This window comes from Triturus cristatus, chromosome 1_2 (genome assembly GCF_964204655.1).
Source record: "Triturus cristatus chromosome 1_2, aTriCri1.1, whole genome shotgun sequence".
NCBI classification, from domain to species: Eukaryota; Metazoa; Chordata; class Amphibia; order Caudata; family Salamandridae; genus Triturus; species Triturus cristatus.
In genome coordinates, this window is record NC_140580.1 from 627,237,126 (window position 1) to 627,381,304 (window position 144,179).

Consider the following 144,179-nt stretch of genomic DNA (forward strand, 5'->3'; position numbering starts at 1 on the left):
TTGCAGAGTGGTGGAGAAAGGGGGGCATGGCCTCCAAAGACGTTTTAGCAATCCCACTGTGTGTTACTTACTGGAGGTAACAAGAGGGGTAGTTGTCCCCCAAGGACATCCTTGGGGCCAACTACCCCTCCTATTACCTCCAGTAAGTCCCACAAAACAGGATTGCTAGGTTCTCATAGCAGGCCATGCCCCCTTTTCTCACCACTCTGCAAACGCGCTCCCTGGTGCACTCTTAGATGGGGATTGAAGTCCCCTTAGCTGTTGGGGTCCTTTAGGAGCCAACTAGCCTACCTCTTACCTCTAGTAAGCCCCACACAGTGGGATTGCTGACAGGTGGACACAGGTCATGCCCCCTTTCTCCACAACTCTTCAAACATGCCTCCTGTCGCTCTTTTGGCTTGGGGATGAGGTCTCCTTTCCTCATGAGGGTCCCTGGGGGCCAACTAGCCCACCAGTTACCTCCAATAAACCCCACACAGCTGGATTGTTGAGAGTGGTCTGAGGCCACGCCCCCTTTTTACACAACTCTGCACATGCGGCTTCTGGTGCACTGCTGCTCGGGGGATGAAGTCCACTTGTGCCCTGAGGTTCTCAGGACGCAAGAGGAACTCATCGCCCCACCAGCAGTTTGCCAAGAGGCACGTTTGTAGAGTGGTGTAATAAGGGGCATGGCGTCGGACCACCTCTCTGCAATCTAGCTGTGTGGCACTTACTGGCGGTACCTGGTGGGCTAGTTGGACCCCAGGGACCCTCAGTATTCAAGGGGACTTAATTACCCACCTTAGAACATGCCAGGGGGTGCGTTTGCAGAGTGGTGCAGGGAGAGGGCGGGGCCTCTGGAGAGATGCAGCTTTTTTCCCTTTTGTTAGAAGGGGGTCTCTGTGCCCACCCTTTCTTTCATCTTTGTTTGGGCCCCGGGGACCCCATCCCCCAGGGCCTGCCATATTTAAAAAAAAGGAAAACGGGAAGGAGGCCGTGTGGCCTTCCTCCTGATGCCAATTATGGCCCTGGGGACCCCAACCCCCGGGGCCGCCCTTCCATATTTATAAAAAATATATATATATGTAAATTGAAGGGAAGGGGGGCTGAGCGGCCCCCTCCGGGGCCATTTTTCCCAGGGACCCCTTTACCCGGGCATGCCCAATGCCTTTTTCTCATTTTATTTTTAAGGGATAGGGGCCGAGTGGGCAACCTCCCAGGCCATTTTTGGCCCTGGGGACCCTATCCCCGGGGCATGGCCTCTCGTTGGGGACTGCGGGGGAACCTCACTGCCCCCACAGTCCCTGCCGGCTCCCCACCTCTTGCTGGAGCCAGCATTGCTTTTGGTGAAGGGGAGCTGCTAACATGCTGCTCCCCTTGCCCAAAAGCAATCTGCTTTGCTTTTTGGAAAGCAGAGTTTGCTATGACAGGGTGGGAGCCTTGCTCCCGCCCTGCCATAGCAAGCAGCAATACAACAAACAAATGATGGACGGAATGCTGACAATGCATACATTCACCCCCAGTCAAGAGATCTGGGTTAAATCCATCGTTCTTTTGCCCACTACACCACCCCAGTTTAGACATGGCCATATGCAAATCAGTCTTGACCCTGTGCCTCATGGGAACAGTCCAGCCCGAACTGCCAAGCCATGTCTTCCCTGGACCGGATTCAAGCATCCTAGGACCGGTTTCTGGCTATCAGCCGTCATCAGCCAGGATAGCTTGACTCCAGTGGCGTAGTGAGCACGGGTCCCACGTCTGGGAATACCCATCCCACTTAGGGCGAAAAGCGTTACAACAAACAAATGATGGACGGAATGCTGACAATGCATACATTCACCCCCAGTCAAGAGATCTCCAGTGGCGTAGTGAGCACGGGTCAAGACTGATTTGCATATGGCTGGGTTCAAACTGGAACGGCATGGTGAGCAAAAAAACTATGGATTTAGGCCCAGATCTCTGTACTGGGGTGAATGTATGACATTGTATGACATTGTTCTGCATTCTGTCCATCAATTGTTGTTATAGCAAGCAGCAATGTCCCGGGGTGGGCACCCCGGAACATTGCAAGAGCCGGCCCTAGGGGTGTGGCTGTCCCAAGGGCCATGGAGGGATCCAGGAGGGGGACCGTGAGGCCCCCTCCCTAAATTTGCATAGCCCCGGGGTGGTGTTTGTCCCCGGGACTTGGGGGACAAGGCCCCCCTAATTAATTAAGGAACTCTGGGGAGGTGGTGGTCCTCAGGGCTTGTGGGGCCTGTGAGGCAGGCCCCCCTGCTTATAATTATTGTAAGCCCTGGGGAGGTGGCAGTCCCCGGGCTTGGGGGGGCCTGCGAGGCCCCCTGCCTCATAATTACAAATGCCCCGGAGAGGTGGCAGTCCCCGGGGCAGCGTGGGGAGTTTGGAACCCTCCACACATTTATTCATCAAGCCCCAGGAGGTGGCGGTCCCCGGAACTCTTTCAATTAACTGAGCTTCGGGTAGGTGGCGGTCCTCAGGGCTGAGGGGGCCCACACGGGCCCCCACAAATTAATTAGTGATTGTCCCCGATACCTGGCCCACCCGGGACCTTATAGATAACAAAGCATGGGAGCCCGCGCTTTGTTTTTTTAAAACAATTTCAGCCAGATTTGAACACCCAGCGTGAATTCGGCTGTTTAAAAAAATGCTTTTTTTTTGTATTAGGCCTAGGAGGTCAGGGTGTTTTTACCCTGCCCCCTTTTCTTATTTTTCATCTTCTTTTTTCTGATTTCTTGTGACTCGGTTACCGAGTCACAAGATGGCTGCCAACACTTCCTGGTTTGCAGTGTTGGCAGCCAATCAGAAGTCAGCTAGTGCTCGGGAGGAGTCGGGACTCCTCCTCTGTGCTCACATCTATAATTTATGTTTTATTTCTCAGCAACTACTAAACGGATTTACACCATTTTAAAAAAGGACGCTTTCTGAACCAAGAGCTACCTTTTTGCCAAATTTGGTGTAATTCCATTGAGCAGTTCGGGCTGTAGCCATGTCTAAAGTTCCTATGGAAATTAACATGGGAAAACAATTTTTGGGACCCCCTTTTGTCTCAGCCCCGGCTTGACGGATCAACCCGAAACCTTCAAGATAGGAGCTGACTGGAGAACCACATTAGTTTTGAAAATTTCACAAAAATTTGTCAAACGGCGCCAACGATATTGGCAAATCAAAAAACGCTTTTCCTATGGAAACTAGGTCCTAACTATAACTACCTACTGGCGACCGCCAGTAGGTAATACATATATATTTATATGTATATGTGTGTGTGTGTGTGTGTGTGTGTGCGTGGGTGTGTGTGTGTGTGTGTGTGTGTGTGTGCATATATATATATATATATATATATATATATATATATATATATATATATATTACCTACTGGCGGTCGCCAGTAGGTAGTTATAGTTAGGACCACGTTTCCATAGGAAATCCGCAACATTCTATTTGGAATAACTTTTGCGCCGGCTGACGAATCCTCGCGAATTTTTCAAAATAGGTGGGGCGCTACGCTCCGCTCCTACCCTGAAAGTCTCGGGGGGATTTGTCAAGCGGGGGCTGAGATAAAAGGGGGGTCCCAAAACGCGTTTTTCCCATGCATTTTTCCATAGGACCTTTAGACACAGCTACAGCCCGAACGGCTGAACAGAATTACTTGAAATTTGGCAGAGAGGTAGTCCTCAGTTCAAGGAAGTGCCTTTTGTAGGTTTGGTGTAAATCTGTTCAGTAGATTCTGAGAAAATATCCTTTAAATGAATATATATATCTGAGCCAGCTTACGGTGCGCTTACGGTACGCTTACCGTACGCGTACGGTGGCGTGCGCGATTCTGATTGGCTCTTAGATCTTAGTAAACATTCGAATCGGTCGAAACCAGGAGGCGGCGGCCGCCATTTCGTGTGTTTCACTCAGAAAAAAAAAGAGTGATATCTTGAAAAGGGGGCAAGGAGGAGAGTTACAGACCCCCTAACATTTGTAAGGGGGTCAAAGAAGGACAGAAAAGTACAAAGACAACATTTATTGATTTAAAAAAAAATCGCGGGGTACGCGTACGGTAAGCTTACCGTAAGCGTACGGTAGAAAAAAAAGAAAAAAGAAATGAAATTCAGATTTAAGTGTTTAGATATTAGGGGGCTCTAAAGAGCCGTTGTGTTTATGAAATGATTTTTTTGTGGTACCTACAAGTAAGTACCGATGCAGAGTCTAAGGTTCAAGAGGAAGACTCTGTTCCCTTCATCATTGAAGTGCACACCATCTCCTCTATAAATGTCTTGCATGTCGTATCGCAAGTTGTTGTGGTAAATGGAACCCATACCATAGTCACGGAGGAAAGCAGAAACAGATTTGTTGACGTGCTTTCTTGCTTTGTCAATCTGCGGACAGAAATGATTGGACCAGTTCCATTTTTGCCTTTGGCATATGTTAGAAAACACAAAGGCAGTTTTAGGGAAAAGTGAAAACAGTTGTGCAAAGGTGTCCTTCATAAGCATTTCCAGACCTACCCCAGTCAAAGTGCCTAGGTCATTGCCACCACAGTGCACTATTATGAGGTCAGGGTGTTGGATGTGCATGAAGGATTTCACCAATGGCATCAATTGGTGCCACTTTAACCCTCTCTGACCAATCCATTTAATGTCTACATTTGGCAAAGCAAGGTCTCTCACCATATCTGTTTTCTCTGCATACTTTTCACTCCAGAAGACATAGCTGTGCCCTACAATCCACACTGTGAACATCTTCAAAGGAGAACTGGATGCACTCAGGAGGTGTCTTTCAGTAGAATGGCAATATGAAAAGAAAGACAGTTTGGAAATGGAGGCATACATATTTTTTTCATTAAAAAAAAGAACTGATTGGCTGTTTCATACCATTCTAGAATAAAAACTAGGCTGTATGTGTAAATTAATAGAAGCATGTTTTGTATTGGTACAGAAAAATGTATTACCAAAGAACAGTACTATGGATTTGCTGTTAGGTTTGAAAAGTCAAGCACTCTTGCTCTGTGGAATTGAAACATTGTTTGGTGAACTTCTGACCTAACTCCACACAGCAGTGTTCCATGAGCTGTTGCTATGGTAGCAGGCAGAAGTCAAGTTGGGGGAAGGGTACTAGGCAGAAGTCAAGTTGGGGGAAGGGTACTTTTGGAAAAGGGTTGGTTTTCAACCAATAGAAATGTGTGATTACATTTGAAAAAAAGGGGGAAGCACTGAGATTTGAAACTAACATGTATATGTGTGGAAAAAGAGAGGGAAAGTTTGCCATTATCTGGTTCTGCTGAGAGGAGAGAGGTGTAAAGAACAGAGATCCTGGCTCTGATAATCTGCTGTTTGAGTGCCACATTTCTTTCACAACTAACTAATTTTAAAGGTGAGTTTAGAGTTTGAGAGGGGATGTATGTGGTAAATTAAGAAATGAATAATAGAAATGGGATTCCTTTTGTTGAAGTTGTGTTTATTATTTTCTGTTTTGGGAGAAATTTAAATGTGAAGAACATGTAAAATAATATGGACTATGTTTTCACCATAAATTAAGGTGTACTGGTAAAAATAAAGAATACTTTAAGGGTTTGAGGTTTCAGTCAGTAATGCAAATACATTCAGCATCACTAAGGCTGGTTGCCCTTGCTGGAGTGTAGGCAGACAACCAGGTTACACATGTTGCTGGTCTGAAAAAGCAGTTTGGACATGTGCTTTTTTAAGAATCTGAAAAGTGGATTCATAATGTGTCAGTCTGTAAAAGTGTTTATCACTTTCCAAAAAAAAGAGTAGTAAGTGTGCTTTCAAATTGGCAAAGAAATTTCGTTTTGTGACTAATGTGAAAACATGACTCTGTGTGCATATAGGAATTACAGGCAGAGATTTATTGCGTATTGCTCTGGTGATTTCACAGTTGCATTAGATGGAAAGGGGGAGCCATTTTTTGGTACAGAAGCAGACTCTTAGCACACACCCAGCTGCTTACCCTGTGGAATCATGCACAGTATTCACAAGCGAGTGGGGTTTGAGGTTTCAGTCAGTAATGCAAATACATTCAGCATCACTAAGGCTGGTTGCCCTTGCTGGAGTGTAGGCAGACAACCAGGTTACACATGGTGCTGGTCTGAAAAAGCAGTTTGGACATGTGCTTTTTTAAGAATCTGAAAAGTGGATTCATAATGTGTCAGTCTGTAAAAGTGTTTATCACTTGCCAAAAAAAAGAGTAGTAAGTCTGCTTTCAAATTGGCAAAGAAATTTCGTTTTGTGACTAATGTGAAAACATGACTCTGTGTGCATATAGGAATTACAGGCAGAGATTTATTGCGTATTGCTCTGGTGATTTCACAGTTGCATTAGATGGAAAGGGGGAGCCATTTTTTGGTGCAGAAGCAGACTCTTAGCACACACCCAGCTGCTTACCCTGTGGAATCATGCACAGTATTCACAAGCGAGTGGGGTTTGAGGTTTCAGTCAGTAATGCAAATACATTCAGCATCCCTAAGGCTGGTTGCCCTTGCTGGAGTGTAGGCAGTCAACCAGGTTACACATGGTGCTGGTCTGAAAAAGCAGTTTGGACATGTGCTTTTTTAAGAATCTGAAAAGTGGATTCATAATGTGTCAGTCTGTAAAAGTGTTTATCACTTGCCAAAAAAAAGAGTAGTAAGTGTGCTTTCAAATTGGCAAAGAAATTTCGTTTTGTGACTAATGTGAAAACATGACTCTGTGTGCATATAGGAATTATAGGCAGAGATTTATTGCGTATTGCTCTGGTGATTTCACAGTTGCATTAGATGGAAAGGGGGAGCCATTTGTTGGTGCAGAAGCAGACTCTTAGCACACACCCAGCTGCTTACCCTGTGGAATCATGCACAGTATTCACAAGCGAGTGGGGTTTGAGGTTTCAGTCAGTAATGCAAATACATTCAGCATCACTAAGGCTGGTTGCCCTTGCTGGAGTGTAGGCAGTCAACCAGGTTACACATGGTGCTGGTCTGAAAAAGCAGTTTGGACATGTGCTTTTTTAAGAATCTGAAAAGTGGATTCATAATGTGTCAGTCTGTAAAAGTGTTTATCACTTGCCAAAAAAAAGAGTAGTAAGTGTGCTTTCAAATTGGCAAAGAAATTTCGTTTTGTGACTAATGTGAAAACATGACTCTGTGTGCATATAGGAATTACAGGCAGAGATTTATTGCGTATTGCTCTGGTGATTTCACAGTTGCATTAGATGGAAAGGGGGAGCCATTTTTTGGTGCAGAAGCAGACTCTTAGCACACACCCAGCTGCTTACCCTGTGGAATCATGCACAGTATTCACAAGCGAGTGGGGTTTGAGGTTTCAGTCAGTAATGCAAATACATTCAGCATCACTAAGGCTGGTTGCCCTTGCTGGAGTGTAGGCAGTCAACCAGGTTACACATGGTGCTGGTCTGAAAAAGCAGTTTGGACATGTGCTTTTTTAAGAATCTGAAAAGTGGATTCATAATGTGTCAGTCTGTAAAAGTGTTTATCACTTGCCAAAAAAAAGAGTAGTAAGTGTGCTTTCAAAATGGCAAAGAAATTTCGTTTTGTGACTGATGTGAAAACATGACTCTGTGTGCATATAGGAATTACAGGCAGAGATTTATTGCGTATTGCTCTGGTGATTTCACAGTTGCATTAGATGGAAAGGGGGAGCCATTTTTTGGTGGAGAAGCAGACTCTTAGCACACACCTAGCTGCTTACCCTGTGGAATCATGCACAGTATTCACAAGCGAGTGGGGTTTGAGGTTTCAGTCAGTAATGCAAATACATTCAGCATCACTAAGGCTGGTTGCCCTTGCTGGAGTGTAGGCAGTCAACCAGGTTACACATGGTGCTGGTCTGAAAAAGCAGTTTGGACATGTGCTTTTTTAAGAATCTGAAAAGTGGATTCATAATGTGTCAGTCTGTAAAAGTGTTTATCACTTGCCAAAAAAAAGAGTAGTAAGTGTGCTTTCAAATTGGCAAAGAAATTTCGTTTTGTGACTAATGTGAAAACATGACTCTGTGTGCATATAGGAATTACAGGCAGAGATTTATTGCGTATTGCTCTGGTGATTTCACAGTTGCATTAGATGGAAAGGGGGAGCCATTTTTTGGTGCAGAAGCAGACTCTTAGCACACACCCAGCTGCTTACCCTGTGGAATCATGCACAGTATTCACAAGCGAGTGGGGTTTGAGGTTTCAGTCAGTAATGCAAATACATTCAGCATCACTAAGGCTGGTTGCCCTTGCTGGAGTGTAGGCAGTCAACCAGGTTACACATGGTGCTAGTCTGAAAAAGCAGTTTTCTGCCTAATTTCAAAGCATGACTTTGTGTGCACACAGGAATTATTTTTAGAAATTTAATTTGTGAAGGTGTTATTGTGATTTTCATTTATAGGAAAGGGGTTTATAGTATTTTAAGATTTCTAAAGAACATAAAAAATGTAGTAATATATTTAAATAAAATAAAGGAATTTTTTCAGTTTTTTTCAGGTATTGCTGAAGAGCAGTGAACAAAATTTAAGATGCCTACAAAATCCAGAGTAAAGAAAGACCACAAAAAAAACCTATATTTGAAGACAACTGGAGGACCTAAGTTAGTTGGAGATACTCATGTTGGGAAAAAGAAAAAATCTTCTGGTAAGCAAACAAAAGATTTTTTAAAGAACATATTCAAAAAAAGGAAAAATGTACAAAATGTCTGTACTGGAAAAAATGTTTTCAATAGAAATGGAGAGGAAAAAATTGAGCATTTAGTTAATGCAAATATACCTTCTGCAACTAAAAAGATAAACTTAAACAGAAAAACAGCGTTTAAAGAGATACGTAGAAAAATGTTTCAGAGAAGAGTTATGTCCAATTTGATAAAGGATGTGAAGAAATATAAGCAAAAGGCTAAGTTTTATAAGAGAAAAAAAGAAATTGAAGCCATTGCAGCAAAGGCATTAGAATTAAAAAGGAAACTATTCATTTTAATTTTGAATAGGATGCGTACATTAGATAAAATGGTTAATGTACTGAAATCACAAAGCAAAAGGAAAAGAGTAGTGAACAGAACAAACTTTTGTAAAGTGTTTTTAGGAAAATGGATGCATAGTTCAAGTAGTGAACCTTTTTTTAATGAAGAGAGCTATTTTCAAAGTAATAGTTTGCTGCATGCAGTTGACACCAGAGGTCGTGCTTATGAAGTGAAAAATGGTTGCATAATGGAGAAGGAGATAATGGTTCCAAGAGATGAGGTACAAGTGATGGCGGATGAGGCTATGGGGAGACGTCCTAAAGCCCCAGTGTACACTTGGAATTGTAGTAGTATTTGCACTGTGCGTCAGGAATCTATTGATAAATTTCGTGAGTTTCTAAGAGAATATACTAAAAAAAGTGTAAAACAGAAGATTAAGGTGCTTCAAAGTCTGGATCCATGCAGAGTGAGAGAGAATGCTGGTTTGACAGACGCTTATTCTATTGCGCACTCGCTGTTGTTGGCGCTGCTGCTGGCGCTTCGCTTTTTAAAACTCCTGATTTTGTGAATTTGTTTTATTTTACTTTGCTGCACTTCTCCCCTGTTTTTAGCAGGGTCTTGCCCCCTTCCTCATTCCGCATATAATTGGCTCCCTCACCGCCGTTTTGGCGGGCCTGGATCCCGGGGGTGGTTCACTGTGGGCGCCATTTGGGTAGGGTTGTAAATGTAGCTTCGGGCGCCATCTTGGAGCGTCCTCGCGCTCGCGCTAGGATTGGTGAGCCTACTTAATGCTCCCCTCTCCCGCGCAGCGGGACGCGCAGGTGAGGACGCCGTCGCTTAGCCGGAGTCGTGCCAGAGTCCTGCCCGTCTGCGCTCGTCCGCGTCGAGGCAGCGCGAGGCGGGGCAGGCTCTGTTTTTTGTCGCGGTGTTGCTTCGCCGCTTCTGGCAGGTATGTTGTCTTACACACGGTCCGAGCTGCTGGACATAGGGCAAATGTCCAGAGGATGTGTCTGTAAGCCTGTGGACCCTTTAGTCGGCCCTTACAGCTGTGCCTGCAAAGGCTGGTCACTTAAGAGCCCTACTAAAATCCGTTCCTTGGAAGATGCTATTCCTGTTACGCGAACGTGTGTTGCATCTCGAGATCTTCGTATTTGGTGTCTAAACATTAGATCGCTGGTAAAACACCACCTGTCCATTTATGATTTGCTTGAGAAAGAGGACCCCGATGTCTTTCTAATGACAGAAACCTGGCTTCAGGATTCGGATTCTGCCATATTGAATCTTGCATTCCCTCAGAACTATACCGTCTTCACTTCCAATAGGACCACAAGAGGAGGTGGTATTGCTATGGCAGTCAAATCCTGTTTTCCAGCTGAATGGAAACCGTCGGGACTACCTGCATGTGAAAGTGCTATTTTCAAAGTCGCTTTTTCCCATCAATTCACTTTCAGTGGTATGCTCATTTACCGTCCTCCCGGCAATGATTCTGTCTTCAGGTCCGCACTGGCCGATATGGTCAGTCCTATAGCACTCGGTTGTGCCAATTTCAACATCGTGGGGGACCTCAACATCCATTTTGATAATGGGTCATCCACTACTGTGAGCACTCTGCTGGCGAACCTTGAAGCTCTTCAACTCACTCAGCTCGTCACCCTTCCAACCCACTCAGGGGGCCATATTTTGGACCCCTTCTTTTCCACACTTGATGGGGTGAGGTTGTCAGATCCGAGGCTGATGGGGTGGACTGATCATCTGCTGGTAGAAGCCTTTTGTCCGGTCCACGATAAGCCTTTTATAGCTGTGGACAGACCTATTCTAAAAAGGCTTTGGCACAAGCTTAGGCTTGAAGAGTTTTATAGCATACTGGAACAGAAACCTCTGAGCACCTTTATTAATGTGGAACAAGGTTACCAACAGTTCTGCGCTTGGATCACCGATGCCCTGGACTCTCTCATACCTCTACGGTGGTCGAAAGGCCGGACAAAAACACCTAGTCCTTGGTATAATGAGTCACTCGCAGAACTGAAAAAAGCTTGCCGAAAAACAGAGAGGGAATGGAGAAGATCCTATGACCCTGCTCTGAAAACTCGGTACTTTACTGAGCTGAAGTTCTACCATAGAGCTATTTGCAGAACATGAGCCGCATTTTACGCTCAAGAATTTGCTACCAGCCCCAACCCATCAAAACTGATCTTTAAGGTACTGAAGGACCTTATGAAAAACAGATCCACCTCAGAGGTGATTTGCACAGACTCCCATTGTGATAAGCTGGCCTCCTTTTTTGTGGAGAAAGCGAAAAAAATCTACCAAGGTTTTGACACACTCCACCAGAACCGAGAGGTTATTGTCCCCGATACGATGGGATATGAGACCCTTGCTATGCTACCTGAACTGACTATTGAGACCTTTGACAGGCTTAGCCTCAGGGTCAAGTCAGGTTCTCCCTCGGACCCGTTAAAGCCAGCCTTTATCAACACACTTTCCCCACTGTGCCGTGACCCCATATTGAATCTTATCAATTTGTCATTGTCCAACGGAACGGTACCCACGGCATGGAAACAGGCAGTGGTTACTCCTATACTAAAAAAAGCCAACTCTGACCCCCGGTTGCCAGAAAATTATCGACCCATATCCCTGTTGCCTTGGATTGCCAAAGTAACAGAAGCCCACGTCAACTCTGTTCTGTCTGAGCATCTGGCTCGCAACCAGATATTGGATCCCAGTCAGAACGGCTTCCGGTCGGGACACAGTACCGAGACGGCATTACTCTACATCACGGAACATCTTCGCCAGGTACTGGACTCAGGTCGTACTGCAGCGCTTTTACTATTAGATCTAAGCGCTGCCTTCGATACTGTGTCCCACCATATACTGATCCAACGCTTACAGGAGGCGGGAGTGACTGATCTCGCTCTCCAGTGGTTTCGGTCTTTTTTATCGGATCGATCCTTTAAAGTGGCTATACCACCTGGCCAATCCGCCACTTATCCCCTGGAGCTGGGGGTACCACAGGGATCCTCGTTGAGCCCTACTATGTTCAACCTCTATGTGAAACCGCTGGCTGGTGTCGTCAAACAGTGGGGTCTTACGATGGCCTCATATGCGGACGACACACAGCTAGCGGTGACACTTAGTGGAGACCCTGAGGTGGAGGCCCCCAGATTCCGAGCGGGTCTGATGGCAGTAGCAAGCTGGCTTCGCACCAACTGCCTTCAGTTGAATGCCACCAAAACAGAGGTGTTGGTACTAGGGAAGCACGCTGAGCTATGGGGTAACCAGTGGTGGCCATCAGAGTTGGGTGTCACTCCCATTCCAGCTTCTGGAGTGAGAAATTTAGGCATCTGGTTGGACTCTGCGCTCACTTTCAGGGACCACACCAAGAAGGTGGCTGCCACGTGCTATGGCATTCTGCGGGGAATAAGGCCGGTTTTAAAGTACTTTGATCCCCCTACCAGACAGCTTGTGGTCCAGGCCTCTATACTATCTCGGCTGGACTACGGCAGCTCATTGCTTTTAGGGGTGAATCAAGCGGAGGCCTCTAGGCTCCAAAGGGTACAAAATGCCGCGGCACGGGCCATAGTGGGCCTCCCTAGACATTGCTCAGTGTCTGGTACCATCACGGCCTTACATTGGCTCCCGGTCAGACAGCGAATCCAGTTCAAAGCGCTGTGCCTGACCTTTAAAATTTTGAAATCTTCTTCGCCGCTGGCACTTGCCAACCTACTCACGCCCTATATTCCTTTGAGATCCTTGAGATCGGAGGGGCTTCATCTGGCTGTCTGTCCACGCTTTAAATTGAGCAGTATGGGTGGCCGCTCCTTTAGGGTGCTTGCGGCAGGTTTATGGAACTCGCTTCCGGTACACATCCGAGCTCTTGAAGACCTGCTCGCCTTCAGGCAGGCGATTAAAACTTTCCTGTTTCCCATGTTTGTTTAATTTCCTTTTCTTTTATTGTGTGTTATGTTATAGTGTCTGTCAAAGCGCCAGGACGCCCCTTTGCTGGGGCAGCTGTGCGCTATAAAAATATAAATAACATAACATAACATAACATAACGTTTGCAGGGTCATTCTCTGGCTTGTCTATCTAAAAAAGTGTGTAATAGTGTTTTCCATCATTTTAGGATGCTGGCTGTTCATCATACTGAAATGAGAAAGTTTGTGAGACGGTTGTATTTTGCTAAAAGTCCAGCAATAAAGTTAGATGAATTGAATAGGGCTCTGTTCCGTGGATCGGTATCAGATGTAGAGAAGGTTGTTGATGAAATTCAGTTTTGTTACTTTGGTCCTGAACAAAACAATGCAGAAAAGGACACAGTAAATGAGGAAGAAGTGGAAGAGAATGTAGAACCCTCTGTAAGTAAGACATTTAATGATCACATAACAAAATTTGCAATAATCTCTAATGAAAGACCAAATATTACTTGTATTTGTTGCCGCAGAACTCATTATAGAAAACAAACCAGGTATGTTGATCTCTATAGAAAAAGTGAAAATGAAGATAATTATAAGTGGAAGGATTTTGCCACATATATATTTCTTGAAAATTGTTTTGAATTGGGTGAAGTTCAGCGTATTTGTAAATACTGTTATAATAAGTTAGAAGAAAATAGAATGCCGACCAGAGCTGTACATAATAATTTAGAATTGGATGCAATTCCTGCTGAACTTTCTGAATTAAATACATATGAGTCTATACTCATTCAATGTGTTCATCCGTTCCAGACCATAGTACGTATGGAGCCCAAAACTGGTAAATTACCTCCTTCAGATTTACTGAGAGGTTTAAAAGGTAGAGTGGTGTATTTGCCCTTGGATTTGAAAAAAAATATGGAAACTATTGATGCGGATACTTTGGAAACTGAACCATTAATTATTCTGGTTAATGGTGTACCTACAAAGAATAAGAAGATTTGGCAGGAGCTGGTAGATGTACGGAAAGTACAAAGAGCAAATTTGTATTTGAAAAGGAATAACAAATGGTATGAATCAATTTATATAGAAGAAGAAGAAGAAGAAGATTTACAAGAAGACACAGAAACACCAACTGGACAAATTGAAAAAGTGGACAAGTCAAACGAAGTAGAAATTTATGAACATTTTAGCATACATCCTCTTCATTCAAAAGAAGTTATGGGAGACAATATTGATCTGTTTCAGATGAAGAAAGCAAAAGGAACTCCCGTGAGTGTATGGGAGGAGAGCTTGGAAGCTCGATGTTTTCCCCAGCTGTTTCCTACAGGAAAAGGAGGACGATACGATGAACGTCCAGAACAGATTCCAGCTTCTGAGTATCGGACTACAAGACTATATGCAGAAGATCCAAGATTTTGACAAAGTATTCCTTATTTGTTCCATCTTTTATTTGAAAGCGACTTGTCTGCACTGTCTTATGCAGTAAATCACATTTTAAAAAGTGGAGTACATTTACAAAATGTGTCTGCTAAGGATTGTATGGAGAAAGTGCAGCACCGAGATGATCATTTGGAAACACAACTGATCAATCTGATGGCTTGTCAGCGTGGGACAAATGAATATTGGTACCGACTTCATGGTGAATTAAAATGCATGTTACGGAATTTAGGAACACCAACATGGTTCGTTACTCTAAGCTGTGCTGAGTACGCTTGGGATGATTTACTGGATTTTCTACGAGAGGCAAATTCAAACATTAAAAACATTGAATATAAGACCGCAGGAGAACTGTGCTCATTGGATCCGGTTAATGTTTGCAGATATTTCAATCATAGATTTGAGGCTATGATGTCGTTCATCTGCAATAAAAAAAATCCACCTCTAGGAGAAGTAGTGGATTTCTTTTGGAGAAAAGAGTACCAGGCAAGAGGTGCTCCTCATATTCATATGCTGTTGTGGATCAAGGATGCCCCAAAGTTTGGAACTGATGCTGATGAAGCAGTGTTATCTTACATTGAAGAATATGCAACATGTGCTATACCAAAAAGCACAGAAGATAAAAAGTTAAAGGAGCAAGTTTTACGTTTCCAAAGTCATCGGTGTGGAAAATACTGTCGACGGAAATACAAGAGCAAAGATAAATACTACACTAAATGTCGATTTGGATTTCCTAGACCTGTTCTTCAAATGGAAGAGTAAACAGTTTTATGTCATCTGTGAGACATACTATCACAAGAAAATCACCTAAGAATACCTACAACCTTAAAAGAAAAGAAGAATCAAAAAATATAAATGACTACAACCCAGTCATTTTATCCATGTGGAATGCTAACATGGATATACAGTATGTAGCTGACAATTCCATTGCTGTTGCTCGATATGTAACGTCTTACATTACGAAATCAGAAAAAACAGAATTGAAGGAAATGTGGGAAGAGATTTCTCACGAGAAGACTGTCAGTAAGAAGCTGTACAGTTTCAGTTTGAAGATGTTATCGCATCGAGAAATTGGATCCTACGAATGTTCAGATAGGTTATCTTCTGCAAGTCTCTACTCGAAATCAAGAAGAATAATTTGGGCAAGTTTAGGCCTTGCAGCAATGAGAAATCGTGTACTGAAATCTGTTGGAGAAATTGAATGTTTGGCCGAGAATGACCCAGAAAGTACAGATATTTTGAAATCAAACATGTTGGACACATATTACCCAAAGAGAAGTCATCATCTGGAGAACATGTGTCTGTATGAAGTGCTGCAGAACTACATTTATTCACGGAAAGCCGCAGAAGACATCAACAATGAAAAATATAAAGTCATTGGTGAGGAAGGATGTTTGGTGAAGCAAACAAAAGGAAGTTTGATAAATCACAGGAAGCTGAGTTGCGACACTACTGACAAAAAGGAATTTTACTACTTGGCTCTTTTACAGCTGTTTAAACCATGGCGTACAGAGGATGAACTACTGGGAGAATTTCAAAGCTATGAAGATTCTTTTAATGCTTGCAAAGACAGCATACAATGCAGTACATTCTCAACTTATCTGCAAATGTTAAATGAAGAAATTGAACAGGAAACTACAATTGCAGCAGAAATAGCTAGAGACAGTTCTCAGGACAGCCAAAGTTCAGGAACACTCAGTCAAGATCCCCTAGGACAACCAATCGTTGAAAATGAAGCATCAATAGCCATGAATGAAGTGGAAACAGCTATGAATCAAGCTCAAGAAGAATTTATAGACTTACAAAATTTGGAAAGACAACTGAACGAAGAGCAGCAACAAATTTATGAAGAGATCAGAAACAAAATTGATCACGGATTTCTACATGAAAAAAAAGAGTGCTCATGCACATCATTTCATCCAATCAGGATGTATGTAAGCGGACAAGCTGGAACTGGAAAAAGTTTCCTTATAAATGTCATCAGAAGCTACCTACAGCAAAAAACGGATTCTACTTTGTCTTGTGTGGTTACTGCTCCAACTGGGTTAGCAGCATATAACATAAAAGGAATCACTTTACATCGTTTGCTAATGTTACCAGTGGAGCATGAGAACAAAATACAATACAACAAGCTAACTGGAGAAGCATGCTTGGAAGTTTCAAGAGTATTGAAGAAGATGCAAGTTCTCATTATTGATGAGGTGAGCATGGTATCAAACTTAATGCTTGCCTTTGTGCATTTAAGAATGCAGCAAATTCTGAAGACAGACTATGACGTGTTATTTGGAGGAAAACACGTCATAGTTTTTGGAGATCTTTTGCAACTTACTCCAGTTAAAGGACAACCAGTGTTTAATACTGTGACACATGAAGACACAAAGAAGTCCTTGGGAAGCATCGGTAATGCAAATATTTTGTCCTTCTTTGAGTACAAGGAACTAACTACTAATATGAGGCAAGCAAACGATGAAGAATATGGAAGTATTCTGAAAGATATCAGAATTGGACTACTCACTGAAGCTGGCAAAAAAGCATTACAGAGTCGGCTGCTACATAATTTATTTCCAAAGGAAGAAATAGTTGCAGAGAAGATATACAAGAACATTGCAGAAAAGAAAAGTGTCATCTGCTTAATGCCAACTCTACGTGAATGCTCAATATTCAATGAGGAGCTTTTGAAATTGGAAAAGGAAGATATCAGGAAATTGGAAGCAGTGGACAAAATTGAGGATGGAAGAATTACTGTCACATTAACAGGCACACTGAAAAATAAATTGGATTCACTAGAGAAGAACATTTCCAAAACAGCTGGATTAGAAAAATTTTTATATGTTTGCATGAACTGTAGAGTATTTTTAAGGAGAAATTTGGATGTTGAAAAAGGTTTAGTTAATGGAGCTATGGGAAGAGTTGTGGGTTTTATTAATTATCAGAAAAAAGATGGAATTGAATGTTTAAAAATAAAATTTGATCAGATAGAAGAAGTTAAAGACATTTGTCGTTGTTCAGTTCGTTTCATGCTTGTGAAAGATTTATATGTACGTAGGAAGCAGTTTCCGTTTTCTCTAGCATATGCTGTAACTATTCACAAGTCTCAAGGATTGACTGTAGATTGTGCATTTGTGAACATTGGTTCAACTGTGTTCAAAGAAGGTATGGCATATGTTGCTTTGTCACGAGTGAAAACATTATCAGGTTTATTCATGATAGACTTTGATGACTCAAAAGTTAGTGCTGATGCAAATTGTGTAAAGGAGTATAATAGATTAAGAAGAAGCTATGCTCCTCATTTAGGTCAGTATCCTGTGTTGGAGAAACGTGTAGTTTCTCGTAAACGGAGAAATGAGAATATCTGTAATGAAGATGTAGAGAGGAGGAAAAAAAGAGGAGTGATGTAATTGCAAGCAAAAAGAAAAAGGAAAATGAAGAACAGGTGGTAGGATGTCATTTTGAAAATAGCTCTGGTGTCAACTGCTACGCTAATGTAGTGCTGAATGTTGCATTTTATCTGGAAAGTGTGCAAGAGCAGATAATAGTAAATCAGGGAAAAAGATTCTGTTCTGAGTTGAGTCTCCTTTTTCAAAAGCTGAGTAATGATAAAACTCAAATAGAAAGTGCCACTGAAATTAGAAAACTTTTAGATGTGTGTTCAGGACGAACACAGTTTTCTCAAAATGTACAGCAAGACGCACAGGAATTCCTGATGTTTTTTCTTCAGGTACTGGAAGAAGAAGGGGTTCCCATTAAAAATGTATTTGGTCTCTCTTATAAATGGGAACATAGTTGTGAAAACTGTTATAATATATGTGGCTCTAATGTTGATTCTGAAAGGTTTATTTATTTAACATTGCCAGAAAGTAAAACAGTCACTTTTGCTAAATTAGTTAAAGATGCTAATCATAGCATGGAATGCAGTGAGTGTCAATCTGACATGTTTTCAACGTTAATTTTAAAGGAACACGGACAGTATGTAATTTTAATGATGCAACGCTGTAAAGCTGATGGTTCAAAATTAGATACTTTAATAAAGAAGTTTACAGGACAGCAATTATCAATTTCAGGAAAAACTTTTGTAACAGTTGCAATAATTTTCCATGATGGACCTACTGTAACTTCTGGACATTACACAGTTTATCTTAAATGTGAAAAAGGCTGGACACTGTGTAATGATTCCCAATTGATTTTTAAGCAACGTTTGCCTTTTGATTTAGCAAATTCCTATCTAATCTTCCTGAAACCTAAATTTTAGAGAGATTTGGCAACATCTGGACAAAACAATTTTACAATTTTATTGGATTACCATTGGAATTTTCAAAAAAAATGATTTTACAAATTACCATTTGGCCTAATGGAAAGGTAACCAATTGTAATGTGGACTTTTAAATATTTAATGAAACTTTGGAAAAACAAAAATTTAGACAAAATCGGTAACATCTGCACAATTTAAATTTTGGAATGTTATTGAATTGCCATTGGAAATTTAATCAAAAAAGATTTTTAAAATTACTATTTGGCCATGCGGAAAGGTAAACAATTCTATTGTGGACTTATTTAATAATTAATAAATCTTTCGGAAACCAAAATGTTACAGAGAATCGGTGAGATCTGTACAATTTAAACTTTAGTTTTTTATTGGATTAACATTGGAAATTTAATCAAAAAAGAATTTTAAAATTACTATTTGGCCTAAAGGAAATGGAACCAGATGTATTGTGGAGTTATTTGAGATATATTTTTGGGATTATACTTCTGAAACAAAAATATCAGACGGTATTTTAAAGAAATAAGTATTGATATTAGTTGATATTTTTTTAGAATATTATGCATTTCTATAATGTTATGTTTAAGTTAAAAGAGATTCTGGGCTTTTTTTATACAATCTTTGAGATTGCTATTTTTTTTTTGCCCGCTGTTAAATGATGAATGCAATTGCTTTCTCAATTTATAGTGAAATGCAATATATTCTGAAAACAGCAAAAAAAAGGCAATTTTTTTTTTGAAAAATATGTAAATATGTGTACTGTATTATAAAATGTTTTATTAAATATTAATACTTTTTTCTTTTTTTCAGATTGAGATAGATAATTTTCGAAAACTAGAACCATTTTTAAAGCAATTAAAAAAAAAATTAAATGAATAAATATTTTTTTGAGTGGGTATGGTAAGTCAAAAATATCATGGTCCCTTTTTTCCACTTCTCCACAATCACATTTTCAGTTTTTCATTGTAGTCTCTCAAGGACCTTGTAATGTGATAATTGATTTTTAGTGTTTTTAAAAAAAAAATAATAATAATTACGCGTAAAAAAAAACAAAAAAAAGTTTTAAAAACATATATAAAAAATAGATGAAAGGTAAGGTTGGCTCTTAAAAGAGCCGTTGTGTTCATGCAGGGACAGAGGAAAGAAAGAATGGGAATATTAGACGGTACGACAAGTGTGCTGATCTATTTTATTGTTCACTAGGGAAATACTGGTCTCCCTATAACAAATTAGATCATGACAAGTGGCGCACCGTATTTCAACCCTCAGAAACCGAGGGTTAATTTCCTGAGGAGAAGAAAATGGAGATGCTCCCCCCACAGATGAAGGGCTCACCTGACCTGCAGAAGAAGGACTCGGCACTGCAGATGATGGTCCAGGCTGAGCTGCTGTGGATGTGCTTGGTTGATTTACTGAAGGGTTACCTTCAGTAAGTCGAGCATGTGTCCTTCTGTGTACATCCTTAAGGTGTCTCATCATGGTGTGATTCGCGGAGGAATACTTCCTGTCGGGATTCCCTCTTGAAAGTACACGGCCACACAGCTTACAAGTCACTAAGGGTGCATTTACCTTTTGCTGGCCCTCTGGAAAAGAAAAATACTCCCATATGAAAGAGGTCTTTTGTTTCCTCGCTCTCTGCCTCAAGGTAGTGCTGCTAGCCTCACTCTCAGAAGGGCTCTGCTGTTCTGCCATCGTATCACAAAGACAACCCAGCTCCTTCTCCTAAGGGATCACAAGCAGAAATGAGGGGAATGGGTGTGGTGTAGGAGAGTTCTAGAACTGAAAGTAGTTTCAACCAATCAAAAGTTGTGTTTCATGATCACATGACCAACCGTACGCTTACGGTGCGCTTACGGTGCGCTTACGGCAAAAGTACGCATGCGCGTAAAAAAGACACGCGCTCGCGCGCATGCGCATAACAGTCACTCCCCAACACTTCCGCGTAACGTGCGCGTGTAGCGTACACGCGTACGCGCCCCACGCGCAGTACGCGCGGCTACGCAAATTGCGTAACTATACGCAAACAGCGTAGATAAATTACGGACATTGCGTAAACCGTACGCTTACCGTAAGCTTACCGTACGCGCACTAAAAAAAATATATATATATATATATTTTCAAAGTTATACTAATATATCTTACCTGTTTGGTAAAAAAAAAAAAAATCTTGAAATATTGCAGATTTTAAAGAAAAAAAACATAGTGTTTTAAGAGAATAAAAAGTTTTTAAAAAAACTTGTTTTTTTTAAAAAAAAACACATTTAATATAAGAATTTATATAAAAAAAAAAAAATCAATAAAAAAAATATGGGAATCACATATGTTATAGCTAAGAATTAGCATTTAAAAAACAATACAAATTCACTGAAAAAAACATGGGTTTCACACACGTTATAGTTAGAAATTAGCATTTAAAAAACCTTGCAAATTCACTGAAAAAACCATAGGTTTCACACATGTTATAGTTAGGAATTAGCATTTAAAAAACCTTGCAAATTCAGTGAAAAAACCAAAGGTTTCACACATCTTATAGTTAGCTGGACATTTCACTTGTAAAAAACCAATGAAATTCCCCCGTTATAGTTAGTTCAGCTAACTATAACTCGCGCGCCCGCAATGCACTGCTGATGACGTCACATATTACATCACTCATGACATGGTCACTGACATCACTCATGACATCACTGATGACATCACTGATGACATCATCCTTGTGATAGAGTGGCAGACCTCCTCTTCCCCTAATATAACCTTTGATACACACATTCAAAAATAGAGACTGAAATTTTCAAAACAATGGACATACCAATACCAGTTACAAGAACCTCTTAAGTAATTCTAAGAGCCACATACACATCCACTCATTCACCAACAGTCCTATACAGTCACTCATACATGCACTCACTCATCATATGTACTCATACACCTATACATCCTGTTACACAATGCCACTCATCCATAGAGTTACTCACACATACTCACTCATGCTAATAAAGAAACAAACATACATTTATTAGCTTATACAGTTATACACACACCACCACACTTACTTCTACGGAAACTTACACATACTTAGTCTTATAAACAATCACTTATAGAAACACATACTTATTCATACAGGAACTCTTTCAATCTCTCACTCTCACATATACTCACTTATATACACCAATAGTCACATATACTAGTTTAAAACATATGTAGTTACTCATAAAGACACTATTGAGACAGTCATTCACTCACTAACACAACCATTCACACACTCATCCACCCATACAGTCCTGCACACATGCTGTCTTCAACACATACAAGAGTGAATCACTCATTCATGCACCTATGCACTACATAATACCCCCCACCGAACCATACAGACACTCAAAAAACAACTAATAACCTATATAGACACCCATGAAGCTACTCACCAACCCATGCAGCCACTTATACACAAAGTGAGAGACTGATACAGATATTTTCATATTTAAACATTACTCAGTAAGCCATGTATTCACTATGATACACTTAATCAGTCAGTAACACAATAAATTTTTCAAAAACAAAGCATCCATTTAGACACTTATATACACATTTATTCTTCCATTGACCTTGAGATATACATATATAAAACATATTTAATTTTCAGAAAAACACACATTCACTGGATCATGTCATCAGTGATGTCATTTGAGATGTCATCAGTGATGTCATGAGTGATGTCAGTGACCATGTCATGAGTGATGTAATATGTGACGTCATCAGCAGTGCATTGCGGGCGCGCGAGTTATAGATATCATCCAGTGAATGTGGTTTAGTTTGAAATGTAAATATGTATTATATATATACCAATCTGTATTGAAGATTGAGTGGATATATAACTGTCTGGATGGAGGATTTAGTAGCTGTCTGACTGTCTGTTTAAGTGAGTAATTAAAGGTGTCTCACTTAATACATGGATTAGTAACTAAACTATGTGAATGGGTGCATCACTTGTTGTATAACATGCTGGATCAGTTGGTCACTAACTACATGAGTGTGTATATTAGTTATTGATTAGTTGGGTGAGTATTTGTATGGGACACTGAGTTTGTGTGTGGTTGGATGGGGTGTGTATAACTCTATGCATAAATGTGTGAATGGTTGATTGACTAGGTGTATAGGTTTAAGAGTGTATGTGGAAACAGTTGTTTGGGTGACTGAGTGTATTTATTTGTGTGTTGGTGAGCGAATATATGTTTTAATGTACATCTTCAAGTAAAAAAATAAAAGGCATTGTATGTGAGAGTTGGTGTATATAAATAAGTATATATAAGAGTCAGTGATTGTGAGAGTAACTATATGGATGAGTGTATAATTGTAATGGTGAATTTTAACATATTAACTATGAGTTACTATGTAAATGAGGTGTTGTGTGTATACTTGTGTAAGTGAGTAAATGTAAGTGTGATTAATTTTTTTCATGAGTGAGTAGGATGACTGCATAACCGACTAAGATGACCGCTGATGTGTTAATGTCTATATATGTGTATAAGCGCATTTGATAGTGTTCTGTTAATTAGTGACTGCATGTATAAGTGTAGACTTAGGAATCAGTGAGTGGGTACCTAGTAACTGCTATTGGTGTGTCAATGGTTTCCAATATGGTACTCTGTATTTTACAGTGAGTGATGAAAGGTTATACTAGTGTATGATGAGGTGTATCAGATTGTCACATGGATGATGTCATCAGTGATGATGTCATCAGTGATGTCATTTGAGATGTCATCAGTGATGTCATCAGTGATGTCCATGTTATGAATGATGTAATATGTGACATCATCAGCAGTGCATTGCGGACGCGCGAGTTATAGTTAGCAGAACTGACTGTAACGGAGGAATTTCTATGGTTTTGAACGAGTAAAATGTCCAGTTAACTATAACACCACTGAAACCTATGTTTTTTTCTGTGTATTTCTAAGGTTTTTTAAATGCTAATTTCTAACTATAACGTCTCTGAAACCTATGGTCTTTTCAGTGAATTTCAAAGCTTTTTTAAATGCTAATTTCTAACTATAACGTCTCTGAAACCTATGGTTTTTTCAGTGAATTTCCAAAAAATTTTAAATGCTAATTTTTAAGTGTAATAGTAGCTATACCTATTTTTTGTACTGATTTTCTACAGTTTTTAACTGTTTATTTATAAATATTTTATTCATTAAATAACAGTATATATTTTTCTGAAAATTGCAAAAAAAAATAAAAAAATTAAAACTGAAATATTGTTTAATTTTTTTGTTTTAGTTTTTTATATTAATATAGTTATATTATTTTCTTTATAAAAATAAAAAAATTACAAAACAATCGGAGTCGAGCACCCAAAGCGTACACATCACGGTGGGTGTGCGGGGATTCTAGCCGCCATTTTAGAAACGTCGTGAAGGATCCACGTACGGTGTGCGACGGTTGCGTGTTTTTCAGTTACATCATATACATTTAATATTACGTGATGTGCGCGATTGGTATCCGACCAGTCCACGACTCCTGCTCCCGTGCATTTGCGACACATGCACATTACGGTACACGACGCTTGCGCGGTGGCGGGTCTCGCGTGACGTCATATACGTGCTGGAGCGCGCTGGGTGCGTGACTCCTGCGAAAAAATTGTATGTTCTTAAATGATATGTATGTGTGTTTAATATAAATATTAGGGTAAGAGACTATCTAAGATATTCATAAAAATAATATATTTGTACTTATAATAAACTTATATTATTTTTAAATATATTTTCGCGAAGTCGTGTCGGGTGCATGCTTCGTGAGCGCAGAGTGCGCGGATTCCATGTGACCTAAAAAAAAAAGATTTCATTGGTCCATTACATTTCCCACTGTAACTATTGAAGGACCCCACCTATTTTAATCATTCTTGTTGGAGCATCTTTAGAGAGACATCTCTTTTTCTACAAGAACCTTTTTTGCTTGATTTTTGGTGTTTTTCAAAAAATATCAAACAAAATGGCATCTGGACAGCAGCAGCAGCAGGAAAAAGTACCTTCTGAAGAAGAATTCTTGCAGGAGGCACCACGTCCACAGAGGCCGGAATCTGTTGTGTGGAAATTCTTCACTTTTCCACCTGGAGAGAAGACAGTATATGCGAGAAAGGTGACGTGCAAAATTTGTGACCGAGTCCTGTCAAGAGGCAGTGAAAAAAAATACTCTTGTGGCACTGCTTCTATGTACAAGCATCTCCGGACCACACATCCTCTCAATCTTGTTTTGGAGGAAATGAGGCGAGCTGCTTTGAACCCCTCACCTGCTGTGGCAAGTACATCTGGAGCGTCCTCAGGAACACCTGCAATGGACATTAGGCCAGAATTCGCCTTTCTCAAGCAACACTGCGTGAAGTGTAAGAAACGTATATGCTTCAGTCAGCAGTCGGTGGATGCAGTTTGTGCTGCGCAACGCAACCATCTTTGTTAATTTTTTTGTTTTTTTGTTTTTGGAATGATAAGTAATTCCAAATGTTTCCTGTTTTATTCGTTCTTTTTTTTGTTCATTTTTTGAAAAAAATACAAAATTGTTCAAAAAAATAAAAAAAATATAAAAGAAAAAATAAGTTCTTATCAGAACTACCTTATCTGGTTAAAGAAAGAACAATAATTGCAAGGTAATGTGTGAAAGTTTGGTTGAATATATCTATACAGCATGATTGACTGAAATAATGCATTAGTAGTGTATGGTGAATTTATAGGTGAAGATTTATGAGGAAGCACTGCAGCATGACACTGCAAGCTCTTTAGCTGCACTGCACTGTGGCACTTCCGAAGCACAGGGATGTGACATATGTACATGAATATGTTGCAACTCTGTGCTTCCCTCTGCACTGCTGCACAAACTGCAGCCATGCGGTGACACAGGCACGCTTGCATCATGGTGCAAGGATGTCTGTGTCATGTAGGGATTGTTTTTGTGCAGGAACGGACACCTTCCTGCACAAAAGCAATCAGTAAAGGCATTTTCCTCTTTCAATGTATGCTGTGGAATGCAACATGCATTGAAAGAGGAAAAAATGAGGAGAAATTAAAACAATTCTCCTCGTTGCGCCTTGCTACACCAACTCTAAGATGGCGCAGCATTCACACACATCTCCAGATTTACGATTTCTCATAAATCTGGAGATGTGTCTTGTTCTATGGATGTTGCGTGGGAACACCCACAGCAGTACCTTTGGGATTCCCCTTTAATGCAAAGTTCTGTGTAGGAAGGGGTCGTATTTACAAGGAGAGGAATAACCACGCAGGGTGGCTTTTCCTCTCCTTGTAAATATGAAGAAAGGCCTGGCACCATCACTACGTTACAAAAAGTGACGTACTAGTGGCGCAGGGTGCTTGTAAATCTGCCCCATAAGTGCTTAGGTATTGGCAGACTGATACAATAAGAACATAGTGCTGGATGGGTGATTGAAGAATTGCGTGAGACTGACAGGAGGTATCCTACGCTGCATGGGTACTACTACAGTATTTAATGGAGTGGACCAATAGTATGTATCTGCTTAGAGATTTGTAGGGATTATGCACAGCATATTTTATGTGTACTTGTGTTGGTGCCTAGGTCATTTTGTAAAAATACCACTAGTAACTGGAATGATGACAGTGCTTCAAACAGAGTGAACACTTAATTTATAAGTGCTTACGTATTAGTGGAGTGATAGGATAAGTAGATAGTGGTAGATAAGTGATTAAAGAAGTGCATGGGACAGACTGGACGATTCCTACACTGCATGAGTACTAACTGGGTATTTAGAACAGTGTATCAATAGTAGGTAGCTAGTTAGAGATCTGCTTGGATAGTGCACAAACTATTATAGATGTACTTGTGTTAGTAGCTAGGCCATTCCATAAGTTCATGACTAGTAATTAGAGTAATTACAGTATTACAAACAGAGTGTATAGTGAATTTATAAGTGCTTACGTATTGGTGGAGTAATAGGATAAGTAGATAGTGCTGGATGGGTGATTGGAGAAATGCATGGGACAGACAGGAATATTCCTACACTGCATAGATAGTAACTGGGTATTTAGAAGAGCGTATCAATAGTTTGTAGCTGGTTAGAGGTGTGCATGCCTAGTGTACAAAATATTGTACCTGCGCTTGTGTTTTTGACTACGCCATTCCTTAAGTATACAACTAATAACTGGAGTAATTTCAGTGTTGCAAAGAAAGTGCGTGCTGAATTTATAAGTGTTTAGGTATTGGTGGAGTGATAGGATACGTAGATAGTGCTGGATGGGTGAATGGAGAAGTGCATGGGACAGACAGATGGATTCCTAAACTGCATAGGTACTAACTGGGTATTTAGAAGAGCGTATCAATAGTATGTAGCTGGTTAGAGGTCTGCATGCATAGTGTACAAAATATTGTACCTGCACTTGTGTTAGTGGCTAGGCCATTCCTTAAGTATATGACTAATAACTGGAGTAATTTCAGTGCTGCAAAGAGAGTGCATGCTAAATTTATTAGTGCTTAGGTATTGGCAGAGTGATAGGATACGTAGATAGTGCTGGATGGTTGAATGGAGAAGTGCATGGGACATGGGAAGGAAGGATTCCTAGACTGCATTGGTACTAACTGAGTATTCAAAAGACTGTATCAAAGCTATGTAGGTGATTAGAGGTCTGCATGCATAGTGCACAGAATATTGTAGCTGTACTAGTATTGGTGTGTCTATGGTTTCGAGAATGGTAGTCTGTATTTTAGGGTGTGAGGAGGTGCATCAGATAATCACGTAGATGATGTCATGAGTGATGTCATTTGAGATGTCATCAGTGATGTCACTGACCATGTCATGAGTGATGTAATATGTGACGTCATCAGCAGTGCATTACTTTAATCCAAAAAGCTGGCGGCCATATTGGCCTGGTCACGATGTGAAAATTCAGGACTTGATACAATAAAGGAAAGAAAACAAGTGTTAATATGCACACAATGTCATTTCAGCTTATCTTGCCCCGTGACCGCCATACCTGTATGTTCGTCAACGTGACTTATTCATAATAAACATACTTAGAATTGCAAACATCAACATAAACAATGGACTACACATTACTTTAAAGTGAAAGGCTATCGGACATATTATTCTGGGCACGTTGCGTATTATAATGGTTCTTACACGGAAGAAAAGGAAAAAAAAGGGTGTTAATATACACACACTAGCGATTAAAGTTCCATTCCATTCACAGCTCATTTTAGATGTCATGAGTGATGTAACTGTCCATGTCATGAATGATGTAATGTCTGAGGTCATTAGCAGTACATTGCGGTAACTATAACTGCTGAATTTCACTGGTTGTATATGAGTGAATTTTGAGTCTACCTATACCGTCCCTGTAATCTTTGTTTTTTTCAGAAAATTTCTAGTTTTTTTTTTTACGTTAAGTAAGATGCATATCACAATGGATGGTGGGGGTTGGAAGCAGGGCCTGGCATCGTGCTGCCCCCAACCAAGCATGTTGCTCCTGCCTTCCCTTCTCCTAGCCGTCCATTGTCCAAGTCCATGTCCCTGCTCCCTTATTACAGCCCTGTGTGGCCATTGTTCTGCTACTGGGCTTCCCGCCTTCTCTGAACAGTTAGCTTGCTGCCCCGCCCACCTCCTCCCTATCCTCTGTTGTCTGAATCCATGGACTAGCCTGCTCCCTCCTGCCATGCATAGTCTGATGTGCTCCCACTGCCCTCCATTTAGCATGATGTACCAGTCCACTCCTCCTGCCCTCCATTGCCCAATTCTATGCCCCATCATTGACCTCCTGCTTAGCCTCTGTGCTTAACTTGCTGCCCCTATTCTCCTTCCCCCTGCCCTCTGATGTCTTTGTGCATGCCCCTGCTCCATCCTTTTTGCCCACCATGTTCCATGGACCTGCCACTCCTATCTACTCTGAGTGTTTTGTTGAGCTGCCACTCCCCTCCCACCTGCCTAGCATTGTCAGTTGACTGTAACCTGTCCCTGCCACCTCCACCCTGCCTGTCCACATTCCATGCCCCTATCCCCTTCCTCCTGTCCTCCGTGGTCCATTTTACTGCCACACCCTTCTGCCCTCCCTGGTCTGTTGTGCTGCAATTGCTCCTCCTGCCTGCCCCGTGTGGTCTGTCACGAGGCCCCTTCCCCTGAACTCTCTTGTCTGTGCCCAGGTCCTGTCCCTCCCATCTATCCTCCATGGTCCTTTGTGCATGCCCCTGCACCCTCCTTCTTGACCATCATAGCCATTGTGCTGCCAATAACCCTCCCGCTTGCCATGCATGGTCGTCTGTGCTGCCATGGCCCCTTCCACCTTCCCTGTGTAGTCAGCTAGCTTCCCCTGACCCCCTTCCACCTTCCCTCCATGGTCTGTGTGTATGCCATCATAGTCTCACTGTTGCTCTCCATGGTGTCTTGCATCTAGTGCCCATACTGCCTGAACTCCATGGTCATCTTGCTGCTTCTGCCCTGCCCCCTTGCCCCCAGCCCTCTGTTTCCATGTACATGCCCCTATTCGCTCCCTCCTGGCTTGTCTGTTCCATTGTAATGCCCCTGATCCATCTCTCCTGCCCTTTATGGTCTGTTATGCTGCAGCTTTCACTCCTGTCTGTCCATTATGGTCAGCTACCTACCATTGCCTCTTTCCCCTCTGCTCTCTGTTGTCCATGTGCATGGTCCTGTCCCCTCCCTATTGCTTTCTATGGATTGTTGTTCTGCACTCCCGTCCCGCATGCCCTGTGTGGTGTATTGTGCTGCTGCAAACCCTGATGCCTGCCCTGTAGGGTCACTTTGGTGCACCTCTCCATGTCCCTCCTGTCCTCTGTTATCCGAGTCATGTCCCTACCCCAATTCCTCCTGCCTTCCATGATCCAATGTACCATACTTGCTAACATTTTGAACTTGGTAAGAGGGAGAAAACAAACTGGGGGATTGATTTTCCCCTTTGAGTTACATTGAAAAAGAGGAGATTGTAGACAGGAGACAGATCAAATAAAGCCCATTTGAGCTTAAAAACATTGGACGTTTCCTGGCTGAATCGGGCCTGTTGGCATGTATGGTTGTACTACCACTGCCTCTTCCTTCTGCCCACAATGGTCTATTATATTGCCACAGCCTCTGTTGCCAGGCCTGTATTGTTGGTTTGTTGCCCTGCCCCCCTTTCCACTGCCTTCCATAGTCTGTTGTGCTGCCACTGCCCTTCCTGCCTGCCCAGTGTGGTCAAATTGTTTCCTCTGCACCCTCCTACCGGACTTCAATTTTCAGAGTCCGTGCCCCTGGCCTCTGCCTCTCAACAGTATCCTAATGAACAACTAGATTGCTAACATTTTATATTTATTACAAAAGTGTGGAACACCTAACGTCATCTTGATGTAATCAAAACTGTAATACCTAGAGCATTTCCTTTAGAAATTACATATATGAGAGGGTCTTATTTGCATCAAAATTGTGGTTAGTGCTCTAAAAAACTAAAATGAGGACATATTTTCTGAGTTTTCAAATAGCGACAAAGCACTTTTAAATTATTTGTTATCTTTATGTTTTTTTAGCCAGTTGATCACTTGATTAAATTTTGCACTTAGGGGAGAGGATGTGGTGTTACTTCCAGAGCTGCGGACTTTGCAACTTGGGAACCAGGTTAGAGTTTCTGCTTCAGCTTAACATTCTGTGATTCTGGTCAAATCACTTAATCTCCCCATGTCTGCAACCAAAATGAATTTGTTCTTGTGCGATGTAACCAATGCTCATGTAAAGCACTCCAATACCTGACAAGTCTGCACTATATAAAACTGAGAAAACACCAAAAATAAAAAGTGATTTGCACACTTCTGTCATTGGGCTACATGTGGGCTACATCTGGGTGATATTTGTGCTGCATTTGGGCTCTTTTGTCTCTGGTGGCCATCTTGGGAGACTTATTTGTTATGAAGTTTCCTAATTTCCTCATTTACTGCAGTCTCCTCAGTCAGAAATACTTTCAGTTGTTTACTTTGGTTCCATCAAGAAGGCATTCAGATGTGTCACACATTTGCCATAAATTCTGAATGTTAGCTCTCTAGTTGCTCATTAGATTACTGTAGTAAAGATACTGATCACCAGGGAAGTCTGCTGCTGGTATTCAAAGTGCATGTTTCAGTCTGCATGTCAGAATTTAATTTTTTAATAAAATAGAAGAGGATTTGAGAAGTCAAAATGTGCCCTAATTTTTCTTTCTGCAGCACTAATCATAATTTCTATGGCAAAATGAACCCCCTCATTTTGTTCCTTTTTAAATTAAATTTTTTAAGAGTTACCACATTATTCCAAGATGGCTTCAGGTGTGCAATACGTTAGTCATAAGTAGGACTGTTAGTGCTCTAGTTGTTCTTTAGAACACTCTGGGAAGCTGCAGTAGAACACAAAGGAATCAACTGACAGTCTCAGCCCTTGTTGGATGTACATGTTTTACTGAGAATGTCAGACTTCATTCTCACATGACTGAGAAAGATAATGCGAATTTACAGAAAATATGCTCTCAGTTTAGCTTATAGATCACCTTCCAAACCTCTGTGGGAAAAGCATGAGAAAATATTTTTCTTTCAAACATGATTCATGATATCACAGCAGAAGGCTTTTTCACATGGTAAAATCACCTTAGAACACACCACAATTCCTAAAATGAGTATGGTACCATCAACAAATGATTTATAATGTAACTAACATCTTAAAACCTTCTATTAACTGCAATGCTTTGTATTGAGGTGCTATCATGTATATTGGTCCCAAGATGGCTGCCAACACTTCTTGGATGAAGTGCTGAAAGCCAATCAGATCTCATGATGAGATGTGTGGTTAGGCTCTGCCCAGATATATATGTGATTTTACTTTTGATTTTCTCAGGAACTACTGAACGGGTTTACACCATTTAACCAATAGGCACGACTCTGAACCAAGGGATACCTTTTTGCCAAATTTGGTGTAATTCCGTTCAGCAGTTCGGGCTGTAGCTGCGATTAAAGGTTCCTATGGAAAATTGCATAGGGAAAACGCGTTTTGGGACCCCCTTTTTTCTCGGCCCCTTCTTGACGAATCACCCCGAAACTTTCAGGATAGGAGCGGACCCGAGCGCCCCACCAGTTTTGAAACTTTTGCGAAGATTCGTCAACCAGCGCCAAAGTTATTCCAAATAGAATGTTGCGGATTTCCTATGGATAATAGGTCCTAACTATAACTACCTACTGGCGACTGCCAGTAGGTAATTTATATGAATAAATAAGGGTTTATACTTACCTGTAAGATAGATACATTAGAGGGGTAAAGGTAATCGTGGTAAAGACATGGTCATTATAAAAAATAGTTGATGTTAAAACTATAGTGGTTTAGACTAAGTAGTAATTAAGGAGTCATTGTTTAGACTGTAGTTGTTCCGGTGGTTATGTTATGTTAATTAATTTTATAAGGCGCGCAGCTACCCATGAGGGTATCCCTGCACCAGCCTGAGAGGAACAAATGAGAGAGCAGAGAATTATTGATTGAATAGCCAAGTTTTCAAACATTTGCGAAAGTTTACGTAGACAGTTTAATTACCGAGAGACATGGGGAGAGAGATCCACAGGGACCTAGATAAGCAAAGGATCAACCACCCATCCGCGACAATCTAATTCTAGGGACCCAAAATTATGCAAGAATAGTGGAATGGTGAGGGCATGAGGGCAAGTAAGGGTGAACTAAGGCTAGCAGGTACTGAGGGGCCAGGCCAGTTTTTATATTAAACATATAGCTCAAGGCATTGAATTTAATATGATTCTCTACCTTGAGCCAGTGCAGATCCCGAAGCAAGCCAGAGATAGAGGCAGCTCTGGGGGTTTGGCAGAGCAGTCTGGCGGGTGCATTCTGCACCACCTGCAGATGGCGTGTCACATCCTTATTTGCCCCCATATGCAGAATGTTCCCATAGTCCAGTCTAGAAATGACAAGAGCCTGGACTACGGTTCTCTGGGTGGAACGGGGCAGCATCCAAAGGATTTTCTTTAGCCATTTAAGGATGGTGAAGCAAGTCAAGGCCACCTTCACAGCTTGTTGTTCCATAGATGATAGTTCATCAATGATGAAGCCAAGATTGCGGACTTGGTGGGTGGGATGGGGTAGAGCACCCTTTCAGAAGGCCAGTGTTGGGGCCCCATAGATCTTTAGTTTTCACCCAAAATCAAAACCTTTATTTTTCCTCCATTCAGTTTGAGTAAATTAGCTTGCATCCAAGATGCAATTTTTTCTCAACCCAGACTGGAGAGCGGATGACTGGAGAGCGGAGACACCCTCTCAGTAGAGAGAGAAAAAATAATCTGGGTGTCATCAGCATAGGAGAATAGGGACAGCCTAGCCTGTTCGGCAATCGCCGCCAGAGATTTAATGTAGACATTGAACAATAGAGGGCTAAGAATAGAGCCGTGGGGTACCCCATAAGGAGATGCATGAGGTTTGGAGCTGGTTGTGAAAGAAAAGACCTGGAACGTAAGGTCAGACAGGAAAGAGACAATCCAGTTGGGTGCCGAACCATCAACGCCCAGAGATTGCAAGGCTTTCAACAGCACGATGTGAGACACCGTGTCGAAAGCGGCACTCAAATCAAGTAGTATGAGGGCCACAGTGTCCACAGTATCCAAACGGTGCCACAACATTTCAGTGACTCCAAGAAGAGTAGTTTAGGTTGAGAAACCTACTGTAAAGCCAGATTGTGAGGAGTGCAAGAAGTTTTGAGTTTCAACAAATTGAGATAGCTGTAAATTAATGTGTTTTTCCAAAATTTTGGAAAAGGCCGGAAGAAGTGAAATAGGCCAAAAATTAGACAGCTGCGCCGGATCAGCATTAGCCATCTTTAAAAGTGGAACAACCATAGCATGTTTCCACTCTGGCGCGACTGTTGCTTCCTGTAAGGACGCATTAAGAAGCTCCATATTTAACATAAGTGAAGGCAGCTCACCCTGCTGTAGCACAGAGATGGGGAGGAGGTCACAGGGGCAGCCAGATTTAAGATTCGCTAAGAGCTGCTTAAAGGAGTTCATGTCTAAGAGCGACCGATTTTCCAATTTATTGGTGGACTCGATAGTCTTGCAATCACCATGTTCAGTAATTCTGGCTACTTGGAGAGAGATATTGACTTGCTGTGTGGTGTTAACTGACTTGTCACCATTCAGCGAAGAGTATATTTTTTCAACTTTACTTAGAAAGAAGTTCTTGTTCCATCATACAATCTTCTCTCTGTGACTTTGTTTATGTAGTACCTACAGTTCGAAGCTATTACATAGCAATGTGCAGTATGCATCTATACATTGCAAAAAAGGGAAACTGAGTTTCTCCATCAAGGGAGTTGAGAAATGAGAACAGAATCAAAGATCATTCACTGCAATGCATTAGGTCCAAATGTAGTTTTGGTTAAAGAAATTTGGAATAGGGATTTTAGGATTAGTATGGGCAACTCATCGGTAGTCGATAGACTTGAAACTAGTATTATAGGCGAAGGCACTCTGTTTTAGAGATGTACAATTTGACTGTGCTTGCTTGTTATACTAATTTTGTGGTGATTAACTGAATCACTAATCTATTTTTTTTCATCTTGTAGGTATTTTTGGGGGTTTATGAGTAAGTGCATGTCTCACTGCAGACATAACACTGTTTACTCTTCTTTTTGAAATAACACTTCTTGGAAATCCAAAACAACACTTTATGTAAACTTTTCCTTTTGCTCTCTATTTCCGCCGACAGTAATCTCCACATCTATGTGATTGGAAATACAGTAGTTGCTGCTTTAGTTTTTTTAATCAGCTTCTTTTGGAATGCTACATGTAATATACTGTTCTATGAAAGAAAGTAAAGACTCTTCTGGAGCTGTTCCAATTGTAGGTGTATCTTTTACCCACAACACCATATAAATGTGAGAAGCACCTCTTGCTTGGTACCCCTTTTTTGCTAAAAGAAATCAGTAATTTCTCCAAGAGGTTGATTTTATGTTGTTGCAGATGCAGGACAACGTAGCTTGAAATCTGTGGTTGAAGTACCTGCAAACATTTGAAGGATCCAAAGAGCAGAGTTCTCCTGCTGTCTTCAGATCAATACCTCTAATGTTAGAGTTTGCTTTGCTCAAAAACTCATGTAAATCATCCAATGCATACTCTGCACAACTCAGTGTTACAAACCAAGTTCACCTACATTTAACAATATACAATTGAGCCCAGCATGATGACGATACCGGTACTCATTGGTCCCACGGTGGCATGGCATCACATTTATCAAATTGTATATTAGCTTTTAATCTTTTTCATGAACTTTCTAAACAAAGTCCTTTACAGACATATTTTGTACATTAACTACTGTCCTAAACATATGGTTAGCAGCATATGACGGTCCAGACAAATCACTTTCAAACAAGAGATGGAATACATACGGAATATTTTGTCGAATCTAGGGTCCTCTGAATATAACCTCGTTGACTAATACTCTGGTGCGGGTATTTGCACAGGGCGATCATTATACTGTCCACCTATTCCAGTTGGAAATGGTTGAGGAAAACATTGATCCTCTAAACGTTGCTCCCAAACACTCTTTAGAGCTCCTTTAGCTTGTTTCATCCAATACAGTTCAATGGTATCTCCATAACCTCTTTTGAAAGTAGTGAATCGATACTGTAGTGCTCATAAATGTTTTCAGATCTACTTTTATCCACTTTTTCAAATGGGGCACTTGAAGGCAACACTTCTTCCTCCGTGCAACTTCCAAGTTTGACAACATCTAAATCGTTATAGTACACATTGTTCTCTTTAACCCCTCCCCTGCTCATGACGGAACCACTCCGTCATGAGCCACGGTCGCCGTGTGCTCATGACGGAGTGGTTCCGTCATGCCGCGGCCGTTGGCGGCCGCACCGGACACGCGGCGCTAATTCCCCGCCTGTGCGGGCGAATAGCGCCGTGGGCGGAGTCATGACGGAACCACTCCGTCATGAGCACAGCTCAACCATGGCTCATGACGGAGTGGCTCCGTCATGAGCACAGCGCCACCGCGCTGCCCCCAAACCCCCCCCAGCGCTGCGGCGGAATTCCCGCCGCAGCGAAAGGGTTAAGATACAATGTAGCTTTCTTCACCTTGTTTACATGCACTAGATCCTGTCAGATTTGTTTTGTTTTTTGTGGGCACTCCATTCACTAGACTAACACGTGGTTTATACAAATGTATCTCTGCATCCACAAATGCACAACTCTACCTTTAAGCCCCTTTTGAAGCTCAGCAGGAGGTAGACAGCCAGTCTTTGGTTCCATACAAACTATTCCTTCAAAAGGGTATATAGATAATATGAGTAATCCTTCACAAATATTCAGATATCGAAGTTCCTGTGGAATTTTAATCACCTCTAATTTATTGTGTATTGCTCCAGCAGGCATTTTGTTGTCCTCTTATTTGTCACTGCAATACTTGCACATGATCTGGCATGTTGAAAAATCTAAATGTTCTACCACAAATAAATACACTAGAAATGCTAGCCACTTTTCTCTGTTGCTTTTTCATTTTTTAAGCACACATCCACTTTCAAATGTGGCCTTTGTAGTGGGTCCACCAACAACAAATACAAACATAGTTTGGTTTATCTGTAGAAACTGCATTAAACTTTGCTACTTCTCATCTAAAGTTATGAGTACTAATATTTGTGTTTCGTTCCTCTACACCTGAACATACCAACTCCTCATTTTGCCCAGAGTGCACTTCCGGACCAACAGGAACGTAAATGAATATCTTCACAAGCATTTTCAACCTCTGATACCATACAATGCAGAAGTGCTTTGTTCATTTCTCCTAAACACAATGCAGGACATTTTACAAAGTAAAGTCTTCTAAGGAAATTTGGCATTTTTGAATGATGAACTGCCAATGTTTGAAATGATGAAAAGTACTTCTGTGCACTTCCCTTGATAGACATACCTGTGAGTGTCCTTGTAAATTAGAATATTTTCTGACTTTGCATGTGTCAAACACTTGCAATATTTCAATTTTCTGCTTCACACTTCTATCTGGAGATTGATGTAGAAAATGTCTCAGTATATATATATATTTATTCCTGGAGAATAATACTGCAGCCCCATTTATACACAGAGGCATGTCTGCACTTTCCTTGTACCTCCTAACCTATCACTTTCTCTATATTTCTAGGAATCATCTCCTCTTTTACAATGGTAGTACCTTATTTCACCTTATTGCATCAGCCATCAACTGCATGCGCTAATTTGTTCCGTTGCAAATAGCTTTCATCCTTAAAGAAAGCTTCAGGATTAGATGTATGCTTCCATTCTTCTTTGAAAATTTCACAAACATTAATTTTATGAATGAGCCTTCTATTTGGCTTCTTTTCTTAATAGATAACACTGTGTTAGCCAATGTTCTCATTCTGTTTAGTATCAAAATAAAGAGTTTGTGCTCCAGGGCAAACGCTTTATCAACGTCACTCTCAATATATTGTTTTTATTTCAATGCTCCTCTTCTCCTCTTATACTCCTTCATGTGTCGTACCAAATTCTGTATCACCCTACTTCTAAACTTGCTCAATCACGTATCTTTAAATTCGTTCTGCCTCCTGGTCAAATTGGGTGTTTTTATAAAAATCTTTGCTTTCAAAGTGACTTGCCCCTTCTCCTTTGTGAGTTTACTGCTTCAACAAACTCCTTTGTTCTCTTACCAGTAGCACTTCTTTGTTCTCTTACCAGCAGCTCTTTTTGTTCCTGTACGTTCTCCCCATAATGTTCTTTTTTACTCTCACTTTTAAGAACACAGTAATCTTTCTTCTGTTTTTTTCTCTGAGTGTCTTTCTTAGCATTGTAAACCATCTGTTGTTAACACAAGTAGATATCTGAAAAGTAAATATAGGATACATTTACCTTTGCATTACATTCTATTAGATTACATACTCTAAGCAAGTGAGTAGCTAGATACGTGGTTACGTCAGTGTGTAAGAACCTATGTAAGTGCCTGAGTATGGGTGTAGAAATGGGTACATGAATAGCTGTACAGATGGGTGACTGGGTGTGTGAGTGTTGAGTGGATATGTGAGTGAGTGTATTAGTGCATGTGTGGGTGTGTCACTTGATTTGTAAGTAGGTGTGTTGGAATGTGACTGGGTGTGACAGTTATGTATTGTTATGTTAAAAGATTTTGTAAAGCGCGCGTACACCGGGCTGGTTTCATGGCGCTACTCTGAGAGATGCCTGACCCTAGGAAGTTACTCATAAGCTTGTCTAAATAGCCAGGTCTTGAGGAGCCTCCTGAAGCTTAGGAGGTTGTTGCATGATCGGATTTCGGGGGGGAGAGAGTTCCACAGTCTGGGAGCTAGAACGGCAAACCTGGCACCACCCAGGCGCTTTAGTTTGAAGTCAGGGATTGACAAAAGATGCTTATGGGCCGAGCGCAACTTGCTCGTGGGTATGTGCCTATGAATAAGGCTGTCCAGGAATTTCGAGCTCCTTCCATTTAGGGATTTGAAGATGAGACAGCATACCTTGAAGGCACAACGCTGTGAGATGGGGAGCCAGTGCAGTTTCCTCATCAGGGGGTGACATGATGATGTCTAGGCTGTTGAAAAATTAGTCTTGCTGCTTGATTCTGAACCAGTTGCAAGCGTTTGATTAGATAGAGTGGGATGCCAAAATATAGCGAGTTGGCGTAGTCAACATGGGACATAATCATGGCAAGCAGCACCTGGATCAAGGCATCCTGGATAAGATATCTTCTAATCTTTTTTTATTTTCCTCAGCTGGAAGAAACATGTGGATATCACTGACCAGATTTGGGACTTCATAGTGAGATCTTGATTCATTGTCACCCCGAGGCTTTTGGCCGAGGCAAATGGGGTGGGGGCTGGCCCAGCTCTTTTGGCCAAAAGTGTGAGCCCCATGAGTTGTAAGTGCTCCCGGTTAGAACTAACTTGGTTTTATCTGGGTTAAGTTTTAGGTGATTACTATTCATCTACCCGCTAATAAATAGCATAGTTGACTGAAAATGGCTGATCGAGTCGGAGGAATTGCTGATGGAGAATATTAGCTGGAAGTCATCAGCATAATTGAAGGTGCAGACTTCCTTCTCTCTCAGAGACCGGATCAGTGGGAGGAGGTATAAGTTCAACAGAAGGGGGGAAAGTGAGGAGCCCTGTGGAACACCACATGTGGTCCTCATTTTGGGCGCTGTATACTGGGCAATGCGAACCGACTGGGAGCGATTTCCCAAGAGAGAGCGGATCCAGCCCAGGGCTGGCCCCTGGATCCCTGCGTCTCCTACACGTCGACCAGTATACCGTGGTCAACCGTGTCAAAGGCCGCAGAGAGATCAAGAAGAACAAGGGCTTGCGGGGAGCCATTATCGGCATCCCTGCAAAGAGTGTCTAATACTGTTAGTATTACGTCCTCAGTGGAGTATGCAGGACGAAACCCTGCTTGATGAGGATCAAGATATCCAGACTCTCCTAAGAATCCGGAGAGGCATCTAGTGGCGTATGCTTCCAAGACTTTGGCCATGTATGGAAGAAGAGAAATTGGACGATAATTCATCAAAGTTTGAGGGTCTGCTCCTGGTTTCTTCAGGAGGGGGACAACAATGACCTCTTAGAGGTTTCAGGGACAAGGCCCTGGGACAATGACTCATTCAGGAGAGATAGAGCTGGGCTGGGAAAAGCAGTGAATATCTCTCTTAAAATGCAGGGAGGGCAGCAGTCACTTGGTGAGCCTGATCTAACTTTGGAGAGGATATCCAAGAGAGTCTGGTTGCTAATAGTCAGAAAATGAGTAAAGGTACTGGTATTTTTAATTGTAATAGGGCAAGCCTCCAACATAGGGCAGTTAGCGACTGTATGGGTTTCTAAATGCGTATTTAAGTGGCTGTATGAATTGGTAACTGGCTGTGCAAATGGGTGTTTGGGTGTGTAACTCTGTGCAAGTGGCTCTGTTAGTGGTGGATATATAAGTGCTGCATGGGTCTGTGAGAAGATGTGTACATGCCTTTGTCACTGTCTGACTGGGTTTGTGAGTGGCTGTATGATTTTGTAAATAGGTATGTGAGTGGCTGTATGGACGGGTGACTGGTTATATAACTGATTGTATGAATTTGTAAGTGTGTGTGTGTAACTGACTGTTTGAGTGCTGGGTACATGAACGCCTCTATGAGTGAGTGTACCAGTGCCTATATGGGTACGTGAATGGTTTTATGGGTTTGTGATTGAGTGTGTCAGTCACTGGCCATATGAGTGGTGGGGACATAATTGCTTTTATGGGAGTGTAACTGGGTGCGTAAGTGCCTGCCTGACTGTGTGATTGAGTGCAAATTACATACTATTAAATTACATATGATAAGCAGGCTCCTGCATCTAATTTCAAACACATTCATTCATACTGGCTCAATAAAATAACCATATTTTCAGTATAGCAATTACACTTCCTCCTTTGCTACTCATGTTGGGGCAGATTTACAAGAAACTGACGCATCTGTAGAGATGCGTCAGTTTCCGTGCACCAGCCTGCGATACCCTTGCGCCACCATGGATGTGCCGTATTTACAATAAGGTGCACCATGGTGCAAGGATTGACAGATGCGTCAGAAGTTTTGACACATCTGTTGGGCCAAAGTCATGCATTGCTGGAGACATGTTGCAAGCACCATGCAACTCCAGCAATGCATTGTCTCATTGTACTGCGTCCCTCCTTACGCCTGCTTCAAGCAGGTGTAAGGTTTTGATGCAGTGGCATCCTAGAAGTGGAGCAGTGAAATCTTGTAGATTTCACTGAGTCACTTTTACAAGGCTTTCCTGCGTTGGAACGCCCACCCTGAATACATTATACCTGACGCAGGTATAATGTGACACGGTTTTACAACATGACACATCTCCCTAGATGCGTCACGTCGTAATTGGGCCTCATTGCTTGTGCCGCCATTGCGTCAAAAAAAGTGACGCAATGGCGGCGCAAGGAGACACAAGGGGCTTGCAAATCTGCACCAATATTTTTAGTTAATGTTCTCCTCTAACCTCCCTTCTACTGTGGTGTCTAGAAGCTACACATTTTCTTTCGGATTATATACACTCATAGATTTTTTTAAAATATACTTTTATAGTACATCCTAATTAAAATACTTGTAACATCTTTTTGCTGTTGTTCAAATTTTACTTTAATATCTGTTAATATGTGTATTCCACTGCAAACCGTAAGTGAGAAATAGCTCAATTCTCTTCCACTCACAGTACAAAAGTACTAATAATGGCTACCCTTCTCATTGTGCTCTCACTCATACTCCCATACTTAGCAAATCACAGAGTTCCTTTCATCTTTTATTTTTGTAATACTACTCCTAAATGGTCACTATTTTTAACCCTTTCCATGTTTCCTGTAAAGAATCACACTTTGGTAGTTTTTTTATTGTGGTCCACGGATCCACCGCAGCGTTCAGCGTCACCCCATGTTGTCCGCTGTGGATCGGCAAAGCCACATGGCAGCCCTCAAAAGGATTCAACAATCTGCTGTTAATTCAGTTAATTTATATTTTATTTTTTAAAATACTGTCAATTGCAAAACATACACTTCCTACAGAGCAATTCAAGTACACCAATCTGCTTTTCGGTTGCACACTCCAGTATCTTTTGTTCCCTCCCTCCCCACTCTCCTTTAGCTCCATTTCCATAGTAGCCATGTTTCCAATAGTCTCTGCCTACCAGTAGGTCAAAGGTTCACAAGATTTTCTCTCAACAGTATACTAGCTTCACATTAAATGTAGCGAAGGTGGTTGACGGTTTTCAATTCCAAGCATGTCCCAAACAACATAACTTTGTTTTTATTATTCCAAAGCCTATCTCAGAGTTGGTTACTTTTTTCTTAAAGTCACTGCCTAATTTTAGTGCCCTGCATATCTTTACCATCCAATCCAATACTTTATTTTATATTTTACTTGCTCTCCTCCATTTTAACTGCCTTTTATTTTTAATACTGCCTCATTCAGTGCATTCCTTTCCTGTGTACTACTCCTTGTTGTCTCCAAGATGGTCAGAGTCTGGATTCTGGACCATAGTTTTGTGTTTTGGGCCCGAGAGAGTGCTAGAAATAGTGGCATTGACAGGGACCTTTGTTTACCTAATGTAAACATTACTTGGGTTGACCAGAGAGAATAAAAATGCCATCAAATGTTGCATTTGGTTGAAAGCATTGCAAATTACCAATATCTAGACCTCATGATTGTGCACTGTGTTGGCAATGACCTAGGTACAATTACTTGGGTAGAACAGGAAATCGTAACGGAGGATACCTTTAGTAAATTAATGTGAATTTTCCACAAACTGCCTTGTTGTTTTCCAACATTTTCCAGGTGGCTGTTCCTTAGGAGTGAAAGGCAGAAAGGGAAGAAGGTCGGGTGCTAGTCAATATTTTGGAGTTTTCCTCTTTGGAAGATAAAGCCCTCACATACCCAAATGGTTGTCATGCTTCATCATCAAGCTTTTGCTCCACATGGGGCTGGTGCTGCAATGACTGCAATGACCTACAAACAGGCAGATAGGGTAGTTCTTGAATGCAGCACCGCACAGGATAGATTGATACCGCAGTCAGGCTGTGGATCACTGCCTTCATCTAAGGGACAATGATCTTAACACCAAATAGGTTGGGTCAAGAGATCTAGGTTCATATTACACAGAGGAATGATGATTCTTAATTCCTTTTTTAGACATTGCATACCCCACTTGGGTGTAGTGTAGAAGTTTTGTCCTGTTTAGGTCCTAAAAAAAATGTAACATATCTGGATGGGACTTTGAAGGTGTGAAACATGTCAACCTTAATATAAAAAGGTATAACACTGACACTTTATACTGTGTGACTGTCACAGCTCAAAAATCTCCTTTGATAGTACCCACATTGTATTTTGTATCCCTACCAAGGGTGCCAATTGATTAAAATACTATACAGCACACCTTAGGTAGTTTTAATTCATGACTATACATACCACCATACTTCCACATTCTTGTTTTTACCATTACGGCAAAAAGTAAAGATCTCAGACAAAGAGCCCTCTGGCGGGGCCCGTGGGGCATTGCAGTGCCACCCCAAGAGGAGCAAATGCGCAATGACGAAGCATGACACCCATTTGAGTGTGTGAGGGATTTTTCTACCGAAGAGGAAGACTCCCAAATATTGACTAGCACTGCAAACTTCTTCCCTTCCCTTCCTTTTCCACCTTTCGCTCTTGAGGAACAGCCACCCTACATTTGTTTGAATACTTATTGTCAGGAGCACAGGTAGGCTGGACCTATAATAGCTCCTGATCCCTCCCCCTTCTTGTATGACGGTTCTCCAACATTTGCAAAGACAGAAGTGACAGTGGTCAACCCAGTTTTGTATGCAGATGGAGAAAATTAGGAAGCATGCCAATAAAGCTGTTTCTGCATTTCTCCGAGACCACAATATGGGCTCTAAATACCATAACAACTCACGCTTCGATGTGGACAGAATATATAGAAAAGACAGAAACCATTTCACAGACACTGGCAACAAGGTGTTTCTCACCAACGTAGAAGATTGCATCCTATGTGCAATTATCATCTCCACACAATACACACAAATGCTCTTTTCAGAGACAACCCTTTTCCTGGTTCTTTTTGTTTTCAAATCCTTCTTCAAATTTCTCACTCAGATTTGAGGATCCACCACGGGCACTCAGAAAAATAACGCGTCTGCCATCTAAGTTGCAGGTGGATCCATGACATATCTGTGGGACCGTTCCCAACCAAAAGCACACATTCAATACAAAACAACAACACATTTAATACAAACATATCCTATTGCAATTTATATAACTGTATCACTGCTTGTGTGTGGGTGTGTGAGTAGCTGTGTAGGTAACTGCGTGGGTGTGTGAGGGGCTTTATGGGTGTGTGAGTCAGTGTGTTAATGGCTGTGTGGGTGTATAACTTGCTATGGGAGTGACTGTGTGAGTGTGTGAGTGGTTTTCTGGGTCCGTGATTAAGTGTGCAAGTCACTGTATGGGTGTGTTGGTATTTGCATGGGTGTATAAGTGGTTCTGTGAGTGGGTGTGTGGCTGAATGTGAGGGTCTGTAAGAGGCTGTATGGGTGTGTGAGCAGTTGTGTGGGTGTGTAACTGGGTGTGTGAGTGTGTGGTGGGTATATGGATGGGTGTGTTAGTGCTTGTGTGGATCTGTGAATGGGTGTGTGAGTGGCTGAATGGGTGTGTGAATGGGTGTGCAAATGGTTTTCAAGGTCTCTGAATGTGTTTGTGACTGGCTGAATGGGTGTGTAAGTGGTTGTGTATGAGTGTCTAAGGGTATGTGAAAGGGTGTTCAAATGGTTTTCGGGGTCTTTGAATGGGTGTGTGACTGACTGTATCGGTTTGAGAGTGGGTGAATGAGTAGGTATGTGAGTGCCTGTGTGGTACTATGGGTTAATGTGTAAGTGGTACTCTGGGTCTGTAAGTAGGTATGTCAGTAGCTTTATGTGTGTCTGGCTGTATGGGTGTGTGAGTGGTGTGCTAGTGTGTGTTTGTGTGTGAGTATGTGCTGGGTGTGCATGTGTGTGTGTATTGTACAAATACTTTATACATTGCCTCATTAGATAAGCCTGACTGTTTTGCACCACATTACAAGAGGGTGAGCACAGGTTATCTTTTAGTGTGTATCTAGCTTACCCTGATTAGAGTGGGTGTTACGGCTTGTACAGGGTGCATTTTCTGACAAACAGAAACCTCATTTCTAACATTGTTCATCAGTGGTAGTACCAATTGGTCACAGTGTCACGTGATCCACATCTCAATGAAATGAGGTATCCTTGTGCCTAGGGAGCATGGGGTGGTTCCTGAAAAGCTTTCATTCTATTAGATTTGCTATCCCTTGGCTGTGACCTAGATTTAACCTTTGGTTACAGGCAAATATCTTTGCACACCTTGTTCAACTGTTTTGGAGGGGAAATGGAGACTTCTATTTTGTCAGCTTGTGGAAAAATGTATCATCTATCCATCTTGTCCCATGTCAGTCCATAGGCATCTAAATGGATCCCACTGTACTTTATAATGAATACTGTGAACCAGTCTTGAGGATGAACATCAGTAAACATTTGCTCCATTTTTTGCAGAAACATGTTTCAATATTTGCATGGAGCCATTACTTTACACACGAGCTGGTTAGCCCTCCTTGCTAAATTGTTTGCTTATTGGTTTTCTAGCAGTGAGCAAGCCGTTCATCTGATTATAGTGCTATGAAACGTCTCGAATACAGCTCTATCTTCACATGCAAATAGTGTTGTTTCAATCAACTGTCTTGCAGCCCCAGATCACATGCTACCTAAAAATTGCCCTCTACATTCCTAAAATTCAGCATTTAAAGCTTATCTTTACTTACAATGTCCTTTCCTTTCAAATGCCTCTCTCCTTCCTTTTCATCCTCTGCATACCTCTTCACTATGAGCACAACCTTCTCTCAGTCATATGCATGTTTGCCTTAACCTCTGTTAACATATTTCTGCATATTGCCTACAACTCATTTTAAAGATGACAAATGCTCCTTTACGCTCCTCTTTTTGGAAAGTTATGCCCCTGTACTACATAATCGCCTCTATCTCATCTACAAAGCTCACATATCCCAATTTCACCACTAATCATCACACCAAACGTCTATTACTTTAATCCACCACAAAGAAACTGAAGTGATTGCGTGTAATGGCTTGAATGTATAAGACTAATCCTGGTAACAAACAACACTGGAATAACAACTAACTTTGGGTTCCAGAGCAGCATGTTGGTTGGCATGAAGCACTTCTACCCCTTGTCAGGGGTAGTAATTGCTACGTAAATGCAATTTAATTGACATTATGTGAGGAGATGCAGTATAAGCCTGGAAATACATAGTCTCTGAAATGGCAAGTGAAGTATGCGTGCTCCTCACTCTGGACTGCTCCAATACCTGTTGATGGTTAGAGCTGTAGTGGGTAATTAATGTCATTTGTAGATCAGTTATGTGTGCCACGGCAGGTCAGGGGGCATGTCCGGACATTTATTCTTCCTTACTTTTAAATTGGCAGAATGTTGGACCAACAAGAACAGCGGGGGGCAGGGCATGAGATAAGATGAGTCATGTTGAGCTGCCCTGGCATGGTGTACAGTCTCATCCCATCCAGGCACTGATGGTGTAGGTGCAGCAGCTCAGTACACACACCTATATGGCCTGACTCACCTGGGAGCATATTATCAAGGGCCTTCTCTCCTCTTTTTTTGGCTTTAAAAGCCAAAAAAGATGAGATCATATTTTCACCCTATTTACAAGGTGGTGCTAACATGCATTAGCGCATGTTAGCAGCCGTTTTCCTGATGCCTCGCTCTGCATCGCTAATGAGATGCAAAGTGGGCATCACTGGGCGTACTCCTCACGGAATACCATGAAAGTTATCGATATGTGCACATTGCGATATTTACAAGGCGGCCCACAACACGGTTAGCAATTTTAAAATCTGTGCTAACCGCGGTTTACGCCGAAAACTAACATCTGCTGAAAACCTGACTTGCCTGCATTAACCAATGGCAGGTGGATCGTCAGGCTGAGTGCACCTTGGCATGTCAACAATGTTTTCGCCGTTCCTGTGGACTTTTCGCTGGATTTCCTGCAATATCCCCTCCTACAATGCCGCTATCACTGGAATTTTATCGCCCTGGAGGAACGCGTTGTTAATAGCGCGATGACCGGTCGATAAATTCCAGTGATAGCCGGCGATACATAAAAAAGCTCTAAGTGCGCTTTGCGATATTTATCGCCGTCTGTTGCTGATATGCCAATGGGTGACAGGCAGGAGGTGGCACTTAGAAGTGCACATGTATGTTTGGCAGACACTACTAGGCCGGCCAAACATACATGCGCACTTCTATTTCTCCAACTCAGCTGTGTTCACGGCCTGGTTGGAGAAATGCCACAGGCTCACAAACAATGTCTGAATGGCAGAGCAGGCCACTCAGACCAACCTTGGTGCTGCTCTCCTAGCAGAAGAGCAGTGCCAGGATTGGCTGAACAGCATCGGCATCAGAGGCTGCAGGGTAAAGGTAAGTTGTTTAACATTATGATTTTTCCTTGCCTGTCCACCCCCACCCCCACCAGCCCGTCAGTCCCCATCTCACCACCTTCATGTTGTGGTGGCCGCCACTGATAATTCTCACTGCTCCTGTACAAGTCACAGAAATATTTTTTAAGTGCCTTGCTCATTTTCTGATCCATTAAACACAGACTACACCTAACAATCATGTTTCTGGGTGCATAAAAAATATTTTTTAACCATTAGGGAACCTATTCACAAGAAAATAGGAAAGTTACGGGCGTCAATCTCTGCTTCAATTACCCTTTTCTAATTTCATCAACATTCCCTTTAGTATTTCCAATATTCTCAGTAGTGTTCCCAGTAGTATTTGTGCGAATGTATGAATTTCTGGCATGGTTAAAAAAGGTAAATCCAGTCATATATTAATTGTTATAATCAATTTTACCTTTGTGAATAGGGCCCTATATATGCAGGGCTTTTAGTACCTAAAATGAAAAGTATAATCCAGGACTGAATAAGTGTATCACACTTTGCATGGGACGAAAAAATTAGCTGTCTTGTAAACAGGCAGCACTGCAAGTTGAGGAGAAGCGAACATGGCTACTAAACTCAATCTGCTGGCCAGGATGCCCCTTGATTAAGCTCAACTCTTCACAGAGACCCTGATAACCATTGCCTCCACAGTCATGGGTACTGTTGATGCAAACTGCTGCTTGTTGTTAAGGTTATAAGCGGTAGGCAGCCCACTTTGCTTGCTCCATACCAGGTGCAAACAAGTTGCCCAGTTCTAGTTTTATACTTTTCATTTTGCTTCCGTAGTTTTCTTTTTTCAGTTATGTATGTCTTTTGAATGTAAATAAAAAGAGCACAAATGAAAGAGCTTGTCTGACTTGGGCAACTTGAGATCTCTGGGAGGTGCTGGTCAGAGGGTGGAAATGTGTTTGGTTACCAATCAGCCTGTCCCCCTCAAAGTCCCACACCATGATAGAGAATCTAAACTGATCCCTACGCTGTTTACACACTTTCATTGTTCATTGGGTTCCAGTAAAAGCTTTTCAGAGGACTGGCTGTGTATAGTGAGGCTACATATCTGTATCAGCACCGCAGGGTTCCTACGGAAACAGAGCCAAGCTTTCTGATCATGTGGCAAGATGTTTCCATGTCATCAGTACAACACTTTTCCAATTGGTGACTATGGAGAGATATGATCACCACCTATGATATTCAGAACATAAGATCACAAGTGGACATAGCCCTGCAAGGCATGAGCCCTCATGACTTTAGTACACTAGCCCGACTTCTAGGCTGCCATATTAGAAGATTCCTAAATCAACTGTTTTTGTAAACATCACTTTACAAGATATAGTTTATTGACAAATATAATTACGAGGGGGAAATTAAGACACTTGTTATTTCCCCTTGATGGATGTAACTCTTCTGAAGTTCTTTAGTGGCAAATGAATATGTATATATCTGATTGGCTAATTAGCAATTATTCTCATTAAAAACCGTTATTGTCTCGAAAACCTTCTTCTTATATAACCTTATTAAGGGCCTCATTTAGAGTTTAGAAGATGGGATGCTCTGTCAAAATATGCTGGATATCCTGTCTGGAGTATTACAAGTGCTGTTTGACTATGTCACTTGTGATATAGGCTACCAGATGCACTTGTAATATGATGGACAAGACATGCATCACATTTGTGACAGAGTATCCAGTGCATCAAACTCTAAGTCCCTATGTCTTCTTGCCTTCCATTCCATCAGATTTATTAACCCGTCTAACATTAGTGGTCCATGATGTCCACTGAACTTGTTGACTCTACCATAGGGCTGAAAATTAACTGCCAGCTCATGGATCACAAGAGTGCCACACCAAGTTACTGGCATTCTGATGATTTGACACTGTGTACGTAGTACTAATCCAGTGACTCGAGTCCATCAAGTGAGTGGTATTTTTTAAAAGCGCATCCCGCTTGGCTAGAATTCCCTTCTAACGTGGCTTTTGCCTGTTGTAGGTATTTGGAGTTTATGGGACTCCAGTATTGCCCCCTGTGTTTAGTTTGTTTTCGGAGTTGATATGTCTTTAGTTTGATTTAGTGTTCCTCTTCTATCTTGTTCTGTTGCAGGGATTTCCTTTTGTCCTACTCTTTGTTTTAGATGTACCTGTTATTGTCTATTGTGATGCTCTCCTCCTTTGTCTAGGTACTCCACTCTCTTTTTTCTGTATCTGTTATGGAGGGCAGGCTCCATGAGCACCTTCTGCATGTGCACAATAACAAAATAACATTCTTGATAAATTACTTTGTTGGAATGGAAGGAAGGGGTTACACTTGCACTTTCTGCACGTGTATTTCTCAGCCACCTCGAGCCTGCAGCAATGTGCACATCATGGGTTTCAAACTCTAACAAGGCAAACTTAATATTTTATCTGCTGGAAGTTGGTAAGTTGAGTACTGTTACATTTTTTAATAGTGAGATGTATTATTTAGAAATTGTACTACTAATGCTTGTTATGAAATGCTCTAGAACTCTGGATCTGAAATCACCCATGGCTGAAGTTTTCTTCTTCATTACCTAGGGGCCTTTTCTCTATACAAGTATGTTAATTGTCCAACACTATCTTTAACTATTTAACCATGCAGGGCCTCATTTGAAGCACAAGAGTAATTGAAAATCAATCTTCAATTTTCTGGAGAAAATTCTAGCTCCCAAGTGACACTTTGAGGCTGAATGCTTTATAAAATATAGCAAAAGACACATAAATGATGGAAGGAATGCGGAACAAATCAAACATTCACTTCCAGTCAAGATCTGGGTTAAATCCATCGTTCTTTTGCTTACCTTGCCACCCCAGTTTAGACCCAGCCATATGCAAATCAATCTTGATCCTGGTCCTCGTGGGAACACTGTAGCCCAAACTGCAGTTTTTACTGCTCTCGGCAAGACTGCTTCCATCACTCACTCTTCATGACACCTAATATAGACGTGTGTTATAGCCTGTGCAGGACTACTTTTTAAAATGTTCTTTGCGCACAGTCTTTCCCACAATAGCGATTAGATAGATCCATGATGCCACAGCAGAGCTAAAAATGAGAACTTTCTGCCATCTTAGCATAAAATTAATAGCTCCACCAGCTTTGTACCAAGGGGTTATATTTTGTGCGTTTGTGTACCACATACTACCTTGTGTATGGTCTCGTAGCATTTTGAGAATCTGGACAGACTTTAAGGTTCTGGGGTACCCTATGACCGGCATGAAAGTGGTTTAATAGCATTGTATTCAGGTAGTATTTCATATTCGTTAGAAGTGTGTCTTACTGGACAGTGGCAGGCAAGATTAGAACAGACCAGCTGTACATCTTAATGGATAGTGATGTCTAGATCCTGCCATTTTTGCAACAATCATTATTTCTATGAATGGCAGTGATATTAACTTAATCAGCTTTTGATGATGTGCCCTACAGAACAGAACAACATGATTCTTCAACATGCTTGCAGCTGAGAAAAACCTCTTGTTTGCCTGTACATTCCCTCTTTTTTACATTACTTTGTCACTGTCTCTTGCTTTCCATGACTATCTTCGCACACTCCTGCATTTACCTGGATCACTCCCTATAACCTAATAGTCTACTATATAGCATGTTATGGGTCCTAAAGTGGGGAAGTGGTATTGAAGTGTACTAGGTACCTACATTTTTGTCGAAGTTTAAATCTTTTAAAGAATTGATGCTGAAACTAATATTTTACAATGTTATTGTTTTCCATAATGCACCACATACCATATATTTTAGCCACGCATCCCCCTTGATAAAGAGCACTAACTAATAAAAGTATCTTTTAATCCAGTCCATTTTTCGCCATCTACTCTCCATTTTTATGCAGTTTTTAAAAACATCATCATGGGAGAATCTCTAAATGCATTGTCCATTTGTATTTAAGTTCAATTAGCTTTTGACCAATGTTACTAGCCCAAGGTGCTTTGAGATTCACCATTTGACACACCTCCATTGGTGAAATACGTTGCCCTGTAGCGTCTTAGACAAGTTTTGTGAGCAGGTAAAATAAAGATTTTTATCAGAATGTGCATACTATTTGAACGTGTATTTATGGTTCATTAATCAAAAGCCTTTATTATTAGGGTGAGCACTCTAAGAAAATGTTGTGAGCTTTCACTACTCAGTAGTTCCAGTACAAAATGTGTGCACATGTTTGCAAAGTTTAACATTCTGAGGATACCTATAATGCTCATGGAATGTACCCTGCATTGATGCAAATACTTGCAGATGCTTGAAAGCAAGATTGATTATTATTTGCTTTGAAAATAAAGTGTACACAAAAAATATGCAACTAGAAAAACAAATTTAGATAAACTATTGTGCAAATTTAGGTAACATTTCTTTGAACAACCATTTAGCAAAATGTATTTGGTACATGCTAATATTTCCCAAACATATTAATAATGTAAAACCAGTGTAAAGCAAGTTCTGTCAAGATTATGGCAAACATGAAAATAAACAAGCATTGGCAAAATCAGTAGTCTAGCATTGGTTATCAGCTTTCTGGTTTTAGCAATGCGTGTTTTGCTTTGGGATGGTTTTTGTAAAATGTTATTGTTGTGGTAGCACCTGGACCCTCACCAATATAACACAACACTGGCTAAAGGCAAAACTATGTTTTGGGTTTCACAATCTACATTGTGCCATTGTAGTGCCAGGCAGTGAAGGATACTACTTTGTGAGCTGATGGGCCACTATGAAATAGCACAATGTCGTCACTCACAGTGAAGTTAACTCTATATGGATTTATGTATGTATATATAATTTTAATAAAAATTAAAGGTCTTGACAAAAGACAGACCAAATTATTAAAGAAAATCCGCACAATTGCACCCACGGAATATCTCCCTGCATTAGTGCATATTTACAACTTTCTTGAATTTACAAGAATTTACAGAAGAAGGCCCGGCAACTGTGCTGCTATAAACTATTTGTGGACTGCATTGTAGCATTATCAAATAGGCAGGTCTATATTTGCAAATGTGAAAATCTACTGCGCATTTTCAATTTCACTTTCCCTTAAGTCCGGGTGGAGTTCTCGGAATCCAGCTACTTGAAACTCCGCAAAATACAAAAAAAAACTTTGCTGCTCTAAACGGAGCTCCGCTAGAGGCGGAGTGTGTTAGATAAATTTTCATTGCCAGGTGCTTGTCCGCACTGTACAATCAACGCAAACAGCACCATGCACAGCGCAAGCAGACACTGCATCTTTATGCCGCTCGAGTAGATTTTTAATAAAGCTGTAGCTTTCTCAATGCGAACGGATGGTTTCTCAATGCGAGTGGTCGCGAGCTTATGCGACCACTCACAATGAGAAATCTGACTGTACCTGTTGAGAAATCTTGCCGGGAGGTTGATTTTCCATGCTCGGACTTGCCAACTTGTTGACAATGGCGCACGATATAAAATCTTGCAGGGAGGTGGATTTTCATCACTCGTGCTCGCCAACTCGACGTTGATGAACGCGAGCTATGTGGAGCGGAGTTTAACTCCGCAAGCTCTGCAGAATGCGGAGTGCGGAAAACTCTGCAAACTCTGCAAGCGGAGAGAAATTCACCACCCAGACTTACTTTCCCTACAACCCCTTTTTCCCCACCCTGGTAAACCTTTCACTTCTGCCCTCGTCAGTAGAAAATTTCCAACCTTTACCAATGTGGGAAAAGATTAGAGAAGAGATGTGAAAAACAGTAAATATGCACACTTGTAGGTGTGTACAGACTCAGAAAGGCATTCAAGCCCTGGAACTATGACGTCATGCTACTTCCAGCCCCAATATGTAGTTTTTCAGAAAGATGCCAAAATTAGGGCATTGTTAGAATCCAAACCCTGCTAATATGTGAGTCCTGGCTTAATAAGTTAGACTAATATTAGAGCTCTGACATAATGAAAATGCTATCATAATTTGTCACCTCATTGCATGGCATCAAAGGAACAAACTGATTTTTAAAAGGACAAATAGCTTTTTGAAGCATCTGATCCCATGAACAAACAGATATTTTATACATTTGCACCCTCCTGTATCGCCTTTTAGAGTTATCTTTCAATTAACTTTTGTTTTGACTCAAATACTTTGAAAAGCACTATTTGCTATACGTTTTTCCCAAAAAACCTTCGGATAGAATAATACCATAATCACAAAATGTGACAGCACTGTGTGCTTTAAAAATCTGAGTTGTGTGTTTGAAGATGGAACCACTGCGACAAAACCCGCCATTAACTTTGTTTCTTCTTTTAGACAATTACGCAGATGGAGGTATGAACCTCATGCAGATGCAATATTGTGAAACAAATGTACCAGATTTCCTTAAATAGAACACTATATTGTATGCTGATGAAAGGAAATTGAAATAATTCAAATGTGTTACATTTACTTTGGGAAAGTAAATATATATGTCAAGTTAGTACAATCCAAGGCATGAAAAGAAACTTCCTGGCAATCTGTTTAAATATTTTTTTCTGTTTGAAATGCTTTATTGAAGAAAAAGTATAGTGAACAACAAAATACAGGTCATATAAAGAACATTGTCATACAGAATCAAAAAGAGAAAAAAAAATAGAGGGTCATCATGTGTTAAACATAAGAAACCTGAGGGAAAATTAAAAAGCATTGTGTAAAATTTTAAAGGCAACCAGGAGAAAAAGGGGGAAAGAGGAGAAAAAAGGAGGAGAAGGGAAGGAAGGGAGAGGAGAAAGAGAAAGGTAAATATGAGGCGTTAGGAGAAGAATAGATGAAGAGATCAGAGAGAAAGTAGGTAGAATAGAAAGAGCAAATAAGCCAAGGGTAGGGAATAGTTGAAAGGCAGGAAAGAGAAATGCAAATGTAAAAGATATAAGAGGGGTAGAGAAGAAGAAAAGGAAGAAGAGGGACAGAGCAAAAGTCACTTATGGGGGTTTGAAATTCTCAGAGGATAAAGGAGAGATAGATTTCGATTTCAGAGCCATGCGGTCAAGATATGCCGTGAGAGGCAACCAGAATAAATCTCTATTGAGGGTAGGAGTGGAGGCAGCAGCAAAACGAACATCAAGCCTGTGATAGTGACAGAGAGAATTCCACCAACATTGTATAGAGAGCTTAGAGAGATCCTTCCAATTAGAAGAAATGTGTTGGAAAGCCAGAGCCAACATAAGATCTAAGAGACCAGAGGAGCGAGAAGGAATGTCAAGAGTGTCAGAGATACTACCTAAAAAAAGAAGAGGGATAGAGTAAGAGATAGAGATAGAAAATAGACGAGAGATATGAGACCACACCTGATCCCAGAGTGCGAGAACAGAAGGGCACAGAAAAAGTAAATGAAAAAGATCAGCATTAGGGGCAGAGCAGGTCCAACAGGTAGAGTCCTTATCAGGAGAAAAACGAGAAATAGAAACAGGAGAGAGATAAAGTCTATGATATAGAAAGAACATAGATTGAGTTAGTGAGGCGGAACGGGAAATTTTTAAGGACCTGGCCCAAACTTTGTCCCAAACAGCTATAGACCAGTCACAACCCAAATCAAGCTCCCAAGCAAGTTCCAATTTAGATTTCGGGCGGGTCGGATTGGGGGAGGAGAAGAATTTATAAATAAGAGAGGCTTTAGGGAGAGTAGACAGGATCTGAAGAAGTGGGGAATGGGAAACAGAAGAGGATGATAAGAGAAGAGAATAGTAAACATCAAGTATGATGGCCATGAGGACAGTGAATCTGCGGAAAAAAGACTGGGGACAGTGAAACAGAAGTCGGAATCGAGGAAAAGAACATGGGAGAAAACCATCGAAAAGTTGGTTAACCCACATCAGACCCTTTGATCTCCACACAGTCCAACAAATAGGACGATTATGGAGGAGAATAAGTGAATTGTACCAAATAGGGGAGGCCAAAAAGGATTCACGAGAGACCGGGTCAGGACGGACCAGAGCATGTAGAAGAGAAGAAGTATACTTAAACAGGGGTAGAGGAGTTGTTAAGTTCTTAGCAGAGAAATGTACAATTTCAGATAGGGAGAAAGGGGAGAGGAGTGACCGTTCAATAGAGAGCCAAAGAGGAGCAAGAGGGGAAGGTGCAAGAACAAGCCAATTAGAAGCCTGACGGAGAGAAAAAGATTTATGATAAAGACGGAAATCCGGAAAGTTGACTCCGCCATTGGACTTCGGTTTACGAAGAGCAACTAGCGCAACTCTCGATTTTTTATGATTCCATAGAAATTTAGAGAGACAGGAATCAATGCGTTTGAAATAGATATCAGGGATATGAATGGGGAGCATGGAAAAGATGTATATAAGAATGGGAGATATCATCATTTTGATCGAGTCCAGCCGACCCCACCATGAGAGAAAGAGAGGATTCCAAGAAGAGAACAACTTATCAATACGGGATAGTACAGCAGACATGTTCAACCGAATAGATGAAGAGATGGAGTTAGAGAACCAAATTCCAAGGTACTTAATTTTAGAGGAATTCCATGCAAAACCAGTGGTCGAAAACTGATGAGGGAGACAAAATTTAGTAAGAGGGAGGATCTCAGTTTTATCAGAGTTATTCTTGTAACTAGAAACTTGGGAAAAGGAGTTAAACTCAAGTAGTAAGGCCGGAATTGATTGGTCAGGATCAGAAATAAAAAAAAGAATGTCATCCGCATACGCAGAGAGTTTCAAATGAGTCTTGTCATAAGGGAAGCCAGAAATAGAAATGTTGTTTCTAATAGACGTAAGAAATGGCTCTAAAGCTAGGACAAAAAGTAAAGGGGACAAAGGACAGCCCTGACGGACGCCACGCTGCAAGGGAAAATAAGGGGATAGCTGGCCATTAACTAAAACAGACGCTTTAGGGGAGGAATAAAGTAAAGAAACAAGAGAAATAAAATTAGGACCAAAACCGTGCCAACGGAGGGAGGCAAAGAGAAAGGACCAATCTACTCTATCAAAAGCCTTCTCAGCATCAACCGAGATGGCAGCTAGAGAAAAGTTGAAAGAAGGTACCTTATTGAGAACATTGAGAAAAAGGCGGGAATGATCCGAGGTGAGTCTGCCCTTTACGAATCCACATTGTTCCTTACCTATGAGATGTGGGAGGAAAGGATCTAAGCGCCGGGCAAGAAGTTTAGCAAATAATTTATAGTCTACATTGACAAGGGATATTGGGCGATAATTTTTACAGAATTGCGGGTCACGACCCTCTTTGGGTATTAGGCAGATCGTAGCCTCGTGAAAGGTACCAGCAGCTGTGCCAGAGGTAAAGAAGGATTGGAAGAGGGAGAGAAGTTTAGGAAGCAAAAGATCTGAAAAATGTAGATAAAATTCCACAGAGAAACCGTCCGGGCCCGGAGATTTACCTTTGGTTAGAGATGTTAAGGCGCTATCCAGTTCGGTAATAGAAAGGTCAAGTTCAAGATCAGGGAAGTTAAGATGAGAAGTGGAGGGGGTAGGAATTTTATCCAAGTAGGATTGAATAAGAGCAGCCGAAGGGGGGGACTCAGGAGTATAAAGAGATTGGTAGAACTGTTGAAATTGGGCGAGTATATCCTGCTCCTTATGCAAGAGAAGATTATCGGTGGAATAAATTGAATCAATCAGGTTACGCTCCTTGCGAGACTTAAGGTAGTTGGCCAAAAGTTTACCTGACTTGTTGCGACCTCCGTAGTAGCGGGCGCTGCTGCGGAGTAATATTGAGGAAGCGTTGTCAGTGGAGATTTTGTTAAAATCGAGTTTGGCGCGTATAAGGTCTGGTAAAACCGTTTTAGTAGAAGAGGTGTAGAATTTATGCTCCAGGGATTTAATATGGGAGAGAAGGTCTTTCTGTTTCTTAAGATAAGACTTCGTTTTCTTTGAGACAAAGTCAATCACAAAACCGCGAGCGGTAGCCTTAAAAGAGTCCCAAATAACATGAGGGGGTAAAGAGGGATCAGAATTAAGTAGGAAAAATTCCGTAGCAAAGGAAAGAAAAGAAGAAGAAAAGAGGGGATCCAGGAGGAGAGAGTTATTGAAACGCCAGCGGGAGTATTTGGGATGAGGAGGAAGAAGATCAAGAACAGTGACAATGGGAGCATGGTCTGAGATAACTATCGGCTCTATAGATGAGGAAAGAAGATTTTGAGAAAGAGACTGAGAAAGGAAGATGTAGTCAATCCGAGAGAAAGAGGCACAAGGAGGTGAAAAGAAAGAATAGTCCAAAGAGTCAGGATGGGACAGTCTCCATGAGTCAAGAAGGTGAGATTTGGAAATAGTGTCAAGGAATTGTGTATGTGATTTGTGGGGGGTAAAGCGGGTAGAGGATTTGCGATCAAGAAACGGGTCAACAATTTGATTACAATCCCCCCCCAGAATGAACAGGGAATCACTGTATTGAAAACACTTAGAAGTTATTAGAGGCCAAAAATTACAATCAGGATGAGTGGGGCCATATACATTAAAAACCGTCAAAGATACAGAATTGATTAACAGCTTAACTAAGACCCAACGACCCTCAGTATCATTTTCTTGAGAAAGAACTTTACATTTGAGCTTCTTGTGACACAAAATGGCCACACCATTCTTTTTGTTAGATGTAGGAGAAAATAAAACCGTTCCCACCCAGCCTCTTTTTAACTTAAGAGACTCCGCCTCAGAAAGATGAGTTTCTTGTAAAAGAACTAAGTCAGGAGTATAAGAGGCTAGATGGGAAAGCACTCTCTGCCGTTTAATAGGACTAACAAAACCTTTCACATTCCATGAGATAACTTTGAATTAAATAACAATAAAATGTGCAAGGAACAGAGAAAAGACATAAAACCAAAAACGCCATAAAGGAGAATAACAAGTGAGTGAGAGAAAAGGGCAAGACATAAGAAAGTCAGAAGACATAGTAAGAGAAGAACAAAGAAAAAGGAAAGAAAGGAAAAGGGAGGAAAAGAGGAGTAGAAGAAGAGACAGTACATATCCAAAACGGATGACTGAGGAAAACATACCTGAAGGGGGAAGGGAGATGACAAGATGACGGTGGGGTATGGGAGGATTCGACAAGAACAGCCCCCTAAGCCGGAGAGCAACAGAGCAACACACCGCACCAGGACGGAATATGAGGAAGACGGATCGTATGATACGAAGAGGGATACAAGAGGGTTTATCGAATAAAAAATCTAAGGGAGGGAAAAAGAAACATGTTATGCAGAAGTCATGGTAAGATAAACAGTACAAAAAAAGACATTATATGCAAAACAGAAAACCCAAACAACAACCATTATATAATCACATCAAGCAGAAGAAGAAGAATCAAACCAAGGAGGGAAAAAATTCCAGCAGGAACCTGTAAGGAGAAAAAACCAAACAGATAAATAATCAACCAGTAGGGGGATTGGATGTGTCCATGCCAGCATTAGTCTGAATGTGAATGAAATTCTTAAGTTCAGCCGGATCTTGGAAAGTCCAGGTGTTGTTTTGATGAGTTACCTTGAAGGTACAGGGGTGAAAAAGGCCATATCTAGCTCCAATAGAGCGCAGAGGAGCACGAAGAGATAAAAATTATTTTCTTCTGGCAGCAGTGACATTAGAGACATCCTGAGAGAGAAAAACTCTCTGACCCATCCAGGACACTTGGCGCTTCGCTCGAGCTGTAGAGAGGACCAGAAGGAGATCAGTAAACTTGAGGAAGAGGATGATGACCCCTCGCGGTTTGGTTGAGGAGGAGGGGCGAGGGCCAAGTCTATGGGCTCGTTGGATACTGAGAGAGGTAGTAGCGGGAAGGTCCAGTAGTTTCAGAAGGAAAGAAGAGAAAAACGTGACAGGATCATCTCCTTCCAAGGATTCCGGCAGGCCGTAAACGCGTAGGTTATTCCTCCTGTTCCTGTTTTCCAAGTCTTCAGTGTGTTGTTGAAGGGCAAGAAGAGACTTTTCCAGAGAGGAGATGCGTTGAGAGTTTGACTGAATTTCTGGAACCTGCTGCTCCACAGAAGAAACACGAGCCTCCATAGTTGACCATTTGGCCTCAAAAAGCTGCATCTTAGTATTAGTCTCCTCCACGAACGGGCGCAAAGCGCGAATCTCCTCAAGTATCAACTCCATAGATAGAGGGGGTGGAGATGACTCGGATGGAGGAGGAGAGGAGTCCTGCTTCAAGCGCTTAGGTAAGGAGGCAGGAGGAGAAGACTTACTGGAGGTAAGTTGTGATGGAGAAGAGCGGGTGGAGGCTGTTGTCGCCATTTGATCTGTGGAAGGAGGATGAGGAGAATGACCTGTTGATGAGGAAGAGGCGGAGGAAGGTGGAGTCTTCGAGGGCACAAAGACAAACTTTGGGTTGCGTAGCTTGCCCATAGAAGCCTAAACGTGCCAGTGACAGTGACAGGAAGGCAAAGAAGCAAACCAACACAACGACCTGCACTCAAAAGCAGAGAATGTCAATATGTCCGGTCTGAAGAGCCCAGCGGTCAGCAGGAGTAGCGAAGGACACCTGGAAAAATCATGAAGAAACTCCGGACCCAGAGGTAATGCCAGCAGATGTTAAAAAGTATTTCCAGTAATAACAAGGAGATCACCAGTGGGCGCGAAAGCCATGCGCACTAAGACATGGTGAGCATAATTGCAAAAAAGGAACTAGCACAAAGACGGAAAAATGAGTCTTACGCCTTGAAACTGAAGTAAGTTATCATTGAAGAGCACAGCGTATGTGGCAGGCTGCGAGGAAAGCATGAAGGCAGAGGTCTCACAAAACGGAGCGCCAATATGAGGAGTAAGTTGGAAGCATAGCGCACTGACAGGGCGCAAAACAGAAAGGAGAGGTCCTTAGTTGCCTAGAGTAAAGTCCAGTGACTGGAGGGAGAGCAGGAAGAGCATGTCTGTAATCACCTCAGCGACGCGCGGACATCGCGCATAATACAAAATGGCGGTCGTGCTGAGGGACTTACACCGAGAGACATGAATGGGCGAATAACTGCAGGAAAACGAAGTCTGGCAGTCACATCTTCAGCACGAAGTCATCCGCTTACAGGAGCCACAAGAAGTCTCAGAAGCTGGCATTAATAAACAAACCACATGGAGCCAAATGACATATCCCCCTGATGCAGCCACCAGAAACAATTCATACAGGATTGGTGATTAAATAACATTGCCCAATAGTAAGTTTAGCGCCATGTGAGATTTGACTGAAAGGAAACAAATTCTGCGATGTTTCATTAAAATTGTGCAAATGTCACAGCAAGAGAGTCTCTGGTGCAGAATCTATCTTTATGCGCCCACATTGTGTAGAAATCAATTTAATTCACCTCTCAGGAGCGTTGAGGCAGATGTGACAGACTCAGGGAGTAGCAGTGAGCTACAGCAGAAGCATTCCCCTCAAACGCGGTGGCATCGTAAAATCATCACGATGCAGACAAAATGGCGGACACGCTGAGGCGATTAGCAAATTCGCCGAAAATGAGGCATTTTTCACAAATGAGCGGACCCCCAGACCTCACCAGGTGCACATTACGCTCCGATGCTGGGAATTGCCAGAAGAAACGGAAAAAATGCAGAAACGCCTCCGTACGGGTTGAAAGTCCGTCCCGGTGCGGCGGAGCTCCGAAGTCAGGCGGCCATTCCAGTCGGCGTCCAAGCCACGCCCCCAATCTGTTTAAATATTAAAATTGTCCTTCTCAAGTATTTATCTGTCAAACATTTTCTCACTCTCACACGTCCATCCTCCCATGCAAGGCTACAAAAGTTGACGAAAGACACATGTTTGGGACTTTGTTTCTATTTTAAGCTTTCGAAAGCTCTTTCCTCCCGCATGTCTATACTCGCAAAAGTGCAATTGATAAAAAAATTGGTTTAAAATATTCTCATACTTGTAAACACATACAATAACGTGATTTATTAAGTTATGTTCAACATGACCTTGTTAAAGTGACAACATCTGTACTTCACTAGCTGTCATACCATTTAGGGGCAAAATAAAACAAATTGTATAAACATGATATAGTACATCAGGTTTCTGAATCAGATAGATCTAGTTAAGTTATAGTTGTAAATAGCAGAAGCTTAAATGAGCTGTATCCTTTGAAAGGAAGTTGGTGTATGTCATACATTCAAATGTCCTGCATTACAAATTAAGTTCCAAAGAAAGATGTGATATAAAGGCACTGGTCCGTTTTAGGATCATGACGATCAATTGCTTTCAGAAAAGGAATATGTAAAGTTGATTTTCCCAGGTGTAAATCCTTGCCATCTTTACATATTAGACCTTCAAACATCAATTCACCAAAATGCCTGGGGTTGTGGAAGAAATATCACATGCCATTCAACCTTTCCTTTCACTCACACACGCATGGCTACACATGCACACACATTCACACATACACACTTTCGCTCTCACATACACACACACTCTCACCTGCAAGTGCGTACACAGCATACATTTAAAACATATTTTACTTACCTCAGCTGCGATGGAGAGACATATTTCAGGGTATTGTAATTCATTCTTTATTACACTTATAATATTAGCATTATACAAATTTTACAAAAAACAAGGAAAGTCGATCCCCAAAAACCAACGCCCATAATGAGAAGCTGGCCTTGTGTTCCTTAACTGATTTTCCCACCTCTAAGGCCAGGGTTTGCAAAGGCAGTTCCAGGAGTTGCAAGAGGCAAGCCAGGGGAGGCCGCTGCGTCCTCTGGTGACCCCTACATGACGTTCATGAAGGCAAATGGCTCCCACAATCCATTTGCTCCTTATAGTGGAAATCCACCAGCTTTGGGCTCTAAATGAAAGCTAACCCTGAAGAGCCATTATAATTTTTTGAATAGGATACTGTCTCACTCTGCATCTCTGTAAGACCTGTGTCCTGCCCCGATCCGCAAAATGTTTGTGGTGTTAGTGATTCTAATTCTTCTCAAGATGTTAAGTGGGATATTGGCACTGGAAAAGATCCCTTTAATTCTAAGGGAAAATGTTATAATGCTGTTATTAAAAAGCTCATTTCTCAGTTCAGTAACATTGCAATGATATCAAGGAGAGATTGGCCGACACATAAAAATAAACTATCTCTAAGAAATCATTCTAATAATTTTCTCATAATGTTATTGGCAGACACGAACTGGCCTCAAATGGATTAATGTCTGTTGTTGTATTCTAAAAATAATTTTGTGATATGCAAATCAAAGAAGTTACAATAGCCACTCCTTTTTTCCAGGGATGTCTCAACATCCAAAATACATTCATTTACAACCACAAGCAAGGTAGGGATCCACTGACGTCTATGTGGGGTAGTGCCCTTGATAATTGAAGCATTCATGCAAAATCGTTAGTCTGAGATTCAGAATGTGTGCCCAGTGAGGGTGAATATGAGGACAGGACTGCAAAATGTGTATGCTATCAAAATCCACCTGAACCTATCTCAAGCATTGAGAATGTGGGTCTATGCCAATTCTTTGCAGGTGTATGGTTTCCAGCAGAGGTTCTCCAAAATCTGATCATCAATATGCTTGTCTTACTGCTCTAAAACTAACAAGATGGATCGTCTAAAGCATGATTCTTAATAATTTCACTTCTGTAGACCCCAACTTAATCATTACTTGAACACAGGGACCGCCATAGAATTATTATTGGAATCCGGGGACCCACACTGAGTCATTATGGAAGCCAGGGACCCAGGCCTAAGCTTTTTCGATGATTTGAACCACAAAATAAAATACAAAAATTACAGATACAAGTATTCAACAAACAAATACACAAATGTTAAAATATTTCATTTATTTCATGAACAAATATAAGAATGTCACAATGAGTGGCCTAGAAAAGAAGGTTTGAGCTTTTCTAGGACACTCATTTTCCATACTATATACTTAAGTCACTTCCACTGCTTCCACAAATAAATCTGAGGATGCTCACTCAATTTTTAGCCACCAATATAAAATGTCTTCACATTTACAGAACGTTTACAAATTTTGAATTGTACATTTTGCTTCTTCATTTATATGCACTTTAAAGATCTGTGAATATTATTTAATTTTCTAAGCAGTCGAGGACCCTCTAAGTAGGGTTCGCGGACCCCAAGGGGTCCCAGACCACAGTTTAAGAACTACTGGTCTTGAGGGCTAAGCATTCCTCTATTGTAAATTCTCGGGACATGCAGCCCTGCCAGAACTGATGTACTGATGTGCTTCCTCATGTTTTTTTTAGGTAACAGCATGAAGACAATGATACCATGTGGACTAGACATAACTGCCTACAGGTTAAGATGCAAGACAGAATGAGGTAGGTGGGAAGATCATATACGGCTTGGAAATAGTTTTTAACATACCATAGTAAAGCATACCATAAATTAGCATAGTATTAAAAAGAATAACTGCATGACACAATATTTATTTTCACAAGGTCATCTTTACCACTTGGGTGCAAAGAATCATGTACACTGTTCTTCACAATTTCATAGTATTGTTTCCTCATAATGTTTCTGCAATATCCTATATTTTTTGTAGTCTAAGCGAATCTGGACTTTCCAATAATCCAGCACCTAGAACTTGTAAGGGAATAGTAGCATCCTCCTCAGTCACATAGATTTTAGTTTCCCCTCCACATCCTCATATCATCAATGTTCTTTACACTGCTTAAGACTAATCTGGGAGAAAGACACACTTTGTATTCTGGGAAACAATCATGCAGTCCCCTCTCATCTATTAAAGAAAACTGTTCCTGTCCTTTTAATCATCACTTTCTCCATAAATGCCTAATGGTGTCTTTCTGCAAGCATGGGGCCCACACCCTAGGAGGTTTCTCTAATCTGAAAATATGTTTGACACTATGGGGCATATTATCAAGAAACGGCGTTAAAATTATCGCCGCTTTAGCGGCAGAAAACTGCCGCTAAAGCGGCGATAATGGGCTTGATAATATGCCCTTGAGAATTCCCATAGAACCCCCTGTTCTGGTGTCAATTTGGGCTTCTATTGGAATTCTCTGCGGCATATTATCAAGCCCATTATGGCCGCTTTAGCGGCAGTTTTCTGCCACTAATGCGGCGATAATTTTAACGCTGTCCTTGATAATATGCCCCTTTGTCTTTTGAGATTACAGGTTTTAGTAAATCATTGTTAAAGTGGTCAATGTTCCTGTCCTTGGCTTCTTCACAAAAGTTATCAATCACAGATTGTATAATTCTGAGTGGCTTTAAATTGCTGCCCCCTCCAAAATCTTTGTCATCACTATTAAGGTTGGCACATGATCCTTATATTTTGAGATAATTTCTTCTGTTTAGAATGTTCTGTTTCAGTTCTGCTACTCCTAAACTTATCTTCATGAGTTTGTAAAACATAAATTGTATCTTCAGTAGCACACTGGAAATTCTTAAGTCAATGCTATTGAAAGGAACTGGTCCCATTTGTTCAGTATTCCTCCAATGTCGATCCTTCAATGGTTCATTTTAGCAGCATGAAAGTGTAAAGGGGAGCACAATTTCATAAACCAATTTAGCATACAGTGTAACTCAATATGGCTACACAACAACTCAGGTTGACAACCAAATGAAGGTTAGTCAAGCTTTATTACAAATTTATTACAAATTCAAAAATAGTTTGCCATATATGAATCACAGCATAAGGATAAAAATGCAGAGGAAATAGAAGGTATCCAAATCTCCTAAAGAGATTCACTTGACGCAGCAAGAAAAACCAAGAAGTTCTATGACTATTATGCAAGTAACTAGAAAGCAAGAGTCAAGGCTCCCCTGCATCGACACTTCATTGGAGAAAAGCATTTAAAGCTAGCTATACCTACTCTAATGCTAGAAGTGGTATACCTAATTTAGCATTTAAGCAAAAGGTTCAAAAGAGGAAAAGGCGTCAGCGGTGAGAGTCTTCCTTAAAAGTCACTACACACTCAGATGGGTCAAGCAGCATAAAGCTACAAGATGGAAAGAGCAAGCAAGCCCTCAGGTGCTTCTGATGGAAAGGCAATGAGGAAAAAATGGGCATCTGTCCCTCTCTCCAATGCTTCATGTATTCAAAATTGTATTCAGCAAATGTCCCATCAGGTTTTTCTCACACTCACTCTACAGTAGGCTTCAGCCACAACATTTTCCATGACGTCAATTGCTTTTCACTGCCTCCTCCTTGCATGCCCCTCTGCAACAGTTCTTCCTTGGTCTCTTCTCCTTCTCTGTGTAAACGCACCGCCTTTCACCTTATCTTCACCAGGCCGAGCTAATCGTCCGAAACAATACCCCCTACTCTTCACTGACAGAGCATTTGTCTATCGGCAATTCAATGCATGAAATGCATAACATTCTACAAGGCTCACATGGGAATCTAAGCATTAGTTTCAGAAACGAGAACATTCAAATATGCTGTGGACTCAGGCCTACAACTTATGCTAAAATAAAAAATGCATCATGATATCCGTGTTTAGTATTTCCATAAAGTCATTAGCATGTTTAATAGAAATGTTGATTAAACTATATTAACATGCCTATTTCAACTACATGATTGGCACAATAAACATTAAAAATACATTTAATGTGTTAATGCATCACGTCACTAATGAGCCAAACATAACTGTGTTACAACGTTTACACATAGTTAATACATTTCTATGAAGCTTTTGTTAAGCTTCACATTGAATCGTGTTAATTCGATAAGTACATGTTACTTGGTTAACATCTAGCCTCACCAATAGCACGTAATGTTATAGGAGTGCATACTACTTGGTGGTTACATTGCACTCCTAACAGGAACCCCATGTAGGATACGAATTTCCATGACGTCAATTCCTTTTTCACTGCCTACTCCTTGTACGCCCCTCTGCAACAGTTTGTCCTTGGTCTCTTCTCCTTCTCCCGTGTGAACGCACCTCCTTTCACCTTATCTTCACCAGGCTGAGCTAACTGCAACTCCTTCATTCCTCAACTATCGACCGGAACCATACCACTTCTTCACTAGCAAAGTTTTTGTCCATCTGCAATGCAAAGCATGAAACGAATAACATTTTACAAGGCTTGCATGGAAATCTAAGAATTAGTTTCAGAAGCGAGAACATTCAAATATGCTGTGGATTCAGCCCTACGACTTATGCTAAAATAAAAAATGCACCACTTTATTCGTGTTTAGCATTTCCATAAAGTCGTTAGCATGTTTCATAGAAATGTTCACTAAACTATATTAGTACATCTATTTCAACAACATCATTGGCCTAATAAACATTCAAAATACATTTAGTGTGTTAATGCATCACATAACTAATGAGCCACATATGTTACACCATTTAAACATAGATAATACATTTCTATGAATCTTTTGTTAAGCTTTACACTGAATCATGCTAATTTCTCAAGACCATGTTACTTGGTTAACATTTACTCTAAATCTAGTCTCACCAATAGCACTGAATAGAATATGAGTGCATACTATAGGTGTTTACATTGTACTCCTAACAGGTACCACATGTAGGATACAAATTTCCTCTCAATCACTATTTGCCATGTTGTACCCACCAGCAAAAAACATCACTCTTGTCTCCCTGCATCTGATAAAGAACTACGAGTCCAGCACATTAGTAAACCTACACTATGCTCCCTACCCTTGGTTCGAGAGAGGGTTGCTTCTCAGTCAGGCAGAAAGCTTCATGTGGCCTCTGTCCAAGAGCGAATAGGAGAAGCTGCAGATTGTGGCACCAGTTCTAACTAGGGTTAGGGCTCGATGTTTGAAGGCACTAGGAAACAAGCACAGTTTGGTCAGATTCTGAAGCTCATGATTTGCCACCCCTCACGAAAATGGCACTCTAGACTCCCTACAGCTAGTGTAGAACTACAAATTCCAGGTCACAGTATAACATTTTGTTGTGAGCTAGCCCCTGATCCCAAGGATAAGTGGTGCTCAGGCAACAAAAGTCCCATAGGCTGCATAAACCCTGGAAGCATAAGAGGCTCAACATGGGTTAAACCTACTCCGAGGGTCAGGGTATTCATGTGCCAGAGTCAATGGAAAGTGGGTCTGATCCAGCTTACATTGGTTCATCATTTAGAATTAGAAGAATCTTTGTACATGGGCCTTTCCCCCACGGTGGACCTAATACATTGCCAATGAAGTTACATACAGCTGCTGCTTCATATTGAACATTTCAGATTAGATATCTCTGGGTATGGTGTGGTTGTATTGAACTCTCTGCTGTTGTTTAAGGGACTCTTGCCAAGTGTTTAAGGTGCACCAAGTCCAAGGCTTAACAATTTCCTGTCTAGGGTCACCAAATTATTTGCACAAGAACCATAAAGTCAGCATATATAAACCAACCATAGGTCATGCAAGTAATTTGGATGCCACCAGGGGTCGTATTTGTGAGCCTTGGGCTTTGATTTGTGGACCTTGCTAGGTTGCTTGCAGCCCCTATTCATTCAGGTGTCACCGCTGAGTTGGCCTGCTCTAAGAGAAGGACATTTAGTGAAATCTGCTTGCAGAACTAGTAAAACTGTCTGTCTCAGAAGTGAAAGCAAGGAAACCTTGCTATATAGCCAGCTCCTGTACTTTTGTAGTACTTTTGCATTATTGCAGCAGGACCTCATATTTCAAAGGCCCAACTCTGATGTCAAGTCACCAACTCTCCATGTGACAGCAATTCATCCCCAAACGGTAGGATGCATTCAATAGCCCTGCTATTCTCTTTCAGTTTTTAAATAAGACGACAGAATTTCTTCCGATGGACGGGTCCCTTTCCTGCGCACACAAACAGATTGTCAGAGGAAAATGCAGAGTTTTGATTTTTCTTACAGGTGAGCTCCCCTGTTGTAACTGGAGTGTGGGAGGTGCAATTAACTGCACATTATAGTTTCTATATTGCGTTATGTCATCAGGTAAACCTGTTTTATGTCTTAAATGTTCTTAACAGTTGAATGCATTCGCTGTAAACATTATTAAGGCTAAAATTGCAAATTGCAATGGATCCTAGAAGGAAAGGGTGGACCAGTATAAGGTGTCCTTGATGACATGTGGCCATCTGGTAAACTTCCTACACATTAACAACAGTTTACGGGCCTGAGGAAAACAAGGTTGCACCCCTGAGATATATTGAGAGCAGAGCCAAACTTTTCAGCTACAAATCCATTTTTTATCATTTATGTGACATCTCAACACAGACAAAGCTACCAAGTCACCTGAATCATGTGTGACATCTTCAGGCAGTTCTTACTTTTGAGCCAGTAGAACATTATATATTCACGCCTTGCCTCTCTGTAGACTGCCCACAAGCACGGCTTGGCTTTTAGGAGCCTCCAGCTTCTGATGATGCAGAGTCGAAGGATTTCTAGCTGGGCTTCACAGGCTAAACCAGACAAGGTGGCGGCAAAATGAAAAAAAAGAGATGACAAAAAATGTGCCAATGAAAAGCATAGAAGGGAAACTGAGTGAGGCAGAGGGAGAAGGAAGCATAGGAAAATTGGATAGCCATAGACAGAGAAAAAATGAGCTGCAGAGGTAGAGAGACTTATTGAGGGAAACAGAGTTAGAGAAACGTGAAGACATGATAGAGAATCATAGAATGTAGCAAAGAAGTATAGACCTTGTGAGGGAGGCAGATATGAGAAGACTGGTGACTACACAAAGAGCCTGAAAGAGCAAACTAAAGATACAAATAGAGGGATGAATAGATAGACAGCGGAGAAATAGGGTCAGAGAGTGAGATGGAGATTGGAAAGTTGCAAACACAGAAAAAGAATACAAAACAAGACTGGGTAAAAAAGACATGCAGCTACAGACTGAGAGAATTTGTGAAAAGTAGCACAGAGCTTATATTTGCCCTGTGGGCATTGCTAGTATTGTGCTGGAACAACCCCACATTGCTTGCCCTCTTGTCAAACGTTGGCTGTTCCACTTCTTTATGAAGCACAGAAAGAGATGCAGAACCCCCCAGGGATCTTCCCACAGCCCAAGCTTTTTCAATGTCTACATGACAACTCTCGCCCGCATCATCGAAGGCCATCAAATCAATGTTATCTCCTATGCAGACAAACCCCAGCTCATCCTCTCACTCACTGACAGGAACGGCACTTTCAGGCACATATTCACAATCTGTGTGGCCAACATGGCCAACTGTATGAAGGACAGCTGCCTTAAACTCAACGCAGATAAGTAAGAAATCCTCATTTTCAGAGACAGGAACTCACAGTGGGACTCTTGGTGGCCAGCAGAGCCTAGTACCACCCCCACTAACCAAGCCAAAAACCTCAGAATATCATAGATGACAAGATTGAGATGACCAAACAGGTACACGCAGTTACCTCTTCCTGCTTCATAGTACTCAGAATACTCTGTAAGATCTTCAAGTGGCTCCCCACACACACAAGATCAACAGTAACCCAAGCCCTCATAACCAGCAGACAGGAGTACAGCAGCGCACTCTACTAAGGCATATCTAAACATCTCACACTGGAACTCCAGATCACTTAAATGGCCGATGCCAGACTCATCTTGGGCATCCCCTGCAGTGCACACATCACTCCACACCTAAAAGAACTTCACTGTCTTCCCATTCAGAAATGCTGCCCACTTCAAGCTGCTCACACATACCTACAAATCCCTCAACAACACCTGGCCTGTATGCCTCAACAACCGTTTACACTCTGTAGTAATCCACTCAACAGCATTCAGTTTAAAGAGTGATTTATTTGATGTAAAGAATACACAGCTGATCATCTGCTAGGCACATCCATCATCCAAGTCCGTTTGCTTTCCAGAGTTGAATCATAACATTCTAAGTGTAACAAGAAGCAGTGACATCACAGACCCAATGACAGCTGTAACCAGGAGGAGGAGGAATGCTGCATTTAACATTGAAGATAGAATATAACATACCTCCTCTTCTTCAACCCAAAACAAAAGAAACACAAAAAAAAAATAAGACAGTGCTTAAGATAAATACATTAATACAAAATCTTAATCACGAAACCTACGAGGAGTAACAGGAATTCTAGAGCTCTTCCTACGTTGTCCAAGAGAAGGAGTAAAAATACCCTCCTGTCCAGTCGAACTTGGAACTTTAGAAATTGGACAAGATCTAGTCTTGACCAATTTGAATAAATTCCACCAACAACCACCCTCCACCTGGACACCCTCCCATCCTCGTCGCCAAAAATCTGTAGTAATCCACTCAACTGCATTCAGTTTAAAGAATGATTTAATTGATGTAAAGACTACACAGCTGATCATCTGCTAGGCACATCCATCATCCAAGTCCGTTTGCTTTCCAGAGTTCAATCATAACATTTTAAGTGGAACAAGAAGCAGTGACATCACAGACCCAATGGCAGCTGTAACCAGGAGGATGATGAATGCTGCATTTTACATTGAAGATAGAATATAACATACTTCTATTAACCCTCCAGTCCCCTACAATCATCATTTCTTGCCCTTGCGCAGGTCCCATGCATCCACAGAAGCAAGTCAGGAGGATGTGGCTTCTCTTACTTTGCTGCCAGTCTTGGAACAACCTCCCCCAAGACATCAGGACCTCCCCATCCCTCCTCGAGTTCCATAAAATGTTGAAGACCTGGCTGCTCACCTAGGAACCCCCAGACCTGCTCACCTGCTCCAGCACCCAGATACCCTCACAGGTGATAGATTGTGCTCTACAAATCAACATAACATAACAGATGTGTCATTAACCCCATTGCTGTTCTTGAAAACATGTTACAGTGAAATTGTTGTAATCCCCCTGTTTACTTTCAATTGCTGATATAAACAATGAACACTGACGAGATAATGTTTACACTGTGCTTATTGCCACAAGAAGTATCGAAACTATCTACTCATCTCGCTCCCAAAAATCACAATTTCTCAACCTGTCTGTTGTGTGGGAATGTAGCCAAGGACTCAGTTTACTTACCTCAGTAAGCAATCTATAGCAAAACAACCTGAGCCACACAACTGCGCTCCTTTTGCTGCCAACTTCTGGAGTCCAAGCTTCCAGAATCCTCACCAGTTCTGAGACCTCAGTAGCAAGTGGCACAGGATACAGAATCTACTAACTTAACTACATTTCACAAAAACATACAATATAATGCAACACTCTTTCTCCCCTTAAGCTAATAAAAAAAACCTAAATAATAATATAAAAAACATTACTTAAAAATGAAATTCTATTCAAAGGAACCAACTTAAAGTTGCGCTATAACTTGCTCTGCGTCTTCACATATAAAATCGGTCCTCCATTTAGAAGTAACTCTCTCTCTCCTCTTTCTGAAACCAATACCTGGAGATGATGGGGCAGATTTATGAGCCCCTTGCGCCACTTTTGCGTCACTTTTCCCATGTTAAAAGTGACGCAAAAGTGGCGCAAGGGGCTCATAAATCTGCCCCGATGTGTCTTGTACTTCACTCTGAAGTAGAAGGGTTTCATCTCCAGCACTTCTCTCGATAGAGTTATTATACTTCCCAACAGGGGTTGTATGCTCGACAGTATTATGTTGAACACTACGATTATCAGAAAGGAAATCTTTGTTCAATGAAGGTGCAACCTAATTATTCGATACGGTTTCACTGCTGGCAGACACAAACCTGGGATCACTCAACCATGCCGGATTTCCTTTCACTACGATTCTTTGTCTCCCCATCAACTCAAGTGGGAAAAACTCTGTTGTATCATTTATTGCAGTTCTACATCCACAGTTTGCAAAACTTGAATTTCCCAATCATAACCACTACTCATTGCTACCGAACCAGTAAAACGTTTCAAACATATTGTTTCAGCTAGAGTCATCGAGTGAAGTTGTTCGGTGCCAAACACCAACTCTCTCCACATAAGTTTTAGATTCATTAGAAAATAAATGACTCCTTTGTCATTAACAATAATCAGTGACAACCCTTCCCTTGTGAATACATTATCCATAAGTTCCAAAATAATATCACTATCTGGTTTTTCAACAATTGTGCTAACAGGCAAGTGTGAAAAACTATTTATCATCGCAATACCATACTTTTGGAATAGCCCAATTGGACACATGGCTTACTGTTCTCTTGCACATGTGTAGACCCGCTACAGTGCTCTGCTCCCTTGTGCGAAAGGTCACTCTATAGAAATACCACATCCATACATACATACCTCTATCCTTTGTACATAAAAGGGCTCCCTGAGGCTACCTTTTGGCTTGCAGGCTTTACAAAAAAACGCTAAATAAATAAATAAATCTATGTGCATTAGGGAGGCATATCAAATATATATTGTATGGAAACAATGCATAACGTTTTGTAAATTAACATGATCGTGGACAAGACGTTTTAGGTGATTTTAGGGACACTGAGAGGAGTTGAAGCTTCCTAAAATAAAGGACAACGTTATACTTGGTGGCATAATTTATGCACCATTCATTCCCTGGTCGAATTGTGCTTATTTTGTACAAGTCTGCGGAAATCAAAGCAACTAGAAGTTGCACAAAACATCATGTTCAGATCATATGTGGGGGAAAATTGTCAGTGGCATTTGGTATAAAAATAATTGTTTTTAAGGTGCTTGTGTCTTCTAGAGTCAGGTTTAAATCATATTAATAATTTTACATCCTTATTGTCACATTCTGTGATGGCGATCATCTCAAACAGCACATGATGTTACTTCCTTTGATGTCTTCAAGGTTAAAGGTTATGTGATGTCAGTTACTGTGATATCACGTAGAGTGTGAGGGTCAATGGGCAAGTGATGTCACTTTCGCTACCCTGGCATTTTGGCGAATTCACATCTATGAGTGCTTGTATCATTTTTGCACAGAAACTTTCTAGCCAGCATTTACTCCAGCAATGACGAAGTTGATGGCCTTACATGTATGTAGTCGGGCAATGTAAGCTATAGGAATATTTTAAACTGGACAGATTTGATTGCGCCTGCCTTTTGCATTTCATTATGACAGAAACATGTGTAGTGTCTCATTTGAGCCATTCAGCAGATCGTTCTACCTTCCTGACACACTAACATACTGTATCCTATTTCTGGATATCTGAACCTGATATTATATTTCTAAGGACCTGAATTAGAGTTTGGCAGACAGGGTACTCTGTCACAAATGAAGCAGAGTGCCGTGCCCATCAAAGTGGACCTTAAGTATTCAGTTAATGGAACCACCAGAGGTTTTTTTGGATGGAATACTTCCCCCAACAGACCATACGGAGTAGGGGCCACGAGAGGAAGGACATTCTATGACCATTTAGTGTGGACGTTGTAATGCCTTTTTACCTGTCTGCCACCAGGAAAAGAATCTAACCCGGAGGGACAAGAAAAAGACAAAAATGACTCCCCACACCCTGGTAGAAAATTCTCAGGCTGTTGGGGTTTGTTAGTTTTTGTTTTTTCAAAAACAAAGTCCCTATATGGGAGTTTGTTTCTGCCAAACAAAAAAAAATGTTTGGTGGACTGCCATCAAAACAACACCAGTTCCCTATAATGTACAAAAATTACCACTGGCCTTGCGGTCAGCTCTAAATTTGTCAGGTGGAGGGGCATTGAGATGGCGATGCAATCTCTTCCACCATCCCCGAAGACACTACTGATCTACCAAATGCTAAATCAGGACCTTAGTTCTTCCATGAGTAGAAGGTATCCTAGCCATGGCAATGCATACCTCTTTGCACCACATGTTGCATCAGCTGATTGATTGTCACAGCTAGAGAGGCACGGATGAAAGTATTCAGGACCTCTGTTGAGTCATCCTTTGCCCATCTTGGTGCAGACTGCTCAAAGTAGCCCCCTTTGGAAAAAGTCCTTCAAATTTTGACTGTAATTATGACTTTTTTGGGTTCCTGAGTAGTACACACCCAAAGAAAAAGTATTCTGACCAAAAAAGCAGGTTTGTGTTCCATGAGCAAACACACAGCGCACCCTGTTGTCAAAAGTACAAACCCAAAGCCATGTTAGATCTTCTTAAGCATATCGCCACAAGTCGTTTAAATGTACAAAAGGTTCATATTTCTCACTTCAAATAGATGTCATATCCAGCAATAGTAAACATCCATTTCCTATCCTACTTTCCCCAAACTGCTTTGAGTTCAGAGGAACAACGTTTCACATTTTCCTTCTCAATGGAGGAGGGATATTTGGCCCCAGTTCAACATTTTTTTGGTCTGGTCTCCCTCCAAGATCTGTTCTCCTGATAAAGCTCATAAAACCACTCACAGCTTCCTAGTGGGGATTGAGAGCTGGGGGGAGGGGGGGGGGTTGGGAGCCTGACAAACCTCTTGAAACACAAGACAGATGTTTTATTAATTAATCTGAACAGTAACAAAGGCTTGGAGCAAACAGCCCACTGCTGGAGGCATTGCTACATTCTAATTACATTCAAATAGTATAATCATGTGAAGTAATTTTGCTGGTGTAAATATAATCATAGGGCTTCACTCCATCTTCACCTCTGTAGGGATGAAGACATGTAAGTCTACATCTAGCTGTAAATCTCCTATGTGAAATGTTGTCTATCAAAAAAGTGGAAACGTACTCCTAGGTGTAAGAGTAAATATACATGTGAGTAAATATGCATGCTATAAGAAATCAGGTTTTAGGTTGGTGGGAGGGCCCTACTCAAGCAACAACCACAATCCTTGTCAAGGTGTACCACAAAAGTCACTAAATTAACCTGTGCTTAACCCTCTGGTAGCTTGGCACAAAAGCAGCTAGGCTTAACTTAGAGGCACTGCGTAAAATATTTATAGCACACAGACAGTAATAAAATTAAAACAAAATACAAGAAAAATTCAAAACCAATTTAGAAAAATAGAGAACATGTTTATAAATAAAGTGTTACCAAAATGCCAAAAATCCAATCAGTAGACCCGGAGATTTGCAATTTGAAAGATTTTAGTCAAATATAGCTCTAAAGGAACAAAGTGCCACTTGCAGTCATCTAGTGATACTAAACGTGGGAAAAGTCTCAAGTTCAGGCTCACTGTGATGGAGTGTGGGACACATACATGGTCCAGATTAGTCCTGAAAAAGTTACCTTCTCAAAGTCCAGCTCAATGAGTTCCATTTGCAGTGAAGGAGGGTGCGAAGAGCAGGGAGAGTGTTGAGGATGGTCATCACTGTGGTGCAAAGAGCAGGCCAGCCATCGCTGTCTGTCATAGCTGTACAGCAAATAGCCAGTTGGGTATCACATATGGTCATTGTTGGAACTTCGCATTGGCAGTCACCTCAAGTTGTCACTGCTGTGGCGTGAAGTGCAGATCTCGCTTTGCAAATCATCGCTGATGGTCGCTGTGGCATGAAGAGTTGAGTTCACTGGAGTATTGCGCTGGAGGCCATCATGGGTGGCTAGGTCTCATCCTGAACTGGCCCATTTGTAGTTGTGAAGAGCCAAAAAGTACAGAATTTTACCTTCTTTAACAGGAGGTGCTCAACTGATGCCAGCAAAGTGCCCACGAACTGAGGAGGTGCCACTTCAAGGATCAGGAACTCACTCCTGCAGACATCAGCAGGGCTCAGGCAGGTCAAGTTGAAGGTCCAGGCAGGTCCAGTGCAGCAGGTCAGCCGTGCAGTTGTAGGGAGACCTCTGGAGTGTGTTGTGTCCCTGTAGCTCAGACAGGAGGTCAGCCAACTCACCTTTTGAGTTACTCAGGCAGCATGTCAGAGTCTTCCTTCTCAGAGAGCAGGGCAGGCCTTAAGTAGCAGGGCAGTCCTCTGGGGGTCACAGCAGTCTTCTGTGATATCCACAAGTCCAGGAATGTACTGTTGATTGGCTCTGGAGGTCCAATATTTATACTTGGTGTAAGTCTTTAATTTGTTTTTTTTTATACTACCATCACATTTGGTTCTGGAAAGTTCTTACCTTCTCCAGTCAAGGCTTCAAGAAGTCTTGGGTAACAAAAGACTAGTGTCAGGTTCTTTTGTTTCTGCTGGAGGCAAGCCCTTTGAAGTGTAAGTGAGACCAGGCACAGTTCTGTTCCCAGCCATCCTGGCAGGATGAATCATCTGGCCCACATCTAGTCCCCTTTGTGTCACTGTCTGGGAGGAATATGCAAATACTGACAGCAGAACCTCTCACTGTTGTGTGACCAAGGAGACTGACAGGAGGCACCAAATGTTTAGAACAAGTAAATATCAACTTTCTCAAAATTGCATTTTCAGAAATATGACTTAAAAGATGACTTTCCCATTAAAGATTATTTAAAATTACAATCCATTGGAGTGTAAACACCATATTTGCTCCCTTTCAATCAAAAGTTATCACTTATTGAATTTAATAAGGTAACCCAGTGTTAGTCAATGGAAGACATTGGCCTCAAAGTAGTAAGAAAATAACTATAGGAGCTTTCAACACCAGGGCATGTACAATTTAAACCCACGTGTGCTACATTTTAAATACAATGAACCCTGCCCCATAAACCTTTAGGACCTATCTTAGGGATGGCCTCTATATAGTAAAATGGAGGGTTTAGGTCTGGCAAAAGGTTTATTCTAACTAAGACGGCCACATCAAATGGCTGTCTGACATGATAATGTGTGGCACCTCATTGTTTTTTTAAGAAAACCCTCACACACCAACCTGGTTGGTGTCATGCTTCATCATCGGGTCCCAGCTGAGTAGCCGAATGCTACTCAGCTGTGCTACAACACCTGTTTACAGTGGAGCAGGTTTGAGGTGTAGGTGAGTGTAATGAAGTGAAAGTGAATGTAAAATTACCTCCGGATTCTACCTGTTAGTTTATTCTTGGTGGTCTGGGGTATGTTTAAAAACAAGAGAGTGGATAAAGGATACAATGTGTAGCCAATTACTATCCAATATTGGTCAACATGTTTCAACCCACTGTAAAAATAGATGGGGCTTTCTTCAGGACCTCTCAATTGACGTGAGTGAAAGTGAAAGTGTGTGGTAAAAATTAATAACCACGTGTTAGGGCATTTTGAGGGTGGCGAATGTAAAATCATTTTCATAGGTCCTTTAAAAAACAAAACTAACTAGGACAATGCAAAACAATTTGTATCGTTAGATTTTTTTTAGGACTTCGACTATGTAATGCTAAGATCCTAAATATATTTATAAAAATGCACTTTGTACGTGATAATAGCAGTATACATGGTGTTGAAAGTACAAGAGTGCAACTACAGTACCAATTTCATAAAACTCTTTAGGGTACCACCATAACTTAGTCAGTGCAAAACATATCATACCATTAAGTACTCGAACAATTTCAGCTGTATCATAAAAAAAGACCCCAATAATATGACTTATACATTGGAATTTTCCCGGAAGGAACCCTATGCAACCAACTACAGCTAAGAGGAACAACATAGTTCTTCTCTAAAATATATTTAAAAATTGTTTAAAAAGCAAAAGGTTTTGAAGCAAACTGGTTCGGGGGAGGCAAAAGATATTTTCGGGCCTCCTCAGCTGTAGCAATGTTGTATTTTCGGAACAGCGGTCTCAAAAAATGATGTTGTGAGGGTTGTAGTAGGGGACAGACAAATAAAACATAATTTAGATCCTGCACCCAATTTCCACATAGGTGACAATGTCTATCCTGCCAAGGAAGACCCTCCCACGCCCCTGTCGTTATTCTTAAGGGAAGCAAATTCAACCTTAGCAACAATTTGGTTCTGCGCACTCCATGGGAAAAATTCCATACAACATAAGGTTGGGGCTGCCTATAAATACTACTTCCCGCGATGATATCATTATTGAAATGCGCTGAACATAATGCGGTATATCTTTTATGAGAGACTTCATAAATTATTTTTTTAATTCGCATTTTCAAAACTTGTTTAGGAAGAGAGCCTGTGCCGCTGTGCTCGAATTCAAGCAAGTTTACAGCTTTTTCATAATTCCGAAAGAAAACACTTTTCACCTTTAGGGAGGGAAATATTTCCTCACGCAATGCTACCCGTAAGGGGTTCTAACTCTTTTCAGTATTGCATTGCTCCATCTTAAACACACAGCCATAGCGAAACACATAAGTGGAAGTATCCCGAATTTGAGCCGAATCGTCGCTATCGGGGCAGCGCGGTTTGGATTACACATTTGCTGCCAAATACGCCACTCTACTTTTTCAAAGAAATTCCACTGCTGTTCATCTACTGATTCACATGCATAACTCAGCACCGGATTAAGTTTAATTTTATAAACTGATAGGACATGTACAAAATGTCTTTTCCCACAATGTTTATAGAGTCTGCTAATTGCGGAGGCCTGAGATATTGCCTTATTTCTCCATTGGTCAATATGGTCACTGCTGGAGCACTTGCTTGTAAAAATTCTTCCTAGATATGGATACAACTTCACTACAGCAAGTTTGTCTTTCCCCATGAACCAGTGCATATTTTTTCTAACTCTACATCCCCGATATTTAAAAAACATAATTTTACTTTTTGAGATATTTATTTTTTTAAAGTAGTCATTTGAGTAGAGTGCTAACTCATTAACTCGCCTTTGTAGTCCGATTGGAGTTAGATCTAACAGAATGGCATTGTCCGCATAGAGCAGATAGCTCAGTTTCATTGATCCTTGTTTCGGGGAGTCCCCTTTGCAGAGCCCCACCCTACTTGGCAAATTATTAATATAAAGAGAGAAAAGGAGAGGAGTCAATAGGCACCCTTGCTTCAGCCCGTTATGAGACTATATTTTACTTGACAGGCCTTGAGTTCCTCCCATCAGGACCTGACTCGAGGTGGAGGAATGCAATGAGATGATCAATCTGAGCAGGTGCATGAGGGTCCCCATTGCAACCACTTTCCTCCACAGTGTCCCCCAGTCAACCCGGTCGAAAGCTGTGGAGAAATCTATAAAGGCAGCATATAAGGCCATACCCTTGCTCATTGAATTTTTTTTTATTAGAGTTTGCAGGGCAGTAATATTGTCTAGAGTGCCACTATGTTTGCGGAACCCAGCTTGCTCTGCAGGGACAAAGCCATTTCCAAAAGCCCAATCCTGGAGATGGAGAAGTATGCTCTTGGAAAACAATTTTCCGGCCGCATCCAATAATGCGATCTGACCAAAGCTGACAGGGGACTTTTTAGGACCCTTTTTATATAACGGAACCACAATCAGCGGCGGTTCCAGTGCCTGGGTGTCGGGGCTCCACTGTTGGACTTGGCATCTGTTGGAGTGTTTCCCCTGAGTTTTTGCTTTCTGACCTCCCGGTTTTGACTCTGTTTTTGCTGGTGTAATGATTCTGCGCAATTTTCTCACTGCTGTCTAGTGGTAAAGTGCAAGTACTCCTGTTATAAAATGTGTTATGGATTGGTGTTTCAATGATTGGCCTATTTGATTTATGTGTCAGTTCCTAGTAAAGTGCACTGCGAGTGCCAGGGCCTATACATCAAATGCTGTTGATGGGCTGCAGCACTGGATTGTGCCACCCACACAAACAGCCTGTAAAGTGTAACTCTGGTCTGCCATTGCAGAGCCTGTGCGCAGCCTGGGGCTGCCATGTCGACTTGGCAAGTGCACACACTTGCCAGTCCCTAAACCTTCCCTTTTCAACATGTGAATCACCCCTAAGGTAGGCCCAAGGTACACCCCTGGGCAGGGTGCATTGTATGTGAAAGGTAGGACATGCCCTGTCATTCATTTTAACAGGTAATTTCCTGATGCGAGAACTCCTTCTTGGAATAGATATCTCCTCATTCTGAACACATTTCCCAGATACCACATTTTGATTCACAAGAGGAGAAACACTTGTTGGTACATCTTCTTGAATTACAGTTGAATCTACAGTAGCTTCACAATTTTCTTGAACATTAGAAGAAGGAACACAAAAGTCGTGTCCAGAAAAACCCTCAAAAGCATCTAAGAAATTTTGAAAATCATCCCCATTCTTATTAGTTACTTTGGGGCGTGACATTCAATTTGCTATTATTGGACCTATACATGGACACCCGTCTAAAATTCCAGATTTTTCCACCTTGTACTCTGACAGCTTTGCTAAAAACCTCAATTACTTTGAGAGGATCAGACCATTTTGACCACTTTCTGTCAGGACACCCAAACTTGACACGTACCCAATCACCTACTTTAATTTTATAGCTAGCAAAACGATTCTTTCAATTCTCTCTTTGCATTTTGTCTTGATATTTTAGTACGCGTTCTCTGACAGCCTTAAGGTCCAACAAAGGATCATTAAGATCATTAGATTTTAACCACCAAGGCCTGAGTTTCGAACTGGCTTTCCTCCCCCTCAACATCTCGAACGGAGAGCACCCAGTTACAGAATGGGGAGAAGTTCGATATGTAAGCAAAGTGGCTCTCAAGGCTTTCCTCCAGTCTATGTTACTTTTAATAGCTAATTGTATGGATTCTTTTACTACTCTGTTAAACCGTTCAACTTGACCATTGGCCATAGGATTGAAAATAGACACTCTCTTGTGGACAATACCACATTTATTTAAGAACAATTCTAACTCTTTACTAATGAATTGTGGGCCATTATCGGACACAAGTTCAGCAGGCAAGCCTTCCCTGCTAAAAATATTGTCCAAAAACTCTATGACCTGAGTTGAGGTAATTTTGTCCACAATTTTGACTTCTGGCCATTTCGAAAAATAATCTACCAAAACTAAAGCAAAAACATTTTTCGCGGGCGTCAGACACAAAGGGCCGATTATATCAATACCCAGTTTTTTCCATGGTCCTTGTGAATATTCAATCGGAGAGACACTCACCGATAAGGGTTTAACTGTCTTGTCACTTCTCTAACCCATTTATCTACCATGTTGTCAATGCAAGGCCACCAATAAAATTCCCTTAAACGTCTTTTGGTGCAGGACATGCCCATATGTCCTTCATGAGATAAATTGATTAAATTATCTCTGATTCCTAGCGGGGGAACTATTTTATCACCCCTAGTTACAAAGCCATGTGAGAACATAAGTTCATCCCTAATTTTAAAAAACAAACTGATTTCACCATTCAACTTCCTCTCTTCCGGCCAACCAACAAGCAGATAATTAATTACACTTTTCAGTGTCACATCCTTGGACATTTCTTTTTCCCACAGTTCTTCAGAAATAGTATCCGAACCCATAGTATGATTTATATCCTCCATGGTGTATGCTACATCACATTCTTCTTTGCCCCTACCTAATTCTGGAACATCAGACAAAGGCAAAGAAAGTCGCGACATACAATCAGCATGTACATTCATTTGGCCAGGAATATACACGACAGAACACTGATATTCTTGCAATTTAGCAGCTAATCTTGCTAACCGCGCTGTAAGTGTTCTGCCACCTCCAGCCGCTAACATGTTGATTAGAGGTTTATGGTCTGTCCTCAATTGAAACTTTGTTCCCCACAAAAATTGTCTAAAATGTTGGGCAGCCCAAGTACATGCAAGCAACTCCCTCTCAATAGTGGAATAGTTGAATTCTGCCCCACGCAGTGATCTAGAGGCATAAGATGCTACAAACTCTTCACCAAAGTTCTTTTGCATCAGCACCGCCCCTAAACCTGTGCTGCTAGCATCCACAGCTACTATGCATTCTCCACCAATGTCAAACGGTCTTAAGAAAGGAGCAGAGCTGATATCATTTTTTAGAATTCCAAAGGCTAGATTCTGTTGCTCACCCCAGATGAATTTCGCATTTTTCTTCAATAATTCACGTAAAGGGAATACTTTCGAAGAATAGTTTTTCACAAATTTACCATAGAATTCAGTTAAACCTAGAAAGGATAGGAACTGCTCTTTCGTGGTAGGTGCCGGTGCTTCTTGAAGACTTCTCACATGGTCTAATTTGGGCTTGATCCCTTCGCTTGATATTTCATGTCCTAGATATTCAACACTACTTTTCCTGAACTTGCATTTAGTGAATTTTAGTGTTAGACCTTCTTTTGTATAGCATCCAAAACCTTTTTTAAATTAGAGTCATGTTCCTCGAAATCCCTCCCAAAAATTAAGATGTCATCTTGAAACGCAATCGCTCCAGGACAACCCTCTAACACCTCTTTCATGATCCTCTGAAAGACTGAAGCTGCACTAGCTAACCCAAAGGGCATTCTTAGGAATTGGAACATGCCTTCGGGTGTGATAAATGCTGTTAGCAATTTGGATTCCTCGTGTAACACAATTTGGTGATACGCACTAGCCAAATCCACCGTAGAAAACACACATGCACCTGAGAGAGTTGAGATCAACTCATGTATGTTGGGCAGAGAATGTCTGTCGATCCAGATTTCTTTATTTAAGCTACGTAAATCAACACACAAGCGCAAATCCCCATTACTTTTGAGAGAAAGAACCACCGGAGAAACCCATGGGGAAGATTCTATTGGTTCAATCACACTCCTAGACACAAGATCAGCTAGTATGTCTTTTAATTTGGTGCAATAAACCAAAGGTACATTGCGGACCCTGTGTCTTACAGGTAATGCGGAGTCTGTAAGTATAATCTTATGTTTAAAATGTATGTATTCTCCAAGGGTGTCTTGAAATACTTTGGGATATGAACTTTTTATGGTTTGAACAAATGCCTCATCATCTGCAGAAATACTATACACAGGTGGCGAGGCATTAGGATCCAACTTGATTCCCAACTCTTGTTGATGTGGCCATCCTAATATGGATACACCCTTGGTAGCAACATACAATTTACCTTTGCTTTTTCTTCCTTTAAATGCAAAATCTACCCAAATAAAGCCTTCTAGCTCAAATTTGTGTCCTGAATAACTGCCCGGTTTGATGTCTGGAGGTAACAATTGTTTTCTGTCCCACAATTTTTTAAACAGATCCTTGCCAATGATAGAGTACCATGCACACGAATCAATCATCATCAACACTGCTTTCCCGTCAATAAATATCGTACCAGAAGGAAAACCTTTGCAATTACTCCCAGTCACACAAGAGATACAATTGAATTCATTGAATTCCGTGGAGATATCTTCTTCATCATATGTTACACAATTAACTTTCTGCATTGACCTACACATTTTCCCAAAATGGCCTGCTTTCTTGCACTTGATACAAATTTTACTCCAAGCAGGACATCCTTTGTAGTTACCTACATGATCGAAACTGCCACATCTGTAACATATACCAGGATTTCTTCTATTGTTGAATTTATTATCTTTTAAAGTAAAATCCTTTCTATTGGCAAATTGTGGTCTTTTTGTTGTAAATTGGTATTTAACAAGTGAAACCTCAACTACAGGATCTTGTACCTTAGTATTACATACTTGAGGTTGGCCTCGGATCTCATTGACAAATTTTTCAGATTGTTCAATGCCTTTGGTGATATTCACCACAGCAGTTAAAGACGATTCAGTGCCAACCACAATCGTTCTTGTATTTTCTTACTTTTTGTCTTCATCATTATTTGATCTCTTAACACTTGCTCATAATTAATGGTATCAAATGCACATGAGCCTGCTAATGAACGTAGAGCAGATACATAACTTTCAATTGACTCATCTTCTTTTTGTGCGCGGGAGTAAAATTTAAACCTTTCCATTACAACATTGGTTTTCTTCCCAAACCTGATACTCATTTTTTTGACAGCAACTTCGAAAACATTTACTCCTTCTGTACTCTCCAAGGGAGGTAAATTATCAAACTCTTTAATCCCCTGGCCTCCTAAACAATGTCGCAAAAGGTCTCATTTTCTTTTGGGGGAACATCCATCCTCTTCTAAAACTTCTACATAGGCTATAAACATGGGGTACCATAGATCCCATTCCATTTTAGGCTCGCCAGCAGAAGGTAAGAAATGTCGGGGTGCTGAAATATTTGACATGGTAAAAATGAGAACAATTCCCTTACAATAATTGAGTTAAAAACTGTATGGTTGTATACATGCACTTGAATTTTTTTAATGCTTTAAAGAACTATAGTGTATAAACATAGTAATGGGAAAAACGAAGTAAAAGAAAAAAAAACAACAACAATAAAAGAAAACTGTCTTTGCATCACGTGTTTCACTGAAATTGATGCTTGCATTCCTTTCCTTCACCAGTAACGTGAAAATGCGTTTTAAATGGCCCTTAAAATAGCACAGAAACCGCACTAGTGGTTCAGTTCCCCACTAAATATGGCCACCGAGAACGTGTGATGTCATCGCGCTCACAGCATGCTCTGCGCGATTCTCAGCGCGATTCAGCGTCATTCAATAGCGAGCGTGGAAGTGCGCGGAGACCGAATCTTGATATGAAGTTCAAAACGTAAGTTCTTGTATACTTTTGAATTTTTCTCCAATACAGCGCGACCCAGCTACAAAATATGTTCCAAACCTTGCCAATACTCGACAAACACGGCTCAAAATTGTTTGTAACCGGCCATAGACACGCTCGCTTTCCAGTCGCTTTCAGGCTCCACAACTGTATTCGCTTAACTGGACTCCGACGCTAGGCACAGCTTACGATCCTCAGCTCGCACAGCAAACCGCAAACAGGGCTCACTCAGTCGCAAATACAGCCGCAGGTGCAATCACAGCACAACTATTTGATTCAGCCGCTGGTGCGTGTGCATTAACACATTCACGCACTTGTAAATAAAATTTTTCCTGATACCTTAGATCTTTCGTTCAAGTGAGCGCTGTTCTCTCTTGATCCCGCTTGTCTCCAATATGTTGCAAGTAGAGGTGAAGCCAAATCGGGTTTCCACATATGTTTATTCCATATCAGAGAGAGCGTGGGTTCGAATCCCATCCTCGTCGCCAATATGTTGCAAGTAGAGGTGAAGCCAAATCGGGTTTCCACATATGTTTATTCCATATCAGAGAGAGCAGCTTAGACAACCACATCCAAGTCGTACATAGTCAAAGCTAACCGCCCCTGTCGCGAGTGGAACCTGGAACCCCACCTGACTCATAACATTCTATAATGAGAATACTACACCCTGGTGTGCTGGCATGTCCTGATAGTGAATTACACCCTACTTCGTTTTTCACTATTGCAAGGGGCAGGTTGATTATAAGACCCTATAATTCTAACTGATCCAGGGAACGTGTTAGGAAGTCGAGTTTATTGTGCCTGAACTCAGAATGATAGAATACATCTTTTAGTGAAGATGGTTTTAACATTCTGTGTTTTAAAATACCACTTTTAGAAAGTAGGTATTGTCTGACCTAACCATCCAGCCTGCCTCTGCTAGCTTGTGTATTGTCTGTCTGGTTTGCGTGTGACAGGGGCTGGGGGAGACTCCAGGAGACAGGGTGAGTCAGCACAGGACTGAATAGACCTATCTGCACATAGATGGGTAGGGGGAGTAGCAGCTGGGTCTGAATAGGGCTGTGCCTGCCTCCCACAATGCTGGCCCCACCTCCTGTGGTGTGTCTGATGACCCTGTCACACACTGACAAAGGAAGAAGGTGCACACTGGCAGAATGCACCCAGAACAGTTTTGAACCAGGTACAGGCCCTTCTGCCTGCAGAGGACAAAGGATGTGCTAGTATAAATATTGGGCCAGGTACAGGCCCCTCTGCCTGCAGAGGACAAAGGATTTGCTAGTATAAATATTGGGACCCAAACCCCAGGACTTTAGAACTCGCTGGAATCAAGGAACCTGTCAAGAAGAAGAACTGGAATAGCTGTCAGGAGGAGTACTGCCCCTTTGATCTGTTGTTGCTTTGTTGATTTGGCCTGCAGCTGCTGCTTCTGCCTTGAAAGGACTGTACTGAACTTTCTCTGCTTGTGCTGAGTATCTCCAAGGGCCTGAAATCGAGCTGGCTCCTGTTCAGAACTCTCAGGGACTACAAAGACTTCACCAACCTCTGGGTACCGCTCCTGGAACCGCTGTTTCAGTTGCCACAGAGGAGAGGGAACTGCAACCGACTCTGTCACCGACTCCGTCGCTGGCCTTGTGTCCTGAAGGCACTGCAGGAAGCACCGTCTGCATCTTGCACCGCAATCCTGGTCTCACCAACGACGGCGACCGATGCCGCCGCCACCGAGCCACTGCTTGCACTGTAACCTTTGCACACCGCAGCCCGCACCACCTCGCTTCACTCCGCTGGCCTGGTCTCACCGACACGCTTGCCGCTGGCTCGACACCCATGACCGCCTCGTCAGGCACAGCTGTCCGGCTCGGGCAGCGCCAATTCCCGCCAACCGGCACTGTCGCTTGCACTGCAACCTGCCAGCACCGCATCAAGCACCGTCTCACCCTGCACCGCAAGCCTTGGTCTCACAGACGCCTTCTGCACGATTGTCACCGAGCCGCTGCCTGCACCGCATCGAGAGGACACCGCGCCTTGCACCACTTCCACTTTGCATCGCAACCTGCCTGCACCGCATCGAGCACCGTCTCACCCTGCACCGCAAGCCTCGGTCTCACCGACGCCGTCTGGATGATCGTCACAGAGCCGCTGCCTGCACTGCATCGAGAGGACACCGTGCCATGCACTGCTTCCACTTTGCATCGCAACCGCGATGAATGCCAAGACTGACTCGCACTGCCATGTGAGCCGCACGAAGAAAGGTACTGTTAACGAGTCTGTTCACGCTGTTGCTGGCCCGTACAGATGCGTTCAGCTGGAACTGCGAGACTCTGTTGTTTTCAGCATCGCGATAGGCTCGGACTGAGCTACTGACTCGAACGAACTGTGTTCTCAACGTATTTTTGCAAATTAAAGACATCTTGCGAACGAACTATTTTTAAAGTACTGTATTGTGGATTTTTATCGTATCGTACCCCATTTCTAATATCCACCCTCCTAATTATTTGAAGCATGCAGATGTTTTAATTGATAAAATCAAAAGCAATTACCATCTCCATGCCTAACAAAACAACTCAGTTCCTCTGTGCCTACCTTTCCATCACCCTCAATTGTTCCAGGGTCAGACAACCAGGCCATTTTCCAGTGTGACACATGCAGGCTTGTAAGCATGTGCCCAACAAAGTTTTCATTTTCTTTTTGCAACGTAGGGCTGACCTAGCGCCAGCCCAGGTCTGCTGAAATTGGGGGTACTCTGGGACCACCCAATAATGATGCACAGCAGCGCCATATTTTAGAAGCAGCCCAGGCATGCAGGGCATCAGCCTTGTACTTCGCGGGGCTGCTTGTCAGTCATTGCTGAGACTGCGTCACCATCCCACCCTTTCCCATGTCGTCATTGCAGGAGGTGGGGTCAGTAAGCTTCACTGACCCCACCCTCTGACGACCTGGGAAGGTGTGGGGTTTTTAGGAGGCTGCTTGTGATTCCCTTGTGCCTATGATCCAGGAATCTTTTTGTGCGAGGAGTGGGGCAGGGTAATACCACACTAGAACACGCATGGTAAGTCCCCACCTTTATTTATCCCTCCTGCCCCTTAACATACACTTGTCCTTGTCCACATTTGGATCACTGGACTGTTTGTAAAGTCAAAGCCGACATGCTGACTCTACTCTGAAGAAGACTAACGGAACCGGCAACAGGGGACGTTGATGTTTCTTCATATCACCGATCCTGTGATCCTTAGCCCTGTGCAGTTCCTGACTCCCCTCCCGAACCAGAGTACAAAAAAAGTTGGAAATTTCCAGAGAGTGGAACTGTGTGCGTGGGACACCTAGGTGCCCTCTCCTGCACTTAATTTGTTTTCATTCTGCTCGCACCGGCACGTGAACAGTGTCTGTTCTTTGCTGCAGTGCTATTTGTAATTTTATTGCACACTCTGCAGTGCTTTTAAAGCAACAAAGAGTGAGGCATCTACTTAAGGGAAGCCAACCACTGCATGAATCACTCAAGAGCCCAAAATGTGAAGTGTACCACTTTGCGACACATAAGCGCTTGGTGACGCCTGGTCGCTCTTTTCAGATATCTGATTTATGAACCAGTGCAGGCCGTGAATAATTAAAGCAGTTCACTTATGGCGGTTTTATACAATAAAAGTCTTTCTGTTTTAAATGCACTATAGTTGTTCCCGAGTGGAGGTGGTGTGGCCGAGTAACTGTTTTAGTTCTGGATCCTGCCTGGAGGGACGGGCACAAAAAGCAGTTAGCAGCAGGCAGTGCCCTTCTTGAAGGATATCTCCGAATGGATGGAAGTTTTGTTTTTTGTGTGAAGGGCTGACTGTGGATCTAGTTTGCTTGTAATGGGTGCACGATGTGTACCACGTTTATTTGCCACCTCAAAGTCTGTGAGTTCCAGAATGCGCAATGGTTTCCACTTCAAATGCTTTGGATCAGTGCCATCTTTGGCGGCAGATGGGCAGAACGTCTCTCAGTTTAAGTTTAATAACTCTCACTTTAAATAAATACTTCGCATTGGAGAGATGAAATCTGATATACTAAGGTGAAATGATTCCTTTAGGATATAATAGGATGTCTTCAATATTCAAAAAAGTGCATTTCTTTAACAAGCAGAAGCATTTCACCTTAGTACTTCAGATTTTATCTCTCATTGAAAATAATTTATTAAAACGTTAGCATTTGAATACCTGAACTGGGAAACATCCCTGCCCCAATTCTAATACCAATGCTATTAGTGAACTAAGACAAAAATCAGTGGTCATGTGACCCTATATGTGGACTAGATTCCTATAATATATACACCATTGTACACCAATTTTGAAAACAATTCTTGGTGCGAGAACCACTCCCCCAAGAAATGTCTAGCTAGATCGCATAGCAATAGTCATTCATTGATCTTACGCCTCACCACTTTTAACTTTCACCAGCTGCCACTGACCACAGTACTTCCTTTCCAAGAGGACGGGATAGTCCCATGTTCATAAAAGTAAGAGAAATTGTGCCCATGCTGAGCTATCTTGTTTGACTATAGCTATTGGTAAGTCATCTGGACCCATCGCGCCTGAATACCTCACACCTTTAATAAACCACTCTATTTCATTACACGAAAGGGGGCCATAGTGGATCCCCATGGGAGACTCCAAGACTATTTATGGGTTGGGCCCGGCCAAGGGATTTAATGGATATAACTGTGAGATGTATAAGGTCCATTCTACATCTGATATTAAAATGGCTTTTGCCTTAGTTCTACCATCACAATATTTAGTTATTAAAGCCCAATATTTAGGTGAATCACCAGACTGTGCAACCTCTCTTAATTTAATACAATTTGAGTCTTTCACCCCTCTATGCTCCGATGCTTGCTTTCTTTTTCTTGCCTGCTTTAATCTATAAATTTCCCTTTGTCTAGTCATCGAGGACTGCTTAAATTGTTCCCTTATTAGGGCAGTGATCTCATAATTTAATTTTTTACCTCCCCTGATTTAACCACTGAAGGATTAATGTCACCAACCCACTTTTTTCTTCCACACAATCTATAAAGCGCCAGAATCTTCTCAAACCAGGAGATGACATTTTCCTTGCCTAAGCTCACACTTTCAATAAGCCTCCCAAGACAAGCAAGGTTATTATACCAAAAGGTACGCCCATTTGTTTTGTTATACAAAATGCTATCATCTCTTGGATTCCAAAGTTCCCGCAACTCAGGCTACAGGTTGACATCTACTGATAAAATACTATGATCACTCAAATTTGTCCACAGAACCTCAAATTGTGTACATGCACCAAAGAGCTGATAGGATACCACCATGATTTACTCCACTGAAAGGCATGGGGTAATGGTACTATAGGTTATATAGTCCTGGTCTGGTGGCTCAGTAGACTAATGCATCCACTGCGGGGGTCTGTGTTCGACCTGATGGTCACAGGTTCAAATTTCAGTGGGTCCCCTCAGCCTTTCATCCATCTGAGGTCAAACAAATGAGTACCATGAGTTGAGTAACAATACAAATCTGTAATCCAGCACCAAGATACCTATGGGTGAACGTGCACTTTACAAAACCTTATGTTATGTTTTATCTTGATACATATACACAACCTGCTGCGATTCCTGAGGAATACCAAGATTATCTCCCTAAGATTGCATGTATACTTGTATACCATGTTCATTCTCCTATGTTCTCAAACGTTTGGTAGCTCATGTTTCACTTTATGGAATTCTGGAATTATATGATGATTGACCTGCTATTTGTAGAAGTAACTCAGATATTAAATAATGACTTTATTTTATGGCGATGCTAGCCTCTATAACATAAACCTTCAACAGTAGAGTCACTTTTAGAACTTTTAAAGGATTGTGTACTGTAAATCACATAAGTAATCTTTAAGGATCTCAAGAGTTTGTTTTGTTGATATGAAATATTTTTATAAACTGTTTGCTAACGATTTCGAACGATCAATAAAATAAACATAATCATCCTCATCTTTACAGGATTCCCAAGACATATTGAAGAATATTGGATATTATCTGTACTGTGGTTTAAATTGACCAAGCGGCACCCACTGTGCTTACATTTGCTAGATACTATGGAAAAATTGCTGGAGCTTTGCATCCCTTTGCCAACTACCTGGGAATATATCGTGTAATTTTCGTATCTCAATATTGTAAAAGTAATGATTGACTGGATTTGAAAGGATTTGAAAGTCATTGTTTAGGTGCAAAGCAATCAGAAAGATGTGACTATTGCTTAGTCTACTGTATGTTTTCCAGTCCCCTTGGGTGCTGATCACAGTGAAAATAAACCTATTATGTAGGGTGAGTGAAATTGTTTAATTCTTTACACACGAATATGTGTAATTCTCTCAAGAAATACAAGATTTGAGCTATTTCGTGTGGTAGGTCATCTGCGTGAAATCTGCTTGCAGTGTATGACTTTTCGTACAAACACAGAGCATTGTCTAGACAGGTTCTAAAGTCATGCAATGACCAGTGCTAGTGCACGCGGCTGCTGCACTCATCAGGTTTCACAGTTCTTGCAGAATCCTTTTTTGCCGCATCATGACTCCCACAAGCAAAAATTACACAGTCAGCAGAAGGAAAAGAGAAATTACGTGTAATGTTCCTAGCCGAATAATCCGGGTGTAGACAATATTGTGATTACGCAAAAGAAATTATACAGGCCCCTAACATTACCTAGTTCAGTATGGTCCACAAAGCTATCCAGATCGGTGTAGTCTACGCTGAAATCTCTAGAATGAGAGGTGCTGTTCTGGAATATGAATAATAGTCTGAAGCGGTGCAAAGTGATAGACTTTATAAAAGTATAATATTAAACCACAATGTACTAAAATCAGGTCTTTAAGTGGGATGAAAACTTGGGGGCGGGTCGCATAAAGACGTGGCCATTGTAATTAAGGGCGTGGCTTAGAAAAACGTAAACTCAAAGGGGCTCATTTATGAGCCCCTGCATCACTTTTGCGTCACCGGTGCGTCACTTTTTGTGACGCACCAGTAAAATATGCGCCATGTCGCGCCACATTTACGAAGTGACGCATCTAGGTAGATGCGTCACTTCGTAAAACCCTGCGCTACATTATACCTGCGCCAGGTATAATGTATGCAGGGTGGGCGTACCCCCACAAGAAAGGGTCGTAGGAGTGGCGCAGCGAAATCTATGAGATTTCACTGCGCCACTACTAGGACGCCAATGTGTCAAAACCTTACGCCTGCCTCATGGCAGGCGTAAGGGTGACGCAGGCCCTTTCACGTGGGGCAAGCCCCATGTGAAAGGAACATTGCTGGCGTTGCGTCAGGCTTCCGACACAACTCCAGCAATACACCCCTTTTTCCGCCAACAGATACGTCAGTTATACTGACGTATCTGTCCTTCCTTGCGACATGATGCATCCTATTATAAATATGGCGCATCATTTGTGTCGCAAGGAGGGCCCACTGATGAAGTGACGCATCGCTGCTTTCACTCAGCGATGCATCACTTCTCATAAATGAGGCCCAAAATCTGTGCTTAGCATAGTGTGCCGCCCGACTTGTATTTTGCTGTTTCTGTCATTGCATCCAGATGTATGATACAACAAATAACATCATACCGACAAATCGGGACTATTGGCTTTGTCAATGAGTGTTAGTTGCATAAAATAAATAAGCAGCCGCTATGGCTCGTATATAATATTGAAAAAGCTTCCACTTAAAGCGACACCACGACAATGTTGCTGCCCCTGAGTTTCAAAAAGAGAAGGGAAATCCAGAGAGAAAATGACTCTCTTTGAAGGATTTCCCTTCCCCTACAACACTCACCTGGCATGACGTCATGCCCTAACTTTTCCACTAGTGAGAAGTGAGCAGTGTGAGCACGTGCACATCCATGTCACTACAGTCCGGAAAAACAAGACTGCCTGTGCTAGGGCACAAAACAGAGCCTGATAGAGACCCGTTTCGAGGCCCCCTTTCAAAAAGTGCCGGTGCTTACCACCGGTGAGACCCGGCCCACTTAATGCCCTGGCTAAAATATATACAATTTATGAGTAACAGAGTAATGGGGGAAGGCAAACAGACACTACTCTCTTTTTCCAACTCTCAAGCAAATACAACAGTGTCTTATGATCTCTCAGCGGGCATCAAGAGAAGTCAGTCACGATTCAAGTGATCGCGCATCATATGCAACGGCCTTCAGGGTGCAAGGGACAGCGTAGCCATCAGAAACAGCAAACAGTTGTCCCATTCACTGCGGTTTCATGGCCCCGATGTCTCTTCCGTGATGCGTTATTTATGCTTTCTTTTCCTCCTTTTGCTTCTCAGTAAACAGGGGCCATTCGCAGCTATTGGGGGGGGGGGGGTCACAGAAGAAATCCTGACTCGTGAAAATTATTAAGGCAGAATTTCTGGGGATCCTATTTCTGGGGGGCCAGCTCTGTTCCTTTGAATCACTGCAAAAACATGTGAATTATAGGTGGGTTGACATGTGCTGCATAAGGTCTCTGCACCCATGGGCACCACCATACAGAGACTGGGAGAAGGTTATCTATAGTGGGTAATGAAGACTTTGTTGAAGGAATCAGTTGCAATTAGTTGGGAAAGAGATGCTGGAACTGGGAGGAGGCAGTGATTGAGGTCAAGTGGAAGATGGTGTGCACTGACACACAAAATGTATCTGCAACATTTAGGATTAGAAAATATCAGGTCCACTGCCATGGATACTTGCAATGTGCTTAGAAATCTCAATCAGTTTAATTATCGGACTCAGAGACACTGCAAGATGGGGGTGTATTTTTCACATATTGGATGGGCTTGACAAGATCCCTTTGGTGAAAGAAAGATTAGCACTTCTGGAAATTCTCTGGATGGCAAATGGAATTCATGCTAAAGGTTTAGTCACAATATGGTGTCAATAGAAAACAATACTTCAGTTTTTGTTGGTGAAGAGACCGCATGCTTGAAAATGGGTTGGAAGGTAGACTATTTTCTCCACAGAATGGGAAAGGAAACTGATACAATGGGTGCAAGGGGAAGTTACCTGGTTGGGATACTGATCCCATATATCCACTGACTGATATGTGGGCGCAGTATCTCAAATAATCACCCAGGAGCACAGAAGAGAATTCAAGAGCAGAATTAGATAACTCAAGAAGCTCCACTGAGCCCAGGTGATATGGGTGGGGATGAATTCACCACGTACGTCAGTCAGTGCCTCCTAAACTTCAAACTGTGTGCGGATATTGCTGACGCTATTGATCCTTGTGAGACTATATATATACGTATGCACCATGAATGCACTGCTAAATACTATGAGAGGAAAACGCAGCCATCAATGCAATCCCTGGTGATGAATTAATTGGCTTGGTATATCTATTAGTTATGATTTTACTGCATGTTTGGCATAAACCGAACAAGTATAAAATATTTAAAATTGGATACACACATTACATGGAATAATTTATTTTTTAACAGATGATAATGTATCTTTTTTGGATGACTCTGTGCTTATGTGCAAACGTGTCACGTGTCCTTTTTTAGGGTCATCCCCAAACATTTTGCCTTCCTCCTGTATTTTTTCTGACTGGACCCTCTGCCTTACCTACGTTTCCTCTGGAGATACATTTCTGGAGGACATACTGCTGCCAGCCACAGAGTCTGCTCTGACCCAAGGCAAATCCTGGGACTCAAAGCCTCCTCCTGGTGAATCTGCATCCTCATTTCCATTCCCCCATCTTCTCTGGCTTCCCACCAGCCCCCTAACGCCTTCAGTAGCTCCTCTTACCCAAAATTGCTCATTATGAGACATCCAAAGCTCTTACAGAACTGCTTGAGTTGATCTACTTTGTAACTACTTAACATTTTAATGTCAAACTTCAATTCTGCAGCCTCACTTGCTGGTTTGCTATTTAGAGACATGGCGAGTGGATACTTCAAGGGTCAGATCAAAAATAGAACCAAAAATAAAACACAGTATGTGGTTGCACAGTGGTCTGCACTAAAGTAGTGATGTACTCCAATCACTGTGGGTCAAGTACAAATACAAGTCCAAGTCCTATCCTCACAGCTGACAACCAATGTTAGAAATGGGGTATCTAGTTGGCTAGGGTATGCACCTAAGTCAGGCAGAACCCACCACTCTAGTCAGGGCAAGGGAGTTGCACACCAAGTTTACATGAGAGAGCACATGCACTTTGGAACTGATGCTAATATCATGGCTGTTAGAAATGGGATTTCTGGGTGGCTTAGGCTTGCGCCAAAGCCAGGCAGAAACCACCACTCTAGTCAGGGCAAGGAAGTTACACGCCAAAGATAACCCCTGCTCACCCCCTTGGTTGCTTGGCACGAGCAGTCAGGCTTATCCCGGAGGCAATGTGTAAAGCATTTGCGCACGCACACAGCAACAACATCCCAGGCACACCACAAAAGGAACTCCACACAAGGTTATATCAAAAATAGCCTTTGTATGATCATAACACATTAAAATAGTAAGCACATATTATACATGGTGCCACCTGGCACTAGGTCATATTTACAAGAGATTATTTACACATGACAGGGCCACCTGGACCACTGTCAGAACCATCACAAAGTGAACTTAGTAAATGTAGAATATATCATAGTCATAGGACACAACCAGTAACTACTGGTAACCACTGTACTTAGCATCAGCCTGTAACATAAACTACATTATGCTCAGTATCACATCAGGCGCAAATTACATTCTGCGCCAACCTCACCATCATAAACACATGAGGCCATCATCTCACAAGTCTAAACGCATTAGACCCTGACCTCCTAAGTATAACTACATTAGGGGCGTAAATCACACAGTGGAACATAATATCACTAGCATAAACACATTAGATGCAAAACAACCTCATAATCATAGAAACCACATTTAGAGGTATAACACAGGGTGCGTAAATCATACTAATATAATAACATTTCCTAGCACCAATATACTGTTAGCACATAAATCACATTAGGGCCTGGCGCCCTATAAACCTAACTGTCCCCCTGGCCAACTGGCTATCCAAAGAGGGGGCTCAAATGCCCTGTGTCCCAAATGTTAAGGCGCGCTGCCTATGCAGCGAAAGTCAAGAGTGTGCACTTTTGCGCAGACCTAAACTTTGCACCTGGCACTAAGTGCTGCGCAGCTGTGAAGGTCAGGGGGCGAAGGAGAGCATCTCACTCTGAATTCAAACATGCCTCTAAAAGAAAGACCTAAACGGTGCAGCTGCCCACTACTTGCTGGGCAGCTGGAAATGTAAAAATGAGGCATGGGCCCTCAATGGCCCTTACAGCAAACTATGCCCCACGTGGGAGCCACACGGGGCTCTGTAGATAAATCATGGCAATCGTTGGAGCCACCTAGGCTCTAAGAACAATCAGGCCATTGTTGTAGCCACGTAGGCTGTAAAACAATTATACCCCACGTTGGAGTGGCCCGCTGCTAGACGGGGCCGCTCTGATTGCCACGGGACCCTCACTGGCCCCACATGGAGCTTCTACAGAAGCTTTGCACCCTCATTGGGGTGGCCCGCTCTCTCTCGGGACCGCCCAGACCACACAAGACTGCCTGGGCGCTTTATACATGCCCATAACACCAACGAGACCCTCCTCAGAATACCCCATGTTGGAGCGGCCCGCTGCTAGACGGGGGTGCTCTGACTGCCACGGGGCCCTCACTGGCCCCACATGGAGCTTCTACAGAAGCTTTGCACCCTCGTTGGGGTGGCCCGCTCTCTCTCGGGACCGCCCAGACCACACAAGACTGCCTGGGCGCTTTGTACATGCCCATAACACCAATGAGACCCTCCTCAGCCCCACTCACCGGGTTGCTGACGGTAGACTCTTCTGGTTGTGGGGAACTCTGCTTGAAGATCTCTGGCATCTGGGGAAGGCCTGCGGGGATTCCCTCCTCTCACAGGAGCCCCGCTCGGCCTCTGCTACCTTCCCTCTTTACCAGGGGCTCCCAGCAGCTCAAGGGAGCCCCGCTGGGGCCTGAGCCGACGACTTCTCTGCTCGGCAGCTCCGTGGGCGCGGGCTTCCTGCGGAAGGCAGAAGTCCCGCTCCATGACAGGCATGACGCTGCCTGACTTCCAGCCCGGCCGTGGCGGTAATTCACAGCAGCCAAATGCGGGGTGGGCACCCGCTCCATCAAACAAAAATGCGCCAATATGCGGGGAGGGCACCCGCCTCCAAAGTAAAAGCATCAGCGGAACGCGGGGTGGGCACCCACAAATAAAAATAAGAATAAGCGGGGTGGCACCCACAATTAAGGCATCATGGGGGAAATCCCTACGATGGGGATTCCCTCGCCGAGGGCTGCAGCGCAGCACTGCACAGCCCCCAGACTCTCCTCCTTTGGGGGGAAAGTAAGTTAAAGTGCTCCTAGTGCGCAGAAAGGCTGAAAGTCTCTGTAAAGTTCTGGGCATCAGAGATGGAGCAAAACAGCTCCCAGCAAAGGAAGGTCCTCCAGGCATCCAGGAGCAGGGCAGGGCCCAGGGAGGCAAGCCTTCCCCTGGGCCCCAGCAGCAGCACGCCCCTGGTAGTTTCAAGTCCAAAAACAAGAACATTTTCATGGGGTCACAGCCCCTCTATTTATATCAGTAAATCCTTTGTTTTACAATTGTAGGGCAAGGGGAATACCAGATACAACTGGTTCAGGAGCACTTTGTTTTGCTCAGCTCCCCTCTCTATTCACAGGACAGGCCAGGGACATCAGACGCACCACAGGAGGTGGAGCCAGCATTGTGGAGGGAAGGCCCAGCCCTATTCAGGTCTCAGGTGCAACTCCTCCCTCCCATCTACATGCAGATCTCTCCATTCACCACCGGGCAGACTCACCCTGGCTCCTGGAATTCCCCAGCCCTCTCAGCTCCTGTCAATCACAAGCCAGACATGCACTCCACATCAGGCAGGCAGACACACAGTACACAGAAAGGCCAACTTCTAGAAGTGGTACTTCTCCACCAGTCACCATAAATATGCACACACCATTGCGCAGCATTTATTCTCACGAGTCCGCACATACTACACTCGACCCTGCACTCCACTCACATCAGGAATTACCATGGACACACATATCCTCCATGCATTCCTATGGGAGGGCAGGCCAATCTCACCACACGCACTCAGAGAGCGCACACACTGGGCCACAGTGCTAAAGTGCCCAGAGGCCTAAAACCACTACCATCATTGGGGGCAAGTCCAACAATGGCATAATAAATGAAGAGCATTGATAGTAAAATGAGTCTGAAACAATTAAGGTACGTCTTTGGACAGATACTCTAAGTAAAACATGAATATCATTTTTAGAGATTTGTTTACGATATATATTGCAAATTGCATATCATTTTTGCTGCATTCTTTCCAGAATCTTGAAACGCTTTATGCAGTCTGTTAAAAAGATTCACTGTAAAAACGACTTCTACATTTGCTTCCTTGCTTAACAGTAAACTTACATAGGAACTACCGCTGCAATACTCCATGGGAGTGAATTTTTCAGAAAAGGTGGACATGCACCCACCATTAGCCATTTGCAGGCTACGATTTTTAAATGACATTCAGAAAAGCCAATCCAAAGCATGGGAAGAGCCGGACCACACAAAGTACAGACCACAGATCGCCTAACAACGCAAGGACTACCTAGGCTCGACCTTAAAAGGGTTCTACAACTCTTTCAGAATGGTCATTTAGGAGGGGAATGAAAGGGGCTTCCCTTCCTAATTCCAATTCTCAATGACAGTCATGTGGTCGCAAATTATTGTTCAGACATGAAGCCCAATACAGACATATGGAGCTCTAGTTGTAGTGTTATCTGATTCACAAAAGAGGATCTATCTTTGTGGGACAACTTCTGTTTTGTAAATCATGTTGAAGAGCCTTGGGGGGTAGCAGGCAGTGATCCAGGGGACCACAGACCACCCCGGTCCCTGCCTGCTCCCTCCAAAGTCTCCAATATTTCCAATTGGGAATACGAATGCAAATATGATTGTCTCTTGCAGGCCACTATCTTTGTATTTGTTGTCAATCACAGATATCTACCTGCCTAATTAAAATTCATTAGTCAGGTATTTTTTGACCCACTCCAGAAAGAGAGTTATTATTACTTAGTTTATAGATCACACTTAAAAATTACAGGCAGGTTGCAAAATGTTGGTGCACAATTTGCCCCCACTATTTGCAATTTGCCTGAACAAACATGTTTCTGCAGCTTTCGCACTCATTTTAGAGCCCATGTTGCGTGGACTTTCACATCCCCCATCAACACGCAATATGCAAAAAAGCCACCCTGTACAATTGTTGGGGAGTGCGACCATTATTTCCATTACATTGATGTTCAAGTATATCTTTCTTATTTTTTTGCAGAGTTTTATATAGCACGAACTTGACCCGAATTGGGTATCAGAGCGCTTTACATAACACCAGGTACGTTACATGAGGACACACATTCCTTTTTTTTTTTTTTTTTGTTAGGCATGGGGAGATTAAGTGACTTGCCCAGAATCACAGGATGTTCAGCGTCATTGCCAAGACTCGAAACCAGGTCCCCAGATTCGAGGTCGACCGCCTTAGCCATTAGGCCAACTCCTCGCCCCTTTCGAAACGTTTAATTTCTTAGTTCCGTTGGCCAAATGCATTCAGTAATTACAAACTGATGAAGGAATAAATAAATAAATAAAAACGAGTTGTTCAGTGACATTTCCTTCTGAGCATTCGACAGCCAAACATTGCTGCCATATTCTCTAATTAGTAAAGATGAATCCTCATTTGTCTGGAGTGCTGGTCTTTTCTAAGCAGTTAAAGGCCACTGTTGTAATCAATCCAGGATAATAATGCGTTCCTAAGCATGCTAAGCAGCAACCTCCTATTTTTTAAAATAGGAACAAAGTCAAAGAGACAAAACCTCATGCGTTCTTCGTTCTTTTAGTTGATTAGTAGAGATCGTGACTATGTGTCTTATTTCCTGGCCCTTCTACCTGTTTTTCGTTTGCACATTTGCTGGAACAAGTAATTTCCAATTTATATCAAACATAAGTCAAGTAGATTCTCCACAAGACCATTTGAACATTTTCCAAAAGTACATCACAAAATTTTAATTAAGCAAAAGTAAATGAAGCATTACAGTTCAAACCTGCAAGATATAATGTGGGCTAATCGCCCATAAACTCAGTAAAATCACGACCACGCTGGATATATTCTAGTGTAATTCAGATATTGCATCAATAAAGACAGTGTTAATTTGCTGTTCATTTATCAGTGCCCTGAACAGATTGGTGCCCTGAACAGATTGCCTGGAGAGCCTGCAGTGCATATATGTCCAATCCAAAATATAAAGCACAGAATGTGTGAGGCAAAGGCACCGGGGTTTCCATGAAGATAGGGCACCTTGTATTTTTTTCTTGATCCCATTGCTGATATGTTTCCTTGCTTATTTACTACTGCCTCTTGATATCTGCCACTTGTGGTTCCAGTTTCAAAGGAAGTGAGTTCTCGACAAAGGACTCAGAGGGCTCTTGTCCAACCAGGGCTGGTGTCTGTTTACAGTCCATCTCCCATTGGTGAGGGAACATCAACTGAAGTCTAGAACACTTGCCGAAGAAGCTGTGTTCAAGAAAGTCTGCCAACCTGATTCCAGCGGCGCTGAGGTGGCCATGCTTGCAAGAGGAGAAACTGTTTAACCCCTTCGATGCTCATGACGGAGCGGTCCGTCATGAGCATCGGTTGGGCTGTGCTCATGACGGAACCGCTCCGTCATGAGCACAGCCCCTGGGGGAAGTGCTGGCGCTCCCCCCCTGGGGGCTCGATCTTGGCACCAATTGGGGGGTTGGCAGCGGAAGAGTTTCCGCTGCCACCCCCGAGCCCCCCCACGCTTCCTGATGACGTCAGCGCGCACAGCGCGCGCCGACGTCATCAGGAAGCGTTGGACGCGCTGGAATTCATTTCTTCCTGCCCGTCCAACGGAGAAAGTGAGTGTTTGGCTCCGGTGTGGCGGGGGGGGGGCGGAATTGGGAGGCCTTGAGGCATCGGGGGAGAGGAAAGAGTATTTCCTCTCCCCTGATGTCTCAATGCTGGGCATTCCTGTCGCGATCGTGGAGCACAGATGCCCCACTAGACACCAGGGATGTGTTTTTATTCAGTTAGGAAGCGACCCCTTGGGCAAGGGTCGCTTCCTTGGGGGCATAATTTATAGTAAGACTTTTTTGCCCCCCCCCTGGGGGCAGATCGGTCGACTTTCGGTCCGTTTCTGCCCCCAGGGGGGGGGCAAAAAAGCCCACTAGACACCAGGGATGTCTTGTTCTTCATTTAGGGAGCGACCCCTTGGGCAAGGGTCGCTTCCTTGGGGGCATAATTTTCTGGAAGACTTTTCTGCCCCCCTTGGGACAGATCGGTCGACTTTCGGTCCGTTTCTGAAAAGCCCACTAGACACCAGGGATGTCTGTATCTTAAGTTAGGAAGCGACCCCTTGGGCAAGGGTCGCTTCCTTGGGGGCATGATTTAGTGGAAGACTTTTCTACCCCCCCCCCGGGGGCAGATCGGTCGACTTTCGGTCCGTTTCTGCCCCCATGGGGGGGCAGAAAAGCCCACTAGACACCAGGGATGCATTTTTTTGCATGAGGAAGCGACCCCTTGGGCAAGGGTCGCTTCCTTGGCGGCATAAAGTATGGGAAGACTTTTCTGCCCCCCCCCCTGGGGGCAGATCGGTCGTCTTTCGCCCGTTTCTGCTCCCAGGGGGGGGCAGAAAAGCCCACTAGACACCAGGGATGTGTTTTTTTGAGTAAAGGAAGCAGCCCCTTGGGCAAGGGTCGCTTCCTGGGGGCCCAAATATTTTTCAAGACTTTTCTGCCCCCCCCCTAGGTATTGGTTACGAGTGTGCTGATGATCAGAAGGCAATATCCTGACTATGCAGGTGTAGCTAAAAAACTTGGCAAAGTGGACACTACAGTAACATGTTGAGCCATGTTTAGAAAAAAATGAATAATGACAGGTTGGTGTGAAAATGCACATAGTGCTGAACGTGGATCTTCCTTGCAAAACACCTGGCCACTTCTGATCTTCAAGGAAACTCATTGCTAAAATAAAATGCTTAAGTACTTCCTTTCACTCCATCTGCCTCATCCTCTGAGAATTTTATAGGTAAAATAATCATTAATGATGCTGTTTGCTGACTGTTATATGTGGATTAAAGATGGATCTTGTTAACTCTGTTTTGTGTAATGATTTTTTTTAGAAAGACTGCCATAATGAAGCTTGATAGTGAGGTCATTGATGAATACTTTCAACTTTTAATTAACTTTCCTGAAAGTAAAATAACCTATTTCTGGAGCTCTGGAAGGAAAAGGTGAATCAGAAAATTGTGTCTTCTTTTTAATGTCTTTTGAGACAGCTAATCATTAAAATTAAATCATATATTTTTCTTGAAATAAGCATCACATTGGTGGACACTATTAAATTGACAAAATAGCTTATTAAAATTTTAATTGTACTGAACCATACATCTAAAGCCATTTTATCCTTTGCACGAAGAATATGGTTGCAGTCAATTTCTCAATCTGTAGATGTTTATAAAGCAAATGCTCAGACATCAGTAATGTATAGAGCTGAGCTGTTAGGCATCATGATCCTGAAGTTGTGGGGAGCTAAAATCTGTTTTTTATTTTAAATCATCCTCATTCACCTATGAGTGCCTAGAACGAGAGTATGATGATTGCTTTAAATCTGAGAAGTATAGTTGAGACTGCTAAACTTAGGCTTTTAACTTTATGGCACAAGATTAGTTCCAGTGATGATCTGAAGCATTATCAGGCAGCTCTTGACATGTTTAAAAAAATAGTCACTGAGAGATTAAAACTTGAGGGAATCTTTCTGCAAGTGGCATACAATATTTTGGTAGGGCAATTTTGATGCTTTAACATGTTTGGAAAGTTGTTAATTAAGAAAATAATGAAAGATTTATTTTCAAGTGTTTAGTGCACCTAATATCACAGTGCTCAATTGTTTTCCCCAGGGCAGGAACTTGTGATTAATCAAATGTTTGAGAAAACTTTGGTGTCAAGGCTAGACTTTAGGAGTATAGGAATTTTAGATTTCAAACTGATGTTGAAGGCATCAGGTAAGGATCCATGGCTGAGAGATGCATTTGTCATGTGATAGCAGTTTCCTTGGAGGCTGACAACATGATTCATTGTTGCAGCTGTTATCAAATCAGTGATGTGTTTAAAAAAAAGTTTAAAATCTCAATAATGTTTCCTTCAAAATTTCTTTGGACAGAGGAATGAATTCAGACAATGTATTTTTTTGGTTTTGGGATATGATCTTTTTTCTACACAACCTCTGGCTGATAACCAATCTCACAATCTTTGTTAAGCTAGTCATTTTTCAGTGGAAAAAGAGAAATTGTGAAGTAAACCTTAGAGAGGTGGGTGGGGTTTGGAGTGAAATCATTTGATCTTTTAGAGGTGTATGGGGTTGTTGCCAGTAATTTGAAATATAATGGAACCAACAACATTTTATTTTCCTAGATTTTTCTTCTGGTATGCAATTAGGTTAGGAGCTATAGTGATTTAAGAATATAAATAGCTGGTTTCGTTTTAGGCAAATTTCAACTTTCTTGAAAAAGGTTCTCTGTGATCCGTGAATTGAAGGGTTGGAAAGATTATTTTGTGATTGCAAGATGGATCAATGACTTTATTATATTTGTTATTCTGTAGTTGTTTGTAGTCTTCTTTTGGGTAATTCATTCCAGCGTTTTTTAATATATCCTGGGCTGCTATAACTATATATTGAACATTATGGGTCACTGTGGTTTCTAAAAGCTCTTTATACATTGCCATAGTTGTAAGGATGTGGTGTGATAATGTGAGGGGAGAGTAAATGCTAAAAGAGCTAAACTGTGGTCCGACAAATTACCTTCAATAAGTTGCTAAAAGGTTGGGGATGTGAAGACATAAATATTAAGCCTCCATTTTGCCTGCCTAATGTTTTGGAAGCTGTGTGTATTCTTAATGACGCTTTGTATAAGCAACTCTGTAATTCACAGAATATTGTATCTCTATATCATTTAACACCTGTAAGTTAAAATGCCCCCAATTTTGTTAACAAGTATGATACCTGTTTTGAGACAATCAATGAAGGAGGCTTTTAGTTTGCATCGATGCTAGATGTCATGAAAAAATGTAGGGCCGAATGTATAAGCCAATTTTGTGTTAGTAAAAGGGTTGATTTGCAGAATTGGCCCATCTGCGAACACAAAAACTGCTTTTTACATGTGTCAAACTCATTTTGTGGGTTTGCGATTCAGTGTTTGGAAAGGGAGTATTTACCACTGCCTGCTCTTAATAAATGCAAAGAAAACAATTAATTAATATTTTTTTAATGCAGACCATTTTCCATTAAGGAAAATGGGCTGCATCTAAAAAAAAAAAAGAAAGGTTTACTTCAAAGCAATCACGGACATTGTGTACAAACAGGATATTGTTCCCGAGCACAAGCACATACGTATCCAGATCAGTAATATCAAAGATTCAGGAGAAAATTCAGTCCATATATTCGAAGGAACAGTCTTCTTTATTTTCTTATCTCCCAAAGCTTCATTGCATGACGATTCACAATAAGAGGTAAAAACAAAGATTGCAGCCAACACGTGTTTCGTCTTGGGTAAGTAACCCAACGGCTTCCTCAGGGCAAATCTCATAAAATAGAAGTAATATGTCACACATAAATATAAGCTATGTTCAATGTCATGTAATTTATGCCTGAATTAATTTGTTTTAATCCAGATTTCAGCAGTAACAACTGTATAGCTGAATGGAGCTATCAGTTAAAAATGATCAAAAGGCCATTTCGAAAGAAACGAAATTCAAATATCGATAAGGAGAGTGCTCTGTTAGTAGTGAGAACCAATTCACGGACATTGTGGTCTGCTGACCCCAGCAGGCCACCATTCCTGTGATTTTAGCATTGCCTAAGGGGTCCCAAATTGCGATCTACCTCATTAATATTAATGAGGTGATTCAATTTCCGACCCACTAGGAATCGTTATATGAAACTCATCGAGTTTCATACATTGGAAATAGAAGGATTACCTAATTGCGATTCTCAGAAAATCGCAATTAGGCAATTGCTGTTTCCAAATTTGATACATGTGGCCCTTTGTTGGGTAGGCATTAGACCTGCCAAACGTTTTTATTACACCAGTGTAACTTTACCTAATTCCTCATGATATAATTGCGTGCATTTTGAATTTTTTGGGGTTATGTGTTTTTGCAGAATCCTCTGGAATCCAGTCTGAGCTGATACTTTGAAACTGACAAGCTGCAGCTGCCAGGGATAATTTGCTTCAATGTATGTATTGCCAGTATCCTGTTTAATTTTTGTACACGAGGTGTGCGCGAACGTTGCATTTTCACAGGAGATAGTGGCCAAGTGCATTTCCTGCAATACATGCAATTTTGTGTCACTTTTACGAATTAGCATGTATTCTGTGAGCGATAAATTTACACAATTTCTCTTACCTGGCTATATTTTGATTGGCCTGGTTGCATTTGAAAAAATGAGCACAGGAAACGTCATCAAGAAACGTCGGTCTATCATAATTGGATTGGAGTGAGCATAAAGATGTTTGGCTTTCATCTCTACAAGAAGAACCTTTAAAAGTTTGCAGACACACCAATCACATGAATCTAAACTTTGGACAGTTATTAGTTCTGATACAGAATTTCAAACTCAATATACGTCTTTAATATGAAAATTCAAGAGTCAACCTGAACCGGTGACTACGCATACCTTAAACCCTAGTAAAATATGTTTGCTTAGCTCTAGGTAGACAAAGCAAGCTTAACAAAGGGAGAGTGAGATGATTGACAAATTGTGCAATCGAACGAATTCCAAAATAACATACGGATTACATGGGGGCACGGCTACTATGCCTGACAAAGACTCTTCGCCATTGGGAAAGGGTAAAGCATAGCATTTAAGAACTTTTATAATCATTATAAAATCCTTAGCAGGAATAACATTATTGACAAAAATTACATCACCGAGATTTCTCTATTTATCAAACTATAAAACTGACAAAGATATTATTTACAAACAGGTGCACTTCAATCCCCATAACAATAACGTGTATGTAGAACTCACTTTTCAAATATGTATTATTATCGCGTAGAACTCCTACTGGAATCTACTAATTAGATTAAAACAATACTTAATTTAGAATCCATTCATAATTGGCATCCCAGATGGTTTCATGATGAATGCATAATCTAGTGAATTATAATTTCTTTGCTCTTTACTAATTAAGCAAGTGTATAGTAATATTAAAAAGACATTATGAAACCTGCTATTATTTTCCGTTATTCATCATATGATGAAATGAAACTGTTGATTTTGGAAACGATGTTTATTATACCAGTGCCGCACAAGTATTGTACATCTATCTATAAAAAGATTCAAACAAGGTTTTCTTCGAATCGGAGGTAATACAAAACAGTGTCATGTCTTGAACTGTGATGAGAATTTTGCTCTTCGGAAGGTTCAGCCACATCAACAGCAAAGACACTTCTAGCCCTGATGCCCAAGGCTATTTTTGACCTCTGCATTACTTCTACACATAGAATTAAACATAATTGTAAGATATCTTCAGGCAGCTGTGTGCATACACTATTAAACTTCCACAGAGTGCCTTGCTAAGAACAAACAAGAACTGTCCCTTAGATGCTACTCAATCAATCAATCAATCAGTCACTTGTAAAGCGCACTACATACCCGCGAGGGTCTCAAGGCGCTGGAACCTATTGAGGTTACCGTTACCTCAAAGCTCAGACTGGTGCCTATTGTGGCGTTGCTGATAACTGGAGCGGGCTGACAGACACCACACTGCAAGACTACATCTCAGCTACTTGAATTAAACTACTTCTGGGACTCCATCAGCAAGAAAGACTCTGGGGTCCATTTGCACATTCAACGTTTGTTGTCACTTTGCCAATAGCCTCCCAAGGGCCCAGTTACTTTCAGATGCAAGTGCATGTCGGCCTCACCCAATCAATTGATGTTCTTATTTTCATAAAGAAGACCATGCAATATCTTCTGGAAGTCAGGACACCCACCTGGAGTGTGTCATTGTACGTGTATAGTAGCACTAAGGAGTATAATCACAAGAACGTGTGCTAAACAGCACCAAAAAATGTTAACGTGATACAAGCACCTAGACGGAGATAAAAACACAAACCCCTACATGAAAAAACCTGAGATGGGCCAAAGCACGATGAGGAAATCAGCGCTAAGCAGCGCCAGGCGTGCAACACACACCTGGCAGGTGGGAAAAATCACCATAAAAACTGAAAAAACACCCAAACACAAACTGACCAACACCCAAGCACCATGGAGGCAGCCGGAGAAGGCGCAGAGGACGACCGTAACCCCACAAGCACCCCGGACGACCAGCCCGGGACCTCGGAGACAGGGAAGGGCAAGGACAAGAAGAAGAGGAAGACGAAGTTCAGTCTGCAGGCGAACAGGATCATAGTCACGGAGGTGATGGAACACCAGCAACAACTGTTTGTGACCTCCAATGTGTCATTGGGCACCAAAAATGGAATATGGCGGGATATCGTGAAGCAGGTGAATGCCGTCGGAGAGCACAAGAAGACAATGGACGAGGTCAAGAGGCGATGGAATTACATCAAGCGAAAGACCAAGGAGGAACTCGCTGCCAACCAGAAGGCAACAATGCAGACTGTCAACAGTCATCAGTGTGGATACTGTGGCCGGAGTCGGGGGACCGGACACTGCTCGACAGGACACAACACAGCCGCAACACCTTGATTGACCACCAGGTGCTGGGGGGATGGGTGGAGATGGCCACAATAGCACACATCCACAATCAAGCAGAGCACAGTGCACACCCTCAATGACTCTGGGTCATCGCCCAGATCCATAGACTGTCACAATGTACAATGCCATGCTGTCTGAATGTCAACATGTACCATGCGGCTACATACATGTGGGCACATTGCAATACACCATCTCCCCTTCACATTGCAGGGCCACCGTCAACACCCCCTGCAGAGCAGTCCCAGCCACTCTTCACTGATGACGAGGAGGACAACCCCAGCATTGACGCACAAGCCCTCCTAGACATCATTGATATCATTCGCGACTCACCTTCAGGATCAGGGCTGCCCAGCTGCATCAAGGAGACCCAACCCACCACCCAAACCACCCAGCAGGAGGCACCCACGGCCCGGCAGTCTCCCAAGACCCCCAGGAACCACACACGGCCTTCCAACGCCGTGTGCTTGAGGGCCAGAGGGAGACAGCTGAGTAGGTGCTGGTGGGGTTCGACCTCATTGCTACCAAACTGGACACCATCCTTGGGTGTCCAGGGCCGTTTCTACCATTAGGCAAGACTAGGCAGCTGCCTAGGGCGGCAAAAGGGGGAGGGCGGCAAACAGTCCTGACAAGTACCACGCATCAGGGCCCCAGGGCGTTAGTCTAGCGCATTTCAGTGTGGTGATCCGCATCACCGCACTGAATGCATTAGTCACGCATTATAGCGCTACTCAGTTGTCAATGCCCGGCCAATCGTTGCTTGTTGAGGTGTTATACTCTTAGGTCAGTGGGGGGTGAGAGTCAAATGCGGCGGGGGGGTGGGGAAAGGGAATTAGGCTGAGAGCCAGCTCCTCATCGCCGCAGTTGGAACGATGTGGATAGGATCCAGCCCTGGATGCATGACGTGACTTCAGCCGACAGGGCCGCCGAGCCTGCATGATCATCAGTAAGTGCCAGAGTGAGCAGCAGACTGCATTTATCCAAAAGAAATTGCAGTAGTAGTTTTTGGCAAGTTTGCCTTGCAATTCGGCGGTAGCAATAAGCAGGAGGAGCCGCAGGGGTGCTTGTGCCCTGCTCCTCCCTCCTGCTGTGCTGCTGTCCCCTGGCCCTCTCTTTTCCCCGTGGTTTTGCCCAGCTCATCTGATGGAGTCGCTGGAAACTAAAGTTGCCAGTGAGTTCTCGGGAGGACCCGATTTGTGACTGCACAGTAGGTTCTGGGTGTGTAGAGATCCGCGCAAGTCATTAATAATAGCAGGCAGCAGCACACTTGACCCCGGGGTTCCCTAGCTTGAGGCATGCATTTTGAAAACCTTTGTGTTTCAAAGTCCGTTAGAGTGATGCTTATCACTCTGCAGCAATAGAAATGAATGTGTGTTTAGTACTTCCTTTGTACAAAAACGGAAGGTTCTCGTTCCTGGCTTGTAAATCATGACAGCTGAAATTGGTGAAGTGGAGCCGTGTTTGCAGAGGTCGCGTTAATTGTGATGCGCTTTTAAGCTATTTTGAAGCAGCCTTTCGCTTCCCCACATGATAGCGTGTTTCACAATTTCATTTTCTCTCGCTTCCTTGCATACAATGTTCCTGTTTTGTTGTGAGCATGTGCTTAAAAAATAAAGCTTTATGTTTTTAAGCCATTCTGATCATCGAGCCAAACACAGTGTTGTGCAAATTACGATGAAATTATTGGTAACAACTTTAAACTATGCATGTTTGAATGAATAAATTGCAAACTTTGGTTGTATACACTTATCCTAGATAAACAGACATAACACCATGCTGTTGAATTTGAAAACAACTCTGGCCCTTCACGAAAGTGCATTATAGCTTATGTATAGCACAGGATATCCGCCACACTCAACCTGTGTCCCAGCCCGGGCCCCTAATTATTGTTGCTGTCTCCTGACAACAATAAAACTCCTCATGAACACCTGCTCTGAGTCCGGGACTAGAGGCTGAGCAGGTGGTGTTTCGGGTACGCACACCTCTCTCATACATGCATAGCAGTACCACTGTGACCAGTTCTGCACTGAGAACTGTACATCAGCTGAGAGTGGGGGTGGCATTTTTCAATTCTCGCCTAGGGCGGCAAAACACCTAGAAACGGCCCTGTGGGTGTCTAGGCCCGCTCCATGATCTCCAATGAGCCCTGATTGACATCGCTAAAGTCATGACGCAGAGAGAAGAACACCTGTCTGCTCAGAGGGGCTCCAGCGATACCAGCCGTGAGCTGGCACACATGCGGAGGCTAATGGAGGACATGGTGCGGATAGAGGCGGAAAGGATGGCAGCCACAGCTGCACACCAGAGAAATGTAGCTGGGATATACCATGCCCTGCAGATCCTCATCTTGGCATTGCTGCCACAAGGCGTGGCGATGATGAATGCTGCTGCCCCCACACCATCCACATCTCCGCCCACTGGTGTACCATTGCCTCACAGTGTGGCAGACGTATCCATTCCAGCACCTGATACGTCAGTGGCACACAGTGCCTCAGCCGGTACAGCACACATCCGGGGACGAGGACATGGATGGGTTTGTGACCAGAAGGAGGCGCTAGCATTCATATCCCCCACCTGGCCTGTTTCTGCATGGTGCCGCACATGGCCCCATGACCTTCCACTGACCCCTAAAACACTCCCATGCACTCACCTTGGACAGCGACATGGACTGCCATATCCTGATTGATGACCAATGACACGTCGAGCAGACTGCGACTGTACCCTTCCTCTCCCTCAGTACTTGTCATTCCCGGATGGACTCTGGCTGGCCCTCCACGGGCACATATTGTGTGGTGTGCTTGGCTTGGCCCTGTACCGCTCCAACTGCAAAACACCACTGGATGTGCAATATACATCCAGTAACGCAATGCTGTGTTATGTCTCATCATTCATTTATCCTGTGGGATGCCAGTCAGAGGATGTGTTCCGGGTGCCGTGGACACTACAACAGGGACACACGCATCAGTCACTTCCATGTAGGGACATGGATTGAACCACGCCCAGAGCCCACAAGTCATTGTTACAAGCCCGGCATACGGCAGGCCAGACCACTCCGGTAACGCTCCAAGGGGGGCCCTCATTGCTACCCGTTGCAGGCTTACTCGTTGGTGGCGTGCAGGTCACTGGACTAGTTGTCAGCATGTCACAGCCACTCCCTGAGGGCAGGTTTGCACACACACCACACCCATCCGGCACAGGCCTCACAGGCCATGTGACTCCGCCAACATAAGGGGCCGATGACGTCACATTTCCCTCTGTCAGTGGTGACTGGATGACAGACGCTCTACGGTTCTCAATCATAAAGAGCCCATGAGTTGTTGTGCACAGGGTTAGTGGCACCTGATGCCTTGCAGCCATCACAGGCCTACCACCACGTGGCGCTGACTGGGGTTGCACAAGGTTAGTGGCACCTGAAGCTTTGCTGCCGGCACAGGCACCCCGCCACGGGTCGGTCACTTTGGGTGCACTGAGATAGGGGCACCTTAAGTGCTGAGCGGGTGTGCAGCCTGCGATGATGCCCCGTCCTGGCGGTCCAGACAGCTCAGGTTTTGTGTGCCCTGCTGGACCGCAGTGTAGGCCAGAGCCAGCGGGCAGCACGGGCCTACCGCCATGTGGCGTCGCTCCCAGGATCACAGAGTTAGTGGCACCTATTGGGCTGAGCGGGTGTGCAGCCTGCGATGAGGCCGGGTGCACTGGTATGTCCTCTGCCATGGAGTAATCAAGACCCAGCACCAAACGTGAGACCTGGTGGCCTGCAGAGCGGGGCTGCATGATGTGGAGGGTGCCATGTCTGCAGGCCCCGGGCTTTTGGCTTGCAGTGGCACGTGGTGGGACCTCTTGTCTGCACGCCGGTGGCGGAAAGTGAGCAGTGAGGCCTGGGTGTGCATGGGCGGCCATGCTCCGATGGGCAGTGGGAGGGGCTGGGGTGCCTCTGCTTGGGTGTGCATCGGCGGACATGCTCCGATGGGCGGCAGGAGGGGCTGGGGTGCCTCTGCTTGGGTGTGCATCGGTGGGCATTCTCCGATGGGCGGCAGGAGGGGCTGGGGTGCCTCTGCCTGGGTGTGCATAGGCGGGCGGGCGATGTTGTCTTGTGCAATTGTGTGTACTGTTCCAATCATGTATCTGGACTCTGTTTTAGATGACGGGTCTGTCTCAGATGTGTGAACTGGCAAGTGGTTGGAGACACACCGGTGGCAGCAGGTGAGCCGTGTGGCCTGGGTGTGCAGGGGCGGCACTCGCTCTCTCTCCCTCTCTTCTTATCTCTCTCTCTCCCCCTCTCTTCTTATCTCTCTCTCCCCCTCTCTTCTTATCTCTCTCTCTCCCTCTTTTCCTCTCGCTCTCCTTCACTCTCTCTCTCTGTCCTTTGATGTGCACAGGACACACCTTCTCATCATGATTTTTGTCTTGCAGGCTGTGACCTATGGATTGTCCCGAGGGGAGCCGCCATGTGTCTTCATTTCAGTTCAGTGTCATTTTAATAAAGTTTCATTTGTTGCTTCGAAAGTGAATGTGTGATGCTCATTTTTGTGACGACACATGCATGTCACCAGTTGTGATTGTGCGACATCATGTTGATTATTTTGTACATGTTTAGGTGTAGCTGATGTGGCATATCTTTGGTTTGGGGGTGCTGGGGAGGGGTGGTCCCGGGGGTTGTGGCGGCAGGTGTTGTTGCCCTTTTGGCCCTCCGGGCTGTATGTTCAGTTGCCCAGGTGCATCTGTTATTCTTCTGGTGTGGCTCTGGGTTGGGCGCCCTTTTGTGGGCAGGCTGTTGTCCGACTTTGCACCAGGTCAGAGCAGGTGTTAGTTTCCTGGTGCTAACGCACCTTATCGCCTGTTTTGTGTTCTTATCACAGATCTGGCTGGTCGTTGAGAATGTTGTGGAGTGGTGTTGTCGCAACTTTTGGCACGGGAACGCCTACTCTGCATCTCATTAGCGATAGTTGCAGGGGTCATCTGTGGCAATGATTTTTGTGGCTGCTATTGCGGGTAAAATGGTGCTGTGGGATGTTAACACCAGCTTGTGATTGGGGCGATAAGTTTATCGCTACTTTGGTTGCGATAAAGTGCTGTTGACTCGGCGATAGATCCTTGTGAATATGCCCCTAATTATCATTGCCCATGACTCTGTCACCCACTTTGTAAAGACCTCCTATGTGGGATACAATTACTGCTAGCACCTTAATAGGGTAAACCTGAATTGTTCCACCTGAAACCTCAGAGATAATTGCTCTACTCCATAGCACTTTCCAACAAATTGAAAAACAAATCATGTAAGTTAGGACACCCGAAACATGTGGAAGTAACACTGGAATTAATAATGCCAGAACTTTCTTCCATTAAACAGTCCATTGCAGAGGAGTAATTCTGACACAAATGAAGAAATAAAGTCAATACCTATAGAAGCCTCCGCATTATCGGCCAGACTAAAGGCCACTGAGCAATGTCTTGGCGATGTGGAAGAGCAGTTGAAACATATTGCTAGGATGCAATACTGGCACTAAGAAGTATGGTAAGCAATGCTCCCTCTAATTTTTTTCTTCTGTGTGCGGCAGTATAAGGTCTCTGTGCGCTGCAGCTAAGGCAATGTGTGCCAAGAATCCAACTACGTGTATGGATGCAGTGACAAATATCAGTGCAAATATCACTCAAACATTTGCTTAATAAAGTGAAAAGACAGTGTATTTCTACACATCCAGCACCACATGAAGGGTCTTAAGGCAGGTTTGCAACATACAACAAACATAAAAAGGATACAGTATTCAAAAGCATATTCTCCATTAAAAGTCTTTTAATGTAACAATGTGTCTCTTACTGTCCCTTTTGTCAAATGTGAATGCTACATCCATGAGAGGTGTCTATGTTATTCAAGATTGCACCACAATGGATCTGTAAAAATGCATTGCTGTGTCCTATCCTTGCCCAATCACAGAACATTCCTAATATGCGTTTTATTTACTGCTGCATTTCTTGCATGCCTTTCGCAGCCCTGACAAGTACCACGCCTCAGGCTTAGACTAAGCATTTTAGTGTGGTGGTCTGCATAATCACACTAAAATGCATTAATCACACATTTGTAGCGCCTTGACAACACCTGCGTGCTGTGAGGAAGAAGCTGGAACTGCAGCTGCAAAGTGCACGTCATGTGCACAATTGCAGTAGATAACCATGCTTTATTCAAGCTGGCAATTTGTGGTCTCATTGTGCAATATACTTTTGATCATCCGGATATTCTTCTGCCACCGACACTACTAGACCAGTATGCATAATCGGGAACAATGAAACAAATGGTAGCCATATCTAACCACCAGCATACTTCCGTCTTTTTTCTAAATCGCACAGAGAACATACTGGCTGTTGGATAGCAGAAAATGCTGCTTAAATTAAGCGCTGGGTGACATTCACAAACAAAGGAAGGGTTGGTGTGAGAAGTAAGATGGTTGCTATGCAGTGGCAAGGTTGAGACCGTAATCTCTTTCTGTTCTGAATGTGACGGCGGCCGGGGCCTGTCTGCGGGCCTGGAGGACACGTGCATCTGTCTGAAAGGGTTGTTAGTGCCCTGGTAGTGATGCACCACTGGAAGCATCATGCAGCAAATACATGACAGGTAGCAGTGCAGGAGAGGGACCCCTCTGCTGTGAGGGACATGGTGGCCTATCGCTTGGGGGTGCTCAGTGAGTGAAGCGGCCTTGGTCCAAGTGGGTCTCCCCTGACCCAGCACTTGGTTTGAGTTAGAATGGAAGGACCCATCAAACTATCCACTCACCTCCTGGACGCAGTACCCAAAAACAGCTTAGCTGTCTGCTCATTTCCAGCACTGCTGTTGCCGGGAATACTCACCTGTGGAGCTCCACTTTGTTTGGGGACAATTTGTGTTGCCCATTGTCTGGACCACCTGGGGAACTGACAGTCTTTGGAATGAGTTAGTGCCTGATTGCCTCTTAGTGAGAGAGCAACAAGGAGTGCAGGGCAATTATCCCACAGGAGGAAGAAAAGCACACAAGGAAGAAAGCAAGAAGAGCACTGTGGAGGGAGAGTTTAGCGGTAGAAGAAACACAAGAGTGAGAAAACAGCATGGAGCAGTTGGGATTGCAGAGAAAAGCACAAGAGGGACAGAGAGCATCATGGGGAGCAGGAGTGTTTTGCAGATGGAGAAACACACAGAGAGGAGAGCAACATGATTCAGGAAAGCATACAAGAGAAAGAGCAACACGGAGTGCAGGAGGTAGTGCCTCAGTGACTCTGCTTCAAAATGTGCTTTTAAATTTTAATCTATATATGTTACACGTAGCAATCTGAAACCTTGGTAGCTGTGCATTTGTTAATAAAGCTTGGCAGATTGTGTGCCTATGCGAAAGTTTTCATGTTAATTTCAGTGCCCGTCTTGCCTATACACAGCGCTTCAATTAACTCGAGTACTTTCAAAAAGGCGCCTAATCTACACCGCACTATCAATAGGTTGACCATGTGTCACGAAATTGCAGGGACAGGCCTGGTTTTTCACCACCTGTCCCAGTAGATTTCGGTAAGCGGATGGGAAACAAAGGCTCAAACCTTGTTAGCTCTTCACACTTACTTAAGAGAGGCAGCTTTTCACTCAGTTCAGTCCCTGGTTAGGAGATATGCATGCACTGTAAGAATATCAGATGTGTTGGTCTTTCCCAGTATTTACTGCATTGCATTTATATAGAGCTTACTTCCCCTGAGGTGGCGTTGAAATAACGACTATTTTTTCTTGTAGAGCCCTACTCATTCCAATGCAGGGTGTCAAAGTGCCTTACATCAACACGTGCATATAACATGTACAATAAATTATATAAGTTTGTAAATTAATGTACAGGATGTGTAACATAAAACTGGGGGATTGCGAAGTGTAGAAGTCATATATCCTCTTCCATAGCTCACTGTGCTATTATCCTCGCAATGCCCTCAAACGTACACATGATAGACCTGCTAAACATATATGTGAAGGCTTTACATCTGATGTCACTTCCTGTAAGGTCGTGGCTTGTGATGCCACTTTCTATGATTTCAATTCCTGTGATGCCATGTGTGATGTCAATTCCTGTGATGCCATGTGTGATGTTGCTCGCCGTGTTGTCATGCGTCTTGATGCCACTTGCATACTGCCTAACTAGGTTAGTCCCCCCACTTCTTTTGTTTAGGGTTTATGCCCTGATTGCACTGAAATTTTGAAAATGTCACACATAGCAATCTGAAACCCTGGCAGCTATGTGTAGTACATTTCTGATTGTGTGAACTGTCCCGGTTTTTGGCTTTAAAATTCTGGTTGCCCTATCTATCAACAAAAGGCACACAGCAAGCCTAACAGCACTTCACCTTCCATAATATATATTAGGGATTATGAAAGCACACGTCGTGCTGTTAGGCTTGCTGCGTGCCTTTTGTTAATAGAGCGCAGAAGAGTGTGTGCCTTTTTTACAGTGTTCATGTTAAATTGCAGCTCCAGACATGCTTACACTCGGGGCTGCATTTAATAAAAATGTTCAAAAAAACACAGAAACTGCCGCGCTCTGTTAAGAAAAGGCAGGCAGCAAGTCCAACAGCACCACGTGTGCTTTCACAATCACTAATATATATTAGTGATTGTGAAAGCACACTTGGTGCTGTTAGGCTTGTTGCAAGCCTTTTGTTAATAGTGCGTAGGCAAATTGCGTGCCTTTTTGAAAGTTTTCAAGTTAATTGCAGCTCCCAACATGCTTACACAAGGGGCTGCATTTAACATGAAAACTTTCAAAAAGGCACATAAACTGCCGCGCTCTGTCCAGATACAGGAAGTTGGCACTCCACACCCCTTGGTGTTGTTTTTACCTAAAACTTTAAAAACTCATATTTCTGGTTCGATTTATGGTACTACGTTTGAGATGTTTCATGTGTTGTGTTTTCACTTTATTACTGAGCACTGTATAAATAATTTACATATTGCCTTTAAGTTAAGTCTGACTTTTTTGTTCCAAGAGGATTTAGCAGAGGTTCATTTAGTGACTTTTGTGGTTAACCTGAGAAGGATTGTGATTATTATTTGAGGTGGTCTCTCACCCACATATGTGAAAAAAACAATTTTTTTTAAACTACTGGAGTGTGTGAAAAAAGCCAAGAAAGTAGTTGTATAGAACAAATAATGGCAATACGGAGCACCGCCGTGAGAGAAAAATGCAACATGGTATAAATGAAACATGACGTGGTGTAGGAAGTGTGAATTACAAACAAGGACTAAGCCTTACTCATGCCACTATGACAGAGTTACATTAGAATCCAATGGTATCTCACCTTAATCAAAAGAGCCACCAAAGACCACCTTACTGGGATTGCAATTTGTATAGTGTTTAAAGGTGTATATATAATGTTTCTGTGTTTAAATTGTTTAACGTTATTTGTAGAACCACACATGATGTAGTTCCCACACCTAAAATGCCATCGGATTTTGTTTGGCCTCAACATGGACACCAAATCAACAGGAATCTTAGCAATGTCTGCACGAATCAAGTAGTCCATTAGGATTTTTCCTTCCTTGAATGAGAGCAAAGGTAGTAATGCAAAAAGGTACAGAGTTCCTCTAACGAAGACAAGAAGGGGGAGAAGAAAAATGTATTGTCATATGTCAAGGGAAAAAGTGGGCCTGGCTGTCAGTGAAGCAGGTCGAAACAGAAAGTGGGGAATTCCCTTGTTGGAACTAGGGCTCTCACACACCCAGCAAGCTAGGTGTCATGCTTCTTCATTTGAGCCTGCCCCTCGTCAGGTCAGCGCTGCAATACCTGACGGGCACCCAATATTGGGGCTCGTTGGCGGGGATCTTTTGTTCTTGCCGATGGGTGCAGTGGGGGTAAGGGGCCCTAGTGTGTGTAGATGTGAGTGATAAGTGTGTGAATATAAAATAGCTACTGTTAGTCCACAAGTAAAGTTTTTATTATAGTGGTAAACAGCCTAAGTAAAAAAAGGAGTTGAGGTGGGTATTGAAACTAGTAGTTACGTAACTAGTTGTGCAAGCCCTACTCTCAAAGAGATCTACATGTTTCATGCCATGGTTGCCATAATGGTCAGGGCACTTCCTCAGGATCAGTGTTAAGAACTATCTACAAAAGATGGTACGTGAAAAATCTACATACCTAACAGGTTCAGTAAGGTAACCTAGAACAAAAAAGACGTAAAATAACAATGAACAATACATAGAGGTGCACTCATATGATGAAACAAGATCTTATCTTCAATATGAAGTGGTGAAGAAAGAGATGTCATAAAAGATAATGAGGCAAACAAGGGAGGGAGAAAAACAGGAAAAAGGCGGTGCGCAGATGCACCAACCAAATAAGTGAGATTATAAAGGTATCTCACAGAAAAGATACAGTGGATGCGGTTGTAGGAACACTCACCTATACCGCTATCAAGGTAATCTTGCAGCAGTGACCGGCGGGCGTTTGAGGACTCCAATGTGGGTCCTGGAGGCAAATGCCGCTGGGGTAAGAACATGAGTTAGGGAAATGAAAGGTAATGGATGCGGCAATTAAAAAAAATAAAAATTGAGCGTGTTGCTACTCGGAAAACCCCTAGGGGGAGAGAGACAAACGAGAAACGGGACAAGACACCAACCAGTTACACACTCCCATGGGCGGTGTGGTGTGCAGCCATGGTGATCAAGCAACCAGAGGCAGGCGGTCCGGTGGCCGAAAACAACAAAGGAGATATGGTAAACTGACCGGGCTCTCCTCGCGTTGTCGAACAGCCACGCTGTCCCCCCTCGTGGCAGCGAGAAAAACCCATGGACGGTGGCACCAATGTAGTACAAAATATGGAGTGCGTTCCGAGCCGCTCCTCAATTAAATTCTCACCTCGATGGGAATCCGGGTTGGAGCGTGCATGGGGGCAGAGAAAACATATGGTACTCACCAGCGTAGACAAAGCTCCTTTGAAATGCCAATTGATTCTATTAATTGCCAATGTTTCTTGATGATTTTAGTAATAGAATTACTTTGAGTACAGAAGGTAATAACGCAGACAATGCAGTCGACTGTTTTTTTTTCGGGGTAAGTAGGTATTCAATCGGGCAATCCAATGCTCATTTTAACGATCACCTGATAAGTTTGTGTAGCTATCCCCTTTTCTCAAGTTACTTGCCAAGAGGTTCTGCCTCTCATAAGTCCCTTATAAACTTACAATTTCTGCATATGCGCATATGCGCAAAAATGGCCAAATGGTAGGTGTTAGATCTGGGGGTCTCTAGTTGGCAGGGTATGTACCACTGTCCAAGTAGGGACCCTTGCTTCTAGTTAGGGAAAGGGGGATACACTGTTAAGATAACCCCTGCTCACCCTCTATGTAAATGTAAATGTAGTGCATTTATATAGCGCTCCGCACACCCCCAAAAGGGTCTCTCAGGCGCTGTGCACATACCGCTGTGGAATCCTTCCTGGCCTTTCCCTGTGAAGTGCCCACTCCTGGGCACCCCCAAGGTGAAGCCAGGCATCCTAACGCTTTTGGGGTTGTTGTGGAGATTAAGCAACCTATTGCCCAGAGGTGCACCCATGATTAGAATAGGCACCAAGGTGAGAATTATCGGGTCCTGGGAAATTGAGCCCAAGACCTGCCGAGACAGAAATTGAACCCTGGTCTGGGCCAGACCTCTGCATCAGGGTCTGCCACTCTAACCATTGAGCCACACTTCTCCACTGCAGTCTAGGCTATCAAAGGCAATGTGTAAAGTATTTGTACCAACACTCACAGTAACACAGTGAAAACACCGCAGATTTACTCTACACCAGTTTTAGAAAAATAAGGTATATTTACTAAAAACTTCACAAGACCAAATACTACAGAAAAATCAACATACAATTAAAAAGGTTACTTTAAAGATAGTTCAAGAGTTTGTAGAAAGTACTCTAGGATGTAAAAATCAGTGTCCTGCACAATGCTACTCTCAATGCACAAACTGCGACACTCTCGTGCCCAACAGTACCTGTAGTTGCGCTAAGGTTCCCAAAAGCTATAACAATGAAGATGGCAAAGGCGATGCGATACTCCTGAGACCTTGGGGAGGCTTTGCAGCAGCCCTGCTTCACGCAGCAGAGGTGAAAGTGCCGGCTCTGATCTGTAGGGGGAGGATGCGATGACTTTGGCTTTCGGTGCGTAGGATTCTTAGGGGGAAGCTTCACGGTACGGTGCGACGCTCTTCGATGGGGCGCGATGCGTGGCGTTGATTTCTGGTGCCGCAACCCTCGATGCGCCACTGGACGGGACTCTGCGTCGATGCACGCAGCGACTGGATACTTTCACGCACCGGCAGTGGTGCGGCCCGCAAACTGGTTCTGCGACGACCTGTCAGGAATCTTCAGGCACCGGGACGATGCTCGACGCACTTGGCGATGCGGGGACTCCGGGTGCTGCGATGACGCCGCGATTACATTCTTCTCGCACTCTTGATCTTGCGACTCGCAACCGGATGATGCGACCCTCAAACGGATGATGCGATGGGTACCAGTTACTCTTGTTCACGCATTCTGCTTTCCAGCTCCCAAACACAGCAAAATGACCTCCTGAGGCCCCAAGACTAGGCAAGCAGAACTCCCTCAGCAGAGTTCCAGGGGAGATGGTGGTGAAGTCCTTTTGTTCCTGGGACTTCTTAACAGGGAGCCTGCTCTCCTCAGGCCCTTGGAGATCAGAATTTAAAGAAGGGGACACAGCAGAGTCCTTCCCCTCTCCTTGGCAGCAAAGCAAAACAGCAAGCAGGCAGTCTTCTCCTCTTCAGTTCCTTCCAGCTTTCTCCTTGGCAGAGGTTCCTTCTTAGTTCCACAGTGATAAAAAGTTTAGGTGTCTGGGGTCCTCTTCTTATACCCCTCCAAGTCTTTGTCTCTCTTTGTTTCAGTGGGGGGATTCCCCTGCTCAAACCGGTTCCTGGGTGTAATCTGCCCTGGAGCACCTGGTTCCTTTCAGAGTGAGGGGCAGGGTCGTTGGACGCTCAGCAGGAGGTGGAGCCTTCTTTGTGCTGGCAGAGACCGAGTCCTCAGCCTGGCCAGCAGGGGGTGGAGCCGGCATTGTGCTGGCAGAGGCAGCCCTATTCAAACCCAGGGGCTACTTCTCCCACCCATCTAGAGCAGATCTCCCTATTCACCCTGCTGCTGACTCATCCAGACTCCTGGGGCCACCTAGCCCATCACATGACACCAGACAGCCAATCTGCACACAGGCACACAGGAAGGTTAGACAGGAGAATAGCTACTTTCTAAAAAGTGCTATTCTCACACAGTGAATTTAAAAACCATCTTTCTAAAAAGATGTATAATTAAATTCTGAACACAAAGATACCAAACTTGGATTTTCTATCTTGTCTTTAGGGGACGATAGGCATGTAAACAACCTCCCCCATTCTGTCCTATGGGCAAGATAGCCTCTCAGCAGTGAAAAACGACAATGGCTGTAATTCACTACCAGGGCATGTTACACACCTCAGTACATGCCCTACCTTTCAGATGCACTGCACCCTGCCCAGGGGGGTACCTAGGGCCACCATAGGGATGCCTTACATGTACAGAAAGGGAAGGATAAGGCCTGGTCAGTGGTTGCACTGGCCAGGTCGACATGGCAGTCCTGGACTGCACATAGGCACTACAAGCAGGCCTAAGACATCATTTTAGCGCTACTCCTGTGGGTGGTACAATCAGTGCTGCAGCCCACTAGTAGCATTTGTACTACCAGCCCTGGCACTCTCAGTGCACTTTACTAGGGCCTTGCAAGTAGAACAAATATGCCAAACATGTATAGCCAATTACATCACAATTTCCCTAGGGAGCACTTGCACTTCGACACTGATCAGCAGTGGCAAAGTGCCCAAAGCATCTATACCAGTAAAAACGACATCCAGCATAGCATCAAAAATACAGGAGGTAGAGGCAAAAAGTCAGGAGTAACCACGCCAAAAGATGCCAGGTCTAACAGTAGGCCATCTTTCAGGCTTTAGGATGGCGACTGGAGTACTGCAAAAGTAAGTGTATAACGTGCAGTGGGGTTGTCAATCACAACCACTCTATTCACAAATGAAATGCAGCAAGTTTACAAGCAAAACGTGCTTGTAGACTTGCTGCCTTTCATTTGTTAATAGGGCACAGCTGCAGGGCAGTTGATTGCCTTTGTTAAAGTAATCATGTTAATTGCAGCAAATGACTGGCACTGCGATTAACAGGATTACTTATAAAAAGGTAAACAATCTGACCATTTTCGCGCCGCACGCATTGTAAAAGCGGAGGCGTGACAGTCCTCAGTTGTCTGTGCGCGCTTTACACTTTACAATTTACAATGCGCGCTAAGGGAGACATATGTGCCCGCGCACGCACGCACATTTGAGGGAACAGTGAGATAAGTATGTTATGTTATGTATGCCAGTGAGTTTTTATAGAGCACCGCTTTCACTCACAGTTCTCATGGCACTTTAATACATAGGGATACAGGTCTGTGGAACCGCTGCCAGCTCGTGAAAAACTATTTTTCAAACATTCTCAAAGGTGAAGGCATCCCAAGGAAACCCCTCACAATTTGTGAATGACATACCACCAACATTTCATTGGTGGTACAGTGTAAATGTTTTTTGCAACAGCATATCGGTTGCAAACATTAGTATATACCATTCAGATTACCAATTTGGAAGGGACGCCCTGAACACCCCCCTTCCAAAGAGCTATTCTGTTTTTTTCATTCACGGACCCAAACTGCGATTTGGTAACAAATTACTGAATTCATAAATGGCCTGATTCCACAAATGCAAAAGTTCTTTGTACCCATAGCCCTCCCTCTTTAGGGAGCTACTTATTTCACTAAGTACCTCCATATCAATAGGATGTCTTTTAATAATCATAATGCATTGCAGAGTGCCACTGGGGCAACAATTATGACCACAACGACCAGAGAAAAGACACACAACATAGTTTCAACGAATATTAATGGACTGACTCATTAACTTAAGAGAGAAAAATACTGTCTTATTTATTCAGTAAATCACCTGATATTGTCCTTCTTCAAAAAATGCACCTCTCTCTGCCTGACCCTATGAAGCTGAGAAGAGACTGGATGGGCAGAGTACTACATGCATGTAACACATCAAAATTTGAGCATTATACATTGGGCTGGGCAGCGTGTGAAAGTGGGGGTGTAAAAATCAAGGGAGAAAACTCCCCTATGATCCAAGTACCCAGGATTCCTATGGAGTTTGGCAGGTCTAAGATGATGAGAGGCTAACACTGTTGTATGACCATTGATTTAGAGAGATCCAGCAGATCAAAACAGGTAATTTTAGAGTCAAAGCCTGCTAATGGCTGTAGCTGTTGCTGCCACAGAGCTGCCACAGAACTGAACGGCACTGACCGCGACGAGTACACGACTGTGACTTGTCCGATACTGCGGATTTATTCCTGACCCCTGAAATCCTCTGATGCCCCTGGCTCAACGACTGGGCCGGCTCCACCGTCCCTCGAGTGACGAACAAACCGCACGTCCTCGTTTCTTTTCCCGGAATTCAAAGCCATCCCCGAGTGACTACCAACCGCACGTCCTCGGTTCTCCCCATTCAACAGCGACTGCGCGATGGACTCCTTCCTATAATTGCTCTTCATTCCACCGCCGTCCTTTTTCATCAACGTTGCTACACCAGCGCTTCATTCAATACGCTTCAGAGCACTCCACAAATAGGCAACCCAGGTCCTGAGGATGATCCTAATTTGAGAGGATCGAAACGCCGTCGACCATTGCCCACCAGCTCGAACTCCCTAGGCGTACTCTGACCCCTGGTTCATTAACATAACTGAAATCACGAACTGTACCATTGAATAAGTTGATGTTTGAACCTTTTAATCTGTAAATACTGTATATTCTTTTGCGCCTTCTGCTGTGGTATCTTTCACGTTGTCACTTGCGCCGTTACTTCACTGTCACGAGCACTTTGTACACATATCACTAGGGTTGCCTGGCTATTTATACCCTACAGTGCTGTTACAACTGTTCTGTATATTTACTGATCTTCGTATAATATATGACGCCCACGGGCGCATGGATTGAACTATTTGAAGTCTCCTCTCTTTTGTTCGCTAAACTGTAATGTCTTGTACATACAGATTTAAGTAATTACATTATATCCTGCTGAGATATTGTTGCTTTTATACAGAACTGAACGGAGCATTTTTACCTCAGAGGGGGACTTCATTTCCCGGCAGCTCACACCAGGGGGATGCCGCACACATGCCAAGAGGCGCATATATATGGCCCGGTACTCCCGCAGCGCAGGTACGCTCTAGCAGACACAGAGCTCACACAGAACAGCACAGAGCACTTTTGCCTAAGTGGGGGACTTCATTTCCCAGCAGCTCACGCCAGGAGGACATTGAGCACGTGCCAGGAGGCACATATTAATGGCACGGTCCTCCCGCATCGCGGACCGTATGCAGGCTTGCCCAGGCCAAAGGCAGGCCCATCTGCGCCCGTCTGAGACCGGAGGAGGCTGGGCCTACCATCTTGGTACCCTCTTCTTCAATCTTGAGGACCTCATCATGGCAAGCTTGGCCATCCTTAACCTCCAATGGCAGTGGTAGAGGAGCAGGTAGGGAGGCAGCACCCCTTACAATTATTTGTATTGGCAGCTATAAATAATTTATTTGCAACTGGTTAGAAGGCTGAAGCGCTCAGGTGTTTCACGGACATTGTGTTTTAAGCATTAGGGCTTCTGAGGTTAACACCTTGTGTGCGCAAGTTGACTCTGAGTTAGTTTATATTTGTGCTGAAATGCGCAAAAGGCATACTGGTCAGGGTACGGAATGGGAAAAGCGCAAGGTGACCACAGATCCTGAGAGGGCCACGTCAGGCACAGTAGTGACTATGGACTCCTTTCTCCAGCGTGGCCACAGGAGTGCTTGACAAGGAGATGGAGCTGTTTACTCTGCCCCTCTACAGGTCCCCTGTGAATGGTCCCCTCCCTATGCCAGAAAGGGCCCTTATGACCATGGACAGTGCTGATGGGTTATCAAACAACTCCAGGGTGCAAGAACCAGATGGTCTGGACAGTTGTATAATGGGTCACCAGCTACCACTTACACCGATTATTGTGGTTAATACCTCTAGGGGGGTGGATGGTCCTTCAAGCCAGGGGCATGTGGTGGGCACACCCATAAAGCATCAGGTTAAGCAGTCGATAACCACTGGATGTGCCACACAAGGGTGACCGGGAGGAGTAGAGCTGTTCGGCCAAGCGTCTGGCACAAAAAGAAAGGGCCAATTGCCTGGGGGAAGGGCCAAAAGACCGAGAGCTGGGCTGACGACCAGAAGCCCTTAAGCACTGAAGCAATTCCAAAGGCAGGTATGATGTGCATACTAGAATCCTTCCATGTCTCTTTGACGGCTATGATGGACTCCCAACTGGGCTCCTTATTTCAACGTCTGTCGTTAATCGAAAAGGGACTTTATCTTAAATGTTGCATGCCCGCAAGGGGTAAGCTGTCGCAATGGAAGGACCCACCCTGGCAGCCCTATCTTTAAACACTAGGGAATACCCACCTTCCCCTTCAAAGCTATTAAGGGGCCATGCGCACTCGTCTCTGAATTACACAGTTTAAAATCCTGGCTCGAATACGGGCCCTGTGGAAAGATCTTCTACAGGTGATCAATCCACTTCTGAGAGTAACAAAGTTAGAGAGCCATCTCAGGGGGAAGGGGAGGGATTTATGTGGAATCTGCCTGCTATACACCTTCCATCGGAGGCAACATTGTATGTTGTGATCCTGGGGAATGTGCCAGCCCTCTCTCAGGGCACCAAGGAGGACTATTCTCAATTGAAAAACAAAGTCTTACACTGGTTATCTTGTAATACTGCTCTAGGCACAAAGGTAGAGGAAATATCAATATGATGTGAAGGGTTAATTGGGGAGGCAGCTCCTCCATGCTCTGCAAGGGTGATTGTGTTATTATTAATTTTAACAGACCTCATATTGCGAAAAGGATTCTGGGAACAGTTTTAAATAATGCTTCCCATGGCTCCCAGTCATCCATTATGGTTCTACCCCTTGGAGTGTTCTACAATCCTGAGACATTTGGGTGGAATCATCTGCCTAACACCATCAGAGCCCCGTTGAACAGGCAAACACCATCATACCCAGCATACCCACCCCCAAGGTACACAATTTTAAACTTTAATTTAAATCACACGCATTGGTCTTCACAAGGTGGGCAGCAGCCAGTTTTACCTCTAATGGAGTTATCAAACCATTTTGCACCCCTGGACGCCATGGACATGTGTGATTGACTTAGCGGGCCTGCTCCTACGGATTTAGTGACTTATTACTCAGCAGGAAACTTCACAGCAAAACAATGGGACCCTGGTGAAACTGATTGCAATTTTATATCATGGAACATAGCAGGCTTAGCAAATAAGCGTCTTGACCCCTTGTGGATTCAATTTATAAAGCAGTTCAGTGTGATTTGCCTACAGGAAACATGGTGGTATGAAAGCTGAGTACCGTTTGAGGGCTATAAGTCCTTCTTTGTTCCGGCTTCCCCCTCACCTGCAGGAAGACCAAGAGGAGGTCTTGCTATTTATATCTCCTTGGCAGTAGAGTGTAAGATATCATGGATAAGATGGAGAATCTATGTTTACAGTCGTTGGTATTGTGCAAGGGGTGTCACAAATTGCGTCTTATTAACTTTTATATCTCAACGTGCTGTGCAAAGGGTGCATGTAATATTTCCTTGTTGGGCTCCTTTCTAAGGAAACATCTTAATGTTGCTTTTAAAATTTTTATGATTGCCGGGGATTTTAATATTCACCCATGTGGTGACCCTAGGACCTCTAGCCTGGCAGAATGGCTTCTTATATGAATTTGATTTATCGTCCCTTGTGTGCTTTATTGATCCCTGCAGTAAGGCCCCCATACCATCCTTTAAAGGGGGGGTGGGTGGGTCATTTATTGACTTCATAATGGTTTCAACGCCTCTACTTGAATTATTTAGGGGATTCATCATTCAAGCCAGTGCATACAGTGACCACAACCCATTGTGTGTTTATCTCAGTGGACCCTTACTGACACATAGAGGGGGGAGGGGGCAGGCAGGGTGGTGTGGTGAGCCAACAGATGGTGGAAGGCAGCTAAAATAGACCCAGATGTCCCCAGATGTATTTTATGAGTCAATAACCGTTACATGTACTAACAAGTTATTAGTGCCTTAAAAACGATTTCGGCTAAAATATGTAACTTTTTAAGTGCCCCGGCTTGGCGACCGGCTACTCAGGTACCTAAATGGTTTGATTCTCATTGTTCCCGGGCAGCCAGGAAGCTGAAGGAAGCCTTAAATAAGAGCCCAAGAGATTCCACATTAGTTAGAATCTGCCGAAGGGAGTATAAGCTGAAATTGGCAAGATGCAAGTCCATGTAGGAAGCCTGGAGGGAGTTAACTGAGGGTAGTGCGCTGAGGTTTTGGAGTATAATCAATACCCCCTTCTTTAATTACGAGGAAGGAAGCGTGGTGGGTGCCCATATTATTGAGGAGCAGTGGGTGCTTCATTTTGAAGCCATGTTTCAGTGTCCCCCTAACTTAAACTGCCTCTCTGGTCGCATGGCAGGCACAATTGAATTGGTTTTTAACATAGATGAGGTTAAGGATGGCATCATCGTGTTGTCATGCAATAAAGCCCCGGGTCCTGATGGCATTCTGTCCAATCTTTACAAATCAGACCCAACCATTTGGGCACTGGTCCTTACAGCGGTTATGAACGCTGCAGTAAAAACGAGTTGCCCTGAGCCATGGGCCATTTCCACTATAGTGCCTGTTTTTAAAAAGGGTAACCAAGATAGCACCTACTACTACAGACTGATCTCAATGCTGGACTCTGTAGTAAGGGTGGTAGGTTGAGTACTCTTAGAGAGATTGACTAGCTGGGCAGAGGAACAAGCTATTCTATCGGACGTACAGTACGAGTTTTGTCCTGGGCGGTCTACTGTGGCACAGTGCCTTAACCTATCTATGAGTCTTAGGAAATATACAGTTGCCCGCCCCAGTACTATTTACCTAGCTTTCATGGATCTGTCATCTGCGTTTGACTGCTTGAATAGGGCTAAACTTTGGCAGGTCATGCTGGCTATCAGGGTAGATGGCAACATCATTCATTTTCTGGAAGACCTCCACCAATCAACCAATGCGCAGGTTAGATTTTCCCAAGATTTAAGGGTTTCCCGTAATTTTGCAATAAGAAGAGGAGTACACCAAGGGTGTATTTTAGCCCCCTTCCTGTTTAATTTAGATATTAATAATTTAGAGAAAGTTGTAATGAAGACAAGTGTAGACTATCCTCAGGTAGGCAGACGTGATCTGCCTGTTTTATTATATACAGATAATGCGGTCCTCTTATCTAGGACCACAAGGGGGTTACAAACATTGCTCAACTCCTCCTCTTTTATGGCGAATCTGGACCTGTCAATAAACAATTCCAAATCTTATATGATGCAGGTGGGACCTCGCTCGAAAAAGCCTTTTCAATTTATGGTTGGATCTACTCAATTTCCCCGGAAGGATGTCTTCTCGTACTTAGGGGGCCCTAATCGATGAGCAAATGAAATGGGGCCCACTAAAATAGAGGAAAAGGGGAAACGTAGTGTGTGCAAGTATAGCCATTTTAAACTCAGCTTCTAAATTAGGCAGGAGACCGATTGCGTCCCTTTGAAAGACATATCAGGCTAAGTGTGGCGCTAAAGCCGCTTACGGTAGCGAAATATGGGGTTACGTCTCCATGAATGAGTTACAAGTAGCTGAGAATTCATTCTTGAAGCGTTTGTTAGGTGTGCCCCGGGGAACGTCTAACATGGTGGTACACGAAGAATTGGGGGTGTCCTATCTCTGCGATTTAAGGGCTCTACGCTCCCTAACATTTTGGCTAAAAACGTGGCTGAATGAACGTTCGACTTTGATCTGCCTGATCCTGAAGGAGTGCATGAACCTTGACTATGCCCATCACATTCCCTGGCTAAGAGATATTAAGAGCAGCTTTGAAAGATTGGTAAGAGTTGAACTATTAACAAACCCAGAATCAATGACTAAGAAAGATCTGGGGTGGGTGGGTAAGAGAGTCTTTTTGCAGCTTAAGGAAATGGGAGAGCTGAAACTGGGGAAACCCAGTGTTTGCAAATATTTAATTTTGAAAACAACTCAAATGACTGAGCCATATCTCCTGGGACCTTTTAACACCTAAGACATTTTTTATTGACCAGGTTCCGATTGGATCTGTTTCATCTCCCGTTGGCCTTGCCACCGGGGAATAGTAGAGGGCAGATTTTAGAACCCTGTGGCAGCGACAGTCAGTCTCCACAGGATATGCTTCATTTTTTAATATTTTGTAAGCATTATGCAACCCCCCGGAAAACCTTTATCACTCCTATTTTAAGGAGGTTGAAATTCAAGCAGGTGCGTCCAGACGTTATTAAATTACAACTGTTGCATGGAGATTCTATCTTATTTGTTCTTAATTTCCTAAAATCTGGAGTGAAGCTCAGAGCTTGCCTTGATTAAATTACTGTAGCCACAAGGGCATGCCTTTACTCTAGTTATCCCAATGACACATATAGTTTTGAGGAGGCCCTTGGAATTATCACTCTAACTGTTTTTTACTCTTTATGATCAAGGGTATATGCACTTTACAACTTATTTTATGTACTGTATGAGATCTTTAGGGTAGCTTTGTCTTTTATGTGATGTTTGTATAAATATTATATCCTTTTTTAACACCATCTATGGTTTTTTAGAGTTCTTTTATGGTTTCATATTGATTGATTAACCCTTTACATGATCACACACTAGCAGTTATCTGAAGACTTCTACACCCTCTGAAAAGAGACACATTTTTATCTTGTGTGCATGGTACATAGACCTGCATTGATTTGTTCCTTGCCACAGCCTCTGTACTACCGAATGTCTCTTGAAGTAGAATATTGGAAGGGAGCATTTCAGATCATTCCAGATAAAATTCCAGCTTTGTTTAGAAATTATATTTCCACCATTGTGCCTTTGGTGAATGAATACCTTTAAATGTAAGTTATTTGAAGAAATGATAACGTCGCAGCCTTACTTCACTGTTTTTCTTTTGGTCAACCTGGACAATCTGACTTATAATCAAACACTTTTGGTGTACAGCGCTACATTCAACATAAGTACCCTTTTCACATCTTTAGCTTAATATGGTTTGTACGAAAGAGGAAACACTATGAACATGGAGAGAAGGCCAGTAGACTCTTGGCAGTTCAACTTTATCATGGAGAATTGCTGTCTGTCATTACGCAATGAACTTCCAACCTACTGATCCATCCAATTCATATTACTGTAGAATTTAATACATTCTTTAAGAATGTATACAAATTATTACAAATATTTTGTCACACAATTGGGGACCTAGAAATTCTAGGTTACTTATGCTCTGAATTCATGAAAGTGATCATTTTGCTGATTCTAAAATCAGTTAAAGATCTGCTGGCCTGCATTGGCTATAGACCTATATCACTACTAAATTCAGAAATGAAAATCCTTGCTAATGTTCTTAACAACAAGCTTAGGCCACTGATTCCCATCCCCATACATCTAGCACTGTCTGAATTTGTGCCCGGAAGAGCTTTGGAGGAAAATATGAGGATACAGTTGCATCTCCTATGGCAGGTTCAGAATGATTAAGAGGAAAATGTGGCCCTGCCTCTGGTGCTGAGAAGGTATGTGACCCTGTAAAGTGAGAACAACTTTTCAGGACAATGGAGAGAATTTGTATGTGTACAGATTGCATGAATAAGATCTACTAAGATATTCCTTGGCTCCAATCATCTGCAAAGGTTTTCTTTCTGACTATTTTCTTTTTAGAAGAGAGATCCGGCAGGGATGTACGCTCTCTGCATGCCTGTTTATATGAACTCTAAAATCACTAGCTGCCAAAATAAAGCAAGGCAATACTGTAAAGTGGCATTGGGAACTGCAGTCTTTTGACATTATTAGAATCTGCAGTTCCAATACCATCCCTGTTGTCATGTAACTAACCACAGAGTGTTCACTCTCCTCCTAGTGTCATATTAACTGAACTAAAAGCGAGGCCAAAACACTCTACAAATCCTCTGGCTATCTATAATTGACAGATTACTACCTATTCAGATGAATGTCCCTTTTTCTAAACCACCTGGGAATCCAAGTTGACTGAGGCATAAAATCATAGTATGAGATAACATACAACCCAAGAGTATAAAAAGGGCTATGGACTTCCTGCATGTCAGGTTTAAAAATATCATTATGAGGAACAATCCAGACAATAAAAATGACTGTTGCATCCATTTTCAATTATGTCTATGATGCTCTAACTGCGAGTGCAAAATTCAACTCTATCAGAAATCAACTCAATGATAAAACTGTTTGACCCTGGTTTAGAGCTTGTTGAATTAGTCACTCTGTCACAAACAGGACTGGTATTATTCCAAAGTCTTCCTGTGTGCCCTAAGCACCCCCATTTATTGATGACCTGCACTGGTGGTAACTGACTCTGACTGTCCCTGGGCTCTTTATAACCAGGCCCTGTACCAGTGGTATGTTGAAAACACAAGTGAAAACACACACATGCATAAGGGTACACTATATATTAGGGTACACTTACAATAGGCATGACCTACCCCCAAAACTCCCTAGTAGATAATAGGGAAGGGGGATTAAAACTACATGTATGTCCCTTGTATCTAATAGGGTATGGCAGATGAGAGGCTAACAGCCCTTTCTGTACTTGCATGTGTACACTTCGGAGCGCCCAAGGCAATTTTAAAAGCAGCCCTCAGTTGCAGCACTGCTTTTAAAAGAAAATCCACTGCAAACTCGACTTTGGTGGTAGGGGCAACAAAAAAGTGATAAACTACAATGTTTTGGCATGTTAGGTACCCACAGGGTCTCCCCTAGGTGCCCCAGAGGCAGAGGGATATTTATAAAGAAGTCCCTTATAAAATATGTTTTATATGCCCTGGGGATAGAGAAATGCACGTTTCACTTCCCCATTGTAGTAAAGTGCCTCCTAAACTGGTGCTAGGAGCACTGTGGAGTGAGGATCTACACAATTTTGTCATATTCAGGATCTCCGATGTCTTCCCGAGGAGTCCCCAGTTGGGTGGTCATGTAACGATAACCAGGGCACTAAGAAAAGATGTTTTATATGCCCTGAAGATGGAGAAATTCCACATTGAAGTTTTCCCAGTGTAGATGACTACCCCCATAGGATAAGTTTGCAATAGTTTATGAATAAATAAATATTGCTAGGACTTAAATAAAATATAATTCAAAGACTTAGGAGAATGGTATTGATAAATCCAACAATATGCTATTTTTGAATTTATCCTAAATTGTGCAGGAAAGAAGTTATGAGGCTTTACTGTCTGTAATCCAAAATTCAGCCTTCCTGTAGTCTTCCCTGATTGGTCAGAGTTAACATGATTAGCTGGGCTGCTTTGATGAATGTTAGATTTGGGGGTCTCTAGTTGGCACAGGTAGGTACATGTGACAAATAGGGACCCTTGCCTCTAGTCAGGGTAAGGGGGTACACTCCTAAAATAACCCCTGCTCACCCCCTTGGTAGCTTGGCACGAGCAGACAGGCTTATCTCAGAGGCAGTGTGTAAAGCATTTGTGAACACATACAGTAATCAAGTGACAACACTACAGATGGACACCACACAGGTTTTATATAAAAAATAAGTATTTTTTATATATATTTAACACAAGACCATAAACGACAAAAATCCACAATACTGTTACTTAAAATTGTAGTTTTAGCTTAGTTCTCTTTAGTTCTTAAAATGTGACACTCTTAGTTCAATGTACCTTTAGATGCGACACGCAGGGCAACGAAAGTGTTGCAAGGATGGTGATGCGTTGAAGATTTTGGTGCAAAGAAATAAAGACGTGAAGATCTTCCTGATGCGGCACGCTTCTCTGATGTTGTCTCGGCCCGATGCGTCAGCTGCAGCGGTGACACCCTTGTCCAGTGATGCGGCGACAGCGGCTTTGGCGGCGACACTTTTCTCCAACGATGTCAGATGCTTCCGCTCGATGCGACAGTTGCAGCAGCGATACCCTTGTTCAGTGATGCGACTACAGCAGCTCCGACGTCGGCACGCTTCTCCATGGATGCGAGGCGCTTTTCTTGATGCGGTGCAATGCGACAGCTCCAGCGGCGACACCCTTGTTCAGAGATGCGATGGCGACACGCTTCTTCGGTGTTGCGGGACGCTTCTCGTGATGCGGTACAATGCGACAACTACAGCGGCGACACCCTTGTTCAGTGATGCGACAGCAGCGGCTGCGACGGCGACACGCTTCTTCTCCGTGAGTCGCGCTTCCAGCTCCTTGCGACACGCAGTCCCTCAGAAGGCCCAAAACAGCAGCAGGCACTTCTAAAGAACTCTGGGGAGCTGGTGGTTGAAGTCTGTTGTCTCTGAGACTTCAGCAGAAGGCAAGCTCTTTTCCAAGCCCTTGGAGATCCTTACACAAGCTGAATGAAAATGCACACAAAATCCTTTCTCCTTTCTGTGGCAGTCAGGCAACCACTGCAGGCCAATCCCCCAAGCAGCACTTCAGCTTAAGGATATTCTCTCCTCAGTTTCTTCTGGTTCCACTCCTCAGCAAAGGTTTCTTCTTGTTTCCCAAAGTGATCTAAAGTTCTTGGGTTTGGGTCCCAATATTTATACTAAGTTTTTCTTCGTTCTCTGGAGGCAGAGAGGCCTTTGCCTAGTCCAAACCAGTTCTAGTCAGTCCTGGATCACTTTGTTTACATGACTCCTTCTTTCCTTTCAGAGTGCAGGGCAGAGACATCAGACACACCACAGGAGGTGGAGCCAGCATTGTGGAGGGAAGGCACAGCCCTAATCAGGTCCCAGGTACAAATCCTCCCTCCCATCTAGATGCAGATCTTTCTATTCACCACTGGGCTGACTCACCCTGTCTCCTGGAATCCCCCAGCCCTGTCACTCAAACTCCAGACAAGGAATACACCTTGTCTTTCTACCATGTTCCCTGAGTCAGTTAGGATTATAAGATGTAATAATCAAACTGCCCATTCTGGCCTATGGAGAACAGTAGCCTTGCAATAGTGAAAAACGAAATTGGCTGTAATTCACTATTAGAACATGCCACACACACCAGGGCATGTTCTACCTTGTACTTACAATGCACCCTGCCCTTGGGCCTACCATAGGGGTGTCTGATATGAAGAAAAGGGAGGGTTTAGGGACTGGCAAGTGGTTGCACTGCCTAGTCAGCATGACAGTACCAGACTGCACGCAGGCTCTACAATGGCAAGCCTTAGACACACTTTTACAGGCTGCTTCTGTGGGTGGCACAACCAGTGCTGCAAGCCCACCGGCAGTATTTGGATTACCAGCCCTGGGCACTCCTGGTGCACTGTACTAGGGTCTGACAGGTAAACCAAACCAACCAATCATGGAATCACTAATTCATACATCAATTTAAAATAGGGAGCACTTGCACTGTGGCTCTGGACAGCAGTGGTACAGTGCCCAAAGCATCTAACACCAGCAAAAACACATGAGGCAACAGCAAAAAAATGGAAGGCCGGGCCTACCTACCCCATCCCCTTTGACCCAGCCAGATGGGAGGCTTAAGGAAGGAATCTGCAGATGTTAGGGGGTGGAGAGCTATAGAAATGAGCCATACTGAGAGTTGGTTTAATTAGTGCTTCATGCTCTGCTGATATTTCAGCCATGTTCAATTGTGGAGGAATAGTGCTTTCTGGCAGAAGATTATGCCACACTTTGGTGGATGTGGTCATGCTCTGGGTTGTTGCCTTGTACCTCCTTGGACAGGAGTGCTCTCCTGCTTGACCCAAGAGAAAACTGAATACATATGTGAGAAGTGCAGAGCCTCTCAGATCTGCTTCTTGAAACTTAGAGAAGAAGAAGGATTGCCATGCTGGAACCTTAATTTGCACCACCAGTCCCTGTAATCTGACTGACTGTGCCTGCTGCATAATCTGGAACTACAGCCCTGTGGATGTACCTTGTTTCTGAATAAATACACTGTGGATTCTCTGTAGGCTACAGGTTAACATAGCTCACCTGCATCATCACCACCAAAAATATATATTGCCTGCAGTGCTTACAGTGAACTTTTAAGGTTTTGTCCAGGTGCATTGTGGGAATTGTGGTCCCAAACTTTCAGGGACTACTGTGGAACTTCCAGACCCTTGGATTGTGTTTTGGACATTTTGGATGCTCAAGAGGAACTTCAGAAAGAAGTTCCAGAAGTTTGGAGTAGTTTGGAGTAACTGGAAATAAGCTCCATAAAGTGAACGACTCAACTGCGAGAGCCAAGCCAGCCTCTTTCAACCGCGACACGGCTCATATTCCAGGTTCATCCAGCTGAAGAGGTCCTGAGGTTCAACTTCTAGAGTTTTACCAGGAGCTCCCTGAAAGTCAAGCCCTCAAACCCTCACAAAATCCGGACTGGTGAAGAACATCGTCCGACCACAGAGGAAAAAGCTTCAGAAAGATTTCTAAGTCCGAAGGTACAATTTTGACCAGGGCCTCCCCCCAATATATCTGCGCTGGGCTCCATCGTGATCGGCCTGAAAGTTTGACCCTGTTCCGGTCAAGCGTGACCAGATGTCCCAGAGTTGTGCTATAGGTTTCTAAGTGCTAGAAAGTGTTAAAAATTCATATCTCCAGTTCTCTAAATTGGATTTTTGTCATTTTGGTGTCATTTCAAACATAAAATCGTTTCCCATTTTCATAAATTGGCTTTGGGTTTTTATTGTGAGTTGTGTCTTTATTATTTATTGAACTGGTGTTTTTAAATGCTTTACAAACCTGTCTCTTATTTTAAGCCTGCCTGTTTGCATCCAAGCTACCCAGGGTTGAAAATGGGAATCGTTTATTTGGACTTGTACTAAGCCCTAGATTATGTTAGTGGCCTTATTGCCAGTGGTAGATGCATTTTTACCACTACAAATAACCCATTTTCCAACAGCTATCGTGTCTCTATTATTACAAGTGCATTATATCCTATGTAACAAGGGGGATAGAATCTGTAATGTTTGTGACAGAGTAAACCCATCTCTAAATCAGACCCTTTGTTTTGGGTTTCTTTAGACTGAAACTCAAAGCTGTCAAATTACACAGCAACTATGACTGGAGGTCTTTAATAGCCTCACATGAAACCTTACTTCCTAGCGTAGCAACTGGCCCACATGGCCTGCTTTAAGCCCTCTAACAAAAACAAACTGATTGAGTAACATTGTTTCTCCTGTAAAGGGGACCTAGACATACTGAATTGTGAAACAACCAAAGTTACAGACGACTGTAACACTTTTATTCATGAAAGTTCCCTTACCTGGTGCATTTTTCATAATTTCTTTAAAATAGAATGCCACGTTCATGTGGTTAAGGAGTAACCAAGATTTAAAACTGATGTTTAAACTTGTTTGAGGAGCGGTTATAGGCACAGTAGATAACTTTCTAGAAATGTTCACTAAAAGACTTTCCAAACTATCTGTGATAAAGTTAGATTACTATTAAATTTGGAGGTGCAACCAGCTATCTCATAGTACAAGCTCTAAATTAGAAAACCCACCTTAATCTTCCCCACCTTGTTCTATAAGTTCATATTTTTGAATCTTCACCAATTTCAGAGGTGTGATTTCTTGGCTATATGGTACAAGTATATGGTACAAGCAGTTACTCACTCTTCTCAGCCTTTATGGCTAAAACAGTTAGGATTAAGGGACAAGATGAGCCTCTGATTCAGAGTGGTCTGCTACCTGAATACAACATGATAAAGGGTGTAGAGAATCCAGGCTTCAGAACAGTTATTTTAAAATATTACATACATAACACTGCCCCCGGTACAAACTGCACTTTACCCATATTAGTACGGACTAAGGGGCATATTAACAAGGAACAGGGTAAGTTAACGCTAAGGGCGCTTAGCGTTCCTTTTTTTAACGCCCGCTATCGCTGGATATATCACCTGGTTATCGCGTTATTAACAACGCTAACCGCCTAGGCGATAAAAAATCCAGTGATAGCGGCATTTTGGGAGGTTATCGCTGGTAATGCAGCGATAAAACTACAAGGATAGGGATATCCTTGTTGATAGCCCATGGTGGACTTAGCCATGTAATCCACCTCCCATTGGATTACATATGGCTAAGTCTGAAAATTAGCAGACGTAAAAAAGCAGCGTTAACCGTGGTTAGGGCTGCTTTTTTTGTCTCTAACAGGGTTAGCTTGAAGCTTGATAATAGGAGAAATGTCGCTTAGCGACATTTCTCCTATTATTTTGCTCTGTAACGCCCACTTTGCATCTCATTAAAGATGCATAGGGAAGCGTAGTGAAAAAGGGTGCTAACATGCGATTTTGCATGTTAGCACCCTGTTGTTGATAGGGCGATATTTTTATCTCCGCTTCTTTGGCTTTAAAAGCCAAAAAAGCAGAGATAAAGCCCTTGTTAATATGCCCCTAAATGTTTTAGACCTGTAGACTGGTGGTCTGCTACACATTGAATTGTCCTGCGCCAATCTCACATACTATTGGTCACGGGTATGGTTGTTCACGAGGAAGTCATACATTTCTCCCTTCCCAGTCTCAATTTCACTTTAAACTTCTAAAGAGTCTTAGCTTAACATGTGACAAGAAGATATCCGAACTGGTGTGGATGCTTGTCAAAGAAAGTGAGATATTGCTTTACTCTGCCTTATTCACGTTTTCTTCTAAGAGACTAGTGAGGAAGATGAGCAAGGCTTGGGCTGATGACCTCCAGTGTGAATATAATTGTCCTGAACAGGATGAGAGCAAAGGTCGTTAGGGCTCAGGTTGACTATTCTTTGACGCAAGGCAACACTGTGCCAAAATGGTTGTGCTGCCTTGCAGCAAAGGTAGAGAGGAAAACTGTGCAAGAACTACTAGGATTTGGTCCTTTTTTTCTTTCCCCAGCACTGGCCCACTTGTGGCAGCCATGCAAAATACACTCTCCTTTGCACCCTAGTGCAAAGGTGTGTTGTTCCCTGAAGGATAGGTTTTGTACTGTAAGGGGTACAGTCTAGTACAAAAACTATGCTTTTAGGCCTTTCCTCCTTTGTATAAGTACTATATAATGCATCACACATACAAAGTTTGAAAAAGAAAAGGAGAAATGAAAATGTTTTCCTTCTTATGTCTGTCTCAAGGAGGAATAGGATTTTGGAGCAAATCCATCTTCCAATGTTTATAAATACGGATTACCATCAAAACCCAAGGGTGCCTGCATGAAAAAGCCACTGCACCACCCATGGAATGCCCCCTTGATTCAAAGTAATTCAAAGCAATTCATAGCACAAATTTTGTGTTACGTTCAGATACTATCCAATGCAAATCCTGATTTACGTTGGATAGTATATTCCATTCTAACACTTTGCACACATTTTCTAGCACAAAGTGTTAGTATATCGGTGCCTGGATGTTGTTAATCTTCTGGGTAATGAATATATATGGTTTATCACATTACCCACTATATAAACAAGAGAGCAAGATGACACGATGAAGGACATGATATGTGCCTCTGAGATGGCTAGGTGGGTAGTAAAAAATCAGGATACATTGAGATACATTTTTTCTCAGAATTCAATTACTGTGAAAGGACTTTCAAGGACAGAGGTAAAGGGTGAGCTAGAGAGTTAAGATAAATTACAACACTGTGAATTAATGGTGTTATATTAAGAACCTGAATACCGATAAAAGTGTAATTGTGCAAAAAAAACTTCTTCCTGAATAACAGTTTACAGTTTTCGTGAGATATCACTATGCCATTACTAAGTTATTCCAAGTTGAGGGGTACCTTGCTGGATGCAAAGTAACAGCACATATCTCTGCATATTTTCCCCATTAGTGGCTAATTTACCTGGCATGAATTCCACCTGTTTTTGAGAGATGGAACTATGTCCCACTGTAAAAGCTTAAGGCTTATAATCCTGGTTTGTTGATCAATACAAACTTATACCTACAACAGGTTTGCCATTTTTAAACCAACAGAATTTTATTTACATCTGCACCCCAAGGTCACAAAAATACCTCTCCCGTTGGCATCCCATGGAGTTCCATAATCGCCATCCATCATCTTCAGTCCCTACATAGAGCCCCTTGAATCTCTGCATACATGTAACAGCATCAAAGCTCACCAAAATGCTGACAATGCACAACTCAAATTGAAAATCTCCTCAGCTCCACAAATCCTTTAGTCCTGGATGTCCAGCATCTACCTGAAGCTTAACTGCACCCAGACAAAATTCCTGTTATTTGTCAAGCCCAACAAGCAAGAAATAGAACAAATATGTTTCATTGACATGAACCTTGATGGCTTAGAACATTGACCTTCACCCAATGGAAAGTAACTTAAATTCACACTGAACTTAAACTTCAGCCACAAAGAACACATTGACAAGAAAAAAAGCCGGCCGGGTACAAGGTTCTTCACCTGAAGAAAGTGACACTATTCCTTCTAGAAAGTCACTTCAGAACTGCTGTAAAGCCCTCTTACTCACTTGCATCTGGTTGTTGGAAACACCCTGTTCCCAAACTCCAAACTGATCCTCACTAAGGGCAATCTATATGCCACAGTACCTCTCATCCAGGATCTGAAGAAATATGATCACAGCCGCACCACCCTGTGGGAGCTCCACTAGCTGCCCTCACTAGCCCACAATATCAGCAAAGTCATCACAAACTGCATCTCTGCCTATTTGTCTGAGAAGCAAACCCAGAGCGAAGACACCCCGAGACTGGAGTCAAGGAAGTATACAAAGTCAAAACAAGAAAACGGTCCTTTTTCATCTATGGTCATAGATCATTATCCCAATGTAAGTCTGGAAAGCTGTCTTTTAATGTTGAGTACACTCTTTTCTTAGTCTGTAACCCTCACTCAATATAACCAATATAGTTTCCTTCAAACAAAAAAGATGAATCTGAATGTTCTTTCCGGAAGCCGAACATTCTACATGGCACGTCGGCAATTATGACACTTACACCCAGGACATAGCTCGATCCACATCAAGATCAGTGTTAAAAAGAGTTTGCGCTCATACAGTACGAAGTTAACAGCTACTATCAAATATCAACCACAAATTGTGAATTGCACAGCCAGGACCCATTCAGATTTATCTTTTTTGTTCGAAGGAAAATATATTGATTTTACAGGGAGTTTTCATCTGTCTATTTTGGCATTTACCAATACTATGGGCTGGAAATGCCAAACCGGAACATAGCCTTGAAAAGCTCCTTTAAGGAAGAAACACCGCTGAGATCATTCATGAGGAACCAGCAATAATACTTCCATAAAGGGTCACTATAACAACTGCATCTATGAAACAAGAAAACACACAGCAATGCATATATAATTTATCAAATCATTTTCTGTATATTCAAGTAATGAACAAATCCTGAAAGAAAGAGTGATGATCTGGTGTATACCAATTCTGTGATATTGATTTTAAGTAAAAAGTAAATATCTCATACCTAAATGTCTGTAGTTGATTTATGAGCTAGCATCTCTATACTACTCAAGCAATGCAAATGCTATGCATACCATGATGTCCTAAAAGATATGTACAACTGATTTGGATTATGATGACAGTAGCTACTTGCATTTGAGGAGCACTCCACTATTTTGTGTTTTCTATTAAACATCTGGTCCAGAACAAAATCTCTTTTCTGAGGTTCAGATTTACACATCATAGCAAAAGACGTGTTGCAGTCGATATGGGTTTTTCCTCTGACAGATCTCACATTCCTGGCAGTATATTATTGTTTCCCTATCCTGCTGATGAGGAGACATGATGGGTTCTCTCAATATCCCAGGGTAAAAACATGAGGACGCTCTGGAGAATGTAGTGGGCATTTCTACTGATTGTTCCACCATAATTCGCGTAGGTTGGTATAGTCACTTTTGTGTAGATGAAGGAAGGGCCTCCGGGTATTGTTCCAGATATATTTGATTCATGATTTCCTCCTTTGTACTTTCAGCTGGTATCAACCATTCGTCTGAAGCCATTTTTGGTTTAAAAAAGTGGGTCTTGGGGTTATCTCTGAAAAAACCCTTTCAGAACTCAACATCATATGATTGCGAATCCATCTCTGAATGGTCCAGGATAACCCTTTTGATCTCGTCATGCCAGGTGTGCCCATGAGGATTTGCTATTCGATAGGCAGCTTTGGCTTCTGTTAATTACTGAGCCAGAAAAAAGGGACATTTGTCTGGAGGCCCAATGCAGGCTTTTGTAACACATTCAAAGTTTAATGGGAATGCATTGGGGTCTTTTCCTTTGAAATATTTCTGCAAGGTAACACTGGAACCCATATGGCTGGTAATGCACGGGCCAGAGAGGTGAGAAGTCAGTTAAAATCGATCTTTGGCAACTTTATGGAGGCTTTATAGATGGAACTTAATTACGTTCTGAAATATTTCCCTATCTGCTTTGGCAGACAACATCTGTCGCTCCAGGACCCATCAAGCTTCTTCTAGTCCCGGAGTAGCTGTTGTATCACTGAATCCATTATTTTTCAACGGATAGGTGCCCGCTTTCTCAATCATTTGTTTTAAGCATGGGATATAGGACACGTGAGACAGCAGACTAAAGATGCTGTGTCTATTTATAAGAATAGGATGACAATAAATCTTGGTATAGTTATCTATTCTCCTTCTCTTCTTCTTCCTCATGTGCAGCACAGCCGGAACCACAGGACATGGGTAAGCACCTCAAGGGAGGGAAAGATGCCACTGGTAAGTATGGAGTCCTTAGATATGTTCAATTGTTTATTCACAGGCTCCTTACATGTGCTTGTGTGGGGTAGTTCCTTTAATTTGGTGTCAATCGGTGTACACATCACCACATATACATGCCAGGTATAGAAACTCCAATATCTATAGATACTTCATTAGGGATAGAGGGAATTACCATAAAGTAATTCAGGTGCTTTTATAGTGGTCACTCCGCTCCTCCACAATATTTGGACCAAAAGAAAAGAACAGGAAGTTTTACTGTGTCTCAGTGTCAGAGATAATATCCATTTACAGCGTAATGGATACAAAAGTAAATGCACCGTTTCTGTAGATTTTACATTCAGGTTCTCCACCTGCCTCCTGACTCAGTCTTTTTCCTCCCGGACTGCTAATGAGGCATGTGTACCTGGATTAGCCACATTCCTACTTGAGCATGGGAGGAGTACCTCGTCATGTTGGTGGTCTCCACTCTTCCTGATGGAGTTGTCTGGGAGCTTCAAGGTCTTCACTGCAACCAGCTCCTGCATCCCAGGGTACTCCTGGTCTCCTCACAGCCACTGGCTCTCCATGACAGCGTCTCCCTTCAATTCAGATCCTGTTTTCTCTGCTTCAGCGTCTTCTTTGGGAAAGCTCCTCACTTCCATCTCACAGACCTTGATTTACTCAGGCCGCTTTTAATATGTTCCACTCTGCCCCATATGGCACACAACCAATTACTTTTAAAGGGACCACATCCTGTTTTTGTAAATTCTGTTTCCTGGTTCTCAAAGCAGAGTGATCTAGGGAATGTCATGGTCTCTGTTGCCAGACTTTCTGTATAGTGCTGAAAATAGAGAACGGGCAAGGTGGTATCGGTATGTGCCACAGGAATTCACCTCTCTCTTTTCTCCCTCCTCAACTCTAGGCATCACACAACAGTTTGTAAGTTTGTTTTATAGGTTACATAGTGGCGGTTTGCTACTATATTAATTTTTTATCTACTTTTGTACAGCCTGTGTCCAGCTAATTGGTATAAGTGTTTACAAAACACATCTGCTCCTAATGCGTCATAAGTGTGTGTAGCTATTGAACATGTTATAAATCTTTGTACTGAAGAGTAACGTTGTATGCAGATGGCAATTGATGACTTGTGCCCAGTAAGATTTCCAACAAGGCAAATATTCTACATAGTAGGTACATAGTACTATAAGCAGCTTTGAGTTATTAGACAGAATAGTCTCAGCATGACAATTTCTGTATAACTTACTAACGTGTATCCATGTGCTTCTTTTGCTTCAGAAGATGAGCTATCTGTAATTTTTCTCCACAGTTCGAAGGCTGCAGGTAGTATGATCTTTAGCACTTTCAGACCTTGGATATTTTAAGCAAATAGTGTATTTTTTGACAAGTGTTGCATGGAGTGTACACTGCTCTTAGTAGATACTTGTTTAATACTCTGTTGTGTATTTCCCATGAGAGTTTTATTGACTGCAAAAATTGTGCTGCAGAGTAAACTCCCTCCATAGTGTAAATATTGTGTGCATAACCCACTTTTCTACTCATATCAACTTTGTTTATCAATGCGGGTTTGGTGACTGAGAGGAGTTTGATACATGGAAAAGCTGTCTGTAGCAGGACACTATTTTTGGAACAGACATTGAGTAGCTTGAGGAACTTGGCTTTCTCTGAACAGTTGTATCAATATTGAATTCTGTATGCAATGAGGGTTTCCCATATTTGTGGTTTATCGATTATGATAATTAGCTACTCGTGAAGCTTATGGTATACGGTCAATGGTGCACAGAAAACATTCTTTATAGACCTAAGGGAATTACATCTGTGATGGCATTAATGATAATTCAGATTATTCCGAGTTTTTTTGTACTTATTTTCAGGCCTCTAGGGCCATATTCGTTTATGGCGTAATGTGTACAAAAGAAGCTTGGATGATGTTTTCAGTGATGTCTTCAGTGGTGTCATTAAAGATGCCGTTTGAGATGTCATCAGTGATGTTATAAATGATGTCATAGAATGTAATGAGTGACGTAATATGTAAGGTCATAAGTAGTGCATGGCGGGGGCCCAAGTTATAGTTAGCTCTGCTAAGTAGAGTTGGTATATTTCTGGTTTTTTAGTTCAAAACATTGATGTTGTCATTGACATATTCACCTAACTATAATATCACTATAACCTTTTTTTAAATGGTTTTCTAGGGTTGTTGTTAAACATAAGCAGATCTTTTTATCACATCTAATTATAACGTTACATTTGTGGATTCAGTGAATTTCTAAGGGGTTTTAAAACAAAAATACACAAACTTATAACATTAATAAAACCTTTGATTTTGTCTAGGGCATACTCTACATTACAGCTGTGTAAAGGATTATGTGGTAATGTCTTCAGTGAACTTGTGTACGTGTAGTTTTGGCAATGTGATTGTTTCTCGATCGCTTTTATACAGAAGTCATAACAAAATGAATCCTCATATAGAGAAGATAACGAGACTACTGACAAAGATTTGAATCTCCACCAAACAAGGCTACTTCCTCTTAATTTTATGAAGTAAGTGCTTCTTTGTTTGGTGGAGATGTCTTCATAATCCTCTGCATAAAAAACGTTCCATCACAATCTGCAGGAGATGAGCTCTGGTCAGTTTGGTAAGTTGTGCTGTTCATCATCCTGGAAAATGGCAGGAACGCAGGTTCTTTTTAATGGTGTGGGGGCGTTATGGGCCCCGGGGACCCCATTCCCTGAGGCCTATCTTGAAAATTAGTGGGTACCCTGGTGCCCACCTGTGGCAACCACAAACAACAAAATAGGGGTGGCAGGGAAGTCCCATAGCCCCCACAAACCCAGCCATGTTATGTTATGTTATGTTAAAAATGATTTGTTAAGTGCACATACACCAGGCGGTTTCTTGGCGCTAAAGAGAGGACGGTTGCAGTCGCAAAATAGTAAGTTAAGTTATATGCCTGGGAGAATAGCCAAGATTTAAGTGATTTCCTGAATTGGGTGTAAGAGCTTGCCATATGCAGTTCGGGAGAAAGAAGGTTCCAGAATTGAGGAGCCAAGGTCGTAAATCTAAGGCCCCCATGTTACTTTCGTTTGAAGAGATTGGGGGACAACAGGTTCTTGTTAGAAGAGCGTAGGTAAGGTCACGCAAAGGAATATACTGCTGTAACTTTGAGGCGATGAAGGCAGGACCACATCCTGAGAGAGCTTTATAGATGGTGCAACCTAGCTTGAATAGACAGTGTTGGGAAACAGGAAGCCAATGGTGGCTTTTCAGCAGTGGTCTCACATGTTGGTGTTTCGGCTGACCAAAAATTAGCCGAGCCGCTTTATTCTGGACCAATTGCAGCCAATGCAATTGCTATGCTGGTAAACCAGCGTACACAGAATTTGCGTAGTCAATACACGAGATTACCAGGGCAAGGACGACTTGCGTAAGGGCCTCTGTGGACAGGAATCTACTGATTTTTCAAATTCGTCGCAGATAAAAAAAAATCCGGAGACCACTGAGCAGATCTGAGCCTTCATTGCTAGATAATTACTGATCACAATTCCCAGACTTTTTACAGAACTAGCTGGGAGTGGGGGACTCCCCAGTAACGGAGCCCAGAAGTTGGAATTCCAAGGGTTGGCCGACTCACCAGTAAGAATCAGATCGGTTTTATCGGGGTTTTTATTTGACCTGAGTTATATTCATCCAATCACTGATGAAATTCATTGTGGATTGGAAACTCACAACAGATGATGCAGATGCGTCAATGTTAAACACCAACTGAAGATCGTCGGCATAATTAAAAACTATAAACTCTCTTTTACGCAAAGCCAGGATCAGAGGTAAAATGTACAAGTTAAAAAGAAGGGGTGAGAGGGAAGAGCC